Source organism: Mytilus trossulus, chromosome 12, assembly GCF_036588685.1.
Source record: "Mytilus trossulus isolate FHL-02 chromosome 12, PNRI_Mtr1.1.1.hap1, whole genome shotgun sequence".
NCBI lineage: Eukaryota > Metazoa > Mollusca > Bivalvia > Mytilida > Mytilidae > Mytilus > Mytilus trossulus.
In genome coordinates, this window is record NC_086384.1 from 53,708,920 (window position 1) to 53,853,098 (window position 144,179).

The following is a 144,179-nucleotide window of genomic DNA, read 5'->3' on the forward strand; positions in this document are numbered from 1 at the left end:
ACATAAATCTCTATGAAACCAGTTTTTGACAACTATTATTAGAAAAGTTTAAATCGCCATTCAAAAAGTGTTTTCTTTTTAATTATTTTAAGTCATTTACGTTTCACTAAATAAATATCTGTTAACGTTGCAATGATCACAAATAAACCAAATATTTGGATTCTTTTCGTGAATTATTTGTCGTAACTTATTGTAAAAATTGTATGTGATACTGTTTTCTCCTATTTTTCGCACATATACTGTCAGTCGAAATAGAAAGTACAATGATGTATTTTTAGTTTATTCTATTTTTAGATCATGTTATTACTACGCATATGGGCACTATTGCCACGATTACCTGAGGGCACCGATTACCTCAGGGCATACAGCAGCGGACCTAACTGCCATCTGCCTTATATACCGGAAGTGCCTAAGTACGGATCAAAACGAAACAGTAGATCAGGGTACGGCAGCGGTGCACTTCCTCAGAACCATTACTTGTGCAGAACCGGAGTACGCTCTCAGAACCTATATAAGACTTGCGCAGATATGTGTTTGCTTGACATCTCACTCCCGTAAAATTAAGACAGATAACCACGACCCTGATATACAACATTAGACCCGGTGTAATAAAAAAAAGTGTTAAAGTGGTGATTACTTTACCATGTTATGTTTTATAAGCCATCTATATTTATTTATGAATTACATATTATTGTTTAAGAGAAATAAGCAGCCAACAAACTTTTTTAAATTTTACAAATATAGATTTAATTTTAAGTTGATTAGAAAAAGCAAGGACTTAAATATACGTCCCTGGAAAAAGTTAAACAGAAGACATATAATTTTTTTTTAGACTAAGTGATAAATAACTCCAACATTAATAAGGTCAAATTCAATATGATATAGCTCTCTTATTTTACATTCGGTAGATGTAAACGAAGATACATTTTGACTGATGTTAAGATTTTACTAAGATAAACAATCCTTTAATTGTCCTGTATTAGTGTCTGTATCTTTGTAACTTCCCCCTAGGGAAGCTTAATTGGAACGAACACACATTGTATTGTATAGCATGAATTGTTTAGTTTTTTAGTAATTTTTTTTATTTTCTCAGTAAAAATTTTAGAGTTTTTTTTCAACCGTTTGCGAATTTAAGAACGATACTCCAGAAAATGAAATATTAAGTGATATTTATTTTTACTTTTCAAATTGCTATTGGGTCCCTTCCAAATATTAATCTCATGAAAATGTTTCTGTTGAATTTCTTTCAGTATCTTTCACCTGCACAATTTCTTACATAATTAGTTTAGGTGACATTGAGTTAATCAAATCACATTCATTTAAACTGATACATTTTGTATTTCAATATTGAATAATTTACATGTTATGTTTGTCACAGATCATGTTTTTGATTTATATGGCAATACAATTATTTGATTTATATTGATTAAAAGTGGCATTAATCAAATGAAAATTATTTGAACAAGATTTTGTGTAGTCTAGCTAACATATAAATCATTAAATCATCAAACGCGGCAGTGGCGGATCCATAAATTTTCATAAGTGGGGGCGCACTAACTGACATAAGAGGGGACCCGCTCCAGTCACGTTTCAGTGATACCCTATATAAGCAACAATTTTTTTCACAAAAAGGGGGGCCCGGGCATCCTGTCCCCTAAATCCGCCAGGCTCCGCGCGGGAACGAATGAAACGGTACAACGTTTTTTTTTTTAGTTATACTGATTATACGTGTTTGTGTAAAACAGTGGGATTGCTTGGTTATTCGAATACTTTTATATATTTGTGTAAACAAATGTTGGTTCTGACAAAGCATACTCGTTTCTACTGTAAATAACGATTGAGTTCGTATAAGTCTGAATAAACAGAAAAAAGGTATTAATTATATTTACTAAAAATAACCTTTACGGTTTGTACCCGGGGAGCAAACGAACAAATATCTACATATAAATTTGGTTTATACAAGGTATTCTTTAAGCGGTTTGATTATGAAAAAAATCAAAGAAAGTCTACTTAGAATCAAAATTATTCCCAAAAGGTTTTGTTATATTTACTGGAAAAAAAACAGTCTGTTCTGAGATGGCAACAATCTAAAGTATAAATGAAAAAGGGTTTTGATAAAGTAACGTTTTTAGATCGAAAAAGTTGGTTATTATGAGGTTTCAATTTAAAGATTAGTTAATAATATTTACAGGGGCGGATCCAGGATTTGGAAAGGGGATGGGGGCGAAGTGAGGAATGGGGATCATTTGGACCTCTTTTTGGCTACAAGACATTAAATTAGAGTAAAATGCACCTCTTTAACTGATCTTTACGTGGGACATGTACATTTAATTGCTAGGGTTGGACTTTTTTTATGCCGTATTCAAAGCTATGTACTAATGTATTTGATGTGGGACTGTCGTTAAAAGATGGACATGGAAAATTCTCGTTTGTTGTATGTTTAGTAAGCATAACCTCATAAATGTCTTGTTGTAAACAAGATATACACCGAGCTATTCAATGATATTTGAAATACGACCGACAAAAGGAAACATAAAGGCCACACCCAGCAAACAGGTTGCAGTCGAACCTTGAAAACAGTATTCAATACCTCAGTTCGGCAAAACAGACATTCCGGTCAGATATGGTATTTACATGCAACCCCCCTCCCCCCCCCCCCCCAAAAAAAAAATATACACCCGATTTTTCATTCATCATGATCATTTAATGATAAATGACTGTAAAATGTTTGTTTCTAATAGCAGGAAAGTGGACAAGATTTTTGTTTTCAATCCTGATACGACCAATATTTTTTTTTAAGTCAGACATTAGGGCCAGATTTTTTTCTCTGAAATATCTCAGACTGCCCCCTCAAATCAAACACTCTGTACCGTAGATTTTAAATCTATCTAGAGCTTACTTACTGGGAATCATTATTCAGCTATGTTATAAATAGTCATTTTTTTATGGAAATATTCTTTATAAAGCACAAAGGTGTCAGTATTCACCTCATAAACTTACAAAACCTTTGAATAGACTCATTAAGAAGGGATATAATTACGATACTGTTGTCAAGTCATTAAAGATTGCATATTTTGGCGTTAATATTGAGTCACTGATAAGGTCTTTGCGTCGGAACTAAACACATTTATTCTAAAAACAGTTGTTGGCATGACACGGGTCATGTTCTTCTCATATATGTTATGATGGTATGATACTAAACCCCTAACGGGAAGGCTTGTGCCTGATATTCATATGATGAAATCATAAATTGTCAATCAGTTTAATTGAAGTCTGGAGCTGGCATGTCAGTTAACTGCTAGTAGTCTGTTGTTATTTACGTATTATTATCGTTTTGTTTATTTTCTTTGGTTACATCTTCTGACATCAGACTCGGACTTCTCTTGAACTGAATTTTAATGTGCGTATTGTTATGCTTTTACTTTTCTACATTGGTTAGAGGTATAGGGGAGGGTTGAAATCTCACAAACATGTTTAACCCCGCCGCATTTTTGCGCCTGTCCCAAGTCAGGAGCCTCTGGCCTTTGTTAGTCTTGTATTATTTTAATTTTAGTTTCTTGTGTACAATTTGGAAATTAGTATGGCGTTCATTATCACTGAACTAGTATATATTTGTTTAGGGGCCAGTTGAAGGACGCCTCCGGGTGCGGGAATTTCTCGCTACATTGAAGACCTGTTGGTGACCTTCTGCTGTTGTTTTTTTAATTGGTCGGGTTGTTGTCTCTTTGACATATTCACCATTTCCATTCTCAATTTTAATGAATACGTTCTTGCTCAATCCTTTGTCGCTTTGAAGGTGTCATGATTGTCATCTTCAGCCTTTTAAGCAATCAGTATGTGTTACTGTTATTTGGATTTCAAAATGACTGAGTGACGTGTAAATTTTTTCGAGTAGGTACCTACAGTCAATTTAGTTAGAAAATTTGGTTTAAACAAGGTATAGTTGATTTTAATATAAATAACGGCCGGTTCTGAGTAGGTATCGACAGTCAATTTACTTAGAAAATTTTGTTAAGACAATGTACTATAAATAACGACGGGTTCTGAGAAGGTACCAACAGTCAATTTACTGAGAACATTTTTTTCGGACAAGGTATGGTTGATTTTCCTATAAATAACAGCGGGGTCTGAGGAGGAACCGACAGTCAATTTACTTTAAAAAAATTATTCGGACAAGGTATGGTTGATTTTACTATAAATAACAGCCGGTTCTGAGGAGGTACCGACAGTCAATTTACTTATAAAATGTTGTTCGGACAAGGCATTGTTGATTTTACTATAAAAAAACGACCGGTCCTGAGGGGTAACTGACAGTCAATTTACTAAGAAATTTTGTTCGGACAAGGTTTGGTTAATTTTTTCTATAAAACTGGGCGGTTCTAAGGAGGTACCATCAGTCAATTTACTTAGAAAATTTTGTTCGGGAAAAAGTATGGTTGATTTTACTATAATAAATAACAGCCGGTTCTAAGGAGGTACCGAGAGTCAATTTAACGAGATTTTTTTGTTCGGACAAGGTATGGTTGATTTTACTATAAAAAAAAAAACACGGCTGGTTCTGGAGAGGTACCGACAGTCAATTTACTGAGAAAATTTTGTTCTGACAAGGTATGGTTAATTTTAATATATAATACGGCCGTTTCTGAGGAGGTACCGACAATCAATTTACTGACAAAATTTTGTTCCGACAAGGTATTTTGTTGGTTTTACTATAAATAACGGTCGGTTCTGAGGAGGAACCGACAGTCAATTTACTTAGAAACTTTTGTTCGGACATGATATAGGTATTTTCACCATAATAAAGGCTGTTCTGAATAGGTACCGACAGTCATTTCGTATAGAAAATTTTGTTCAGACAAGGTACTACATGGTTGATTTTACTAGAATGACAGCAGGTTCTGTTGAGGTACCGACAGTCAATTAACTTACAAATTTACTTCGGACAAGGTATTTTGTTGATTTGACTATAAATAACGGCCGGTTCTGAGGAGGTTCCGACAGTAAATTTATTTTGAAAATTTTGTTCGGACAAGGTATGGTTGATTTTACTATAAATATAAACGGCCGGTTCTGAGGAGGTACCGACAGTATATTTACTTAGAAAATTTTGTTCTGACAAAGTATTTTTTTCATTTTACTATTAATAACGGCTGGTTCTGAGGAGGTACCGACAGTCAATTTATTTAGAATTTTTTTTTCGGACAAGGTTTAGTGAATTTTACTATAAATAACGACCAGTTCTGAGGAGGTACCGACAGTCAATTTACTTAGAAAACTTTGTTTGGACAAAGTTTTGTTCATTTTACTATTATGGCCGGTTCTAAGGAGGTATCGAAAGTCAATTTACTGAGAAAATTTTGTTGTGACCAGGTAAGGTTGATTTTTTTCTAAACATAACGACCGGTTCTGAGGAGGTACCGACAGTCAATATACTTAGAAACTTTAGTTCAGTAAAGGTATGATTAATTTGACTTTAAAAACTGGCACTTCTGAGGAGGTTCCGACAGTCAATATACTTAGAAAATTTTGTTCTGATAAGGTATAGTTGATTTTCCTATACATAACTGCCGGTTCTGAGGATGTACCGACAGTCAATTAACTGAGAAAGTTTGTTCCGACAAGGTATTTTGTTGATTTAACAATAAAAATACGGCTGGCTCAATTTACTTAGAAAATTTTGTTCGGGAAAAAGTATGGTTGATTTTACTATAATAAATAACAGCCGGTTCTAAGGAGGTACCGAGAGTCAATTTAACGAGATTTTTTTGTTCGGACAAGGTATGGTTGATTTTACTATAAAAAAAAAACACGGCTGGTTCTGGAGAGGTACCGACAGTCAATTTACTGAGAAAATTTTGTTCTGACAAGGTATGGTTAATTTTACTATATATAACGGCCGTTTCTGAGGAGGTACCGACAATCAATTTACTGAGAAAATTTTGTTCCGACAAGGTATTTTGTTGGTTTTACTATAAATAACGGTCCGTTCTGAGGAGGTACCGACAGTCAATTTACTTAGAAACTTTTGTTCGGACATGATATAGTTATTTTCACCATAATAAAGGCTGTTCTGAATAGGTACCGACAGTCATTTCGTATAGAAAATTTTGTTCAGACAAGGTACTACATGGTTGATTTTACTAGAATGACAGCAGGTTCTGTTGAGGTACCGACAGTCAATTTACTTACAAATTTACTTCGGACAAGGTATTTTGTTGATTTGACTATAAATAACGACCGGTTCTGAGGAGGTTCCGACAGTAAATTTATTTTGAAAATTTTGTTCAGACATGGTATGGTTAACGACCGGTTCTGAGGAGGTACCGACAGTCAATTTACTTAGAAAACTTTGTTTGGACAAAGTTTTGTTCATTTTACTATTATGGCCGGTTCTAAGGAGGTATCGAAAGTCAATTTACTGAGAAAATTTTGTTGTGACCAGGTAAGGTTGATTTTTTTCTAAACATAACGACCGGTTCTGAGGAGGTACCGACAGTCAATATACTTAGAAACTTTAGTTCAGTAAAGGTATGATTAATTTGACTTTAAAAACTGGCACTTCTGAGGAGGTTCCGACAGTCAATATACTTAGAAAATTTTGTTCTGATAAGGTATAGTTGATTTTCCTATACATAACTGCCGGTTCTGAGGATGTACCGACAGTCAATTAACTGAGAAAGTTTGTTCCGACAAGGTATTTTGTTGATTTTACAATAAAAATACGGCTGGTTCTGAGGAGGTACCGACATTCAATTTACTTAGAACTTTTGTTCGGACATGGTATGGTTAATTTTGCTATAAAAAATGCAGTTCTGAGGAGGTGCTGATAGTCAATTCATTTAGAAAATTTTATTCAGACAAGCTTAAGGTATCATATTGGTTGATTTGACTATAAACAACGGCCGGTTCTGTGGAGGTACCGACAGTCAATTTACTTAGAAAATTTTGTTCAGACAAGGTATGGTTGATTTTCCTACATGTTTACATAGCGGCCGGTTCTGAGGATGAACTGATAGTCAATTTACTGCGTAAATTTTCTTCGGAGAAGGTATGGTTGATTTTACTATAGATAACGGCCGGTTCTGAGGAAGTACCGACAGTCAAATTATTTCGAAAATTTTGTTCGATCAAGGTATGGTTGTTGTTACAAAACATTTTTGCCGGTCCTGAGGAGGTACCGACAGTCAATTTATTTAGAAAAGTTTGTTCAGACAAGGTATGGTTGATTTTTTCTGTAAATAACGGCCGGTTCTGTGGAGGTACCGACAGTCAATATACTTAGAACATTTTGTTCTGACAAGGTATAGTTGACTTTTCTATACATAACGGCCGGTTCTGAGGAGGTTCCGACAGTCAATGTATTAAGAAAATTTTGTTCAGACAAGGTATTTTGTTGATTTTACTTAAAAAAAAAAACAGCCGGTTCTGAGGAGGTTCCGACAGTCAATTTATTTAGTAATAGAAAGGTTTGTTCAGACAAGGTATGGTTGATTTTTTTCTGTAAATAACGGCCGGTTCTGTGGAGGTACCGACAGTCAATTTAATTAGATTTTTTTGCTAAGACAAGGAATGTTGGTTTTAACTATAAATAAGGGAGGGAACTGAGGAGGAACCGACAGTCAATATACTTAGAAAATTTTGTTCGGACAAGGTATGGTTGATTTTACTATATAAAAAAAGATGGTTCTGAGGAGGGACCGACAGTCAATTTATTTAGAAAATTTTGTTCAGAGTTCAGAAAAGGTATGGTTGATTTTACTATCATATAGATAAAAGCCGGTTTTGTGGAGGTACCGACAGTCAATTAAATTAGATTTTTTTGTTAAGACAAGGAATGTTGAGGTTAACCATAAATAACAGAGGGTTCTGATGAGGAACCGACAGTTAATTTATTTAGAAAATTTTGTTCGGACAAGGTATTGTTGATTTTACTATAAATGACGGCCGGTTAAGAGGAGGTACCGACAGTCAATTTACTTAGAAACTTTTGTTCTGACATGGTATGGTTGATTTTTCTATATAAAAAAGGCGGTTCTGAGGAGGAACCGACAGTCAATTTATTTAGAAAGTTTTGTTCGGACAAGGTATGGTTGATTTTACTATATAAAAAAGACGGTTCTGGGGAGGTACCGACAGTCAATTTACTTAGAAAATTTTGTTCGCACAAGGTATGCTTGATTTGACTATAAATAACGGCCGGTTCTGAGGAGGTACCGACAGTCAATTAAATGAGAAAATTTTGTTCGGACAAGGTATGGTTGATTTTACTATAATTAACGGCACGTTCTGAGGAGGTACTGACAGTCAATTTACTGAGAAAATTTTGTTCGGACAAGGTATTGTTGATTTTACTATAAATGACGGCCGGTTAAGAGGAGGTACCGACAGTCAATTTACTTAGAAACTTTTGTTCTGACATGGTATGGTTGATTTTTCTATATAAAAAAGGCAGTTCTGAGGAGGAACCGAGAGTCAATTTATTTAGAAAGTTTTGTTCGGACAAGGTATGGTTGATTTTACTATATAAAAAAGACGGTTCTGGGGAGGTACCGACAGTCAATTTAATTAGAAAATTTTGTTCTGACACGGTATGGTTGATGTTTTTATATAAAAATAAAGGCGGTTCTGAAAAGGAACCGACAGTCAAATTATTAAGAAAATTTTGTTAAGACAAGGTTTTCTTGATATTTCTATTATATAGATAACCGCCGGTTCTGGGGATGTACCGACAGTCAATTTACTTAGAAAATTTTGTTCGAACAAGGTATGGTTGATTTTACTAAACATAACGGCCGGTTCTGAGGAGGTACCGACAGTTAATTTACTGAGAAAATTCTGTACCGACAAGGTATTTTGTTGATTTTACTTTAAAAAAAAACAGCCGGTTCTGAGGAAGTTCCGACAGTCAATTTATTTAGAAAGGTTTGTTCAGACAAGGTATGGTTGATTTTTTTCTGTTGATAACGGCCGGTTCTGTGGAGGTACCGACAGTCAATTTAATTAGATTTTTTTGCTAAGACAAGGAATGTTGGTTTTAACTATAAATAAGGGAGGGAACTGAGGAGGAACCGACAGTCAATATACTTAGAAAATTTTGTTCGGACAAGGTATGGTTGATTTTACTATATAAAAAAAGATGGTTCTGAGGAGGGACCGACAGTCAATTTATTTAGAAAATTTTGTTCAGAGTTCAGAAAAGGTATGGTTGATTTTACTATCATATAGATAAAAGCCGGTTTTGTGGAGGTACCGACAGTCAATTAAATTAGATTTTTTTGTTAAGACAAGGAATGTTGAGTTTAACCATAAATAACAGAGGGTTCTGATGAGGAACCGACAGTTAATTTATTTAGAAAATTTTGTTCGGACAAGGTATTGTTGATTTTACTATAAATGACGTCCGGTTAAGAGGAGGTACCGACAGTCAATTTACCTAGAAACTTTTGTTCTGACATGGTATGGTTGATTTTTCTATATAAAAAAGGCGGTTCTGAGGGAGAACCGACAGTCAATTTATTTAGAAAGTTTTGTTCGGACAAGGTTTGGTTGATTTTACTATATAAAAAAGACGGTTCTGGGGAGGTACCGACAGTCAATTTACTTAGAAAATTTTGTTCGCACAAGCTTTAAGGTATGCTTGATTTGACTATAAATAACGGCCGGTTCTGAGGAGGTACCGACAGTCAATTAAATGAGAAAATTTTGTTCGGACAAGGTATGGTTGATTTTACTTTAATTAACGGCACGTTCTGAGGAGGTACTGACAGTCAATTTACTGAGAAAATTTTGTTCGGAAAAGGTATGGTTGATTTTACTTTTAATAACGGCCGGTTCTAAGGAAGTACCGACAGTCAAATTATTTCGAAATTTTTGTTCGGGCAAGGTAAGGTTGATTTTTTCTGTAAATAACGACCGGTTTTGTGGAGGTACCGACAGTCAATTTGATTAGATATTTTTTTGTAAAGACAAGGAATGTTGATTTTAAATATAAATAACGGAGGGTTCTGAGGAGGAACCGACAATCAATATATTTAGAAAAATTTTGTTCGGAATAAGGTATGGTTGATTTTATTATATAGATAACGGCGGGTTCTGAAGAGGAACCAACAGTCAATTTACTTAGAAACTTTTGTTCTGACAAGGTATAGTTGATTTCTATACATAACGGCCGGTTCTGGGGAGGTACCAACAGTCAATTTACTGAGAAAATTTTGTTCCGACAGAGTATTTTGTTGATTTAACTATAAAAACGGCCGGTTCTGAGGAGGTTCCGACAGTCAATTTACTGAGAAAATTTTGTTCCGACAAGGTATTTTGTTTATTTTTTCTGTAAATAACGGCCGGTTCTGTGGAGGAACCGACAGTCAATATAATTAGATTTTTTGTTAAGACAAGGAATGTTGATTTTAACTATAAATAACGGAGGGGTCTGAGGAGGAACCGACAGTCAATATACTTAGAAAATTTTGTTCGGACAAGGTATGGTTGATTTTATTATAAATAACGGCCGGTTCTGGTGAGGTACCGACAATCAATTTATTTAGAAACTTTTGTTCTTACATGGTATGGTTGTTTTTTTTTCTATATAAAAAAAGACGGTTCTGAGGAGGTACCGACAGTCAAATTACTGAAAAAATTTTGTTCTGACAAAGTATTTTGTTGATTTTATTATAAATAACGGCCGGTTTTGAGGAGGTACGGACAGTCAATTAACTTAAAAAATTTTGTTTGGACAAGGTATTGTTGATTTTTCTATACATAACGGCCGATTCTGAGGAGGTACTGACAGTCAATTTACTGAGAAAATTTTGTTCGGAGAAGGTATTTTGTTGATTTTACTATAAAAAAACGGCCGGTTCTGAGGAGGTACGTACCGACAGTCAATTTATTCAGAAAAGTTTGTTCAGACAAGTTATGGCTGATTTTTTTTCTGTTGAGGTACCGACAGTCAATTTAATTAGATTTTTTGTTAAGACAAGGAATGTTGATTTTAATTATAAATAAAGGCCGGTTCTGAGGAAGAACCGACAGTCAATTTATTAAGAAAATTTTGTTTAGACAAGGTATGCTTGATTTTTCTATTGTATAGATAACGGCCGGTTCTGGAGAGGTACCGACAGTCAATTTACTTAGAAAATTTTGTTCGGACAAGGTATGGTTGATTTTATTATAAATAACGGCCGGTTCTGGTGAGGTACCGACAATCAATTTATTTAGAAACTTTTGTTCTTACATGGTATGGTTGTTTTTTTTTCTATATAAAAAAAGACGGTTCTGAGGAGGTACCGACAGTCAAATTACTGAAAAAATTTTGTTCTGACAAAGTATTTTGTTGATTTTATTATAAATAACGGCCGGTTTTGAGGAGGTACGGACAGTCAATTAACTTAGAAAATTTTGTTTGGACAAGGTATTGTTGATTTTTCTATACATAACGGCCGATTCTGAGGAGGTACTGACAGTCAATTTACTGAGAAAATTTTGTTCGGAGAAGGTATTTTGTTGATTTTACTATAAAAAAACGGCCGGTTCTGAGGAGGTACGTACCGACAGTCAATTTATTCAGAAAAGTTTGTTCAGACAAGTTATGGCTGATTTTTTTTCTGTTGAGGTACCGACAGTCAATTTAATTAGATTTTTTGTTAAGACAAGGAATGTTGATTTTAATTATAAATAAAGGCCGGTTCTGAGGAAGAACCGACAGTCAATTTATTAAGAAAATTTTGTTTAGACAAGGTATGCTTGATTTTTCTATTGTATAGATAACGGCCGGTTCTGGAGAGGTACCGACAGTCAATTTACTTAGAAAATTTTGTTCGGACAAGGTATGGTTGATTTTATTATAAATAACGGCCGGTTCTGGTGAGGTACCGACAATCAATTTATTTAGAAACTTTTGTTCTTACATGGTATGGTTGTTTTTTTTTCTATATAAAAAAAGACGGTTCTGAGGAGGTACCGACAGTCAAATTACTGAAAAAATTTTGTTCTGACAAAGTATTTTGTTGATTTTATTATAAATAACGGCCGGTTTTGAGGAGGTACGGACAGTCAATTAACTTAGAAAATTTTGTTTGGACAAGGTATTGTTGATTTTTCTATACATAACGGCCGATTCTGAGGAGGTACTGACAGTCAATTTACTGAGAAAATTTTGTTCGGAGAAGGTATTTTGTTGATTTTACTATAAAAAAACGGCCGGTTCTGAGGAGGTACGTACCGACAGTCAATTTATTCAGAAAAGTTTGTTCAGACAAGTTATGGCTGATTTTTTTTCTGTTGAGGTACCGACAGTCAATTTAATTAGATTTTTTGTTAAGACAAGGAATGTTGATTTTAATTATAAATAAAGGCCGGTTCTGAGGAAGAACCGACAGTCAATTTATTAAGAAAATTTTGTTTAGACAAGGTATGCTTGATTTTTCTATTGTATAGATAACGGCCGGTTCTGGAGAGGTACCGACAGTCAATTTACTTAGAAAATTTTGTTCGGACAAGGTATGGTTGATTTTATTATAAATAACGGCCGGTTCTGGTGAGGTACCGACAATCAATTTATTTAGAAACTTTTGTTCTTACATGGTATGGTTGTTTTTTTTTCTATATAAAAAAAGACGGTTCTGAGGAGGTACCGACAGTCAAATTACTGAAAAAATTTTGTTCTGACAAAGTATTTTGTTGATTTTATTATAAATAACGGCCGGTTTTGAGGAGGTACGGACAGTCAATTAACTTAGAAAATTTTGTTTGGACAAGGTATTGTTGATTTTTCTATACATAACGGCCGATTCTGAGGAGGTACTGACAGTCAATTTACTGAGAAAATTTTGTTCGGAGAAGGTATTTTGTTGATTTTACTATAAAAAAAACGGCCGGTTCTGAGGAGGTACGTACCGACAGTCAATTTATTCAGAAAAGTTTGTTCAGACAAGTTATGGCTGATTTTTTTTCTGTTGAGGTACCGACAGTCAATTTAATTAGATTTTTTGTTAAGACAAGGAATGTTGATTTTAATTATAAATAAAGGCCGGTTCTGAGGAAGAACCGACAGTCAATTTATTAAGAAAATTTTGTTTAGACAAGGTATGCTTGATTTTTCTATTGTATAGATAACGGCCGGTTCTGGAGAGGTACCGACAGTCAATTTACTTAGAAAATTTTGTTCAGACAAGGTATGGTTGATTTTACTATAAATAACGGCCGGTTCTGAGGAGGTTCCGACGGTCAATTTACTTAGAAACTTTTGTTCTGACATAGTATGGTTGATGTTTTAATATATAAATAAAGACGGTTCTGAGGAGGTATCGACAGTCAAATTTATTTCGAAAATTTTGTTCGGGGAAGGTATGGTTGATTTTACTATAAAACAAATCTGGCACTTCTGAGGAGGTACCGACAGTCAATTCACTTAGAAAGTTTTGTTCTGACATAGTATGGTTGATGTTTCTATATATAAATAAAGACGGTTCTGAGGAGGTACCGACAGTCAAATTATTTCGAAAATTTTGTTCGGGCAAGGTATAGTTGATTTTACTATATCAAAAAAACTTAGTTCAATTTGTTCTGACAAGGTATAGTTGATTTTTCTATACATAACGGCCAGTTCTGAGGAGGTACCGACAGTCAATTTACTGAGAAAATTCTGTACCGACAAGAAATTTGTTGATTTTACTTTAAAAAACGTCCGGTTCTGAGGAGGTACCGACAGTCAATTTATTTAGACAAGTTTGTTCAGACAAGCCGAGGTATGGTTGATTTCTTTCTGTAAATAACGGCCGGTTCTGTGGAGGTACCGACAGTGAATTTAATTAGATTTTTGTGTTAAGACAAGGAAAGCATAGTCAAAGCAGGTACTTAATAACTATCCTGTAATCAGAGCAGGTACTTTATGAATATCCTGTAGTCAGAGCAGGAACTTGATGAATAACCTATAGTTAAAGCAGGTACTTGATGAATATCCTATAGTCAAAGCAGGTACTTGATGAGTATCCTATAGTTAAAGCAGGTACTTGATGAATATCCTGTAGTCAAAGCAGGTACTTGATGGATATCCTATAGTCAAAGCAGGTACTTGATGAATAACCTATAGTCAAAGCAGGTACTTGATGAATATCCTGTAGTCAGAGCAGGTACTTGATGAATATCCTATAGTAAAAGCTGGTACTTGATGAATAACCTAAAGTTAAAGCAGATACTTGATGAATATCCTGTAATCAAAGCAGGTACTTGATGAATATCCTGTAGTCAGAGCAGGCACTTGATGAATATCCTATAGTCAAAGCAGTTACTTGATGAATATCCTGTAGTCAAAGCAAGTACTTGATGAATATGCTATAGTTAAAGCAGGTACTTGATGAATATCCTGTAGTCAAAGCAGGTACTTGATGAACATCCTATAGTCAAAGCAGGTACTTGATGAATATCCTGTAGTCAAAGCAGGTACTTGATGAATATCATATAGTCAAAGCAGGTACTTCATGAATATCATATAGTCAAAGCAGGTACTTGATGAATATCATGTAGTCAAAGCAAGTACTTGATGAATATCCTATAGTTAAAGCAGGTACTTGATGAATATCCTGTAGTCATAGCAGGTATTTGATGAATATCCTATAGTCAAAGCAGGTACTTGATGAATATCCTATAGTCAAAGCAGGTACTTGATGAATATCCTGTAGTCAGATCAGAAACTTGATGAATATCCTGTAGTCAGAGCAGGAACTTGATGAATATCCTATAGTCAAAGCAGGTACTTGATGAATATCCTGTAGTCAGAGCTGGAACTTGATGAATATCCTGTAGTCTGAGCAAGTACTTGATGAATATCCTATAGTTAAAGCAGGTACTTGATGAATATCCTGTAGTCAGATCAGGAACTTGATGAATATCCTGTAGTCAGAGCAGGAACTTGATGAATATCCTATAGTCAAAGCAGGTACTTGATGAATATCCTGTAGTCAGAGCTGGAACTTGATGAATATCCTGTAGTCAGAGCAAGTACTTGATGAATATCCTATAGTTAAAGCAGGTACTTGATGAATATCCTGTAGTCAAATCTGGTACTTGATGAACATCCTATAGTCAGAGCAGGCACTTGATGAATATCCTGTAGTCAGAGCAGGAACTTGATGAATATCCTGTAGTCAAAGCAGGTACTTGATGAATATCCTTTAGTCAAAGCAGGTACTTGATGAATATCCTATAGTCAAAGCAGGTACTTGATGAATATCCTGTAGTCAGAGCTGGAACTTGATGAATATCCAGTAGTCAGAGCAAGTACTTGATGAATATCCTATAGTTTAAGCAGGTACTTGATGAATATCCTGTAGTCAGAGCAGGAACTTGATGAATATCCTATAGTCACTGCAGGTACTTGATGAATATCCTATTGTCAAAGCAGGTACTTGATGAATATCCTATTGTCAAAGCAGGTACTTGATGAATATCCTATAGTCAAATCAGGTACTTGATGAATATCCTATTGTCAAAGCAGGTACTTGATGAATATCCTATAGTCAAAGCAGGTACTTGATGAATATCCTAAAGTCAAAGCAGGTACTTGGTGAATATCCTATTGTCAAAGCAGGAACTTGATGAATATCATATAGTCAGAGCAGGCACTTGATGAATATCCTGTAGTCAGAGCAGGAACTTGATGAATATCCTGTAGTCAGAGCAGGAACTTGATGAATATCCTGTAGTCAAAGCAGGTACTTGATGAATATCCTAAAGTCAAAGCAGGTACTTGATGAATATCCTGTAGTCAAAGCAGGTACTTGGTGAATATCCTATAGTCAAAGCAGGTACTTGATGAATATCTTATAGTCAAAGCAGGTACTTGATGAATATCCTGTAGTCAAAGCAGGTACTTGATGAATAACCTATAGTCAAAGCAGGTACTTAATACATATTTTATAGTCAAAGCAGGTACTTGATGAATATCCTATAGTCAAAGCAGTAACTTGATGAATATCCTGTAGTCAAAGCAGGTACTTGATGAATATCCTGTAGTCAAAGCAGGTACTTGATGAATATCATATAGTCAAAGCAGGTACTTGATGAATATCCTATAGTCAAAGCAGGTACTTGATGAATATCCTTTAGTCAAAGCAGGTACTTGATGAATATCCTTTAGTCAAAGCAGGTACTTGATGAATATCCTAAAGTCAAAGCAGGTACTTGATGAATATCCTATTGTCAAAGCAGGTACTTGATGAATATCCTATTGTCAAAGCAGGTACTTGATGAATATCCTATAGTCAAATCAGGTACTTGATGAATATCCTATTGTCAAAGCAGGTACTTGATGAATATCCTATAGTCAAAGCAGGTACTTGATGAATATCCTATTGTCAAAACAGGAACTTGATGAATATCATATAGTCAGAGCAGGCACTTGATGAATATCCTGTAGTCAGAGCAGGAACTTGATGAATATCCTGTAGTCAAAGCAGGTACTTGATGAATATCCTTTAGTCAAAGCAGGTACTTGATAAATATCCTTTAGTCAAAGCAGGTACTTGATGAATATCCTAAAGTCAAAGCAGGTACTTGATGAATATCCTATTGTCAAAGCAGGTACTTGATGAATATCCTATTGTCAAAGCAGGTACTTGATGAATATCCTATAGTCAAATCAGGTACTTGATGAATATCCTATTGTCAAAGCAGGTACTTGATGAATATCCTATAGTCAAAGCAGGTACTTGATGAATATCCTATTGTCAAAGCAGGAACTTGATGAATATCATATAGTCAGAGCAGGCACTTGATGAATATCCTGTAGTCAGAGCAGGAACTTGATGAATATCCTGTAGTCAGAGCAGGAACTTGATGAATATCCTGTAGTCAAAGCAGGTACTTGATGAATATCCTAAAGTCAAAGCAGGTACTTGATGAATATCCTGTAGTCAAAGCAGGTACTTGGTGAATATCCTATAGTCAAAGCAGGTACTTGATGAATATCTTATAGTCACAGCAGGTACTTGATGAATATCCTGTAGTCAAAGCAGGTACTTGATGAATAACCTATAGTCAAAGCAGGTACTTAATACATATTTTATAGTCAAAGCAGGTACTTGATGAATATCATATAGTCAAAGCAGTAACTTGATGAATATCCTGTAGTCAAAGCAAGTACTTGATGAATATCCTGTAGTCAAAGCAGGTACTTGATGAATATCATATAGTCAAAGCAGGTACTTGATGAATATCCTATAGTCAAAGCAGGTACTTGATGAATATCCTGTAATAAAAGCAGGTACTTGATGAATATCCTATAGTAAAAGCAGTTAATTTATGAATATCCTATAGTCAAAGCAGGTACTTGATTAATATCCTATAGTCAAAGCAAGTACTTGATGAATATCCTGTAATCAAAGCAGGTACTTTATGAACATCCTATAGTCAAAGCAGGTACCTGATGAATATCCTTTACTCTAAGCAGGGTCTGGATGAATATCCTATAGTCAAAGCAGGTACTTGATGAATATCCTGTAATCAAACCATTAACTTGATGAATATCATATAGTCAAAGCAAGTACTTGATGAATATCCTGTAGTCAAAACAGGTAATGGATAAATATCATATAGTCAAAGGAGGTACTTGATGAATATCCTGTAGTCAAAGCAGGTACTTGATGAATATCCTATAGTCGAAACAGGTAATTGATAAATGTCATATAGTCAAAGCAGATACTTGGTGAATATCATATAGTCAAAGCAGGTACTTAATAACTATCCTGTAATCAGAGCAGGTACTTGATGAATATCCTGTAGTCAGAGCAGGAACTTGATGAATATCCTGTAGTCAAAGCAGGTACTTGATGAATATCATATAGTCAAAGCAGTTACTTGATGAATATCCTATTGTCAAAGCAGGTACTTGATGAATATCCTATAGTCAAAGCAGGTACTTGATGAATATCCTATAGTCAAAGCAGATACTTGATGAATATCCTATAGTCAAAGCCGGTACTTGATAAATATCATATAGTCACAGTAGGTACTTGATGAATATCCTATAGTCAAAGCAGGTACTTGATGAATATCCTGTAGTCAAAGCAGTTAATTGATGAATATCCTATAGTCAAAGCAGGTACTTGATTAATATCCTATAGTCAAAGCAAGTACTTGATGAATATCCTGTAATCAAAGCAGGTACTTTATGAACATCCTATAGTCAAAGCAGGTACCTGATGAATATCCTTTACTCTAAGCAGGGTCTGGATGAATATCCTATAGTCAAAGCAGGTACTTGATGAATATCCTGTAATCAAACCATTAACTTGATGAATATCATATAGTCAAAGCAAGTACTTGATGAATATCCTGTAGTCAAAACAGGTAATGGATAAATATCATATAGTCAAAGGAGGTACTTGATGAATATCCTGTAGTCAGAGCAGGAACTTGATGAATATCCTGTAGTCAAAGCAGGTACTTGATGAATATCATATAGTCAAAGCAGTTACTTGATGAATATCCTATTGTCAAAGCAGGTACTTGATGAATATCCTATAGTCAAAGCAGGTACTTGATGAATATCCTATAGTCAAAGCAGATACTTGATGAATATCCTATAGTCAAAGCCGGTACTTGATAAATATCATATAGTCACAGTAGGTACTTGATGAATATCCTATAGTCAAAGCAGGTACTTGATGAATATCCTGTAGTCAAAGCAGGTACTTGATGAATATCCTATAGTCAAAGCAGGTACTTGATGAATATCATATAGTCAAAGCAGTAACTTGATGAATATCCTGTAGTCAAAGCAGGTACTTAATGAATATCCTATAGTCAAAGCAGGTACTTGATGAATATTTTATAGTCAAAGCAGGTACTTGATGAATATCCTGTAGTCAAAGCAGGTACTTGATGAATAACCTACAGTCAAAGCAGGTACTTAATACATAATCTATAGTCAAAGCAGGTACTTGATGAATATCCTATAGTCAAAGCAGGTACTTGATGAATATCATATAGTCAAAGCAGTAACTTGATGAATATCCTGTAGTCAAAGCAGGTTCTTGATTAATATCCTATAGTCAAAGCAGGTACTTGATGAATATCCTGTAGTCAAAGCAGGTACTTGATGAATATCCTATAGTCAAAGCAGGTACTTGATGAATATCCTGTTATCAAAGCAGGTACTTGATGAACATCCTATAGTCAATGCAGTAACTTGATGAATATCCTATAGTCAAAGCAGGTACTTGATAAATATCCTGTAGTCAAAGCAAGTACTTGATGAATATCCTATAGTTAAAGCAGGTACTACATGAATATCATATAGTCAAAGCAGTAACTTGATGAATATCCTATTGTCAAAGCAGGTACTTGATGAATATCATGTAGTCAAAGCAGGTACTTGATGAATATCCTGTTATCAAAGCAGGTACTTGATGAATATCCTATAGTCAAAGCAGGTACTTGATGAATATCCTAAAGTCAAAGCAGGCACTTGATGAATATCATGTAGTCAAAGCAGGTACTTGATGAATATCCTGTAGTCAAAGCAGGTACTTGATGAATATCCTAAAGTCAAAGCAGGCACTTGATGAATATCGTGTAGTCAAAGCAGGTACTTGATGAATATCCTGTAGCCAAAGCAAGTACTTGATGAATATCCTATAGTTAAAACAGGTAATTAAAGAAAACTTTGTGTCTGTACCTCCTGAGAACCAACTTTTATTTACAGTAAAGACAACTATTATACCTTATCAGAACTACATTTTCTAACTAATCTGAGTGTCAGCCGGTACCTCCTCAGAACCCACGTTTATTTAAAGTAAAATCTTAACATCATGTAATATCTAAATTTTAAAAGAAAACTTTGTGTCTGTACCTCCTCAGAACTAACTTTTATTTACAGTAAAAACAATTATCCCCTTTCAGAACTAAATTTTCTAACTAATCTGAGTGTCGGTACCTCCTGAGAACCCACGTTTATTTAAAGTAAAAACAACTATACCTTGTAAGAACTAAATTTTCTAAGAACCAATCTTTTTTTACAGTAAAATCAATCATATCTTGTCAGAACTAAATTTTCTAAGTAATCTGAGTGTCGGTACCTCCTCAGAACCAACATTTATTTCGGTAAAAACAATTATACCCTATCAGAACTTAATTTTCTAACTAATCTGAGTGTCGGTACCTCCTCAGAACCCACGTTTATTTAAAGTAAAAACAGCTATACCGTGTAAGACCTTATTTTCTAAGAAATAGGAGTGTCGATACCTCCTCAGAACCAACCTTTAGTTACAGTAAAATCAACCCGACCTTTTCAGAACTAAATATTTTAAGAAAACTTTATGTCGGTACATCCTTAGAACCAACCTTTATTGACAGTAAAAACAACTATACCTTGTAAGAACTAAACTTTGTGTCTGTACCTCTTCAGAACCAATCTTTATTTACAGTAAAAACAACCATACCTTATCAGAACTAATTTTTTTATAAATAATCTTTGTGTATGTACCTCCTCAGAACCAACCTTTTTTTTACAGTAAAATCAATCATATCTTGTCAGAAGTAATTTTGTTAATTAATCTGAGTGTCTGTACCTCCTCAGAACCCAGGTTTATTTAAGGTGAAAAAACTCTACCTTGTAAAAACAAAATTTTCTAAGTAATCTGAGTGTCGGTACCTCCTCAGAACCAATCTTTTTTTTTACAGTAAAATCAACCATATCTTGTCAGAACTAGATGTTTAACCCCGCCGCATTTTTGCGCCTGTCCCAAGTCAGGAGCCTCTGGCCTTTGTTAGTCTTGTATTATTTTTATATTAGTTTCTTGTGTACAATTTGGAATTTAGTATGGCGTTCATTATCACTGAACTAGTATATATTTGTTTAGGGGCCAGCTGAATGACGCCTCCAGGTGCGGGAATTTCTCGTTACATTGAAGACCTGTTGGTGACCTTCTGCTGTTGTTTTTTATTTGGTCGGGTTGTTGTCTCTTTGACACATTCCCCATTTCCATTCTCAATTTTATTTCTAAGAAAAAAATGTGTTTGTACCTCCTCAGAACTAACCTTTATTGACAGTAAAAAAACAACCAAACCTTGTCAGAACTAACTTTTCTAAGTAAACTGATTGTCGGTACCTCCTCAGAACCAACCTTTTTTTTTAACAGTAAAATCAACCATATCTTGGCAGAACTAGATATTCTAAGTAATCTGAGTGTCGGTTCTTCCTCAGAACCCACATTTATTGAAAGAAAATCTTAACACCATGTAAGATCTAATAAATAAAAGAAAACTTTGTGTCTGTACCTCCTGAGAACCAACTTTTATTTACAGTAAAAACAATTATCCACTTTCAGAACTAAATTTTCTAACTTATCTGAGTGTCGGTACCTCCTCAGAACCCACGTTTATTTAAAGTAAAAACAACTATACTTTGTAAGAACTAAATTTTTTAAGAAAACTTTATGTCGGTACCTCCTCAGAACCAACCTTTATTTACAGTTAAAACAACCATACCTTATCATAACTTATTTTTTTCTAAATAATCTTTGTGTATGCACCTCCTCAGAACCAACTTTTTTTACAGTAAAATCAATCATATCTTGTCAGAACTAATTTTGTTAAGTAATCTGAGTGTCGGTACCTCCTCAGAACCCCGGTTTATTTAAGGTAAAAAAAACTAAACCTTGTAAAAACTAAATTTTCTAAGTAATCTGAGTGTCGGTACCTCCTCAGAACCATCCCTTTTCTACAGTAAAATCAACCATATCTTGTCAGAACTAATTTTGTTAAGTAATCTGAGTGTCGGTACCTCCTCAGAACCCCTGTTTATTTAAGGTAAAAAATCCAAACTAAACCTTGTAAAAACTAAATTTTCTAAGTAATCTGAGTGTCGGTACCTCCTCAGAACCATCCCTTTTCTACAGTAAAATCAACCATATTTTGGCAGAACTAGATATTCTAAGTAATCTGAGTGTCGGTACCTCCTTAGAACCAACGTTTATTTAAAGTGAAAACAACTATACCTTGTGAGAACTAAATTTTATAAGAAAACTTTATGTCAGTACCTCCTCAGATCCAACCTTCATTTACAGTTAAAACAACCATACATTATCATAACTTATTTTTTCTAAATAATCTTTGTGTATGCACCTCCTCAGAACCAACCTTTTTTTTTTACAGTAAAATCAATCATATCTTGTCAGAACTAATTTTGTTAAGTAATCTGAGTGTCGGTACCTCCTCAGAACCCAGGTTTATTTAAGGTAAAATAAACTAAACCTTGTAAAAACTAAATTTTCTAAGTAATCTGAGTGTCGGTACCTCCTCAGAACCATCCCTTTTCTACAGTAAAATCAACCATATCTTGGCAGAGCTAGATAATCTAAGTAATCTGAGTGTCGGTACCTCCTCAGAACCCACGTTTATTTACAGTAAAAACAACTATATCCTATCAGAACTAAATTTTCTAACTAATCTGAATGTCGGTACCTCCTCAGAACCCACGTGTATTTAAAGTTAAAACAACTATACCTTGTAAGAACTAAATTTTCTAAGAAAACTTTATGTCGGTACCTCCTCGGAACCAACCTTTATTTACAATTAAAACAACCTTACCTTATCATAACTCATTTTTTTCTAAATAATCTTTCCGTATGTTCCTCCTCAGAACCAACCTTTTTTTAACAGTAAAATCAATCATATCTTGTCAGAACTATATATTCTAAGTAATCTGAGTGTCGGTTCTTCCTCAGAACCCACATTTATTGAAAGAAAATCTTAACACCATGTAAGATCTAATTAATTAAAGAAAACTTTGTGTCTGTACCTCCTGAGAACCAACTTTTATTTACAGTAAAAACAATTATCCCCTTTCAGAACTAAATTTTCTAACAAATCTGAGTGTCGGGACCTCATCAGAACCCACGTTTATTTAAAGTAAAAACAACTATAATACCTTGTAAGAACTAAATTTTCTAATAAAACTTTATGTCCGTACCTCCTCAGAACCAACCTTTATTTACCGTTAAAACAACCATAAATTATCATAACTTATTTTTTCTAAATAATCTTTGTGTATGCACCTCCTCAGAACCAACCTTTTTTTTTTTTACAGTAAAATCAATCATATCTAGTCAGAACTAATTTTGTTAAGTAATATGAGTGTCGGTACCTCCTCAGAACCCAGGTTTATTTAAGGTAAAATAAACTAAACCTTGTAAAAACTAAATTTTCTAAGTAATCTGAGTGTCGGTACCTCCTCAGCACCATCCATTTTTTACAGTAAAATCAACCATATCTTGGCAGAACTAGATATTCTAACTTAAAGTAATCTGAGTGTCGGTACCTCCTCAGAACCAACATTTATTTAAAGTCAAATCTTAACACCATGTAAGATCTAAAATTTTAAAAGAAAACTTTGTGTCTGTACCTCCTCAGAAACAACTTTTATTTACAGTAAAAACAACTATACCCTATCAGAACTAAATTTTCTAACTAATCTGAGTGTCGGTACTTCCTCAGAAGACACGTTTATTTAAAGTAAAAACAACTATACCTTGTAAGAACTAAATTTTCTAAGAAAACTTTATGTCTGAACCTCCTCAGAACCAACCTTTATTTACAGTTAAAACAACCATACCTTTTCATAACTTATTTTTTCCAAATAAACTTTGCGTATGTACCTCCTCAGAACCAACCTTTTTTAACAGTAAAATTAATCATATCTTGTCAGAACTAAATTTTCTAAGTTATCTGAGTATCGGTACCTCCTCAGAACCAATATTTATTTAAAGTAAAATCTTAACACCATGTAAGATCTAAATTTAAAAAGAAAACTTTGTGTCTGTACCTCCTCAGAACCAACCTTTATTTACAGTAAAAGCAACCATACCTTATCAGAACTAAATTTTTCTAAATAAACTTTGTGTATGTACCTCCTCAGAACCAACCTTTTTTAACAGTAAAATCAATCATATCTTGTCAGAACGAATTTTGTTAAGTAATCTGAGTGTAGGTACCTCCTCAGAACCCAGGTTTATTTAAGGTAAAAAAAACTATACCTTGTAAAAACTAAATTTACTTAGTAATCTGGGTGTCGGTACCTCCTCAGAACCAATCTTTTTTTACGATAAAATCAACCATATTTTGGCAGAACTAAATTTTCTAAGAAAAAAATGTGTTTGTACCTCTTCAAAACCAACCTTTATTAACAGTAAAAACAATCATATCTTAACAAAACTAAAATTAACTTTGTGTATGTACCTCCGCAGAACCAACCTTTTTTTTTAAACAGTAAAATCAATCATATCTTGTCCGAACTAAATTTTTTAAGTAACCTGAGTGTCGGTACCTCCCCAAAACCCACGTTTATTTAAAGTAAAAACAACTATAACTTGAAAGAACTAAATTTTCTAACTAATCGTAAGTTTCGGTACCTCCTCAGAACCAACCTTTTTTTACAGTGAAATCAACTATGATATCTTGTCAGAACTAGATTTTCTAAGAAAAAAAATGTGTTTTTCCTCCTCAGAACCAACCTTTATTTACAGTAAAAACAACCATACCTTGTCAGAACTAAATTTTCTAAGTAATCTGATTGTCGGTACTTCCTCAGAACCAACCTTTTTTACAGTAAAATCAAAAATATCTTGTCAAAACTAGATTTTCTAAGAAAAAAATGTGTTTATACCTCCTCAGAACCCACGTTTATTTACAGTAGAAACCTTAATACCTTGTCAGAAACATTTTATAAGTAAACTATATGTCGGTACCTCCTCTAAACCAACCTTATTTACAGTAAAAACAACATAACCTTATCATCTGTAATGTTTTAAGTAAAGTTAACATTATGTCAGAAAGTCCTCAGAACCATTCGTTAATTACAGTAAAAACAACAATACGTTGTTAGAATCAAATTCTATGTTAGTACCTCCTCAGAAGTAACTTTCTTTACAATAAAAACATTACTAACTTTTCGGAACCAAATTTTTAAAGTAAACTTAATGTCGGATCCTCCTTAAAACCAACCTTTATTTACAGTTAAAACAACACTATCTTTATCAGCACTAAAGTTCTAAGTGTACTGAGTGTCGGTTCCTCCTCAGAAACAACCATTATTTATAGTAAATACAACCATACCTTGTCAGAACACAGATGATGCCCCTGTTTGCTTATAATAACTCAAAAAATTATAAGTGACGCTACCCAAATTCAACTATGATTTGTGCTTATAAGCATTGTGTATAAGTTTTATAACATTTGGTTGGGGCAAACTAAAGTTGGAGAACGGAAACCAATTTAGGGACGTACCGTGACGTACGGGCGGACATAAAGACTGACAAGGGTAAAACTAAATTGCGACCGGGGGCTTAAAAATATATAAAAGTAACCTTGTCAGTACCAATAATATGTATATCGGTATAGGAAGATGTGGTATGAGTGTCAATGAGACCACTCTCCATCCAAATAACAATTTTTAAAAGTAAACCATTATAGGTCAAGGTACGGCCTCAACACGGAGCCTTGGCTCACACCGAACAAAATATAAAGTGCCCCAAATTTACAAGTGAAAAAACAACATTCAAACGGAAAAACCAACAGTCTAATCTATAAAAAAAAACAGAAATGAGAGACATGTATAAACTACATAAAGAAACGACAACTACTGTACATTAGATTCCTGATATAGGACATGTGCAAACATTTGCAGCGGTATTAAACGTTTTAATGATACCAAACCTTCTCCCTTTTACTGAGACAATAGTATAACTTCATATACATTCTTTATGAGCCTGTTTTAATTCTGGCGTACGTCATAAGAAACAACTTATATATAAAGTACTTTATACCTTGTAAGATCTTGTAAGAATCGTGCTTTTTTAAGTTACTTTATGATATAAAGGACGGTACCTCTCCAGAACTAACCATACAGTATTTGAAATTAATTTTAAACAACACCTTGTCAGAATTAAGATGTGAAGTAATACATTGTAATATAAGTAAGTCAAATGCAATCATTTTTTACAGGAAAGTATACACCCTATAAGAACCTACTTCTGTTTTTAAAATTAAAATATAGGACGAAACGTCCTTTGAACTAATCCAGCAAAACCTTCTCAGAACCAAATTGTCTCCATTATTATAAATTGTAACCTCCTTACATATCATATTTTTTTTAACTTATTTTTGAAGTAAAAATTCAGCATTTACCATGCTCTATATTATTAGTTTTCAAATACTAATTTTTCAAGTTATGTAATGAGTTGATGAACAAAATATTTTAATTGTATACTGATCTTTGATTGCCGAATAAATATTCTACTTCCTAAAATTAAGTAAAACTGGATAGACGCACAAATTTATCGAGAAGAGTCTATTCCCCCTTATAACAGCTGTATAATGTGAAATAAATGTTTTTTTTTTTAACTGTATTTAAGAAAACAAGTGCATAAGAAGAAATATGAATTACAAGTGCGTGTAGATTTGGACAAACAAATTTAGAAAGAAAATAAACCAAATATCACCAAAGATTAATAAACCAATTATATAATATTCATATTTTGTTCAGTGTAGGATACACTATCTAAACACATAAAATCAAATCAAAATATGTATCTTGGGACCAATAGATCATGAAGTGTATAATCAGATGTTTCTAATATATAACTAACAAAGATTATAAACTATAAAGTCCTATGAAGTTTACCATAAATTTATCTAATTAAGGACGCATGTCAGTACATATATTTACATGTGTATATCAGTTATTTATAAGCCGCTGACTGAACCAAAACATCGGCTATATATATTAGTTCTATATTTTATCATTTAATCAGATATACAAACGAAACTTGTATAATTATAATCTAAGACTACTGTCATAACAATATTATAATATGTCCTGTTTATTGGTGTACATTCAGGTCATAGTTGATTGTCGGTAATTAGCTAACAAGTGTTGCGCATGACTTTTAAATGGTTCTGGAGACGTATTCCGGTGCTGCATTCGTACGGTTCTGTGACGGTACCGGCTGTCGTATATTGATGAAACAGTACGTATAAATGTATACCTGTGGTGGTCACCTTCTAATAGTCACGTGGAATGATAGCATGATTTAATCATGGGGATAATCTATTAGTTAACTACGGTGCATGTGTTTGAAAGAAGAACATATAGAAGATAATGAATACATATTTGTTCAAAAATAAACATTTTAACTAGTAGGGACCGACCAGTTTACTTGAAAAAAATATGCGGCGCGACAATTTTTTTATTTTTTTTAAATTTAACACTATTATTTGTGGTAATTATCCAAGATAAGATTTAATTCAAAATCAAATATATTATCCCCCCGTCTTTTTCCTATATATTATTTTATATCGCAGTTAAAGCGGGTATCGATCATCTATCTTTGAGGAGGGTGTAAGAAGGCAATCATTTGATTCTGATGGGACCAACCGGGCAGATTTGGTCAGTCATGTTAATTTGCTACACGCAAGATTATTTATTACACATGTATCATTTTACCGTATAATAGAATTTGGAAGCCAGTTTATTTTAGGTGGGAGCCAGCATATTTATTACTATTATTTTTCTGACCATCAAATTTTATTTACGTGACCTGCCAGCTCCGACCCTAGAATCAAAGGATCGTCTACTAACCCTCATTTAGTATGCGGTGTTGCTGGTATTATTTAGTATATTTAGTCCGGGAAAAAAAGAATAGAACGCCGACAAAAAATTTGAAACTTGATACGCTGGAATTATAAAATTACATTATTATATCTTATTGGGTTATTCATTGGTTATTCTGCGAAAGAACACATATATAGTATATAGATATATAACTCGTCTAAACATCAACCCAACAATGTTAGATCTGTAAATTTGCTTTCGCAAATTTTTGGTTCTTCCCTCGCCGGGATTCGAACCCATGCTACTGTGATATCGTGACACCAAATCGCCTGCACTGCAGCCGTCCCGCTAGACCACACGACCACCTGGGCTCTCAAAAAAGAGCTTTCGCTGCCCATGTGTTACCTTTCCACGTCAGTTTTAATCTAGCGGCGTACTACAGTACATGATATATAAGGCATGAAGATGTTATTGTTACAGATCAGCTAAATTATCTATAGTAAAGGATCCTACAAATTAATGTAAGATATATATATATATATATACAACTCGTCTAAACATCAACCCAACAATGTTAGATCTGTAAATTTGCTTTCGCAAATTTTTGGTTCTTCCCTCGCCGGGATTCGAACCCATGCTACTGTGATATCGTGACACCAAATCGCCTGCACTGCAGCCGTCCCGCTAGACAACACGACCACCTGGGCTCTCGAAAAAAGAGCTTTCGGTGGGCATGTGTTACCTTTCCACGTCAGTTTTAATCTAGCGGCGTACTACAGTACATGATATATAAGGCATGAAGATGTTATATATATATATATATATATATATGAAGTTTTCGGTTAAGTATTTGGTATATTCGATTGTTTTTCTTTTTTCCCTTAGTACAAAGAGTAGAAGGAATCTCCCCAATTTTGCTATTTAGCTCATTCTAAACAATGGTTCGAATTAATACAAATTTTCAGTTAATTCTGTCTAAAGCTTTGCATGTATGCGCCCAAGGAGAGGTCAATTCATATAAAAAAGTACCGTATAAATATACAGACGTTCCGCTAGAATTGGTCATTTTTCAACTCGTCAAATACATGACTTGGTATGAAATTTGAACCTTATTATGTGACTTGGCCGGTAATTTCAGGCCTAAGAATTAACCAGGCGAAAATTATCAGGCGAATCTATGATTGGGGCAGAAATTTTGAACTAAGAGACCAGCCATTTAAATTAAAAATGGGTCTAGGGACGCAGGGCTGTTCAAGGAAGGACATGTCCAATTTTCTCGTCTGAAATTATTTTTGTCTCTGCCTTTTCTAGCCATTCTTTAGTCGTTCTGTCTCTAAGATTTTGGAATCACATTATTTATTTTTAAAAAAATACCCCCCTTTTTCCATGCCAGTTAAATGATCGGTCCCTAAACTCATGCTCTGGTAATAATTTCAACGCGAGATGTTTTGGACCTGCATCCAATGAAAGTTGTTACTTATTTTTAAAAGTCTCAAATTTGCAATAATGAAAAATAAGAGAGCCTAACTTTTTATCTTTTGATTGTCCTGCCTTTTTATTTCAGTCCCCTGCCCCCCCCCCCCCCCTTTTACAAATTAAACGGTCGTTTTCTACTCTTAATGCTGGCCAGAATTATCTTTTACCAAAATCAGAATCAAAATATTTTGTTCTAAAAATTATAACCCCCCTCCACTCCCACCAGAAAATGCCCCGTGACTGACGACGACATACAAAGTAAAAAGAATAAAATAGGCAGTACGCGTATCAAACAATAAGAAAATGCACTTATAATCCTTACTTGAAATTAATGATCCCGCTTCGTGTCATACGGCAAATTAGGGGATACGTTCGTGATTCGTACGTGATTCGTGATATCACCGGTTATACCTCTATTAAAACATTACTTGATATGTATGCTAATGTTATGAATACGATTATGCTTTCGCTTTAACTAACCTGTAATTAGTATAAATTATTTAATAATGTTATACATCTGCAGTCCTCGACGAATAGGAACATTTAAATGATATGACGTCACAAGATTATCAATGAAACAAACGAAAAATGAATATGCAAGACGAGATCACATGACAATAAATACGATACTCAGTTCGATGTGTGTATTCACTCTTATATAAACAGAAAACGTAAAATGTGGGTTTGCTTAAATTGTCATGAGTTTAACAGTCCGGAGTATGAAAATTGTTTAGCATGTCATACAGCACGACCGCAATCTAGAACAGGAAGTTCAAAAGGTATGAGTTAAAGATGTGTGTATACTAATAAAATACTTTTCATATATATTATTATTTAGGGTTGAGACAACATCGACAAGGAGGAAGTAAAATAACGGAACATTTCTTAAGTTAGAGTATGCAAAATAGATAGGCGGAGAGCTTAGATAGAGAAAAAGATACACTGCATATTTAAGGCAAGAAAAAAGTAATAAAGGAAATGAAAGAGAGTTTGGCGTCCATTTTCAATAAGTACACAAATTTATATAGAGGCCAGCTGAGGATAATCTCAGGGTTTGGAATTTTTCGCTGCGGTAAAGACTCATTGGTGGACTTCGGTTGTTGTCTGCTCTTTGGTTGGTGGTTGTCTGTTTGAAATATTTCCTATTTTCATTCTCAATTTCATAGGAAACTTAGATGAGATAGCACATCCAAAAATAAAGTAAATAAAACATCTAGGTCAATAAATGGTCTTTAACAAAAGAAAAGTATACCAAACGGTATGTAAAGTTTTAACAAGGTCTCCAACATAGACAATTGAAGAAAAAACTTAATAATGACTATATAACATCTTCTATCAAAAAAACAAAAACAAATACGGGGTTAAACATATCAGAGGGATCCCAACCCTCCTCTAACCTGGGACAATGGTATAACAGTACAACATTAGAACGAACTATAAAAATCAGTTAAACAAGCCATAACTCATTAGATGGAAAACACTACAAGTGGACGTGGCCGGACAATTGTACATTCCAACAACAAAAAGACACTAGATACAGATCTGAGAGTACTTGCAGTTAAGTGATATCTAGTTCAAAGCCACTAATCAACTAGCATAAAGGCATCTAATACTAGATTATCAATCCGTACACATTCAACATGCAATGGATTTAGTATAAAGACGTCATAGACATGCAGTCAGAGAAAAGCATGACCTTGTGCAATGCCAAGATACAGATATCGACAGATTGTAAAATCTTTCAATGTGTATATGTTTATAACATACTAGTAACATTTAGTTTGCTTTAAATTTACTGATAACAATATCAATAGCAATAAAACAATATTCAATGATCTTTTTAAAGTGTTACATTGGTAACCTTCAGAATAAGTGTATTTAAAGGATCGATAAGTTTACCAGGATCGTTTTATAAATTTTCGGGCACGGTTAACATATCTGTATAAATGGGCATGTGATATTCTGTTTTAAATAAATTTTCTTCAACCAAACTTCAAAACCAAATCTTTAAAATGATAAAATTTATTGTAACGAAATCCCTGGATTAAAAAAATTACCAGTAATACAACGATTACGTTCGTTAAAATCATAAACGTCACAACAAACACGGACATAGCGAACGAGCTGTGCATTAACACCGTACGATGATGTCCTTTTTTTTTACTATACTGCTAGACATGTAATCTAGAATGTAATTGATTTCGGCCAACTGTTTTGATTTGAGTACCAATGTTGTACATGTATTCTTCTTATGTACTTGGCCCACTATATTTGAAGACTTATAGCAACCACTAGATCGTACTAAGGCTTGTGATCGTCTTGATCCCGAGGGTATCACCAGCCTAGTAGACCACACTCTGGTTATGGCGTAAAATGTAAAAGAGGTCATTTTCTGTTTATTTACCAAAATACCAAGTTACAAAGAAACATTGGTTGATATGCAAATTCATTTATTGTGCAAATGGATGTGCAAGTTTTCGAGACCATTGAAATTTTGGCGGGAAAAGGTTCTCTCTTGATTTTTCGTAGCTTTATCATTGACAAGTTTAAGTCCTCAAAAACTATTAAAAAGTAATTAAAATTGTTTAAGACTTTAACAAAAAGCTTATTATTATACATGTAAAAGAATTATAAAAAGCAAAATGGGGGTCACCGGGCAAATTTTGTTTAGGCATTCAGATGGATATAAAAACCAGCGGATTCCGAAAAACTGACCAAAATTCCAAAACATGAAAAGTGAGCTTCCGTAAGGTGGTATGAGTGTCTTTCGCCATCTTGGATTGTAAAAAACAGAGAACTTAAGGTCCAGATTGTTTATCGAGTTAGCAAAATTTGATGCAGGAATGCAGATATCTAATATGAATTTTCATTTAAAAGAACCAATTTATAAGAATATAAATTATAATTATAAATATTTTTACAAGTGTAGATTATTTTGGAATGTTTTTAAATGTTTTTAAAAATTAGCATTTTAAGGGGAGGTAACTCTAAAACAAGTGCATTTTTTGAAGGAATCTACATGGAATTTTCCTATTTTGTATTTTAGCCGGAAAAACGTACGGTGACCCTATCTTTACTTTTGATATTCTTAAAGCATTGTCTGAAAGCTACCTTTTCCTTATTTTTTTTTACAATTCTATCATTTCGTTTAGTTTCTAATCACAAAATGGTGTTTTTTCCTGTATAATCCATACAAAATGTGTCATTTTGTCACAACCTGTAGCTTGAGAAAATGCACGGTGACCTATCATTTTTATAATTTTGTTTACCATATATCAATAGACGTTTTGGCAAAGTATTTGTAGGTCGAAATGAAAACAAAGCCGCTAGTCTCTTTCTCGAGGGTATCAAAAAGTCTGTTGACAATACTTTAGATGGTCGAAGGAGAAGACCAGCTAGCGAAGGAACTTTGGAACAAAGACAACACATTGATGACGACGAAAAAGTAACAGAACATCTTGTTAACAAATTTGTACATCTGCTTTCAAATGCACCAAATCAGCAAAAATTTATAAGTATGTATCTGTTTGAGGTTATCTGTGAAAATATCTTAAGATTAGTTGTAAGATTTTAATGCAACATAGGATGACCCTATCCTTAACAATATTCCTGTCGGTACGTTGTTAGTAAATTAATGGAAAATAAATTGAACTTTTTTTGTCGGTCTTGCTAGTATGTTTGCAATACTAGTAAATACCACTCTAAAACATCGATCGGATTTAATGTTAGGCTTCAAACTGTTAAAATTCGAGTGTCACTGATGATTTGTATTTATATTTATCGATATTTTGTGTATTTTTCGTTTGATTTTTTTTTGTGATAATTTTCATATCATGCTACTCGCTTGAGATGGAAAAAATATCGCTAGTAACTAAGAAGGCACGTGGCGTTGCTAACCATATTGACGTGCAATTGACAAGGTCGTCATAGGTAAAATAGCGATAAACAGATTATGATTGGTCATCTCATTTCGAATGTCTTTCTTTATTAGTTGTAAGGGGCTTTGAACTAGCTGTCAGTAAAGGCGAGTACTCTCAGAAGTAGTGAGTGTGGGGCAGTATCAGCCTTAAACCTCGGACGCCATATTTGGGCCTAGGCGCAGACGACGCCACTATATTTTGGCATAAACGTGGACGCAATAGTTGATCCTAAAATCGGGATGCGAGCACTACAAGCCCCATACAGGTGGACGTCGGACGCTGACGCTATATTTGGATATGCGCGCAATCGTCAACGCTATATTCGGAACTTAACGCGCTCGCCATAGTTTACCTTGAAATCGGGATGCGAACACTACAAGCCTTAAACCTCGGACGCCGCACACCAACACCATATTTGGACCTGCGTGCATACGCCGACGCTTTATTTGGGCCTTATCGAGGACATCATAGTTTATTCGTAAGTTGGGATGCTTACGTGAGGATATGACTCACACGCCGACGCTATATTTGGGCCTAAACTCGGACGACATAGTTGACTCTTAATCGAAATGCGAACCTTGGGGTATGACTCACTCGCTGATGCTATATTTGGGCCAAGGCGCGGACGCTGACGCAATATTTGGGCACATTTATCAAAGACTTATTTTCTACAAGTTGGATTTAAATGGTTAACAATTTTTTAATACAATTTCGCGTCCGTTTTCGAGGGTTTACCGTCCTCTTTTAAGGGTATGACATCACTAATAGTGTCCACCTTAGAGGGTAGCCTGGTCCATTTAGTTGGAGTCTAGGATTTAAGTCCATATATGGCGTCGTCAGCGCCTAGATCCAAAAAAGCGTCGGTGTGCGAGTCATACCCTTAGTTTTGCATCCTTATTTAAGAGTCAAATATAGCGTCGGTGTATGCGCGCAGGTCCAAATATGGTGTTGGAGTACGGCGTCCTGGGTTTAAGGCTCGTATTGTTTGCATCCCGATTTCAGGGTCAACTATGGCGTCCGCGTTTAGGCCAAAAAATAGTGTCGGCGTACGAGCGCAGGTCCAAATATGGCGTTGTCATGTGAGTCATACCCTTAGGTTCGAGTGCACTCGACTCCAATATTAATTGACTAGAGTTGTCAGTTTTCCTATCGAAGGTCGGTGGTTTTCGGGCACCTTGGCTTCTTCCGTAAATAAAAAATCATTCACATATAATTTTTCTTTAAGGACATGACTCGGATACGTCTCAGATGACAAATCATATACTGGTGGCTGCTGTGGACTTTGGTACAACTTATAGCGGTTATGCTTTTTCCTTTCGCCATGAATTCAAAGACAACCCTCTCCAGATACATGCCAACCAAGCCTGGAATGCTGGAGGTCGATCACTATTATCCCTGAAAACACCAACATGTCTGCTACTGAACAACAACAAAGAGTTTGTGGCATTTGGTTATGATGCAGAGAATATGTTTTCAGATATTGTAATGGAAGGTGAACAGAACAACTACTATTATTTCCACAGATTCAAAATGAACCTACACAATAATAAGGCAAGTTGGTAAAACATTCTTATGATGAGGTAGGTGTATAAAATGATCTCATATTACTATAAAGTAAGGCAGGGCAAATGTGCCTATCTATCTCAGAACAAGGCAAGTTAGTCAAATAATGTCTTGAGATTTTTTGATAATAGACAAGTGATAGAAAACGGTTTTTTGGTTTACATCAAGTACAGCTTGAGTTTAATATAAAAGAGTAAGACACTCTGTGTTTACAATATAATAATGAGAATAAATAGTATGATTGACAATGAGAACATAATATATGTGCTTGACAATGAGAAAATATATCCAAAAGAGTTCAAATGGGAACAATAAGAAAAACCCATATCGTGTAGTCGACAAGTAAAGACCCCGACATGTGAAAAGTGAACTTAAATTGGAAAACTAGAAAACCAGCGCCTTAATTTATAAGAGAACAATTTATGAAAAACAGATGTCGCAATCATGAAGCAACGATGAAATCGGTAGTTAGGTTTCTTACTTAGGACAGATATATAACGAATGGGGAAGGTTTAAGTTATAGTTACCAAATTAAAAGTGTTGGGTATGTGTATAGATATACCATAAAAGGGGCTAAATTTCACGAGAAAGCTTTGCTTTCGAGTGAAATTTAGTTCCTCCTATAGTGTATCTACACATACTCAGTCAAATTTTTAATTTGGTAAATGACTTGTGCCAATGTTCATAAGACGTCACAATTAATAACTGATATAACGTGATGAAAAGTGCCTTTCCCGCTGCATTATCAGTTTGCACGTTTCAGTCGTCTGAAATGGCGGCAAAAATGGAGATAAGTGACATTGACTTTTTGAATGTAATTCACGAATGGGACAACAGTATAGACGATCTAGCATTATCACAAACATGCGAAGATGCAAAAATGCTGTAAATGAAAATACTGCTTTCGGAAAGCTGGAGGATTTAACTCTGTCCCAGGCTTTGGACCAATATGAAGTGGATTTTGAAATGGATAACTTGCCAGATTTTGAACTTACGCAGGTTCCCCTTACGGCGGATAATATTATTGAAGAATTGGAAAAGGCTGAGAACTGTGGCGATAATTCACGCTATTCTTTTGTGGAAGATATTGATATTGACAAGTTAGTTAAGTCCACTGAAAGCAGAAACACACGTAAAAATACTACTTGGAGTGTTGCCACATTTAACGACTGGAGAGTTGCGCGAATGAAAAGTAATTATTGTGCCATTCTAGAACTTTTACAGTTTACCGCCAATGATATAAATCAGTGGCTTAGCAAGTTTGTAATAGAGACCAGAAGAAAAGATGGGAAGCCGTATCCACCAAAGACATTATATCTTTTATGCGTTGGCATACTGAGATTTTACCGCGAGAATGGTGTGCATATGAACTTTTTGGACGAAAAAGACTGTGTATTTTATGATTTCAGACGTTCTTTGAGCGCACGCATGACCGAACTCACGAAACAGGGTATAGGCACCACTACTAAACAGGCAGAGGCGATAAGCGAGGAAACAGAAAGCACTCTCTGGGAAAAGGGCTTGCTTGGGAGTACCAGTTCTAAAGCTATAATGAATACCATGTTTTTCTATAATAGTAAACTTTTTGGACTCAGAGGTGTAGATGAGCATAGGAATCTGTCCGTGGATCAGTTCGAACTGGGAAAGGATCAGACGGGAAGCTTTATATTATTCGAGGCAGAGCCAACAAAACGTACAAAGGTAAGTTTCATTTTTCTTAAAATATTTTGTAGTTTATTGTGTGTTTTAATTCGTTTATGTGTGTAATTTGGTCACATGAGTGTCGATTGTCAGAAAATACGGGTTTCTTCGTTGAGGTCCGCGTTTCAACAGGTGCTTCATTTATGCAAATTCACTGTAAAGACGGCAGGTATATTCATATCTTGCGAAGCGTGTATGCGTATTACATTTTACCCAAATCACGCAATATAATACTTTCATATTTCACTGTTATTTTGGATTTTAAACAAATAAAGTATCTTATCTAATTCATTAATTATAACTCAGTTTTGTTCAGTGTGTCACTCAATGTCATCATTTCAATTTTTCAGGTGGACTCAATCAGCGGAACTTGAGTGGCAAAAACTTAAAACACTATCCACAAAATCCAGTACTATTTAAGATATATGAACAATATTTGAATATTGTACGTGATTTAAATGGAACAGCCTTTTATAGGATATCGCTAGATAAAGGAAGTATTAAGTTTGGTGAAGAGTCAGTAGGGGTCAACAAATTGTCTAATATCATGAAAACCATGTGTGCAGAAGCCGGAATAGATGGGTATTTCACTAACCACTCTGGTAAAAGGACATGTGCCACAACATTATACCAGGCAGGAGTCCCAGAACAAGAAATAATGAACAGGACAGGCCATAGGTCAGTTGAGAGTGTTAGAAAATATAAAAGGGCTTCCAGTGAAATGTTAAAGGATATCTCAAATATCCTTGAACCGAGTGAAAGCATGTGCAAGAAAATTAAACATGAAGACAACACAGAAATTCAAAATCGCACAGAAAATCAAGAAATATCAAAAAGTGCCGCAGGAGGCGTTAGAAGTTTGTTCACTGGATGTGTGTTCAATTTTAAAAGTGGAAGTTAAATATATAAAATGTATTTGTGATTATTTCAGTTTTTGAGGATTATGTGGTGTATTTTATTCAAAGGAATTATATATTCATTTTGGAATTCCATCTTTTTTAGTAGTGAAATTATGCATAATGGAATTGATGCATTTTTTTTGTAGTGAAATTACCAGTGTGCGCGCTATTCTCGAGGATTAGAGGATTTAATATTTGGCCTCTAGTATAAAATTTTATTAATATAATACAGTTATTAAAATTAATTTTTGTATTTATTCTAAGAAAAAGAAAGGATATGGGGTATTTGCCAATGAGACAACTACCCAACACTATAGTTTTAGTAAAAATTTAGAGTTGAAAAATATTACAGGAAAGAAAATGTTACATTGTAGGTTCTAGCTAAAAGTGTGAGGTATCTCACATACCCCATATGACCATTTTCAATCTTCTGATAAACCAATCAGAGGGTTGATATGGAACTGTGGTGTATGTGTAGATTTTTTCAATCGAAAATTAAACAAACTATGGTACAAGGAGCGTATCAGTTGTTCGGCAAAGCGTATATGGACTATACCATGATGTATTATGTTTTTCACTAGGGATACATATGTTTAAACACAACATAAAACCGTAAGACTATAACATCATGAGGTTTTCATAGAACAAAAAATTATTAAAACAAAACGTTTAGAATATTCAGCATAACAATTACATTTGTAACAAGACGCAATTATTACCAGACTTACTTAACGGAAGAATACACACAACATACGAAGTAATGTAAAGGTAGTTGATCATAATATTTGGAGGTATTCACATGATATATAGTAGTTGCAGCATAATGTAATCTCTATTGCACTCAACAAAGTTTAGCAATGACATATCATACAATTATTTGACCATAACATAAAACAGAAATGACAGGACGTAAAGGCAAAAAGACAAAATACATTAAATATTTATTTAGTTCCGGCGTTCCATATTTAAACTTGTCTACGAGCGCTCATAAACAAGCAGAATTGGGATTTGAAACGGAGAATGCGTTAATGAGACAACAACCCGTCCGAAGAGCAGAAAACAGTCCAAGGTCGCCAATGGATCTTGAACGCATCGAGACATATTTACAATCACCTAAAACAAAAAAATTACTCAGCCATAATCGTTTGACTTAATTGTGATTTAGCCCTAAACATAATAAATTAATATAAATGAATATTTCAAATAATTTTGGTAATTAAAGCTCACCATAGTAGTAACGAAATAAGGGACGTATTTTGTGATATTAGAAAATCCTTCTAAATAGTTTGGTATGACGGTGTTTTTTGTTTTTTTTATGAAAACGAATTTTGTATGTGTATTTAATTTAGTTCATAATGACACGCAAGCAAAATATTTTAAAATTTCCATTTCAGCATATCACCAATGAAATGGTTTTGAAAGACATTTCTGGCAAACATGTTTTAGCGCTTGATGTTTTTTCATTGGCAATCAAAGCATTAGTTATGCATTTGCTAGATCTTCTCGAAAACAGGGGGACTAATGTAGAGATGAAAGATATACTATGGGTATTGACAGTTCCTGCTATCTGGTCTGATGCTGCTAAACAATTTATGAGGAATAGTGCTAAAAAGGTATAACGTCCAAAGATAATCCGAGGTTTAATTTGAATGAAAATGATATAGTTATTTAGATATAGACAAACTGACATTATCAAATGTCTTTATGCTGTAACATGGTATATATTGATTGCTATGTTCATTTCATTCTGGTCGGATGCTAAGGAACATTTAGTGCTATCTTTGTTGTGAATTTTAGATATAATAAACAAAAATGTGCCAATTGTACACGGATACCCCAACCGCACTATCACTTTCTATATTAAATGGACCTACATTAAAGCATATCATAGGAAATATGTGCACTGAGTTTCAAGTTAATTGGACTTCAACTTTATCAAAAACTACATGTTGTACTTTAACCTGGAGCGGGAAGGACGAACGGACGGATGACCGGACGAACGTACGCACAGACCATTAAAATAATGCCCATTAATGGGGCATTAAGTATTATGCTTTGAAAGGAATAGTCTTTGATAGGCATCTTGGTCCTTGACCGAATGATCACTGTAATTGAGCAATACTGTAACTTTCATCACGATAATCTTAAACATATGTTCTTTCTCATTCCCCTCTTCAGCACGTCTCATTTTTAAAAGTATTTATGACCATCTACGTCTGACCATGATTCATGAACCGAACGTATACAAAAATGTCATCTAATGATTATCTTTTTTTTCAGGCAGGCATTACAGAAAATAATTTGAAAATTGCGCTTGAACCTGAGGCAGCATCCATTCATTCTCAATATCTTCCTACAAAGAAACTAATTGGAACTGAAAAACAAGGATTCACAATGACTGAGCCTGGAACAAAATATATGGTTGTTGATCTCGGTGGTAATGTTTCTTAAATGTATAGTGTTGTAGTCCAGAAGCTTTTCTGACTAATTTGACAAGATCTACAATAATTTAATATCGTCGAAATTTTCAGACAACTTTTTAGCTCACCTGGCCCAAAGGTTCAAGTGAGCTTTTCCCATCACTTTGCGTCCGTCGTCCGTCGTCGTCCTGCGTCGTTAACTTTTACAAAAATCCTCTTCTCTGAAACTACTGGGCCAAATTAAACCAAACTTGGCCACAATCATCATTTGGGTATCTAGTTTAAAAAATGTGTCAGGTGACCCGGCCAACTAACCAAGATGGCCGCCACCGCTAAATAAAGAACATAGGGGTAAAATGCAGTTTTTGGCTTATAACTCAAAACCAAAGCACTTAGAGCAAATCTGACATGAGGTCAATTGTTGATCATGTCAGGATCTATCTGCCCTGAAATTTTCAGATGAATCGGACAACCTGTTGTTGGGTTGCTGCCTCTGAATTGGTAATTTTAAGGAAATTTGGTGTTTTTGGTTATAATCTTGAACATTATTATAGATAGAGATAAACTGTAAACGGCAATAAAGTTCAGCAAATTAAGATCTATAAATAAGTCAAAATGACCGAAATGGTCAGTTGACTCCTTTAGGAGTAATTGCCCTTTATTGTCAATTTTTAACCATTTTTCGTAAATCTTAGTAATCTTTTACAAAAATCTTCTCCTCTGAAACTCTTTGGCCAAATTAAACCAAACTTGGCCACAATCATCATTGAGGTATCTTTTTTAACTAATGTGTGGCATGACCCTGCCAACTAACCAAGATTGCCGCCACAGCTAAAAATAGAACATAGAGGTAAAATTCAGTTTTTGGCTTATAACTCTGAAACCAAAGCATTTAAAGCAAATTTGACATGGGGTAAAATTGTTTATCAGGTCAACATCTATGTGCCCTGGAATTTTCAGATGAATCCGACAACCGGTTGCTGGGTTGCTGCACCTGAATTGGTAATTTTAATGAAATTTTGCTGTTTTTGGTTATTATCTTGAAAATTATTATAGATAGAGAACACTGGACACTTTTAATTTGCAAAACACTCATTTGCAAATCCGCCGCCGCCTCAAACAAAAGCTACAATATCATGTATATAACCAAAATGTGCGGAATTACATGGGATTCAATAATTTCATTGGTTTTCTACTGTTTCTTTCATATTTATTTTGCAATTTGAATTATAAAAACATGGGATTTTCAATATCCCATGGGACAGGGCAAAATCCCATGGGATTGACCATTATCCCATGGGATTTTGGTTAAATCCCATGGGATTTTTTTTGGTCCCATGGGATAATTGTAGTCCCATGGGATATTTGTTGTCCCATGGGACAAAAAAAATCCCATGGGATTTTTATTATCCCATGGGATTTTCAATATCCCATGGGACAAAATAAAATCCTATGGGATTAAAATTATAATTATATATATATAAATATAAAGTTATGTGTATGCTACATTGAATGCTGTTTGGTAGTAAAATGTTTTAAATGTATACAAGTTTTTTTTAATATATTTTTTATATATACATATATATATATTTTTTTTCATTTTGTCACATACATGTTTTTTATTTGTTTATATGACAATAAAGATTAATCTTATTTTGGAATGTATAATAATATTTACAGTCAAAGAATAAAGTCCTTTCACTGAAACAAAATGATGAAATGTCTAAATAAGTGAAAAAATATTGTTTTGAAATCTTTGTCTTGTTTATTCTATTATGAAAAATAGAACTGAAAAAATATTTTACATATATATAATATTTTTATTCTGACTGAATAGTTTACTCTTTTCATGAAGTAAGATTTTCTTTGTTATAGTTTCATTGCAATACTTGTATAATTTGAATTATATATACTTTTGTGGTGTACATAATAGTATGCCTATATTTTCAAATTTATAATATAAACACTTTTTGTTAAAGTTTTTGTTTTCTTTATTCACAACTTGCTATGTACAATTATTCAGTCCACTACATAAGAGTGAAGTCAATAAATAATTTCATTCACTAGAATATTCCTGCAATTCTTAGACAAAACATTTTTTCAATCTGTTCTTCAAAGATCTTCCTCTGTACATCTTTATTGAATGGAGAGATTCAAATGAGAAAACAGCAAATTTTTTTGGACACCAACATTCTAATATTTTGTTCATTCGTTCCATCTTTCAATTGATATTTACATTGTTGTATCTTTATGATCAAGTTCTTGTGCATCAATGCTCGTGATGATATGACTCCTTTTTGTTTATAGTCATCATGTTGAAATTTCCTCTTTCAAATAAATGTAGGAAAAAACACGTTCCATTTCAAGTTAATAAAAAAAGTCGCACTATGGAGAAAAATATCAGCTTTAAGTTTTCTGTTCAGTATTGATCTGTGAATGATGACCATGAAAATCAAGATGTCTGACCTACAAATACACAAACTCAAAAATTATCAGTGAAGAGATCAATAAAATGGCTATTTTATCATGTTTATGGTTATTATGATAAACTTTCATTTGAATATTCAAGTACTAAATTACAGTACACGTTTAACTTTTATAAAAGTTTAGTTAAAGTACAGCTTAATTAAAAATTATAATAAACAAGAATTCGTCCAAGGTACACGAATGCCCCACTCGCACTATCATTTTCCATGTTCAATGGACCATGAAATTGGATAAAAAATATAATAAGGCATTAAAATTAGAAAGATAATATCATAAGGAACATGTGTACTAAGTTTCAAGTTGATTGGACTTCAACTTCATCAAAAACTACCTTGACCAAAAACTTTAACCTGAAACATGCACTTTCATTTTCTATATTCAGTGGACCATGAAATTGCGGTCAAAAGTTTAATTTGGTTTAAAAATTAGAAAGCTCATATCATAAGGAACATGTGTACTAAGTTTCAAGTTGATTGGACTTCAACTTCATCAAAAACTACCTTGACCAAAAACTTTAACCTGAAGTGGGACAGATGGATGAACAGACAGACGGACAAACGGACGCACAGACCAGAAAACATAATGCCCCTCTATTATCGTAGGTGGGGCATAAAAATAAAGGCCACTGATGAGTTAAAAAAGACATTACATTTCAAATGCCAAAAAATGGCGTTTTTGCACCAAAGGTAGATAATTTAGAGCTTTTTCAATGATATATACATTTTAAAAGTCATCTGGGGCCAAACCGAATTGATCGTTTTGAATGATTTGATGTACCATATGATAAAGTAATAAATAAAATGAGTTATGAAAAAAAAGTATTAAATATTTTTTCTGAAATTGTTATACCCTAGAGCCTCTTTAAATGTAATTTGATCTCTATTGGAGAAATGTCTCATTGGAAATCAGACTGCTAAGTGTTTCTTATTTTTATATCAACTCAGCTATATTATACCTGTCCAATATCAGGAGCTTGTACATAGTTCAGTGGTTGATGTTGGTTCATATCCGTCATTTTTATTTTTCATAATTTTTTGTTTTTATAAATTAGTCTGGTATATTTGACGTTTGAATTGATGCTCTGTTTCAAATTTGGTTAGTGTTGTCTTTTATAGATTACTATAACATGTATAGGGTATGGGTTTTCTCATTATTTACACATGTTACAGGTCATCAATGGCCTCTAATAAGTAATTACAATGGTTACATCCACTAAATTGAACTCTGATGGATAGTTTTCTCATTCATCATACCACATCTTATTTTAATAAATATTTAATCATTATTCACGAACAAAAACTTTTATAACAGTGGACTTACCATTTAGGCTTTGTTGACCTCTGTAAATCTTATTTTGTTGATAATTTCTTCTGTTTATAGTTTCCCCTTTATATTTAATGTTCTTGCCCTACACATAAAAGGGTAAAACATCATTTAATGACAAAAATAACTACTATATCATAATTAGTAGGCAACTGAAAATTTTGCCTTATTTGTATATATAACATCAACTTACTCATCATTCTTGCTGTTCAATATCATGAATATTATCATTATTCTATGAATCAGAGGTCACAGTAAAATTAACCTTGGCAGGCAGACATCTTTTTTTATATGATACCTTGTATTCATTCCATTCAACAACAAGTAGACCTATGCTTAGAAAAACTGATAAAATGACAAAACCAAGAAAACTTATCATTGACCAAAGAACAATTAAATGCGGTCATGGTTTATATATGAATCTGCCATTCGGATATGCACAAGGGGCCTTATTGCTTACAGTATCCGGAAAAAATACCACAGCACAAAAACTAAACATTTTCAAAGTTCCTTATACCCTGCCATTTTGTTATGGATGTGCCTGTTCCAAGTCAGGATCCTATAATTCAGCACTTGATTGTCGTTTGTTTATGTGAAACATATCTGTTTTTTATTTTTTTTTGTACATAAATTAGGTTGTTAGTTTTCAACTTTCAACTTGGCTATCATCATGAGCATGTGTAAATTCATACAAGTGTTTGGAAAACAGGAAGTTGTGGAGTGATGAATCTAAAAATGCATCACACGGTATAGCGGACTTATTTATTAAACCCTGAAACCAAATTTCAGAAATCCTTCTATATGTCTATTGTAGTTCCTGAGGAAAATGGGACAAAAAATATTCATTTACTGACGCAAGGATGGATGGACAGACAGGGGTAAAACAGTATCCCCCCCTTTTTAAAGTAGGGGTATAATTTTAATACGGGGGTATAAAAACCCTTGCAAGATGTCAAAACAAAAAGAAGTAACCTAATTCTTACTTGTTAGGGGCTATTTATTTATTGTAGGTTATACAAATAACAATACAACATAAGCTCTGAAGAGCTTTTATCCGACATACATACATGACAAGCACAATACTGACAGTGATTTAGCTAGCGCTCGTCACTTTCGTATTTTACGAAAAGGTTTTCGAAATGACGAAAATATTTCATATCAATTTCGTCACTTAAATTTGGAAAGTGTAAAAGTATTTACACATCAAATTACTTGAATTCTACCTGTCTTTATGATTCTGACAAGTTTATGGCCCTCAGGTAATTAACGTTTACCAAAGGTGTTAAAAGTTGTGATGACAAGTAATCCGCTTATCGCCAATCAGATGGGTCACTAATCCCTTAATTATCATTATAAAACCTCATAAATGACCATCATAATAATCTATTTAAGTTAAATCAGTCAGTCAGCATTTCATTTTAATCATTTCTCACAGTTCAGTCGTATTTTCGTCATTTGAACAAGATTGATAAACTTCCCGGACATTTCAACTTTATTTAAATTTCAATATTTCCCTTAGGATTATAATTTGCAGTTTGCTTGTTGTAGTTTCGTCATTTCAACGTATTTTCGTCATACTCTATATAAATATATTCATCAATAACTTTCGACAACTTCGATTAAAAAGAATGAACTTTATTCAAAACGTAAATATTTTCACTTGCAAACAGGTGCTTCCTGTTCAATGCATTGCGCATGCGTAAAAGTTCGTAGATGAATCCGGTTTTATTCTAAAATTATTATTCAATTGTCACTTCCCGTTTTCATTTCATTTCGTTTAAAAATCGAAAGTAAACGTGATCTACAGTCTACAGTCATAAGAATTGTCCCATTAAGTATAGATGCAGATCCTTCTATCCAATATTAAAGAAATTGATTCCAAATAGATATTAAAACGTATTTTCAAGGATATAAATGATTGTGAACTGAAGTGAAAAAGTCGTTACAAGTTCATTTGTGCAGTGGTTAAAAATAAAGGCACCCAACTTTTGTTGATAAGGGATGTGCCCTGAAAATAACTGAAGTGAAGTTTTGACCATATTACCAGATCCCTGTTCTTATCTTCATATCTTAGCATCACATCAGTCAATTCATTCAATATTGCAAATAACTGCCTACATTAGCAATCCTAAAGTCTTCAAAGATCCTAGACTAGTCCTTGAAGGACTTGGACATATATGTATAGCTAGTTTGATAAACATCCTAGATCCCTTGCTTTATAAAAAAATAAGGCTGATTTTTATCACGCGCAAAAGTGACTAAAGCCCTCAAAATCCTAGCTAAAACCCTGACAATACATTTGTACATGAAACATAAAGCTCATCAATGAGATAGTAGTCTCAGATAGAGAGAGACAGGGTCAACCAAACTCCCCTATTCAATCTGAATGTACATGATGTAGGACAGAAAGTCACATTTAAAAGTCACACACTGTCACAGGACAAAAAGTCTAAAGTTTAAAGATTATTTTTCTTTGAACAAAAAAGAACTCTTTTTGTATTTTTCTTGAAGTTTTATACATGAACATGATGTAGCAACTTTGTAATTAAAATTTATTAAAAACAACTAAATCAGTGCTTTAGGTTTGCGCACATTACCATTACATTTGCACACAAAAATCATTACGTACAATGTGTGCAGCTTTTGATTACATTTGCACTCATTTTTTTACATGTAAATATAAAAAAAAGATATGGTATGATTGCGTTTTACAGCTGACTATGCGGTATGGGCTTCACCTCGGCTTTGCTCATTGTTGAAGGCGGTATGGGCTTTACCTCGGCTTTGCTCATTGTTGAAGGCTGTATGGTGACCTATGGTTGTTATTGTCTGTGTCATTTTGGTCTCTTGTGGACAGTTGTCTCATTGGCAATCATACCACATCTTTTTTATATTGGCTCATTGTTGAAGGCCGTAAAGACCTGTAGTTGTTAATGTCTGTGTATTTTGGTCTCTTGTGGACAGTTTTCTCATTGGCAATCATACCACATCTTCTTTTTTATAATATGAACATGATGAACAATCATGACAATTTCCTTAAATTCAAAATGAATATATGTAATAAAAAGAAGATATTTCAAAATCTTTTTTCATTTACATTCAAACAATTGTCAACAAATTGTTTGTGACTTTTTGTCCTATCAACTTTGTTACTTTATGCCTGAGTTTGACATGTGTCTGACTTTTTGTCCTGGGACTTTTTGTCGGAATGTCCTGTGACTTTCTGTTCGTTTACCTTCCATCTTAATCAGTGAACTGAATAATTGTTTTTTGCAGAAGTCCGGGTAATGTTAAAAGATCTTAAAAAATCACATGTGCAAATTAAGAGTCAACACTTACACAGGGACTACACAATACTTTTTCAGAATGTCAGCAAAAAAGGATCACTGGTGACAGGGGAGTGTAACCGATGAATTGATTTAGAATCAGATAAGATTTTCCCGGTACGTCAAACACCGCTCAGGAGGACCTCCTGAGTGATTACATGCAGGGCATACAAAGTGCACTCATGACAGACCCTATAAGTCGCCGTATCTGCACACATGATGGATGTACATATTCGTTATAGATCGTTATACACTTCTCATTTTAGAGTTAAATTTGCAAGTAACGGCCGGGGAACCTCTTCAGATTTTAAAATAATAATGCTACTAAAAAATTATTATTTCCCTCAATTTTCGCAATTTCTTCGCTATAATTATTAAATCTTTATGCGACTGTGCTTTTAGTGAATATAAATGATGACGTGGGCCTCACGAATAAATATAAATATGAAATATACTGGAACATCGATTAGCATAGATCGGGCAGAAGAGTAGACTTCCACATAAATCTCGAAGTTATTTATTACGGATAATATAGACTGTGCTCCTGAATAAAGTTGTCAAATACATTAATTTGTGTTTTTTACTTCTACAAGAAATTTGATTCAAATGCTAATTTCGCACCATTTGCTGAGCAGAGAATCATTCTAAGCCAGGAACAGTCTATACTAACTGATAACAGTAAGAATAGAACGTCTCTGTAAAAAGGCAGTCAAATCCTAACAGAACTGTAACTTAATGATACATGTACATCAAGTTCCAGCACCTCACCAAGCACCCTTGCCTTGCATACTGAGATGGCAAACTGGTGTGTGTCAGTATTTTGATATATAATTTTACAACGATCCTTAAAAAATAACCAAACAAACGTTGAATCAAACGATATGAACCTACGCAGTTTTATCTAAATCTTTGTTAAAATACGATTTTAAATTGTTCAATTCTTTCTATTTCATAATTTTGTCAAAGTCTACTTTTTAAAGTTTTAAATTTTAAAGAAAAAAATAATATTCCATTTTGATTTGAAGAAAATCTTTTTGAACTGTTATGACATGGTGTTGCAATGCTGATTACAGGTAACTAACATACAGTATTTTTCCATTACGACAGTGCGTGTATTCTCGGGTGTGTATAACGTATAGTTTTCTAGAGAACATCCTGTCTACGTGTAATACAGATTGATGACATTATACAACATTTCTTTTGTTAAATGTGATAAGGTATCTGTGTCTATTCGCTATTTCAACACCACTAATTTTTCGACGAGAAAAAATAAAAAAAATAATTTATATGAAATTAAGAAGAAAAGTAGCAAGTATATATAAACTTCAGTAATTACGCATTGAGTAAACATAATTTCAATATTGCATGAACAAATCCGTGAGAAAACGTATACATGTATGAATTAAGATGTGTTTAAAAAGACCCATTGGCTTTATTTCACACTAGGACCTAAGATAACTAGAACTAAGCAATGTTTGATGGTTGAGTGGGGACTCATTGACTGCCTTAGAGGGGTCACGTCCAGTCATGCTTCCGTGATTCCCTATATAATCTACCATTTGTTTCCCAAGATTTAGGGGGGGGGGGCGGCTAAAAAAAACGAAATCCGCCTCTGCTAATTGGGAAGTCATTTGGTCTGATACACACATATATATAAATATACCTCTGTGGCGGATCCAGCAATGTGAAAAAGGGGGTCCCAACCCAGGACAAAAGGGGGAGGGGTGGTTCCAACCATATGTCCCCATTCAAATGCATTGATCTTTCAAAAAAAGGAGTGGTTCCAACCCCCCGAAACCCTCCCCCTGGATCCGCCACTGATACCTAGTATGCATATGATTAAGAACAGCTTTAAATATATGCATATAAAATAATGGTACGTCTAAAAACCGTTAAGGATCTCTTGGTTGCACACTGGACATTAAGTAACTTAGGACATGTATATATAATAGTGAGAGTTCAGGGTATACATTCGATTGATTTAAACTTATTTTATAATTTTGTAATTTTTGTTTTGGTAAAATCAGAGACATATAATACATGTATTGAGACATATATTATACACGTACATATAATACATGTGTCTCTGAAAAAATCAAACCATCTTTAAAGAAGTTATTTCAGTTTGAATCGACTGTCTTTTGCATTAGGATTCCAAAACGTTAATGTTATTTACAAATGCCAAAACCTGCAAATATATTTTAGGCAGAAAGAAACATTTATATTCGGTGATTTTTACACTAAACGTTTTTGTAATTTGTTTTAAAAATATTAAAAAGTACATGTACATCGTTTTTTCCAGATTTGTATAGTAACTGGTTTAATTAAGTCCCCTTGATGAAATTTAAATTGCGAGACGCTAATTAATAAACTATCTATCGGCATGCGCCATTATTTGGGATACGTCACGGATGACCCACGGGGGATGACCTATGGTCATATTCAAAACGATAGACCAATCATCATTTGAATTTGGTCAATTGATCTTTAATAATTAGGACTAATTGGTGATGGCAGAGAATGTGTCGCTGGTGATGGTTAAAAACATATAGAAGTATAAACTTTGCCAAAAAAAAGGTTTCCTTGGAAAAAATTATGAAAATATATGAATATATGCTAAATATGTTTTTCTTTCCGAAATAATAATTTAAGACGTTTAGAAATAAAAAAAAATCACAGTTGGGAAATTTTCAATTCAAGTTATTTCATTTTGAAAACGTTGAAAATATAGATCTTTTTCGATGTACAAAAATGTGGGCCGCTTGGATATCAACTTGTGAAACCCTGCTTAATTAGGGTTTGTCTACTTTCGTCTTTTTAAGATTTCAAGATTTTCAAGATTTATTGATAACGCTCAGACACATAAATGTGCAACATGAGGTCAAAGTATAATACATAAACAATTGAATGACGAAATGACGAAATGATATATATATATATATTGCCAAACATTCTATAATCAAGGATTTGTACAAGGCCTTGTTATAATATAATGAATCTCATCGCCAATATCACCATAATTACATAAAGAACAGATACAATATTGTCACAAAGAGTTGCCATCTAACAATTCAAAAAGAAATGTTGAGTCGAAACTGAGGTACCAAATCTATAAAAAGAATCACTATTTTAGTCGAAATTAAACTGTATATATTCTTTTTTCAAAACTCCTGAAATAATTTAACATTATCTATAGAGAGCTTACATATGCAAATCTTTTTAGAAGTATGTGAGCGTAAATATAATTTGTTTATTATCCCCCCCCCCCTTTTTCCTTTTATAAAATTTAATTGTAAACGATTTTCTTTCTTAATTTGTGTTTGCTCATTAACTGGGGTTCATGCTGTCAAAAAACAAAAATTTCTCCATGTGTATAAGTTATTGATAAGATTTTTTTTTTGAAGCCGCCAGAAGAATAACGGTACGCCTAAACACCGCTTGAAGAACCTCCTGATTGCACTAATGACATATATACGAAGTGCACTCAGGACCCTTTATAGTCATCGCACACAGGATGGATGCATATATTCGTTATACCAGAGACATATAATACATATGTCTCTGGTTATACGCTTCTTATTTTACAGTTAAATTTGGTAGAATTTGAATTCGAACTTAGATAGATATGTTAATTCTTTTAAAATAATGAGGGCACGTGTCACTGATTACACAACTACTGAGCCATGAACTATCCAATCAACAAAACTGATTTGATTATCTTTATTGTTGTTTATAGATTGTGTTGTTAGTACAGTGTGACCATGCGGGAAGTAATATTGTGACGTTTAAAATGAATATCACGATGTTTTAAGATTTTCGTATTTTATTAAAATTTTGTTCCATTAATTTTTAAGTTTTATTCTTAATTTAATTATCGTGTCCTGGACCAGTAATTAGTTCTTTGTACGATTTTGAAAAGGGAAATAAATGTTCATACTTTTAAAGAATTTATATTAATTAAAGTTTGTATATGGAATCCGTTCTTAACTGTAAAAGCCGTACTTTTCAAACAATCAAACTAATATACATGTAATTAGATATTATTTCTCATGTTTATCGAACTTGTCCAGGAATTTTATTTTTGAGTTATACGAATGTTTTAAGAAATCCGCATTTATTAAGGTTTTTTTCTTTAATTAAAGTCGTTTTGTCCAGTTTCACAAGCCTGAAACGAATTTCAATGTGAACATAAATTCTGAAAATGAACTTGTCTCCGTTTTCGTCTCCTTTTTGAAAATAATGATATTTTGGGTATAATTATTTCTAAACAATATGTAAGTTAGATTGTAGTAAGATTCTAAACTTAATTTAAAAAAAAAGATTTTTGTTACAGCGAGAAAGACTTTTTCGAAGACAGTCTATTGACACGAAATCCGTTCAAACCACATCTAAGTCTTCGTGCACAGATTTCCGTTAAGGTTAAACTGAATATTGTACATAATTGTCTTCTCTTGTATAATGGTTTGTTGAGAATAAAGATATACAAATTCAATAAAATTTGATATTCAGTCAACATTGTGTTTGTTTAAAAACTTGATTTAGAGAGAGAGAAAAGAATCACACTGAAAACCAAAAATCGAACTTGTTACAGAAAAAAAACTATAAAATAATTTTCTTTATTCGTGAACTGCAAAACACAACAAATTAATTTACCCTTCATCATGAAAAATAAACTGAAAAAGTACATCGAATGAGATATTTTATTTTTTCTATCTATATGCAAATTCATGTTAAAGGTAAAACTGAACTAACAATACAATTCCTAAAAAAAATCATGGCTCAGTAGTTGTGTAATCAGTGACACGTGCCCTCATTATTTTATTAGAATTAACATATCTATCTCAGTTCGATTCAGGCGGGGATCCAGAGGTGGGGGGGGGGGGGGGTCCGGGGGTTGGAACCCCCCTATTTTTTTAACCGATCAATGCATTTGAATGGGGACATGTAATTGCCCCCCCCCCCCCATTTTGTCCTGGGTTAGGACCCCCCTTTTTAAAATGGCTGGATCCGCCCCTGCGATTTCAAATTCTACAAGCGTATAACGAATATAAACATCCATCATGTGTGCAGATACGATGACGGTAATGGGTCCTGAGTGTACTTTGTATGTCCTAAGTGCACTCGGTAGGTCCTGAGCGGTTGTTAAGACGTACCCGAAGAATAAATCATTTCCTTAACCTAAAATACATTTAACTGTAATTAAAGAAAATTCGCCTAAAACATTCTCTCATATATTTAAACAATTGTAAAATAATTAATTCAACGACTTTCTGTCTGTTTACTTATACTTGTTCAGTTTTTGTTTATACCCCTAATAAATGAAGTATTTTTTTTAGGAAAATTTACAACTAGATGAACGGAATTAAGTACTTTTTTAGGAAAATTTACAACTCAAATTTTCAAAAACAAAATTCTACACTTTTTACCTAGATTTTTTTCTCTGTCTCGAAGCCGCAACCGGTGACCCCGTATCAAACATAGCGACCAACACCTCACATGACGTATTCTCGATGTTGAGGTATTGACAATATACAATCAAATTTATCAATATACAGCAAGTAAGTAATTTGGTGTTGAATGCCAGTAGATCAGAATTTATTAATTGAACTTTACCTGTTTAAGGGGCACTAGCTGCCAAATTCATGTTCTTCATCGATTTTAATAAAATTCACATAACGTGTATATAGTGTTGAATTGTTTATTAAAATGTGACGCACAATCTTGGCTGATATGCATAAACCCATTATATTTCATGACACTGCATGAAAAAGAAATTGACTTATCGCATAATACCAGAACCAGATACATATATATATTGTATCTAATTACTCTGCCAAAACTAAAAAATAAACTACCGTAAGTCCACATAAGAGGGTATGGAGGTGAATTAACAGAATAGAGAACAAAGGACAAAGAAAAAAAGGAATAAAGAATATTGAAAGAAAGAGAATAATGAAAAAAAGTGTAAGTTATTAAAAATATAACTAAAAAAAGACAGAAAAAAAGACACCCCGCCGAGACGAGCCTTACATGCAACTGTTCTTTGACGTTGCCGAGTTATTTTAAGATAGACATGTATTAGTAGTCAGCCCGCAAAGCCTCTTGCACCAATTTGAGGATTACCCAAGGTTAATTTTACGGCGGCTCATTTTATTTTGGCTTAGAAATAATCATAATTGACAAGTTTCCTTCCCCTGCACTTTCGATCCCACATGTAAATAGCACGGTGATTTCAAATAAGACATTGATACATTACAACACTTGCCGTCAGTATTTGAATATATTGAATAAGAAGGTATAGAAGATTAATGCACGCACACTATTATCCACCACTGGCCTAAATAGTTAGTCCGCAAACAACGAGGGTCATAAAAACCCAGCACTTTGAACACAGCCACCGGCATGGTGTGAATCTGAAAGCTTCCCACTATCCATTTCTACCAAAACTTTTGCCTTTCATTTATCAAAAATGAAATATGTTGATATTAATGGTATACATGTATAAGAATTATTGGGGAATTCAAACCATTCCTATTGTAAGTAATAAAACTAAATTTATATCAGGGTGATTGAAATGAGGGGAAAAAAGGGGTGATCAGGAGTTAGGGCCCCCTGTTTGGGAAAAAATTTGGTTGATTAAATATGGAATCACTGTGGCATGGCAGGAGCAGGCCCCTCTTAGGCAGTCGGTGGGCCCCCACTTATGAAAAATTCTGGATCCACTAAGTTCTGTGGTCTTCAGTTGTATTATCTTTTTAAAAAAAAATTACACCTGTGTAGTGTATATATCTAAAGTGTAAATCAAGGGAAAATAATGTTAACTATCTGTGCAATGGGACTTATTAAAAGGTATTTGGGGGGGGGGGGGGGGGGAGGGTGAGTCCATGGGAGGTAATCCCAACCCCCTTCAATTTGAGAATATGCTATTATCTTGTAAACGGTACAGATCCCCACCCCTAAATCATATTAATTCTTGAATGGGACGATAAAACAAATGAAATGAAATTAAAAGAAGGTCTTTGGGGGTTACCCCACCCTGTTCAATTTGAGAATGTGCTCTTATCTTGTGAACGATCCAGATCCCCACCCCTAAACCATATATATTCTTGTCGGGGACAATAAAATTAATGAAATAAAATAAAAGGGAAGTCCCACCCCCTCTAGTTTGAAAACTTGTAAACGGTCAAGATCCCCACCCCTAAACCATATATATATATTCTGGTATAGAACAATAAAACAAATCAAATGAAATATAGGGAGAGTCCATTGGGGTCACCCCCACGGTCCACCCCTACATGTTTGAGAAACTTTTAAATGGTTCAGATCCCCAGTGGTTAGGTGAAAACAAATTCCGGATCCCTGTTCCCCACCCTCAAACCATCTATATTTTTGTATGAGACAATAAAACAAATCAAATGAATATAGGACCATCCCCTTTGTCTTGGGTTGGGAACCCCCGCTTTTTAAAATGGTTGGATCCACCCTGGCATACCATCTAGCTAGCTATAAAGGCTTTAGGTGTAACACCACTAATTCAGGCCCGGCCAGAAAGCACATACCAGAAAGTGGTACATATTTAACACAAAATAGTTCCTACGCATGGACATAACTTTCAAAATATTTAGAATATTTTATTCATTTTGGTATCAAATGAAAGCTGCATGACTGGTGATCATTGTAGAACAATTTTTGACTGATAAATTTGAATAATAAAAAAATGGCATGAAATTTAAAAAGGAGGGTACATTTTGCCTTTTTGTCAGATCGGAAGTACCTGTTTTGGTACATCCGAAGTTCTGGGAACCAGTTCTTTCTTATATGCAATGTAAGGTATGTTGATTTTTTCAGTACAGGACACCAGAAGGTGTTGCTTTGACATGCAATGATTGCCACTTTATTTGAACTTAAAATAAAAGAGGTGTGCCTGCTTGAAACGGAGGAATTTAACATAGAAAGCAATGGGACCATGAATTAGTGGTGTACTTCCTATTACAGAGAATCACCAGAAATCCAATTTTTAGAAGTTGTACCTATTCCAATGAAAATAAGTCAAATATGATGTTAGTAATCAAGTCTAATCATTTTTTTGGGGTCAACAGTCCTGCTTATGGGAAATTTAAGCTCTTAAATTGGCATACTCAAGTATGTTAGCCTTTTATGGTCATACAACATGCATGCAGTTAAGACTTGACTCCAAGTTCTTATTTTTGCATTTTTTCTGATTGAAATCAATAAAACATATATTTTATGACTTGTATTTAGAAAAGAATAGCTCTTGGTCAAAGTAAACTTATGATTTTTCAAGTTTTTTTGTTTTTCTTATGGTAGCCTTTTACAATCTAGGCAAATGGTATATATGTTAGCGGCAATAAGTGAAATTAGGCATTAAGCTTAAATCCTAGGCAATAAGCTAACGCCTAGGCATTAAGTTATTGCCTGAAATTTTCAGTCATTAAGCTTATTGCCTGAAATTTGATGATGATTATTCAGCCTATTGCCGAACATAACTTTAGGCAATAAGTGAACTTTAGAATTTATCTTTATCTAGTGATGTATTCTACATATAAAGTAGTTTCTTAATTATACTTCTTATATTATATGTATTCCATACATTCATTTGACAGATCTTCATATTTTATTTAGTAATTTTAGTAATTAAAAATCAGATTTAAGGATGTATTTTTCTGACGTTTCAGTCTGGTTCTGGAATTATTTCAAAAACATGTGATACTAGTGGAAAATATCAAAATTAATTTTTTTTTGTTATAATCAAACTTCATTCTGTGAAAAATTGTGTCTTTATACATGTTATAATAAAATGTTTTTGAGTAACAAATTTTCAGTATTTTTAGCAAAATTTTTAGAAAACGGGTGAAGGTACAAAAAATGAATATACCAGAAACATGAACAAATGTACATCCTATCACTTTTTTCTTTTCAAAATTCTTAGATATGTTATTTTTCAATTATTTTAAACAAAAATGCTGAAACAATATGCATTTTGTACTAAAACAGAGAAAATCACTAATTTACAGAAAATACGATACAGAAAATGTTGGATTTTTTTTACGATAAAAGCCCAAAAATATGTAAAAATTGATGAAAAATTTGAAAATGATCTAAATTGGGTACTTTCCAAGGGCTGTAGCAAAAAAAAGTGCACCACCATTTTGTTCACCAACTATTGTTTACAGTCATATAAACCCCAAGATCAGGTTAAGAAAAAGTTTAATTCTAAAAATGTTTGGCTCCTCAGAGGTGTGCATCCTTAACTCATATTTTTATGTGACATTACAAAAAATAAAAAAAAGATTTTAATAAAGTGATATTATCAAGGGAGTGCTGGAGATTCTTATAAAATAGCTATGATAATTATTTGAAATTTTTTACCCATCACTTGTCGAGCTGCTTTGAATTGATAAAAAGTAGACAAGATTTAGATATAATCTGTTGTTTACACCATTTTCAAATTTATTTTTAATTGGATAAGTAAATTTTCTTTTTTAACAGTTCCACAACTTGTAATAACAAATGATTTTAACACTTTCTATCTAGTTTTCATATTTTCTCAAGTATTATTTGATGAGTTTTGATCTAAATAACATATTTTACAAGTAATTTTATTTCCGGTAGATGACATTTCAAAATTCAGTTTTTATAATGTGATTATGTAACAAAATGTATTTTTATTTAAAAGAATAAATGTCTTTTATTTACTCGCATTTATATTTTAGGCATTAAGCTTAATGCCTGCACACATTTTGCAGGATTTAAGCTTAAATCCTAGGATTTAAGACTAATGCCTAACATTATTTAGGCAATAGACTTACTGCCTAGGCGTTAGCTTATTGCCTAGGATTTAAGCTTAATGCCTAATTTCACTTATTGCCGCTAACATATACTCATATAAGAATTCTAAAATATCACTGTACATGCAATTTTGAACCAGTTTAGCAAGTTATCTAGCTGAGGGATATATAAATTGCTCTTATTAATCTATGTTTTACCACAGAATTATGGTTCATACCAAAAAAAAAGCCTTTTTCCAATTTCAAGAAAAAAGGGGGGATAATTTCTCATTTATGTCTTAAGTTTGGACTAATATATTTTTATGTAATGAAGAACCTCTGATAAAAATATGACTATTAGTAAGCGCATAGCTTTCCTAATAGAAATTAATAAATAAAACAGTGATATTGAGAATAAAAAAAAGTATATTGGCCACTGGTAATATACATATGCAGTTTTCTTTGAATAACCCATATGTTACTATCAGTCCAATTTGAGCTTTGAATAAATAAAATAGTCTTTGGACTAAAGCTTTATATGTTTTATATTGCTTGAAATAGATCATAGAATGAAAAAAAGCAATGAACAAGTCAATATAGCAAGTTTGGTTCTGTTATAGGTGTAACACCACTAATTCAGGCCCGGCCAGAAAGCACATACCAGAAAGTAGTACATATTTAACACAAAATAGTTCCTACGCATGGACATAACTTTCAAAATATTTAGAATATTTTATTCATTTTGGTATCAAATGAAAGCTGCATGACTGGTGATCATTGTAGAACAATTTTTGACTGATAAATTTGAATAATAAAAAAATGGCATGAAATTTAAAAAGGAGGGTACATTTTGCCTTTTTGTCAGATCGGAAGTACCTGTTTTGGTACATCCGAAGTTCTGGGAACCAGTTCTTTCTTATATGCAATGTAAGGTATGTTGATTTTTTCAGTACAGGACACCAGAAGGTGTTGCTTTGACATGCAATGATTGCCACTTTATTTGAACTTAAAATAAAAGAGGTGTGCCTGCTTGAAACGGAGGAATTTAACATAGAAAGCAATGGGACCATGAATTAGTGGTGTACTTCCTTTAAAAATATGAAATCAAACAAGGAAATTAACAGTGTAGGCCACTGTTTTGAATTTAAAAAAAAGCCTTTTACATATATATAACAATGTTAAATTTTTTGTGCATTTATTTTTGCTTACCGTATTTTCAATAATGGACAAAATTGCATGATTGAATATTGTAATTTAAGAAAAATTAGCATACATGTTATAAAATGGGAAGTGGAAACTAGGAATTTGACAAAGAGACAGCAACCCAATCAAAGAGTAGACAATGACTGAAGGTCACCTATAGGTCTTCAATGCAGTGAGAAGATTTCAGCACTGGTCTTCAGCTCATAAATATATATCAGAAATGAAAATGAGATACAGCTTTCAGTTGTATTAATAAAAACCTCACAATAAGTTCTGAATATCAGAATATACAGTATTGCAAGATTCTCTCAAAATGTACACACAGAGCTGAAAAACTGTTAAATTAATCATGCTTATTTAACATTAAAGTCCATGGAGTCTATCTAAATATGCATACTCTCGTACAAAGGAATATAAGTATGCAATAGACATCAAGTTTTCAAAAATAAGAGTATCTATGCCATAAATTTACGACAAGATTTTCAATCAAGTAATAATTTCGGTTTGTTTAAATATTTTGGAGGTTAGTATGACCTCCTTTTTGGTGATGATATTTTCGTTTTAAAGTTGAGAAAATTGTTTGTACCAACAAAAATAAAAACGCAAAGTCAATCTAGAATTATGTTTTTATCATTTTTTTATGTTTAGGTTGTCAGCAAGATGAAAAGGACAAGTATGCAGTTCAAAATTCAAAATGTGGATAAGCTGAGGTTCAAGGTCTTACCTTTACAGATTTTCATATTTTTCATGAATGAATTCAAAGGTTATATGATGGATGGCAGAGAAAGAAAAAAAAAACTTTTCAATTATCCTGCTCCTGGATAAATGTAAAACATCTTGTTTTTTGGTAAGTTTTATGCTCTGTTTTGATAGTGTTAGCGCATTCATCTGTCCAGTCTTTCCTCTAAATTGTATCCTCTTTAAGCTTTTGGTGAGTGTTCGCCATGAATTTCAGTAAGTAACTTGTGGATTTACATGTATACTCAAAATTTAGTACTAATATTAATGGGATTTTAGCATGACATCCTGCCAAATGCTTGTTAATCATGTTTACGTTCCAGAAAATACAAGTATTTGGACTGTACGCATACAGTCTGCCAAATTTTAAGAAGTTGGTCAAGTTTATTAGAAGCAAATGTACAGTACAGATCAACATAACTGAAATCTTTGACTTTAATAGATTAATACAAAAAGTTTAATTGCAATTAAAATAAAAACACATGTTTGGTCGAGCTGGTACCAGACAGTACAAGTATACTTAAATGGTCTGACTGTACAAATATGGTAGGACTGTAAGTTCTGGACCGTAAACGTAAGATCCAAATACTGATATGGTCTGGAACATTGATACAATTTGTCTTAAAATTAATATCAAACAGTCATTGGTGTTTTTGAACTTGGTAATAAGTTATTTGATAGAACTATAATGTTTTGGGATATCAAAATCAAAAATATCCCATTTTTATACGACCGCAAATTGAAAAAAAATTTCGTCGTATATTGCTATCACGTTGGCGTCGTCGTCCGTGTCGTCGTCCAAATACTTTTAGTTTTCGCACTCTAACTTTAGTAAAAGGGAATAGAAATCTATGAAATTTTACCACAAGGTTTATGACCACAAAAAGAAGGTTGGTATTGATTTTGGGAGTTTTGGTCCCAATGTTTTAGGAATTAGGGGCCAAAAAGGGCCCAAATCAGCATTTTCTTGGTTTTCGCACTATAACTTTAGTTTAAGTTAATAGAAATCTATGAAATTTTGACAGAAGGTTTATGACCACAAAAGAAAGGTTGGGATTGATTTTGGGAGTTTTGGTTTGAACAGTTTAGGAACTAGGGGCCAAAAAAGGGCCCAACTAAGCATTATTCTTGGTTTTCGCACAATAACTTTAGTTTTAGTAAATAGAAATCAATGAAATTTAAACACAATGTTTATGACCACAAAAGGAAGGTTGGTATTGATTTTGGGAGTTTAGGTCCCAACAGTTAAGGAATTAGGGGCCAAAAAGGGACCAAAATAAGCATTTTTCTTGGTTTTCGCACCATAACGTTAGTATAAGTAAATAGAAATACTGTGGATTCATTAATATTCGTTGGATACCAATTTTCGTGGATTTCGTGGGTACAGGGAAACAACGAATTTAAACGTTCAACGAAATGCATATTTCCTAAAGGAATGCATGTGAATTTTGTCAAAACCACGAATATAAATATCCACGAATATGCAAGTTTCCCTCTGTCCACGAAAATTGGTACCGACGAAAATAAATGAATCCACAGTATAGAAATTTAAACACAAGGTTTATGACCATAAAAGGAAGGTTGGTATAGATTTTGGGAGCTTTGGTCCCAACAAAATAAGGGGCCCAAAGGGTCCAAAATTAAACTTTGTTTGATTTCATCAAAATTGAATAATTGGGGTTCTTTGATATGCCGAATCTAACTGTGTATGTAGATTCTTAACTTTTGGTCCCGTTTTCAAATTGGTCTACATTAAGGTCCAAAGGGTCCAAAATTAAACTTAGTTTGATTTTGACAAAAAATGAATAAATGGGGTTCTTTGATATGCCAAATCTAACTGTGTATGTAGATTCTTCATTTTTGGTCCTGTTTTCAAATTGGTCTACATTAAAGTCCAAAGGTTCCAAAATTAAACTTAGTTTGATATTAACAAAAATTGAAATCTTGGGGTTCTTTGATATGCTGAATCCAAACATGTACTTAGATTTTTGATTATGGGCCCAGTTTTCAAGTTGGTCCAAATCAGGATCTAAAATTATTATATTAAGTATTGTGCAATAGCAAGTCTTTTCAATTGCACAGTATTGCGCAATGGCAAGAAATATCTAATTGCACAATATTGTGAAATAGCCAAAAATTTTTTAATTAGAGTTATCTTTCTTTGTCCAGAATAGTAAGCAAGAAATATCTTATTGCACAATATTGTGCAATAGCAAGAGTTTTTTTAAATTGGAGTTATCTTTCTTTGTCCAGAATCAACTTAAATCTTTGTTATATACAATATACAATGTATATTCACTTTTTACCACCAACTGATAAATTAAAATAATCTTTACCATTCAGTGATAACAAGCAGTTTTTTTACATCTTAATATTTTATGATGTATTTAAATGAGTAGTTATTGTTGCAAACTCCATTAGAAATTTTAATTGAGATTAGTTTTGGAATAAGGGAAAGGGGGATGTGATTAAAAAAATTGGGTTCAATTTTTCTCATTTTAAATTTCATAAATAAAAAGAAAATTTCTTCAAACATTTTTTTGAGAGGATTAATATTCAACAGCATAGTGAATTGCTCTAAGAGAAAACAAAAATATTAAGTTCATTAATACTTAATATTAATTAAGAAACCTATGCTGTGTCAACTATTGAATCACAATCCAAATTTAGAGCTGAATCCAGCTTGAATGTTGTGTCTATACTTGCCCCAACCGTTCAGGGTTCAACCTCTGCGGTTGTATAAAGCTACGCCCTGCGGAGCATCTGGTTACTTTTAATAAAGAAGAAGATTATTGATGTATGTATAAATGTATATTAAAATGAGACAGCAAGCCAACAACACAAAAAATAAGGACGAAACATACGTAATTTTTGTGTATCAATGTTATAATTTCCAATATGTTCAAAGAGTTCAAGGTATTTTTTCATTGAAATAAAACACAAATTGTAAAATATTTTTTCATTGAAATAAAACACAAATTGTAATCTGTCAGAACTTCAAAAGCTTAAAGAAATATTGTTTCTGTTGTCTACATTTTGTATAATATATTGCAAATTCTTGTGAAGATTATGAATAATGGAATGTTATTATAGTTGTCAGTTTTAACATTGATCTTTATACTGTATATTCATAAATATTGCGTGCATTTATTATTGCGATTCTGTAATTTTAGACTTAAATGCGATTTTAAATTTTACGATTTTGAGAAAAATCTTGTTTAATCCATATATAAAAATATTTCATAATGCGAGTTTAAATTATTGCGTTTACAACTCCGTTGCATTTTTTCACAATAAAAAAAAACTCACATTAATTCTGAATTTACAGTATATACATTATGTATATAACTTGGGAAAATACCCAAATGTTATAAAGAAGAACAAATTAATTGATTGTTATATGGTATTAGAATAGGAAGATGTGGTATATTGCTAATTTGACAACCCTCCATCAGAGACCAAAGGATCCGATGTAGGCCGTTAGCAACTGATGACACTGGACAACCTTTAACAATCAGTAAAATCCATACCGCATAGCTATTTTTATTGAAAATCATATTATTGCTACATGTATGCAAACAATTTTGTATTATATTGTTTGTATACATGTAGCAATAATATGATTTTAACAGTATAATACATTACTTTAGATTTTATTGGTTCTTTTTCAGAAGGATTGAAATTCACCACCTAGAATAAATGGAGAAAACATAAAAACAAGACCAGAATAAATATAAAGACAAAAGTTGGATCAGTTATTATTTTCATCACTCAGTCAATGATTTGAAGTTCTTTTAAATACAAAAAAATATTGAAACCAAAGTTCTGTGCTGAATGACCAAAAAGTGGACTATACCATCAAACAATGCTGGATGATAAGAAACTATTAATGTTTTGTGTTGAGGGAAATTGTGAAAAAAAATTAGATTTACTTAAATAGCTACTAGTACATGTAGTATTTTAAGCCTAACAATAGAGTTTTTATTGATTTCAAATGGGAAATAATTGTGTTTTAAGAAAGTATTCTATAATTCATGAATAAACATATATTGATACTTACATTATCTGCTTTGTTGTTTAAAAGTTTAGTTTTGAACAGTTATAGAACAATATGCTAAATTAACATTTCCCAAGAAAAAAAGATATTCAATTAAAAAGATTCATATTATAATAATTTACTACCAAATAGAATACATTGTAACATATACACATTACTGTATGTTTATATCTATATATTTACAATTAGAATCCCATAGGACTTTGATTTGTCCCATGGGATATTAAAAATCCCATGGGATTTTTTTTGTCCCATGGGACAACAAATATCCCATGGGACTACAATTATCCCATGGGACCAAAAAAATTCCCATGGGATTTAACCAAAATCCCATGGGATAATGGTCAATCCCATGGGATTTTGCCCTATCCCATGGGATATTGAAAATCCCATGTTTTTATAATTCAAATTGCAAAATAAATATGAAAGAAACAGTAGAAAACCAATGAAATTATTGAATCCCATGTAATTCCGCACATTTTGGTCATATACATGATATTGTAGCTTTTGTTTGAGGCTGCGGCGGATTTGCAAATGAGTGTTTTGCAAATTAAAAGTGTCCAGTGTTAGAGATAAACTTTAACAGCAATAATGTTCAGCAAAATAAGATCTACAAATAAGTCAACATGACCGAAATGGTCAATTGACTCCTTTAGGAGTTATTGTCCTATATTGTCAATTTTTAACCATTTTTCGTAAATTTTAGTAATCTTTTACAAAAATCTTCTCCTCTGAAACTACTTGGCCAAATTAAACAAACTTGGCCACAATCATCATTGGGGTATCTAGTTTAAAATATGTGTGGCGTGACCCAGCCAACCACCCAAGATGGCCACCACAGCTAAAAATAGAACATAGGGGTCAAATGCAGTTTTTGGCTTATAACTCAAAAACCAAAGCATTTAGAGCAAATCTGACTGAAGTAAAATTGTTTATCAGGTCAACATCTATGTGCCCTGGAATTTTCAGATGAATCGAACAACCCGTTGTTGGGTTGCTGCCCCTGAATTGGTAATTTTAAGGAAATTGTGATGTTTCTGGTTATTTTCTTGAATATTATTATAGAAAGAGATAAACTGTAAACAGCAATAATGTTCAGCAAAGTAAGATTTACAAATAAGTTAACATGACCGAAATGGTCAGTTGACTCCTTTAGGAGTTGTTGCGCTTTATAGTCAATTTTTATCTATTTTTCGTAAATCTTAGTTATCTTTTACAAAAATCTTCTCCTCTGAAACTACTGGGCCAAATTAAACCAAACTTGGCCACAATCATCATTGGGGTATCTAGTTTAAAATATATGTGGCGTGACCCAGCCAACCACCCAAGATGGCCGCCACGGCTAAAAATAGAACATGGGGATCAAATGCAGTTTTTGGCTTATAACTCAAAAACCAAAGCATTTAGAGCAAATCTGACATGAGGTGAAATTGATAATCAGGTCAAGATCTATCTGCCCTGAAATTTGCAGATGCATCAGACATTCTGTTGTTGGTTTGCTGCTCCTGAATTGGTAATTTTAAGGAAATTTTGCTGTTTTTGGTCATTATCTTGAACATTATTATAGATAGAGATAAACTGTGAACAGCAATAATGTTCAGCAAAATAAGATCTACAAATAAGTCAACATGACTGAAATGGTCAGTTGACCCCTTTAGGAGTTATTGCCCTTTATTGTCAATTTTTAACCATTTTTCGTAAATCTTAGTGATCTTTTACAAAAATCTTCTCCTCTGAAACAACCTGGCCAAATTAAACCAAACTTAGCCACAATTATCATTGGGGTATCTAGTTTAACAAATATGTGGCATGACCCTGCCTACTTACCAAGATTGCCGCCACAGCTAAAAATAGAACATAGAGAGATAAAATTCAGTTTTTGGCTTTTAACTCTGAAACCAAAGCATTTAAAGCAAATCTGACAGAGGAAAAAATCTTTATCAGGTCAACATCTATCTGCCCTGAAATTTGCAGATGCATCGGACATTCTGTTGTTGGTTTGCTGCTCCTGAATTGGTAATTTTAAGGAAATGTTGCTGTTTTTGGTTATTTTGAATATTATTATAGATAAAGATAAACTGTAAACAGCAATAATTTTCGGCAAAGTAAGATTTACAAATAAGTCAACATGACCGAAATGGTCAATTGACCCCCTAAGGAGTTATTGTCCTTTATAGTCAATTTTTAACAATTTTCATAAAATTTGTAAATTTTTATTAACATATTCCACTGAAACTACTGGGCCAAGTTCATTATAGATAGAGATAATTGTGAGCAGCAAGACTGTTAAGTAAAGTAAGATGTACAAACACATCACCATCACCAAAACCATGAATCCATCTGCTTCCTTTGTTTAATATTCATAGACCAAGGTGAGCGACACAGGCTCTTTAGAGCCTCTAGTTTTTTTTTATAGTTGCTGCTCAATAATGACGTTTGTTTTTAACCGAGTTTTTTGTTTAGCCTATTAACCTGAAAACTACTACAAAGATAAACTTTTAACAGCAAATTTTATCAACTAGAGTTGATATACTGTAGGTTAGAAGTTTTTAGAAGAACAAATATCAGTTGACACTTTAAATGAGTTCTTGCATTTGCAGAATTAATTTAAACCCATGTATTAGTTTTGAGGTATACATAAAGTAAGCATAATCGCAGCAGAAGATTGGTAGTGAAGTTACAATTTGCACATATATGTAGTTATCTGGTAAACAGACGTTCCACAACGGCCACGCAAGATATAATGGTGCTTGAATGACTACTATATATAGAAGTCATTTTAGCAAAAGACAGTTTAAAAATCTAACATTGTTTGGCTGATGTTTAGACGAATAATATATATATATAGAACGTATTGGTAGCCTTGTATCACGATCACTGATGGTGATCCGATAGATAAGATTTGGTTCAGACGTGCTTATAAATTAACATAAATAAAATATATCTTACATTGTTATGTAGGTTCTTTTACAATAGATAATTCCGCTGATCTGTAACAATTCCATGTTCATATATATCATTTACTGTATTTCTAAGCTAGTTTGAATATGATGAGGATAGGTAACACCCGGCCACCGAGAGCATTATTATTGTATAGACCATAGGTGGTCAATTGATCTAGCACGTCAGGTTTATTGCTAGCGATTGTGGCGTCCCGATAGCTCAGTAGCATGAGTTCGAATCCCAGTGAGGGTTTAACAAACAATTTGCTATATAATGTAGGACTCGGAGGTGGGATGGGGATGCTAACGTGCAATGGTCACGCTGAAGTTCGATGGTCCACACCGAAGTACGATGTTTCATTCGCTGACGTGCGATGGTTTGGCATTTGAATATTATGACGTTTTTAAATAAACAATTTCATCAATTACATCAGGGATTTGCATGGAATAAAAGAGAGAATTTGCAAATGAAATTTGTATGCGGTCAAAGGAAAGGAAAAGGAAATTAACGAACAAGTCATGTCTTAAACAGTTTTACGCAGTGCAGGTGGATATTACAAAATTGTCAATGTCAGGCGCCAAAAGATGAAAGTGCCTTGCAAATGAGCTAACCAGTGTTAGGAAGTATGCCGACAACCTCTCGTACGACAAATGCAATGTCTTTTTTTGATTTCACACAATTTTGTGTGAACAATTAAACGTTTAAATTACTTAAAAGTATAAGCAATGTTTTTGCTATATCAAGTTCATAAAATGTTGTTTTAGTCCAGAGATAAATCCCGATTTGTAAAAACACCGTCACTTAGACTTATTTTATTGTGATATACAAGTATCTTCTTTTCAACAACATGTTAGGCCGAACTTAACTTGACTTGTTCCTATATTTCCAAATTTATATTATTCTCCCCTGCAGCGATTCAGTTTCTTTCCAATTTATGTGTGGAACACGTGGCAGTTACTATTATATATACCTACACTCTGATAAAAAAAAAATAACCTTCAACAACATATTTTCTGACTCCATACTACTGTGTACTAATCGGAGAATTATGAATAATAAATATAACATCAAATTAAGATTTTATAGTCTTTTTTAAGAACTTAACCGAAATTTAAAGATATTCCAAATGCGAGGCTAGCAGCTAGTTTTGTCAAATCTTAAGGTAACACGATACCGAATGACGTTACGCCACGAGTTACCGTTCCTGACGTTATCGAGTAACGTTCACACATACAAGCCAATGCAGCAGGTTTTATAATCACAAAGCAATTAAATAATATAAAAAAAAGTATGTGACATTTTTAACGGTAACTTTTTCTAGATACAGAGTGCTGAGAGTTTTGATGCTATATATAACGGTTAACTTATTTGCTTTTATCGTTTTCCGGCAATTCTTCTGCTCATTGAAAAAATGAATTACTTTACTATTAAATATTCTGTTTCTTTAACATTCAAACGTCTGCACGATTTATCTATATATGTTCTTATGCATAATAGAGTCTAACTTAGTTTTATCACTTTATCTTATTCTTGGTTTATTTTTGCAATTAATACTTATTCATGATGAAAGCCGTATTCCCATTAAATTTTGTTTTGAAAATAGAAATCTAATCTATAGAAACTTAGGATGGTGTGTAAAACAATCACGGGGAATCGTACATCTATTAATTCGTGTTAAAATGGTCGTTTAAAACACTGCTCGGACAAAATATAAAAAGGAAATTTATCTGGATGAGAACACGGATAGAATTAGGCGAAAAAGCACAATACAAGCAAACTTTGAAACTCATACAGAAAACAGTTTGTTAGTATGGAATGTAAAGAAAATGGTTTAACTTGGTTATTTTATCGAATAACTTTCTCTGTGTTCAAAGTATAAGCAGTTTTTGAAATTCATTAGATTTTACAGAGTAAATCCGATATAGTTTCGGAAACATTTTAGAAATAAAGTGCTATATTTTTAATCCTATAGACCAGTGTTACACGGAATAGACAGCAACGTTACATCGGATTGAAGTCTGAAAAAGTTAATGTAGGTTAAGTAATACATGGGAACTTGATTCGGCAAAAATGAAATAAAAATAATCCGGTCCCGTTACAGTCTGATTTAAGACAGCTCCAAGTAAACCCCAATACGCAAGTTTATGGTCGGGACCTGGTTCCGTTACAAATTTTCTATCGAAATTTACAAGCAAACAAGTAGTGTGTTTTTTTTTGTGTGATTAGAGGTAAAAATTAAATAATGTACACGTACAAGTTCGGAGACAAAACGACTGAAAAAGAATTAACAAACATATAGTTGCCTTTTTAGGCCCTGAGGGGCATAGTGCTTACTTGTACTAGGCGTCGCGAAAAGCCCGAAGAGTTTCACAGTCTTTAAAGGAGTTTTTAGAACAGTATACAACGTTCATGTAGATCTATATACATGTAAAAAAGAACTGGATGAATTTCTTTGTGTGGATGAATATACTATGTATAAATGTATGTTGTGTACAATTTGGAAATTAGTATGGCGTTCATTATCACTGAACTAGTATATATTTCTTTAGGGGCCAGCTGAAGGACGCCTCCGGGTGCGGGAATTTCTCGCTACATTGAAGACCTGTAGGTGATCTTCCTATTTGGTCGGGTTGTTGTTTCTTTGACACATTCCCCATTTCCATTCTCAATTTTATGTGTACATTGTAATATAAAATGTATTTGTACGAGCTAGAGAAGAACGATCAAAATAGAGACTCGCCGAGCTTTCCACTTGTTTCGTAGTGACAAATACAAATACATATTATATTTCTGACAACGTACATAACTTTTATATTTTGTTTATATCCTACAATTAACACCCAAGGGTGACAAGGGATAGAAATATGATGACTTGGTCTTCTTCCGACCGGCCGTAAAATGCTTCCAAAGTGGGACGTCCATTTGGCTGTGCGGGATGAATTATTTATAGTAAATTTGTCCAGAACATGCATAAACTATTTGCTACTGGACGTTAAACAACCAGCAACAAAGTTTAAGAACATTTACGCACAAAGAATTATCTACGTTACCGCTTGCTCATTATAGGAGTGGGATAACATGAGACTTTATTTGTAAACGTACAAATGCAAAATAAAAACTATATGGAATATATTATATGTACAACAGTTGGCTGTTAGAATGATAAATGGAGATATGGGATATGCATGCAATTTTAATTAAAATAAGAAAGCAACGTCTGGACATTTAACGACATCAAAACCAAAGACATCAAGCAAATTGTGACTAATGCTTACATTGGACGAGTATCTTTTTGTTTCTAACTTGTAGTTAAGTAAACGTTGGGTATGTGAAGTATAATAATCACAGTAACATTTCAGTCTCTTAGTACATATTTGTAATTCTTAAAACTTTTTTTTTCTGAAGAAAATCCAAACCATAATGAAATAAGGAGGTGCGGTAAAATTGCCAATTGATCAACTTTCCACCAAAGACAAAATGACGGAAATGTTAGCTTGCTTACATGCATTGCTACTTCATTTTATATCTCCAAATCACCTTTCCAGTATATGAACTACCTATTGAAAAATATGTTGCATCACCAAAATACTAGTAGAGCACGTATCATCATATAGATTCACCCATGTCCGTTCAATCGTCAATCCTGCACTTCTTGGTCTTTTTGCTTCAGGTTTAAATTATGTACCTGGGCTGGTGTTACTACTCATAATAAAGGTGTGCATATCGTCTGGACTTACATTATTTTTTGTTTATGACAGGTTGCTGGATAATGCATTTTAATAAAATATAAAAGGCACGCAGAGTACAGACTCCCGCTTACATCTCCAGTATGTGGAATTTCAAGCTGGAACTTTTATATTTCCCAGGTTTTTTTGTTTTGTTTTTTTAAAGAATACTTATATGATCTCAAGATTTGTTTTGTAAATAATTTTCCACAAATGACAGACTGTTGAACTTTGTGAAATGTTGCATAACGTTTGCAATGTTGGTCCGAATTGCTGAGCAACTGACTCCCACATTTACACCGCACAGAGTACACCATACTATGTACGTAGCAAGTCAAGAATAAAAAAAATGAATTTTCTTTGAGTTTGTTATTTTACTTTTTAGAATGTAAATTTTATCAGGATCATTATTTTCCCTCATAAGTTTCACACCTAACAGAATGTTGAATCTTTTTTTGACTGGTGCATCAAATGTGTCTTTTATAAACAACAGTTTTCAAAATTGTAATGTATAGTCCGGAACATGCATGAACTGTTTGCCACTGAACGTTAAACGACCATCAAAGCCCAGCAACTGTTAACTGAATCAAATTTTTAAAGTACTCTTTTTCTACATGGATGAAGCAATGATACCACCATTGTCTTAACGGGTGGAGTTAAACTCAGTTATACAAATAAATCGCACGTGAAAAAATTAAGTTATTTTCACGTGAGTTTTACTAAAATATGAAGGTAATTTTCATACTTTACAAAAATTTGAAGGTATGTTTCATGATTTTTATCAAATTTCAAAATCGTGAAGATATTATTTTTAAAATTTTACATGAATTTTACGTGTACCAAATTCCGGTGGAACCAACCAGTTCAAGCAAGTTTCAAGTTTATGCTCGTTTGGTGTGAAAATCAGACGAGATTAATGTTAATTCATGTAAGTGAAATTTCCAGTGAAATAAATTATATCAGTAGAATTTTGTAATGCATTACTAGGAAATTTACGAAACCCGACATTGGAAATGAAAATAAAATAAACACCATTCAGATCCCGAAACATATTTTGTTTTCTATATCTCTGAGTATGAATAACAAAATTGACGTTTTCCTAAGAAAATACCAAGAAAACAAAAATGGGGACCCCCATTTTTTATTACAGATTCCGATGTAACTTGATTAAAAGAACACGTGTGCCAAAAAGTTTGGAAATCGGGAGATATGCCATTTGGTATCGTGTTACCTTAACCAGTACGGTTTGCTTTTTACTCAAAGTCGCACTGCAGCGTTACTACCAACGCACTTTAGCGTGCCCAACGCGATTCGAAATACCATCGTGGTTCTGACTCCTACATATATATTTATAGTAGCTTTGTCACTAGAACCCCTGATTCGGCACCTTTTGCATTAATTACAACCATCTTTAAATCAGTTCTAACTGTTCAATATTAGAACTTCCATATTCGGTGTAAATATAGAACTGTTATGATATGTCATATGTAAAAACTGTCAGGACATGTTCTAGGTATGAACCGTCAGAATATGTTCTAGTAAATATCGTCAGGATTTGTTCTTAGTAGAACTGCCCAAATAGTTCTAAGACATAACAGTATAAATATGTTATGAAGTAGAACAGTTCTACATAGCTAAATCTAATCTTTTCTCTGATTATGATTTAATACAAAGTGACTTCAAATTTTAAGTAGTATGTAGATAAGAATAAACTTCAAGATAAAGATATTGGCTGCAATATAATGTTTCCATTGAATAATAGAATTTCAGAAACATATTTATGAAGAAGAAATTGTTTTTTAATAATATGGTGACGATTTTTTGTTGTTGGTCATGATGTTTTGACGATATATATGGCTTTAAGAACTATAAATATAATTTATGTCTATTAACAGGTGGGACCGCAGATATAACTGTGCACAAGAAACTGTCAAACGGAGGACTAGAAGAACTGAACCATGCCACCGGTAATGACTGTGGAGGAACTTCCGTGGATGGTCATTTCTTTCAAATTCTTACCCAAATTGTCGGTGGTCCCCTAATTAAGATATTTCAAGAAGAAGATCCAGAGGGTTATTTAGATCTCTTTCGAGAATTTGAGGTGGTAAAAAGAACAATACACCCGAGCAAAACAGGAAAGGTAAACTTCTCGATTCCATTCGTGTCACTTAATGAAAAGTGTAAAACTCACCTAGGTGAAACCCTACCCGATGTTTTCCTTGCGTCTCCGTTTAAAGATGATATTTCATTTCGAGGCGATAAAATGAAGATTGCTGTTGAACTGATGAAGAACATTTTTAAGCCATCAATTGACCGTATAATATCCCTCATACAATCAGTATTTGACAGCGATGCATTGGTAGATGTAGCGCAGATTCTTCTTGTTGGCGGGTTTTCAGAATGTTTACTTATACAAGACGCAATAAAAACGACATTTCCAAATAAAAAGGTTATAATACCGGAAGAGGCAGGGTTGTCTGTTCTTAAAGGGGCAGTGCTTTTCGGACATAGACCATTCTATATTGAATCACGAAAAATGAAATACACCTATGGCATAGAATTAAAGGGTCGTTTTGATTCATCTGAACATGACAGAAAACGATTAGTTGTGGTAGATGGAGTCGAATATTGTGATAAAATATTTCAAAAACTTGTAACAATAAATGAAACTGTTCCTGTAGGTTCGACAATTAACCGGTCATACGGCGCTATAGGGACAACAACGGAAACTGACGAATTTTCATTCTTTATATCAACAGATGAAGATCCGCAATATACAGATGAAGATAGTTGTTCTCATCTCGGGACATTAATTATTCCCCTTTCCGATCCATGTGAAAGCGGAAGACCAATAACTGCTATGTACTATTTTGGGGGAACGGAAATAGCTCTAACTGCCACAGAAGTGAATTCTGGGATCCATTACGAAGCCAATTTCAATTTGATTTAAAACAAAGAAAATAACCGTGTTTACAAAAATATATACTTTAATAGAAACACTATTGAATAATGACCACATAATTTCTGAAATGTTTTACTATTTAAATCTATATAATATTCTGATTGCGTTTTAAATCTTATTGCAGTATAAAATTTGAGTTGCGTTTACGTCGGTACTGGCATGAACTACGCATATTGTGTCATAAAAATTTGTTGTTATAAAATTTTTGAATTTAATTTAAATTAAGAAGTATATCTCCCTCATGGAAAGCTCGGGCATCTTGTAAAAAAAATCTTAACTCTTGTCCTTTTACATTTTTATTAGCCCTTCAACTTTTAAATAAGCTTTCAAATTGGATTTTCAAAAATTTTGGCCTCGAGCATCACCGAATAGACATGTTTTGTCATAGTGTACGTCTGGTGCAATTAATTTGGTAATTTTAATGTTAAAGACCAATTTGGTCAACCTTTGGGATTTACCTAGGTGTCGGTATAAATAACGCTAAAAATTTACTAACAATTTAGAAATTTTGTTTTTCGAAAAATTCTTTCTCGAAGGTTTATTAAGGGAAAATTGCAAGTACATGCATAGTAAGATATTTGAACATTTATTTATCTTTAAAGGAAACTAACCTTGCTATTATATTAAAGTCTAAATACATAACTAAAAATATATCGCTTTACAGATATTAACACTTGGTTTTGGGCAATATCATGTCAATGTGTATATTTTGGCATTAAAACGGACCCACTTTCATCAAAACATTTTATATTATAGTTCGTCCGGCTAGTGAGGAAGACACCTCTCAATGTAGTGTAGGAAATTTTCTATTGCTGAAAATTCGTATCTTTTGAATTTTTTAGAGTCTTGGTTTGATCGTGTTTTTGTCGAGCTGTCTAATTGCCGTATACCTAAATTTTTTGGTATTACATGTATGTAACAATTACATGATTCTCCTGGAATTGTCTACAGTTTATATTAGGTCAGGCTTAAACAAATGGTCCCCCTTAAACCAAATCAAATAGCGATTTGACATAGCTAGTCAGTCTGCGAGGTTTTTTTTTTCGCCGGCAAGATTATGCCTAGTATTACAAATGATTATGAAGTCGCGAAAGTCATCAACAAAACAATAAAATTATGTCACAATTATTTGAACTATACCATTCTATGATGAATTTTAAAAAAACAACAATCATAATCAGACTTTTAATATCATTCAATAAAACGAAGTTTTCATTACCACAAGTACGTTTTTTTCTTTCACCATCTAATACAATTAAAGTGGAAATGCGGGTTAAGTAGACATGGACATAAATTTAGTCTTGAAGAAAACCATCAACCTCTCAAAGAATTTTTACAAATTTAGTAATTTGTAAGGAGCGCGGCACTTTTTCTCTACATATGGCAGCGAATTAACGTCCCAAATCTGACCTTATGCCATACTTCTGTATTTATCATCGATTTGGTATCTTACTTAAAAGTCAAGTATTCACCTCAGCAATATTTTGGAGGATGTTTTTGAAAATAATGGCCGATCAAATACTTTGGTGTTGTGCTCTTTTGGAAAAATAATTTTTAAGAATTTAGAAGATTTATTCCTCAGTTTAACATAGAAATATATAAAACTCTTTGAAATATTAGCACGGTAAGAATGTTATAGCCCCTTAGAAATGTAAAACAATAATTTACACAAATACAATTTGATACCATGAATTTATCAACCAGGCAGAATCTAGCGAACAATAGCTAGCGAACAATAAGCCAGCAAACAATAAGGCGATATATCGAGAAACCAAAAACAGGATGAGACAACAACGGGCGTTAAATAAAAAAATATTCAAAAAGGCAGGAAATCAGTTAAAATAAAGCAATTTTAACTCAATTTTGAAATGGTTATTATCCAATCCATTGTTTTAACAAGTCAAATAACTCTTTAAGCTAATATTCGATACCACAAAAACCCTGCATCTATCAACGGATTATTTATAAGTGTAGGGTCACCAATGCACCCACTTCAATTTAGAACGTATGTTAAAGATGTCCTACCCTGTAAAATATAACACCTTTTATGTCATTGTTTATTCTAGAGCTCAAAATTTGAAAAAAATGTAAAAAAATAGGGAAGTCGGCCTATTCAAGGGCTTCTAGACAAAAATAATGAGGGGTGTCACGGAGTAGGACTATATAGGTCTTGTAGAGGACAAACAGGCGCTTCTTTTGCGCAAGGTATCGAAGGGCGCTATGTTCAAAAATCTAAAACTAGAGCTCAAAATTTGAAAAAAAAAGAAAAAGAAGCGCCTGTTTTTCCCCTAGAAGACCTTTATAGTCCTACCCCGTGACACCCCTCATTATTTTTGTCTAGAAGCCCTGGAATAGGCCGACCCCCCTATTTTTTGACATTTTTTTCAAATTTTGAGCTCTAGTTTCAGATTTTTGAACATAGGGCCCTTCGATACCTAGGGCAAAAGAAGCGCATGTTTCTCCTCTACAAGACCTATATAGAACTACCACGTGACACTCCTCATTATTTTTGTCTAGAAGCCCTGGACTAGGCCGACCCCCCCCCCCCCCGCCCCCCAATTTTTTTTTGACATTTATTTTCAAATTTTGACCTGTAGTTTCAGATTTTTGAACCTAGCGCCCTTCGATACCTAGCGCAAAATAAGCGCCTGTTTCTCCTTTACGAGACCTATATAGTCCTACCCCGGACACCCCTCATTATTTTTGTCTAGAAGCCCTGGACTAGGCCGACCCCCCTAATTTTTTGGACATTTATTTCAAATTTAGAGCTCTAGCGCAAAAGAAGCGCTTGTTTCTCCTCTACAAGACCTATATAGTACTACCCCTTGACACCCCTCATTATTTTTGTCTAGAAGCCCTGAAATAGGCCCTCAAATCAATTATTTGATTATCTTTGATATATTTTTGAGAATTTTTGTTTACAAATAGATAAAGGAAGATGTGGTGTGAGTGCCAATGAGTTGGTATATATACAATAGTTCAAGAAAAATTCCAAAATATTTTTGTAGAAATAAGCTGTTTTTCTTTAAAGAAAATAATCAGAAAAAATGAACTGTGACTTTTTGTCCTGTCACTCTCTGTCCTACATTCTTTTATTGTTTACCATTTATGTCTATGAAATGGACAGCTTTTATTGATATGTTCATGTTTAGTAATATTTTTAACAGTAATTTCATTAAATATAATAAACAAACTGTTTTATAGATTTCCGTATAAAAAAATGAGTGTCTAAAAAGATATGTACCTTCTTTAATCTAATCAAACGAAACAGTTTTCTTATCACTGGATTGTGTCTTGCAAGTTTTCAAGTAAAAAGTTTATTATCAGAATAAAAGATTAGAGAAAAAGATAAAACAACAACCGTATAAGAATATAAATCTTTCAAAATTTCTTTTTCGTGCACGAATTAAATTATAATTGTTTTGAACAGTCATGAAAATAACTTTTATTGCCTTTTTCCTGTTATTGTGGTTATGTCAACATTTATTGGGGGCAGTTGTTATAGAAATTAAACGTCAGTCATATATCACAAGTAAACCTTTGATAATTTGGTCACCTGAAATTACATAATCATTTACCTGTTAAAATCACACATTTTTGTTCCGGGAAGATTTAGAAACAGAACAAATAGCTACTCTAGCCGTGGTTTTCTCTTCTTTCTCAGCGAGTACACATACATTTAGTATTTCCGACAATGTACATCAATTGTTTATATTCTACAATTTACAACTGAGGCTTTAAAGTTTATTTTTTAAATCCAAGTCTCTGATTCTTAACATTTTTCAAAGAAATCTACATAGTTATAACGCAGACCGCGAAGTGGTCACGGCAGAAACAAAAATATTCTCATTACCGTTTGCTGATCTTTGCTCAATATGGAGTTGGAGTAACAAGAGACTTTATTTGTACATTTAAGAAAAAACAAAACTTTATTTTTCAACTTGTTATTTTTACAATAATTGGCTGATTGTCGGATAAAAGCAGGTGTTTCGTAGATGTTTTTGTTATTCATATTTTCCACCGATCTAGTTCAGCTACATGCTTGCAGTAAGGTATGATCATCGTAAATAAAAGCGCTCAAACAACTCTTATATATAGGTGGCGTATTTATTAATATTAGAAAATGATTTTTTAATATTAAAAAATCAACCTGAATATTTAATATTAAATATTCATTTTTTAATATTAAAAAATAAGACCATTTATTAATATTAGAAAATGATTTTTTAATATTAAAAAATGATTTATAAATATTAAAAATTGAATATTTAATATTAATAAATAGGATCTATTTTTTAATATTAAATATTATTTTTTAATATTAATAAATCGAATATTTAATATTAAAAAATGATTTTTTAATATTAGAAAATAAAACCTATTTATTAATATTAAAAAATGACTATTTTTTAATATTAAAAAATATTTATTAATATTAAATATTCGATTTATTAATATTAAAAAATAATATTTAATATTAATAAATGATTTTTTAATATTAATAAATAGGGAATAAATTCCACAACGGCTTGCCATACTGGTTTCATTTATTGTTTTATCATCAATATATTTTAAGTAATAAAAAACAAACCATTCGTCCCGAGATTTTAGTTACCAACTTTACAAAAGGTTGAATCATATATTGATAATAAAACAATAAAACTTGCATGATCGGTGCCTTAAAAGGTTGAGCTTGTTGCTATTTTGCGGCACCCATTTACCAGAAAGGTTTACTGTACGGCTTACATGTATGACATTTTATGATAGTGTACAGAATCTCCACAAACATTGGCACTACCTACTTTTTCTTTATCTATTTTTTGTGTTAACTCGCCACTTTAAAGCCCCACTTTTTGACTATTTCGTGGCAGTCTTGTTTTATTGGTGGAGGAAGCCGCTGATATCCAACGACCTTCTGTATGGAAAGTGACACTTTTTGTCAATTAAGATTGAAGTCGAGTGCACCTGCACGAGCGGGGTTCGAGCTCACAACCTCAGTGTTGACTGGCCAGTGATTACAGTAGTAACTACTTGGACTACTCAGCCACCGATCCTATATAGTCAGAAATAAAAGGTTCCGAATCGATAAATGTAAACGCGAAAACTCAAAACTCAAACTCAAATTCAAATACGATAAATATCTTTGAAATGGAGTTTAATATAGTGAGAACGCCTTTTTATATAAATATTTGACATGTTTTGCTGAATAAATATCGCTGTTATTTGCCCCTTCCCCTTCTTTACGCGGAAACAAATCATAATAACTAATTCAAAAATGTTAGGCTCAAAGTTAGTTTATAACACCTGCCAAAATTCTAGATTGATCGGCCTAAATGGTTTTAATCGAATTTAACACCTTATATAGTGTTCAAACTTCATATCATGTGACCAAGATGCATGTCTGAAACATGTTGGATATCAAAGTATTATTTTTAGAGAAGACTATACTACTAAAAAGTAAGTTGGAAAACGAACCTTTTCGAAAATGAAGGTTATCTCAGGCTATCGGATGGTATGTAGATCCTACTCGATGTGTTGAACACGTCATTTTTACTTCTATTATACTATTACATTTATTTTATTTTTATTTTATTTCCACCTTCCGGTAGAGCCATAAAAACCTTTTAAATAAAGGCAACAGTAGTATACCGCTATTCGTGTCAAGAAATGTTTGTTTCTTATTATCAAATTATTGAGAAGTACGTTAGAAAATGTTGGAGAAATTATCTATTTGGCATTTTTCGATTTTATCTCTTACAATTATAATGAGTTTCGTTACATGTTTTTACCACGAGTGCCTTTCCTAGAGAAATGGTTAATTAAAGCAACACAAATTTTAAGCCGTTTTCGGCAAGTTTGAATAGGACAGAAATTAACTTCAATTTCAGGGGAAGTAACTCTTGAGAAAGTGTTTTGATATCATAAATCTATACTTATCTATAAATCTATACTTATACTTAATTGATAGCTGAAACTCGAAGTTAAAGTACATTTTTTAAGAGCATCAGCCTGTGACACTTACGTGCAGAAGTATGATTCATTAATCCATATGTATTAAGATATTCCCAATAATTTAACTTCGTCTAAATAACAGCTCAACAATCGTGTAGCTTTTAGTTTTTTATGTTGTGTAATGTGTACTATTATTTGTCTGTTTGTATTTTTAATTTTAAGCTATGGCGTTGTCAGTTTATTTTCGATTGATGATTTTGACTGTCACTCTGGTATCTTTCGTCTCTCTTTTTCAACAATGTTAGGTCTGTAAATTTGTTCTTCCCTGCATGGACGGGATCCGAACTCATGCTTCTCAATTTTATTTAATTCCTCATTGAAAAACATATTTTAAAAAAGTTGGAGAAATAACATTTTTGCATTTTCTAATTTTCCTAATTTGATGAAAGATCAAAAGAACCATTTATCGGCAAATGCAGATTCATTAATGTAACTCAAAGGTGAGGTCATTTCCTCTAGGTTAACATCTGTCAAATTAAAATTCACTCAGGGGAAGTTACTCTATTTACGACATTAAACTCAATGTATTTTTTTTTTTATCTATTTCGGCATCTCTCGCGGCTTATAATTGAACAGTGAAGTTAATAAAATATGACAGCAGAACTAATCAATCTAGCTTTTGTTAGAATCTTTCTAAAGAAACGACAGAGAAACATAGAGAAACATAAAGAACAAGAATGTGTCCCAAGTACACGGAGGCCGTACTATCATTTTCTATGTTCAGTGGACCGTAAAAATGGGATAAAATCTCTAATTTGGCATTAAAATTAAAAAGATAATATCATAGTGAACATGTTTACTAAGTTTCAGTTTGATTGGACTTCAACTTCATCATAACTACCTCGACTAAAAACTTTAACCTGAACCGGGACGAACGGAATTGCGGACGAACGGACGAACGGACGAACGGACGGACGTACAGACCAGAAAGCATAATGCCCGTAAATGGGGCATAACAATAAACACACGATAAAACAGATTATCGGGTTTCCTGCTTACATATACATATCGTTAAATATCAGTCTAATATTTAATTTTCTTTTTCGCGGCGCTCAAAATTTTGAATTTAATGCGACTGTTATACAAGTGAGAGGTTAAGCTAGGCTAAGCTATAAAACCAGGTTCAATCGACCATTTTCTACATAAAAAAATCCCTATTCCAAGTAAGGAAAATGGCAGTTACTCTCCATTCGTTTGATATGTTTGAGCTTTTGGTTTTCATATTGAATAATGGTCTTAAGTTTTACTACGAGTTCGGGAATTTTGTTATTCTAAATTTTCGCTCATATGGCTTCACTTTACAATTATAAGATAAGATTTATTTTATTAAAGTGTCACCATCCATTACAATATCAATATATATATATACACATAAAGTCATAAGAACCCAACATTTATGTAAAAGGATGCCAGCCGAAAACGACTTATGAGACACTATCATTAAAACAAACATCTAATACATACATAAAAGGACAGCCCAAAATTATACTATTTTCACAAAAATTAAAAAATCACATTGAAAGACGTTGGAACTGCAGAATCACGTACGAGAACTGCAGATTCACTTTAGAGTGTCTTTCAATTATATTCATAATTCTATAACAAAAATCTTGCTCTAGTATCAAAAGTTTATTTTTTTTCTTACTTAAAATTCGAATACAATATGAATCTTTTTTACATTGAGTCTAATAAAGGGAGAACACTACTTTAAGTTAATGTACAAAATGTACTATTGTATAGACTTATTACAGGGTTTGTACTAACATGCTCAGCACGACAGGTGCCAAATATTGAGCAGGATCTGCCTACCCTTCCGGAGCACTTGAGATCACCCCAAGTTTTTGGTTGGGTTCATGTTGCTCAGTCTTCATTTTTCTATGCGTTGTTCTGGTTACGATTTTTTGTTTGTTTGTCGTTTTTATTTTAGTGATGGCGATGTCGGTTTATTTTCGACTTGTTAGTAATTTGCAATGCCTATTCGATATATCACCACCTTTCGGTGGAGCTAAATAATAATACAAAATACTGAACTCCAAGGCAAATAGGAAATCCAAAACCCCTAACATCCACTTGACAAATACACACGTAATATCTAATTATCAAGGTGGCTATCAGCAAATGTGGGAGAAATCTAAATATTGGCATATTTTATTTGCCTGTAACATCTAAAACAGTTTTTGGTTAAATTATTAACAATCAGAACAGTTTTGCAATAAATTCCATAATAAGTGCAACTAAAATTAAAAAAAAGTTATACGTTTGTTTACATTGGTAAAAATATTTACAAGTATCACAAGGGATGTAACTTTAGTATGAAGTATTGACGTACTGAAGGGATATTTCTGTATTCTTTAAATCTTCAGAGCATTTTTCTTTAGCTTTAAAAATTACACTTATTCTGTAAATTCTTATGAAAATAATTTAACTAACATATTTTTAGATTTACAATGTATAATGAGATGCTTCATCTTGTAGAACGTTTATTTGTAATCAGTATTTTATAAATTATATAACATGGCCAATTCCGTTTTATTTCCAACATTTTTTCTTTTTTTGCGCCCCATTATTCTCTATTCCTTGTGGACTTTTGAAGAAATTAAGTGATATTCGAGTTTGTGTTTTCTATCTGAATAACTTTTGCTGATAGTTATTTTTCGCTGGCTAGTAAAGGAACCAGACTTGGAAATTTATTTTTCAGATTTGTTCAAACTACCGGTTTTTTTACACTAATATTTCAGTATATCTTTATATGTTACCGTGGATCACCATAATTATTCCGTAAAATATTTGTTTTTTAAATTATTTGGTAGTTTCTGAAAAAAAAGAGGACTGGGTCAGGGTACGAAGGTCGATTCCTTCCCCATGTTAAATAAATCAACATCAGCTGGTTGTAAGAAGGGCAGATCTCCCATTAGTTCATCAAATAGCACATCGACATGATCGGATATGACAAACAACCAACGAAAAACAGAGCCGACACAACATGAAGAACTTTGGAAAAATAAATTTATACATGTTATTCAAAGTGAGCTTGCTCGTACTGGATTGTAGCTATTGAAGTTGTATGTTAAAAGTAATACAACCATAAAACAAAATGAATAGAAACACAATTTCATAACTTATCCAATTTATCAGCAGCAGAACACTATACATAGCCAATGCCATACCATAAAACTAAAAGAAAACAAAATGAATAGAAATACAATTTCTGATATCAATATTTTCATAACTTATCCAATTTATCAGCAGCAGTTTTTTTAAGATACTTGCAATAATAAGCATATTGAGATTATTCTAATGATTATTAAAGCTTAGTTTTTGGTATTAAATGACACTTGTGTATTGGAAGGTTGCGGGGTCGTTCCTTTCATCAGAAAGATTTACATTACGATTCATCACGGCTGACATTTTATGATATTTTACACAGAACACTATACATAGCCAATGCCGACCAATACACTTTGAGAGATATACAACTCGTCTAAACATCAACCCAACAATGTTAGATCTGTAAGTTTGCTTTTTCAAATTTTTTGTTCTTCCCTCGCCGAGATTCGAACCCGTGCTACTGAGATATCGTGACACCAAATCGCCAGCACTGTAGCCCTTCCGCTAGACCACACGACCATCTGGGCTTCATAAAAAAGTGAACCTTTCCACGTCAGTTTTAATTTAGCGCCGTACTGAAAATACGAAGATGAAGATGATTGCCAATGAGACAATTCTTCACAAGAGACCAAATAACACAGAAATCAACAACTATAGGTCACCGCACAACCGTCAACAATGAGCAAAACCAATACCGCATATGATAGTCAGCTATCTAGACCCCGAAATGAATAATGTAAATTCAAACTAACGGTCTATTTTGCAATTCAAATACGATGAATACATCTTTAACATGGAGTTAAATATAGTGAGAATGCTTCTTTATATAAACGTCCGGTGTTTGTTTGCGTTCGACATGTTTTGCTGAAACTAACTTCTCTTTTGTATGCCAAACTTCCCACCTTCCGCAGGAGCATTTCACATTAACTTATACTAAATTAAAAGGCTTGTGGTCAGTCCACAATCCCTGCCAAATAAACTGGTATAAACCCTATATAACGTTCACCTGACAAAAAGTCCACAATGCATAGCATGTGACCAAGATGCATGTCTGAAAACATGTGGGAGATTTTCTCAAATTTTGCATCTTTTATTTTCCCTGTAACACATATTAAATTTTTGGTTAAGTGATTAACAACCAAGGTATTTTTGAGATAAAAACGATAATTTGTGCTCCTTAAATTCAAAGTAATTATGCCTACGTTTACATTGGTCAAATATTATTCAGCACAAAAAGGGATGTAAGTTGAAACTCTCGCATGAAATAGTTGAAATAGGATCTAAATGTCTCCACTGTTTTGTCAGTTTCTCTTCGCCTTATAATTTTTGATTTTGATTTTAGTATTTTGATTTTAGTATTTTGATTTTGTTCCTTTTTGTTATTCATTGATCATAAAGGAATGAGCTCATGCACAATGTGGTGGGCCAATTATAAACGTGAAGATCACAACATAGAAAATGCTACCTTTTGTATGTAATCCGATAGAGGCTCTATATTGATGTAATAATATTTATCAAAGTTGAACATATATCGATGCTAAATGAAATTGAGAATGAAAACGGGGAATGTGTCGAAGAGACAACAACCCGACCCTAGAGCAGACAACAGCAGAAGGTCATCAACAGGTCTTCAATCCAGCGAGAAATTCCCGACGTCCTTCAGCTGGCCCCTAGTTTGTTTAGTCTCGATCATCCAGCCGCTTTATTTTTCAAAGTAGAGTATTCACGATATGCGTCTGGGTAATCGAGACTACTAGTGTGTTATGTTTGGTAAAGGCACACGTGTTTACGCTGTTTACAAAAAGGTCTGTTTGATTAGATGTATAAAGTATGCGGGTATAATTTCATGCACGGGTGGTATGATTGTAGTCAATGAAGTCATTCGAGTCATTGCAGTCAAGTGCTTTAGATGCTTTTTTTCTAAATAAATAATTACAAAAATAAGTTATTTACAGATTGATAGTCCAAGATCAGTCGCAAATATTCATGTGGCAGTGCTAGTTAGAGACAGACAATTCTCATTGATATAAAATGTATTACGTGTACCTATTACCTGAATGCACTTGACTTTTCGAGTGACTAATCCCATGTGAGAGTTTTGTATTATATTGATAAATGTTTTATGTTCGGTGTACAAATTAGAACATAAGAAGATATGGTATGAGTGCCAAAGAGTACACGTATTAAAGGTACATCACGTTCTCTTTTCACCGTACAAGCTAGTTTTAGTTTTTTTCAGCCCATGCATATCTACAAGGATATTAACCGCATGCATGTCCCTTGTCCGTCACAGAACCCTTGCAACACGTATTAGAGATATGTCAGTAGGTGACCTGCTTTTGCAAGGCTTAAATTTTCATTCCTTCCTAGTATGTTATCCATTGACAGCCCGAATTCTCCTCCATTCATCTCTGAGTCCTACATGGCAGAACCTTCCTTAGCATTAATTGGTAATAGTTTCCTGTCCTAAATATGGATAGAATATTTAAGCAAGCGACAATAAATAAATTCAATCAGAAAGTATTTTGCTCAAATAATTGATTGAGAACGACAACATGTTATCATTTAGACTTTTATAGACTGACAGAATGTCTCTAATTTTTAAAATAACTAGTCAGTAGAGATTAAAATTGAGCATGGAAATGGGGAATGTGTCAAAGAGACGACAACCCGACCATGCATGGAACAGAAAACAGCAGAAGATCACCAACAGGTCTTCAATGCAGCGAGAAACTCCCGCACCCGGAGGCGTCCTTCGACTGGCCCCTAATCAAATATATATATATATTACGGATTACAAATGTGTCGAGGTTTGTGATTGGATAACAACACAGAGATGTCAGTGTATATTCAGGAAACTGCCGGGGTATATACGACGTTTTTATCCCCAATTGGAACCTCAAAAACGTCATCATAAAACCGGTTACTATGTGACGTAGTCAAAAGCTATCAGACTGTCAGAGGCTCACAGAGGGAAAATACTGACGTGCTTCAGTCAATAATACATTTTTGATACAAAAACACGCAATTTACACTTTTGATACATAAATTTGATGTAAAAAGTGTTATTATAAATTATTACATACACGATAAAATTATGTTCACAGCAAATTAGAAAATTCTTCACGTATGCTGAACATAACAGGATGGGTTTTTCAATATATATGTGTTGTCAACAAATACCTGCACTGGAAAATAACATTTAGTCAGGGGCAATCCGTAATATATGTGTTATTCAGGTCTCAGAAAGGGTATATACTGTGACATTCCCGGCTTAGGGCTTATATCCCCTTCGCCTTCGGCTCAGGGGATATAAACTCTAAGCCGGGAATGTCACAGTATATACCCTGTCTGAGACCTGAATAACATATAATATACTAGTTCAGTGTTAATGAACGCCATACTGAACTCCAAATTGTACACAAGAAACTGAAATTAAAAATAATACAAAACTAAAAAAGGCCAGAGGCTCCTGACTTGGTGTAGGACATTTGAGCAAAAAAATAAAAAATACTAGGGGACATTTGAGCGCCAACATTAGAGCCCATTTAAGCGCCGGATTTATCCGCTCACCTGTATTTTCGATAGCCCATTTTAGCGAAAATTTACCTAGTTGTATAAAGCTTACCTTACTATATATACCATGAACAGTAATTTATATTGTTAATGTTCAAGTTGTTTATATTTTCATCATGGAAAAACTAGTTGTTGAAACGAACAAAAGGATAAAAAGTTTAATTTGTGAAAGATCAGTTCCTAATGCAATTCTATGAACAGTATTGTACAGGGTGTATATCTAGAGCCCATTACGTACGTTCTCTAGGTTATAAATTCCAGGCTAGAACAGACTTTTGACATTTGATTTAAGCTTTTAGTGCTGTATTTTGATTGAAAAGTTTTATAATGTTTTATGCTGTGCTGTCTTGAGTCTACTAGAGCTGTATTTTAATGGATATGTTTTATATTGTGCTGTCTTCAGTCTATTATACATTTTTAATTTATTATCTATTATTTATTTACTAAAAAGGGTTAAAACAATTTCGCTAAAATGGGTTTTGACAATTTCAATTTTCGCTAAAATGGGTTAAAATTCTGGCGCTCAAATGGGTTCTACTTTGGCGCTCAAACTATCAATGCGCTCAAATGTCATCCGCCGCCTGACTTGGCACAGGCGCAAACATACGACGGGGATAAACATGATTTCAACCCTCCCCCTATACCTCTAGCCAATGTAGAAAAGTAAACGCATATCATAAGAATATATGTTATAGCCACATTCACATACCTCGTGCTGATCATAACAACGATTTACTCATTAATGTCTTTATTCATGGTACTATATAGCATAGGCTAAAATAGGCAAAAGCAGCAAGTATACCGACTGTTAAAAATTGTGTATGACTGACCTATAGGAGAAATCAGACTCTCGCCCTCCCGCGCTTTGAAAGAATACAATCCAATGCGGAGACCATTCCTATAACAAGATGGACGTTACATGCTATATAGATCACAAAACATAAATATGATCGACTGAGATGAAAAACACTTTTTCCTTTTTGCGTGACCGTTATACCGCTTAAAAATGAACTCGATCACGCATGAACTACCTACTAGTAACTTTGACTACTCAGAGGCACTAAATAACTGTTAACGAGCAAATCGAAAACGGAGGCAAACTTTGTTATACAAAAGATGTTATACAATTTTATTATTTTTAAACTAAAGATTTACACGACGTAAAACTTCATTTTTCATATCAAATTATATGTAGCTCTACATGTATATAAATGGCTGAAAATATAAATGAGCAAAACTTTAATATATCATAGTATGTCAATTCAGGTTGCACTTTGATAAATCATTTGTTCATTCATTAATTCATATATATATAAATGACTGAATAAATAGTCAACGATAAATCTTACGGGGCGATGGATCATAAAACTATGATTCAGTACACTACAAAATATAATATATAACAAGTCTAAAAGGGTACAACATCACCAAAAACACAATAAAACGAACAATATGTTAGATATTTCGGATAACAGATATCCTTCCTGGGTAATAGCACGATGTCAAATGAATCATGTCAATTAAAATTAAGACTCTATCAAAATCTCGAAATTTATACAATTTAAGCAAACGCTGGTACAATTTTAAAATTTCCAAACACGGCACAAAGCCTACAAATCTATGCAAAAAGAAACATATATAGTATGGCTGTTAATGTCCTCGGCATTGCAGTTGTTAGATATTTGTCGGTGTGAAGCTCATAGATCTATAACTTCATCTCTTTTTGAATTATATTTCATTAAACCTTAAATATTTTAACGAATTCAGATCTGCAAAAATCACTGTTGTATCACTTATACAATCATGTACTTATGTGTTTAAAAAACACACACAATAAAAAGTTGGGTATACCTACGTTACGATTATCTATATAAAGCAGTTATAAAAAGAAATACAATACATAATTGTTTAACTTTTCATAGATTACATGCATCCATATAGTATACTTATTATAAAGATAGAGTTGTGTCTCTTATACTGTATATGCTCCATTAATATGAGTTAAGGGAGTGCAGACCTAAAAAAAATACTTGTATTTGCCAAACTTAATTCTGATTTCAAGCGCACCTGACGAAAGTTATATTAGAATCCCGTGACGTACCATCGAAACTGTTTTTGTTTGTGTGTGTGTGTGTTTTTTAAAAGATGTGTTATGTTATAAGTCTGAAATTAATAAATCTTTACGGAAACGTTCAGCTTCAGTAGGACGTAAACAAAATGCCATGATTCACATTTTTATTATAATATTATATTTTTGCCGTTTTTTTCATGCTCGTTTTATTCTTTATAGATTTAATTTTGATAGCCTTTTTAATTATGTGAATTTTTATAGCTGGTTCTAATCATTTTATCATAAAAAAACTTCCTATTTAAAATATATGTTTAACATGGTTGTATAAAGCTACTTTTAAAAGCGCATTTTACAGTGGGTAACTTTGTGCACACCGTCTCATGTCTAAATGTATAGAAAAGCTAATGCTTGACAATTAGAACAAAATTTTAGAGGAAGTTAGCATTTGATGTAAACGAGGGACGAAAGATACCAGATGGACAGCCAAGCTCATAAATTGAAAATAAACTGACAAACCCGGCTAAAAATGAAAAAAAAATCCAATAGAATACATAAGACAACATAGAAAACTAAAGACTAAGCCACACGAACCACACCAAAAACTAGGGGTGATCTCGCACACAGGTGCTCGCTCCGGAAGGGTACGCAGATCCTGCTCAACATGTGGCACCCGTCGTGTTGCTCATGTTATAACAAACCCGGTAAATAGTCTAATTCGGTAGATCACATTCATTAAAGGGAAGGGGATTGTAGTTACGACGTAAGGAACATATCTGATATCATTTGTGAAACAGTTATTCCATACTGAACAACCCGCAACTCGTGATGGCGTCCGTAAAATTTACGAAGGTATGATTTCAACTTCACCATTAGGAACTCTTGGTAATAGCTTCCTGGTGAGCAGCAATCCTCTATCAAGAAAATCATGATAGGAATCAAGCACAGGAATATCGTATCAATTACTGCTGGAATGTTGCTACCTAGAAATGGAAAGTTGACAATTGGAAAGCTGAAATAATCTCTTTTGTCGTAAAGCTTTGTTAGCATTTGGTGTAATATTCTAGCAATTCCACAGGGTAAAAAAAGGGAAAAAAATCCCAAAAAACATAACCGTAATTGTTCACCAACAGTTTGAAAAAGGATATCGCCTGGCCAAAATATCATGGTATCATGCTCGAACCAGTTCGAAGTTGCTAATTACCTTTTTAGGGGGTACAAATAACAGTACTTATAACGTTATTTCTCTTAGACGGGTCATAAAAATTGATTCGATATGTGAAGGAAACTGTTTTTCTAAAATGTGGATACATTGGGAAAAACAGTTGTGAAGCATATTATTTTGATATATTGAGCCTAACATTGAGAAAATATAGGGTTATACATAATCCCTGAAAATTTAAGTAATTGTATATAATCCCTCAACTGGCCAGTGATTCTACATAATCTCTAAAAATATCAGGGATTCTACATAATCACTGAATATACAAATTCACTGTAACATATATATTCATAATCAGTTTTCAATGAGTGCTGGCTGTATGTTTTTCATATCTTGAATTTCAATTATACACTTGTAAAAACGGATCGACTATTTGGTTCCATTTGTTCTATCGGGCTTACTCTTTTCGTTAATTTATCGGAAGAATTTACATCGAAATTTCTATGTAAATCATTTATTGGTTACCTTTCTCTCTATTCAAGCAGATGAAAACTGGGACATGATAGTCCAAAAGTGAAAATATCTCTTTTTGAAAGTATACGTACTTGCCGGTGCGTTATTTTTTCCTGAAACGTATTGAAATAAATAGGTATATATATTTATGTTCCAATTCATAACTTCAAGCGAACATAAATTATTTACAAAATAAACTCAACACCTTTGTATGGGATCAGCTCGCCTGACAGTGTGCAGCAAAGCTTTAATTTTATTAAAGACAAATGCAACTTTGAGTAAGAAATGTTCATCAGTGTTACTGTCTGCCTAGGCCGCTGCAGGTAACGAACACAAAAACCAATCTACAAAAATAAAAACAATTTTCATTAATATGTACGTAAATACATTTTATGAATCAAATAAAGATTCTGTTCTTACACACATTATTATTCACATTAATAAAAAATAACACAATAAAAAACATTAAGTCGGATGGGAGGGTGGGAAACTTTACTGTATCAAAAGCGAACCTCGAATGACAATATCTTTAAGGTTTATGTACCCTTCTGTAGCCATTTTTGTACAAACTTTTCAAACCTCAATTGTATCAAAACTACAGATATAATGAATAATAGAGATAGACCATTAAGTACATATTCCAAGGGAAAACTTGATGCAAAGCATTATTTTTTACTGTGTCATTGCATTTGATAGAAAAAGAGCACTTTGTGGCAAATAAATCAAGATTTTGTCATTCGAGGTTCGCTTTTGGTACTGTAAAGTTTCCCACCCTCCCATCCGACTTAAACATAAACCTGGCGTATATACAAAATTTAGTCGGCCTGGTATATATGATGAGTTTATTTAGAACACTGACTTTTGACGAATCATGCTAATTTTCCCCAAATTTAACGGAATCGATATTTAATTATTTGAATTCTCAGACTGACTACTCACAAAATGGATTTTCTGACGAATCACGGTATAATTCTAACCAATTTGACGCATAATATGGTAGCCGAATTTAACGTTTGACGCCTGAATGACGGTAAACGCATTCCTTCCCTCAAATAATAGTCTCATGTCAACTTCAAGTATATTTAGTGAAACACTGTTATCTATGCTTCATGATATATCTAGAAAAAAAAGCAAATAATGCAACAACAAAAAAAAACCTTTTTGAAATTCGGTGAACATGACAGCCGTCATTGAGCAGTGCATTGTAACTGATAGGGGTAAATACGGAAATTTGTCATGACCGGTCCCAGGTAGTATTTGCTGTTTATGTACTTCCGCTAAATTTATTTCCTAGTTCAAAGATAGAAAGAAAAAATGTGACATTTTCTCTCATTTTATAGTTAAAAGCACCAAAGGAGTACATTAAGAATTATAGTAGGTAAGAAAAATACATTATCTCGATCCTTGTAGCAAATATTTCTCTCAGCCGAGGGAGAAAACACACAGTCAGACTACAAACTGTCAAACACTGACAAAGAAGTCTAAAATCATAAATTACAGAAAAAGTCGTTATTTGAACATGTTAAGTCCTGATTGTAATTTTAATTTGTTTGTCCTCTACTCTTGTGATTTGGTTTTTGATGTATAGTTTAGTATACTACATGTATGTACGTGTGTTGTATCATACACTTCGTATATTCAGACTTTTATTAATATTCTGCATATTTGTAATTTGAACAGTTTGGGGACAATCCTCAAAACTGTTTACACCTTTAATGATGATGTTGTTCTGTTATAGTTCTAGCACAAGTTTTCAGAATTGTCATTCTATCATGTCTATAGGAAAATGATTATCTGTTACCTGTTACCTATTCTGTATTTTCCACCTTTACCAGATGAACCACTTCATTTTGAAAATCCTCTTGAAGTGTAGAATCCCTTATTATTTAGTATTCACTATTGGATTAAAAACATCTTCTTTATACACTAATATCATGAATATGCACACCGCCACCACACTTATTTAAAAAGTATTCAAACTATATACCTGTATACAGTCATATTTCATGTATTAAATATAATCATGTTTATGTTCCGTAATTACAATGTACATAATCTTAATGACAAACTGATTTGATTTTAATCATTTTTAATTTTCCAAATATTTTGTAAAATAGACAAATTCAGCAGTTGTCATGGTTGTTGGAAGTGATGATAGAAGTTGCATGACAGATTTAACTGAATCCCAGAAATTTATGGCCTATTCAACATGACTGTTTAAAAACTAGAAGCTCCATGGAGCATATGTCGCTGAGGCTCATCTGATATTTTTTATTTATCAGGAAAACCCCTTTGTAAAAGATTACAAAAAAATAGAGTGTCTCTGAGAAGGCTGAGTGATTATAGCTGAAAAGTAATATTTAGTGTTCAAATCTTGATCATATTTTAATGGGAAGTTCTAACATGAGTCGTTGATGACTGATGAATAAAATGAATAACATAAACTAAATGTTCATTCTTTAATTGGGTTACTTTAACTACATGTAGCATGTTTAGTGGATAAATGATCACTACAATGACTCCGTGTTCTCCTCAGGATTTTTGTATAGCTCTGTGGTATTAAAGTGAGTAATTTTCGACAATTCTCAGTAACTTTGTCGCGGTGTACAATTTGTTTGTAATTGATATGTTGTGGTTATTTATTCCCCACCTTCGATAGTAGAGGGGCATAATGTTTTCTGGTCTGTGCATCCCTTCGTTTGTCCGTCTGTTGGTCTGTTTGTTTGCTCCTCCGTCCATCTGTACACGGTACATTGATTGAACACAGAAAACGATAGTGTGAGTGGGGCATTCCTGTACTAGGGACGCATTCTTATTTATAATGCTATTGATGTTTTCTCTTAAGTAAACCATTATTGATTATATGTCAATATATGCCTTTCAACACAGAGCCTGGCAGTTGGCTCACATCTAGCAACAAGCTATAGCTATAAACATGATAAAGGACCCCAAAGTTACTAGTGTAAAACCAATCTAACAGGAAAACCATTGGTCTAATCTACATTGTACATGTATATAAAAAATGAGAAACATGTATAAATTACATAAACAAACTATTCTCTTGATGATGCTAATGTAGAATGTATTTGTTTTGTTTTTTAGGGACAAACACATTAAAAGGAATATATATAATACATTGCACAACACACATCATGCACATAAAATGTCTATAAACATGATATATCGATCAACATGAGAAAATTAATCTTGGAAAAAGATCTTTCTAGTGAATAAGTACATGTTGTAATCATAAAAAACAATTGAAATGAATTGTCTAGATATGTGTGTCAGAAACATATATATTCTTTTTAGAATTTGATAATAACTTTCTGTATCCCTTAAAAGCTTGCTAAATTGGAATGAAAATTATACAAATTTATGGAAGTTACAGAGAACATGAATAAGGGAAATAAGTCTTGATACAAATGTATTTGGGTCCAAAAACATATTTAGGGATGGGACCCAAATTGGAGCTACAATTTATATGGTTAATTCAGACTTTTGACCTGTTCCACTCCAAAGGCTGTCTAGAACATTAAAAAAATATTCAAAATCATTATAAAAAGAACAAAACACTTTTATAGATGGCTACTGTTAATTCAAATGTTGTGTGCATTTATAACTAGGATTGTTGGACAATGAAAACGAATGCGAGTTTTATTTACTAAAAGAGAGATAACTCTGTTAAAATCATCTGAATGTTCTATTGTTAATGAAATATTTAAAAGCTTTTCATCAATGATCAAAATTAGTGTTTGTCAAACAACTATACATGTACATGATGTATATATAACCACTTTTCCCCCCAATAAAGTGAGTGGTTCATGATTTTTTAATTTTTTAGTCAGTCAATCTAGTGCAAATTTTACCATTACCTTAAAGTACATAGGTAAAATTTTTGCAACAGAAGAGTTAATTGTTAATCTATAATACTAAAATTACGAGGTCCAATTTGTCAGCCGTCATCACGTAAAAACGACGAATCAAAGAATTCAACTTTATATATTACTAATATAGTACAAAGGTGTACATTAAAAATTACACGACTCCAGGCCCTTTTGTTTTCCACGTAATTAATATTGCCAATAATTAAGAAGTTCCGGGTCGCGTTCGATACCGATTCCAATAGTATATTCACCTGTTACCTATTACATTATCTGTACGTTCCGCATCTGACAGGAGCACCACCAAACGGTGTATTCGGGTCATAATCACAGGGTTGACACTACTTAATTGTCAAATTGTTACTTATTCTAATCAGTAAGACTTTCTAAGATAACAATAGGAATACTAAAAGTCTGGACTAAAAATAAGGGTAATAGCGGGCATGACGTTAAACAGCGAATCAAAGAATTCAGCTTTATTTATAACTAATATAGGACATTGCTGTTGTATCTTATAATCGGCATGACTTTATCAGATGACAATACTAATACTAAAATAAGGCTTGCGCATAGTCATATACTTTAATTCAGTCACGGACCCGCGATATCACGGGTGTGTTCTAGTATATATTTAAAGTTATACCTCAAATTAATATACACAGAAAAAAATCCAACAAAACATATCTTGAGGAGGACTGAAATATTACATTTTAAAATTCCTATGTAGAGAATTGCATTGAAATGGGAGATCACTCTGTAAAAAAGGCAAAATATACTGTACAAAAAAATGATACAAAATTATAATAGCTTTACTGCTTCTATTCAGCAGAATGTATTGATTCTTGATATTTAAGACGTTTTTCAATGTTTTTAGAGTATAACAAACAACTCTTAAGGTGTTTTTATATCTTTATCAAGCTTCAACCTAGATTTTGTAATTCATTAGCAAAAATGATTAGTTGACCAATTATTAAATTTTCAAAATGTCAAGGTAAAGAAACTCAAATTGTTTAAAAATAATTAAGCATTATATACTCTTCTTTTTGTGGTTTAGTCTCTTTAATCGAGCTCAATGAAGGTAGATGTTGAACAAACATGACAAATATAATTTACAGATATAAACCATACCAAATGTTCACATTAATTTTTCAAAATGCATGGTCACTGAGCCACAAATGTTTAATTCCCTTAATCATGTTAATGAAAAATTTCGCATAAAATAAGAAAATCAATGTGGACCACAGCTACATGTATACATGTACAATTTCATCTAGTTTAACAAATAATTGACAGTATATATACATGATATAAAGTACATTTCATCGGAAAATGTAAAATTTTAAAGATGTTTTTAACATGACCCATTGATAAATTTAATGTTATGATATGTATCATTGGAGTACAGGAAGTCCCCAGGGACATTAAGATATGTTTTTACAATAATTGTCATCCATAAATATGTCATATTTATACATCTCAAGGAGAAATGTTCAGGTTTGTTTATCTTTTAAATATTTATTAAATAATTTTAGATAAACAAATAGATAGATACATGTACATGATGTAAATTTCTATAGACCATTGTCATGATTGTACTGTACACATTAATGTTAACTGTCACTTTTTCTTCATTTTTTACAATTGAATGACATGTTTGAACACAGTACATACATGCATACATGTATGATTATCAATATATACATGTATAGGGGGAGGATTAAATGCTCACAGTCATCTTTAACCCTGCCATATATTTCTGTATCTTCCAAAGACATGTCAGCCTGTAATTTAGTGGTTTTTGTTGGTTCTTGTCTTTCATATTTGTTTTGTATAGTTTTTTTTTCATAAATTAGCAAATGTTTTCATGGTTTAGGCCATTAGTTTATGTAGTTTTCTCTCATGCATCATTTCTGCCCTGATGTTAAGTGCCTGTTTTAAGGGAACTGGTTGGGTCTTTGACTATGTTCATATATATATCATACAATACAATTGACTAAAAGAAACAAGTCTGTTCTAAGCTCAAGTTCTGTGTTTGAAATAAAATACATACAAGACATCCATCATCTTGATCATGTTCATGATAAAGCAACAACAAAAAAAAATGCTTGAAAGAAATTGATTTAATTTTTTTTAATAAAATGAGAAATTCCATCAGATTCACATAATTGAGGTAAAAAATATATTTTCCCATAATTATGTAGTTGATGAATGTAATCTGATTTTGTTTACATCATTGGAAGCATCAGAAGTCTGTCTGCTATTTGTAATTATGTAATGTGCAGCATGCATAGATGCACTTTTCAGATCATCAGCCTCTGCTTAGAGTGATGTAATTTAGATCTTACAATTTGTGTGTTATGTGACATGCATATGCTTCAGTAGTGTCATTGGGATATTTTAAGGGTTTTCACTTTCAAAATTTCAAATGATGATTTTTTTTAGCACTGGCCTGGTCTTAGTCATTTTAGTGGGTAAATCATGAGTCAAACTGTTACCCTTCAAGCCAGCAATCATGGTTATGTTCTTTTATACATTACCTTTGTGTGGCAACATTTTTTTCTGCTTGGGGCTTTTAGGCATCAAACCATAACCTCCTAATCAATATTGTGACCCTTCTACAATTTATTGTGGGATAATTATTTTTGGCATGGGGCCTTGATCATGTTGATAGGTCAAACTATAACCTCCACACCAGTATTGTTCCTTTCTGATTTACATGATTATCACGATTATGGAAAAAGTATATTTTCAAACTTGCACAACCACATATGGGTCAGGTAGGGTTCACTTGACCTTGACCTCTACCATGGACATGATGAATCAGTGATCAAGGTCAAGTCTGTATCTCAGATACTATAAGTAGTAGGTCTACTGTATTTGGTATCTGGATTGAATGAAAAAGGTACATTATTGTACTTGCTGAATGGCAGGTTTCATTTGACCTTGACCTCATTTTCATGGTTCATTGCATACACAAATGTACATGTACAAAATGTAGGTCAGTGCTGAGGATTTTTTGATTTTATTACTTTACATGTATTTGGTGCTTGGAATTATTGTTAGGAGTACATGTACCTGTCAGTCTGGCATAGTTCATCTGAAAGTGATTACATTTGAATGGGTCATGACAATGCTAAATTTATGTGATACTTGCATTAAATACCTTCATATTATAGACTTTCAATCATAAGGAAGGCAGGCAGGACATTTCAGTCATGTGCATTTTTGTTTTTATTGCAAATAAAACAATGATTCATACATGTTCTTACTTTTGTTTATAGTGATGTCCATATGAAACCGAACACCATTCTTTTTACGTATGCAGAAACGTAACACTATCAGCCCTTTAATCAGTTCATAATATAAGATGAAAATAAATATTTAGATTTCCCTGATAGTGGAAGACTTTCATGTGAGAAATTTATCATTCAAAATACCAATCAACAAGGTTTATAATTTTTCATTTTCTGATAACTTTATTCCCTATCAAATCTTACCTGGCTATGAGGCAAATTGGAATTGAAATGTTTTGCTGAAATTGACGAGGTGCAAAATTTATTTGGATCAAGAACCTGAAATCTCGGTCATATTATTTGTAGTTTGATTGTACGTAAGATCTGTAGTAAGATTAAAAGTGCAATAGTTGAAATTACCTAAATGTCTGAGGAATAGAAGAGTTCTTTTAGTAAATAATAGGTACTTGTTGAATAGATTGCCCTCTGCCTTTTGGAAAAAAATCAAATACTATACTCAACATTCTCTCATAGAAGCATGCAGCTCTAGTATTTTCATTGACCACAAATAGCTTTCATTGAAACATTCATATTGAATGTATATGTTTAAAACAAAACTTATCATGAAAGTTAGAGAGAAAAGAAATGAAAAAGGGGGAGGGCAATGTAAGTCATGTACATCAATGAATAAGTATCTGAGCCAGATGTGCGGTAATTGAAATATGTAATTGTAATTCACTGTGTAATTAATTACATTTCACAAGTAATTGAATGTAATATGTAATTTAGCTTTTTTTCAATATATATATATATATATATAATTACAATTAAGTAATTGAAAGTAATGAATTACATAACTGAAATGTGTGAAAAATCATCACCTTCACCTGTTTACCTTGTAAACATATTGTATTGTTTGCCATCGAAATTACAAAAATGTATAGCTATAATTTGTTTAAACAAATATAATGTCTTTTAAGGGAGATACAATCAATAACAGGAAATACGGTCATCCTTAAGTTAAAGATTAGTCTACTGGTATCTGTCACCTGTCCTGCGTCTTTTAACGATAAATGCATGTAAAGGCATCATTTAAACTTATGCACTTACAAAAAAATCCAATATTATTTTAACCAGTATGGCAAATAATTAAAACAAATATATTTAAACAATAATTTTGAAAAGCAGATGGGGTATGATTGCCAATGAGACAACTCTCCACTGTGAAGAGATTAAATGACAGACTTAGAAATTAACAGCTAATAATTAGCAGGTCAACAATATGGCCTTTATATATATAACAATGAGCAAAGCCCTTACAACAAAATCAGCTATAAAAGGCATGTCCGAAATGAGAAATGTAAAACAATTCAAACAGCCTTATGAATGTAAAGAAAAGTCTTTTTACAAAAGGGTCCAAACTCATATATATAGCTTATTTAAAACTATCTTAACCTTACCCTATATCCCATAGTAACCCTTACACTTCACCCTAACCAGTCAGGTCGGTTACTTGTACAAATTATTTTTAAGATCACTTTCTCTAGTGATTTTTTCAACAAAACTAGAGTTAATTCCCTTTCATTCCATTATGCAAGACGACGGTTTGAAAGGTGAAAATAAATAAAAACTAACTTGTAAAGAGTAAAATTTATTTTCTAAACAAACAATAGCATAAAAAGTAGTACATGAATTACATGTTTTTCATAAAGCACAATCTGTTTAAATGTTCTATATAATGAATTAAAGGGACATAACTCAAGAACTGTAAAACTGATGCTACCATATTGTACTTGTGCTAACCTTGTTACCTAATTTTAATGAATATTAAACCTTTAAGTACTATAAGGAACCCCTATTTTTAAGAGAAGGCCACATTATTTGGTGGGAGTACGCTGGCTACATAATTTGGTGGTAGTAGGCTATTTTTAGACATGTTTGACAATCTTTTGCATGTTTTGGACTTTCATGTTACAAATAAATAGCTATTTCCTTATATTTCTAGGGGGATTTCCGTCCTCGTATGAAATAGTTTACATCTATATTTACATATGTATGCATTTGACAGGAAATGACCATATAAACAATTATCAGTTACAATGTCCTTATCACAGATTAATTTATGTAACTTCGTCTAATAAGTCATCTTTTGTTTTCTTTGGTGATAAAATGGCGACTTAATTTGTTTAACATGGATAAAATACGATAATCATAGATAAAAAAAAGACCTTTATTGATCTTTGTGTAATAAATATGTTTTGAAAAAAAAGGATAATAAGTCTACAATGAAAGGAACGAAGGTTAAATCAAAAGAAAAGAAGTCTGTTTCTGAAAGGTGAGTTTTTTCATTTTTTTTTATAAAATGGTGATTTCAGCTCTGGCAATAAAGATCAATGGCAGATTTGAAGTTTTTAAAAAGGTGGCGTAACTCCTAAAAATGCATATTTACAGTCAAGCATTTGAGACATATATTATGCTGAAAAATTGATACATTTTCAAATCAAGGGAGGGGGATTACAATCTGCAACCTTTATTTGTAATTTGGTCAGACTAAGTATTTTGTTTCTAATTTAGGAGTACTGCTTTGAAGATCTCTGAGTGGTTTTTGTAAATGGCTTGTTGCAAGGCTAAATTCACATGATTTATGCACCTTTTAACACTTATCTTCTGTGGTAAAATTAATTTTTCATCATATCAATATCTACAAAAATGTACCCCTTGTTGTAGGACCTACTTTTAATATTATAACTTGTTATTGTCCTAAACATGCATCTTGCTACATTGAAGACCTGTTGGTGACCTTCTGCTGTTGTTTTTTCTATGGTCGGGTTGTTGTCTCTTTGACACATTCCCTATTTCCATTTTCAATTTTATGATATATTTGCCACTGCACATTTTAAGAAAACAACAATCAACAAACCTTTATAGCATTTTTCAAAATGTTATGTTTGATTTTTCAATATCCATCACCCACATACATTACATACATTTACTTTAATTGGACATGCATCTTAAAGTCAAATGAAAGTGGTAAGAATTTCCAAGTTTTTTTTGTAAGGATCCATTTACATTGGGAAAATCCTGTTTAATAATTAACCATGTTAACCCATAATTTTTAAATGCCATTCATTGATAAACAAAAAAAGGTTTATGTTAATGTCAACCGTAGACGGTCTTAAATGAATTGTCTGTGTGGAATTTAAATAAATTAATATATATAATATTGATTTAAAAAAAAACAAATTAGATTGATTGATAATGATAATTTTAGAAGATATAAATCTAGATAAAAATGGTTTTCTTAATGTTCCATATATATATACATATAAAAAAGAAGATGTGATATGATTGCCAATGAGACAACTATCCACAAGTGACCAAAATGACACAGACATGAACAGCTATAGGTCACCGTACGGCCTTCTACAATGAGCAAAGCCCATATCACATAGTCAGCTATAAAAGGCCCCGATAAGACAATGTAAAACAATTCAAACGAGAAAACTAACGGCCTTATTCATATATAAAAAAATGCAGGTTTTTTAAACACGTGATGCATAATTTCCTGGTAATTTCAAAATGTAGATGTGACATTGCCCTCCTAAGAATAGAAACTATGCATTGTTGCTGAGAAAATAAATATAGTGGTGTCACAAAATATGTAAATTGTAACTGTCTTTTGAATTTAAAAGAAAAGGAATAGTATTTTGTATTCCTGTTGTGCATTTTATTTCTATGATTTTTAAAGTCTCTCTCAGCAATTTTTGTGTGGATGTAAAAAAAATGAGATATGGCTTTATAAATTATTTGTCTTGTCTTGTCTAAATGTCAATTCTATATCTTTAATTAGCAGGACTGAGACCACGAAAAATCAATGGAAAATGCCTTGAAATAAAGTGATTTGTATACTACATGTACTAGTTACTTGCAAACTTGTTAAAATTACAGTAGAAAAAAATACCCTTTAACTTATTCGTCCGATTAAAATCTAATTTTTATTTTAATCAAAATTATGTACACATTTATACCTATGAACATGATGAATGTGAAATTTTTCTTTTATTTTTACCATCTTTTCAAAAGCATAATTTTTTGCTAATAAAATACAAGTTTCTCTAAATGTAATCAAATAGATTAACGTGTCACATTGCAGATAATTATATTTGATTCATAAATTAGATTTAAAACAAATAACTTTTCCTTTATTTATGTATCAGATTTATAACTCAGAAGTTTTTAGATATATTGCCAAAAATATAAATCTTATGCTTAAATATTAGCAGGTGTTAAAAGAGATTACAGGTGGGAAAAGTAATTAACAGATATTCTTTCTAATTAACCGCCCACAGAGAGATCAATTTAACAGTAAATACTACATATGTTATGTAATTTTCATATTTGTCGTGTCAAGGTCATTAGTTATAAGTATGTCGATAACATATTTTGTGAAAGGTGCTTTAGAAATCTTAAGAAAGCTTGCCAAGGATTCTTAATGATATATTTGGCAGAGTTGAAGAATTAGCTTGGCAGATTGAAATCTACATTTGATTGACAGTATGAATGAAATAGTAAATCTGAAATGAACAAGTCATTTTTTGTTTGTTGATGTATACTGAGTTATACTGTGAGAATTTAGCTGTACGAATTTCAGACAAATTATAATGTCATTATTTATAACTTACAATCTAAATTTATAATGATGACAAATTCAGAAAGAAATTCTCAGAATATAAATGAGGTTCCTGACTTTAATTGGGACATGCAGGCATGGCAGGCAATATGAAGTGCAGTTAAACTATTTTTCTGAGAACTCAACCCCCCTCCCACTTTACTATCTTGATTAGTGGAAAAGAAGAGGTTTTAAATCTTTTTTTCTCAGAAAACAAAATAAAATTAGAAGGTATTTTTGACTGAAAAACTGAAAATTAGTAAAACTTTATTGTTCAGTCTTTTAATTTTTAGAGCTGTTCAGTTCAAAATGATTGTTTCAGAAAACAATTCTAACTGGAACAAATCATACTTCCACAATGAATAAGCATGATAAATACTTGCTTTACAATTGTATTATCATGATTATCATGCAGGCCTGTAGCCCGGAATTTCCAAGGGGGGGGTTTATTGGACTCACAAACTCGACTTTAACAGTCACAATTCGAACAGAACATTGACTTTAACAGTGCTTATTTGTTTTCAAGGGGGGGGGGTTGTCCTACCCCCGTCTGGGATTTGTCCGAACTCCCTGGATACGGGTATGATTATAGTTTCAACTTTTTGTGATACTGACCTGCTAAATTTTTGTATGAACATTTTACGCTTAAATTGCAATTAGGTAATTAAAAAAGTACACCAACAAGCATTATTTTAATGAATCATACTAGAACTGTCATGAATCATGTGAATGTATGTATGATATGAAAGTTGACAGTTATAGCATGTGGGCTGAAATGGAAGTAAAAAAAATACCAGTTATGAAGTTTTTTATGTGGGTCAGCTGTTTTTCTATAGATTGTGTACTTGAAATTTTGACAACAAGGATATAGGGGTCGAGAAGACATATATGCTTTTATGACAAAAACTATCTCATTAGCACTTGAAATTGTTAAAACATTAAGTATCTCCTGTTTTCACAAATTGTACATGTTTATAAGTGGAAAGTGTAAAAGTCAATGAGAAAATAAGCTTGATAAACTAATGAATGTAACAACAGCAATATTCTTCATCATTGTATTGGGAAATTATTAAAGAGAAGAGGTTTTTCTTCAAGTTTTAGCATCTCAGGTGAACAGAGCTGCTAGAAGAAAAGCATGAAGAGCAAAAAATGAAGAGATAAAAAAAAATGAAAATATCATGCGTTCAAAGCAATTTTCTTGATTCACCTTCATCACTCACAGAACACTCATACCAGAATAATTCCCCTTCATCACTCACAGAACACTTATACCAGAATAATTGAAATCCTAGGATGTGTTAAACTGAAACAGTTGGAGAGCTTCTTCTGTGCCATCTGAAAATAATGTCTTGAAGGAAGACAACAAAAAAACTGCAAATAATAAATTGTATTTTTTCTTTCAGTTTGAAGCCATCTGAAGATGACACCATGAACGAAGATGAAGGACAGGAATGGCTGTATGATTTATTGACAGAGGTCCAGTTGAACCAGTTCTATACCAAACTAAGAGATGACTTACAAGTCACCAGGTACAGTCACATGGTCTACAGGTCACATGGTCTACAGGTCACATGACCATTGAGTTTACAACTTTCTGATATAGGTCCAGTTAAACCACCTCTGTACCAATCTTGGAGATGATCTATGGGTCACCTGGCCGCTCCAGTCACACATCAGTGATTCCCTATATAATCAACCAATTTTTTCACACAAAAGGGGGGCCCCCCTAGATCCGCCTATGGGTATGGGTTTTTCTTATTGTTGAAAGTTGTACGGTAACCTACATTTGTTTATATCCACTTCATATGAACTTATATGGATAGTTGTCTCATATACATGAGTAAGGCAAATAGCTGCAATGATACCACATCTCATTAATTTGAAATAAAGAAGTTTTGAGTGAAAATTAAGGTTTCAAAGATTAACATAAATAGAAAAGCATCCACAATCAATTTCACAGAAATGTGGACAATATATATAATGTTGACATCTTTATCATCTGATCACATGTCAAAAATGACAAATGGCTATAGGCTAGGGCATGTAGGGTCAACTAGATATATTTTCTCACCTAAAGTTTTCAAGGTCATATCTATACATCTAAAATGTTTACAATATTTTCAAGGTCATATAATGCTGCTATACATAGTCTCTGAAACAAAAGAACATATAACTTTTTTTTGTTTGAACTTTGTCATGAACATGCATGAAATATTTGTTACCATGGTTACTGGATGTGAAATAAACATTGATGAATCCATTTGTTTGATCATTTGTTATTTAGACTATTGTTGCACTGTCCCTTATTATTATTAGGTCTCTAAACTTATCTTAGAACGCTAATATAGTTAACGTTATTGACTATGTTGCACTGTCCCTTATTATTATTAGGTCTCTAAACCTATATCTTATATATTATATAGTGGGCCTCCTTATTAAAAGTTCTAGATCCACCACTGATACCATATAGTAGTCAATGGTTCTCGCCAAGCATATTTTTGAAAATGGGCTAAAATTTATTTACCTTCTACCCCCATCCTTTTTTAATTTGTATATGTCACATGCACTGATTGCTGAAAAGCTCAACTAGTAAATATCTGAAATATTACATACACCCTGTACGTATCACATAATCCAAATTGAGATATTTTAAACTTTTTTTTTAATTCAGAATATTTTACATAATTATATGTTATTCATACCTAGAAAAAAAAACAGATAATGAGAAGTAAACAGCATGTTAACACTTATTTTTACTTCCGAATATTTTAATTCAAACCAGAAATTAATATTATCATCAATCATTAAAAGCATTTATTATAAAATTAAAACATGCTCTGAACTTCTTTTTGTATATTTTTTTTCTAGTTAGTGATATATGATTATAGCATTGAAGAAACCAATACATGATTTATTCAAGTGTAAAATGTCAATTTCATGATAAATGTATAATTATCAGGAGAAATCTTTCATAAAATCTTGTCATAGAAGTCAGGTTTACAATTACAGGTTTAAAGAGAGAATTATAACCACTAAAGGATCACATCTGTTTTGTCTATATATAAAGAATATAGTATCATATACATGCCCCCTGCATTTTGTGGTTTTTAGATATCTCATTACGATTATTTGTAGTTTTAAATTGCAGTTTACATATTCAATGACAGTTAACCAATTTGAACCACAGGTAATTGATTCTGTATTGAAGTCAGGCACATTTAATGTAATCTTTGGTTTTCCCCCTCCATCCTCTAACTTAATGAACTTTTAATTAAGTTGAAAAGCATGCCGACCCCATTTTTAGACAGCAAGTTGTGGTTAGAATATCTATATGATGCCATAATGCACTTGAAATGTTAGTTCATCTAGATCTGTGTTACAGATTCTCTGCCTCAGGCCCTTTCAAAGTTCAACTTTTCTTCCTTAAATAAAAGTAAAAGGAATATATAAAAAAGAAGATGTGGTATGATTGCCAATGAGACAACTATCCACAATAGACCAAAATGACACAAACATTAACAACTATAGGTCTCCGTACGGTCTTCAACAATGAGCAAAGCCCATACCGCATATATAGTCAGCTATAAAAGGCCCTGATAAGACAATGTAAAACAATTCAAACGAGAAAACTAACGGCCTTATTGTATTATTGCCAATGAGACAAACTCCATTGCAATAATTTATCAGAGACCAAATAACAAGGATGTCACTTTCATGATCTTTGTAAATGTAATTTTAATGCCAAATTAGAGTTTTGACCAATTGTCCACTAGACATAGAAAATGATAGTGTTAGTAAGTAGATTACTATGGACTTGTTTTAAAGATTGGACATGTTGGATTGGTTAGTAAGTAGAGTACTATCATGACTATGGACACATACTTGTTTATAAAGTTTGGACATGTCAGATTGAGCATTGGTTGTTTGTTATTTAATCATGTCAGTTTATATTACTTGTAATGTCCATTCAAACATGTACATCTTGATACAGGGATAGCCAGTAGCTAGTCCAGAACTTTTTATGAGGGGTGGGACAACCACTGACTGACCTAATGAGGGGTGGGGGGTGGTGCACCAGTCAGGCTTCAGTGATGCCTTATATAATTAACCAAATTTTTCCCATAAAAAAAAGGGGCCCCTTGAATCGCCACTTTGGTTTTCAGTTAATGCATGGTTTCATTGTGCTTTATGAAAAAACATGCAGAAAATTGGGAATCTGAATCTTTTGAAACTTAAGGTGAATTAAAATAAAGTTGCAATGATTTTTTTACTGGAACTGAATTTATATATGCACCTGGTATTTTAATTATTGATCTGAGTGTTTTTTTGGGGGGGGATTTCCTATCCTTATTCATTGACTTAGTCACTTATCATGCTTATGTTATTTGAAGACAGTACACATAGCATTTGGTCTCAAGTCTTCATTTTTCAAGGATATTTACTTTAATTTGATTAATTTAAAAAAAAATATTGTTTGTCAATTGCAATGGACTAATAAAATATATATCTTCAACAAGGGGGACATTGGAAAAAAAAGAAGTAAAATCACAAAAATACTGAACTCTGAGGAAAATTCAAAACGGATTAAGTCTGTTAATCAAATGGCAAAATCAAAGGATAAAACTCATCAAACAAATGGACAACAACTGTCATATTCCTGACTTGTTCATTTATTTTTCCAAACCTCATGGTGACCAAAGTTGTGTATGTTTTATGTTCCTTGACATAATATCTGCACTGTTGATCCATCTGCATCTGCGTCATATTATCATGATTATATGTTCATCTGTTCATGTCGTAATAAACATAGATTGGTAAAAAGTTTGATCTGTTTAATGTTTTTATCTTGTGCCTTTTCCTGTTACTTAAAATTATGATATTATTATCTATTAAATTATTAAGTGGTAAATAATTGAGTAGTTTATATGTATACAAAAAGTTGTTGAACTTTAAATGGTGTATTCAGAATAATGTACAATTAAGTAATTTTAAAATTGAATGTCATTGCATGAGGTTACAATTTTTCTGTGAGGGTATCGAGAAGGGTTGCTATTGTTATTTACCAAGTCCCCCCCCTTTTTGACATCAAATGATGCTGAATATTTGTATAATTATTTTTCGAATAGAATTTTTAAGCTATGGTTACGGCATCAAATGAAGAAAAAATAATTTTAAAGTTAATTTTGACTTGACATTTAAGTAACTTTATTTAAACTAAAAATTTAACATCAACTGTGTTGAGTGTGGTTCCCCTTCAACAACCTCTTTTATTTTAACTTGATTTTGATTGAAGATGAAAGATTGCAAATTTGCTTTTTTTGAAAACCTCAAAACATATAAATAAAATAGTTATGGTGAAACAAAATTAAATGTGATAGACAAAAATTCAAATTTTTATAAAAAATAAAAATAAAAAAAAAAAAAAAAAAAAAAAGGAAAAAAATCGAAATATTGAATTTTTTGCATTTGACTTCCTGCACATATTCAAATTACAAATTATATAACAGATTACAATGAACAAAGCGACGTTGTAACGGTGAAGGATAGGTTAGTGTTTTGTATACATCTGGTATAGTATAATGTGGGTGTTTTGTCGTCCCAGATAAAATCTGTAAATGGCTATAAGTAGGATTAAATATATAGTAAAGATCTGTAGTTTAGATATATATATATAATTTGTACAACCGGGTGATTGCATGTCAGGAAATTTATAAGTGACTTTGGTAAAATTAAGGAATAGGATATGTGTTAGCATGATAACTGAAGAGAAACCACAGTGAGTAATTATCTTGTTTATTTATTTGGAATACACAGGAGGATTTGTAACTTTTGTAATGTAGGGTACTTATATTAATAGACATATGATAGTTATTGATGTACTATAAATTTCTATAAATGGTTTGCATGTATTCATAATTTGTCCCTTCAGTATCTTTTGTCTTTTTGTCAAAGCATAGACATGCATGACATGATCATAGACATCAGATTTTCAATAAAATACTGATTTTTTTTTATTGTACTTATAATTTTCATGGATATTTTGGTCAAAGATTCACAAGGCATAATTAAAAGTGTACATACAAATATAAATTTCTTTCATTGGCTTACTTTGATAATTTGTCAAAATTGAGAAATCACATTTTTCACCTTTTTCAAGGAAAAGTTGATTTTGTTATCTATCGATGACAGTTGGACCCAAGAAAATTAAAAGTATCTGTAGTAGATTTGAGGTCAATTCCTGATGTTATATCTAATAAAAGTTCTATATTTAAATGATTTTTTTTTGGTTATTGCACTTTGGATTTGTCTAATGAACTGTACAATTCAATGTGTGCATTAAACATTGCAAATTTTCAAGGTTACCAACAAGATTGAAAAATGCTGTGCCATTTAACTGTAGTGGGAGATAATAGCAGAGAATAATATGATGTAAATTCTGCAGTATTTATCTTGTCACATTGTTCCTACTTATAATTAAAACATGACACTAGATTTCTTAATTTTAAGGTAATTGATTTTTCTGTTGAGTTTTAACCTATTTACATTCTCTCTATCAAAATAAGAAAATGTGGTAAGATTGACAATGAGACAACTATCCACCAAAGTCCAAATGAATATGACGTGAACCCCCTCATGTCTAATTCAAGACAGATTTTACAATTTGACTATATGTTAATACAGCTTAAACTTATTTACAATGTCAAGACAGATAAACCATTTTGACCATGTAAAGACAGCTTAACCATTTTGACAATGTCAACACAGATTAACCATTAATACTTTGTCAAGACAGCTTGATCATTTTGTCAATGCCATGACATATTAACCATTTTGACCATGTCAAGACAGATTAACCATTTGACGATGTCAAGACAGATTAACCATTTTGACCATGTCAAGACAGATTAACCATTTGACTATGTCAAGACAGATTAACCATTTTGACTATGTCAAAACAGATTAACCATTTTGACTATGTCAAAACAGATTAACCATTTTGACCATGTCAAGACAGATTAACCATTTTGTCTATGTCAAGACAGATTAACCATCTTGACTATGTCAAAACAGATTAACCATTTTGACCATGCCATGACAGATTAACCATTTTGACTATGTCAAGACAGATTAACCATCTTGACTATGTCAAAACAGATTAACCATTTTGACCATGTCAAGACAGATTAACCATTTTGTCTATGTCACGACAGCTTAACCATTTTGACTATGTCAAAACAGATTAACCATTTAGACTATGTCAAGACAGATTAACCATTTTGACTATGTCAAGCAGATTAACCATCTTGACTATGTCAAAACAGATTAACCATTTTGACCATGTTAAAACAGATTAACCATTTTGACCATGTCAAGATAGATTAACCATTTTGACTATGTCAAAACAGATTAACCATTTTGACCATGTCAAGACAGATTAACCATTTTGACAATGTCAAGACAGATTAACCATTTTGACCATGTCAAGACAGATGAACCATTTTGACTATGTCAAAACAGATTAACCATTTTGACTATATCAAGACAGAAAAACGATTTTGATTGTGCAAGACAGAATAACCATTTTGATAATGTCAAGGCAGAATAATTATTTTAACTTAAATATGATAATTTGTTATATTAAAATAATTTTGACCATGTTTTGACATTATCTTAGATTTAGGGTTATTTTGACTATGTTTTTATATTTTCATTTCAGACATTACCATATTGACTATGATTTGATATTATCTTTCGAGACTTGGCCCTTTTTGACTATGATTTGATATTTTCTTTAAAGACTTTAATGGTCATTTTGACTATATTTTTGATATTATCTTTTCAGACGTGGTCATTTTGACTATGATTTGATATTTTCTTTACAGACTTGGTCATGACTATATTTTTTATATTACTTTTTCAGACTTGGTCATTTTGACTATGATTTGATATTTTCTTTACAGACTTGGTCATGACTATATTTTAGATATTATTTTTTCAGACTTGGTCATTTTGACTATGTCAAGACAGAAGACTTGGAGAAGATTGGTTTGGGTAAACCTGCCATCAGGAGGCTGATAGATGCTGTCAAGAAAAAAAAAGCTACAAGAAGATCAAGATTGTTTGACAAAGTAAGATTGTTATATCAGGGGGGGGGGGGGGGGGTCGGAGGGGGCCTGATTTGAAAATCTGTGCTTAAAAACGTGAAATTCTGAGGTTCAAGAAATTTAAATCCTGACAAACTTGAAATGCGTAAAAGAAAATCCCAGATCCCGAAAGGACAAATCCTGGAATCGCAAGCTTAAAAACACCTGATCATGACGTCCAAAAAAAGGTCCTGCCCTCCCTCTTATGTCGTTGCCACAGCCCTAGGAGTTTTAGGAGTTTGTCCACGAAACTCTTCATACCTACTTTACATACTGACACTTTTTTTATGATTATAAATCTGCGTCTCCTTTCACAAAAATCTTAAGAGTAAACTATATTGAATATTCATTTAAACATAATACTGAAAAAGTACAGAAATCTATGACCACAGGATGTTTTAAAAAAAAATAACTGCTTTTTTTTTTAGGAGATTGAATTACATGTCTTCCTTGAATTATCAGTTTTAATTGAGGGGAAATGAATAACTAAAAGGCTGAAATTACTAAAAATATAGCCTTCCAGAAAAAAAACCTTCTGTACTATACAATTAAATTAAGCATGACAAGTTATCAAATATAAATCAAATTAAAGAATGCTTGTAGTTACTGAAATCAAGCTATATCTACATTACCAGATAAATTTGTATGTATAACTCATATGAATCATAGATGACAACTATAGATCACCAAACCATCTTCAAAAATAAATAAAACCCACACAACTCAGTAAGCTATAATCGACTCAAAACTGCCAAATGTTTAAAACAGTTCAGACAAGAAAACATACTGACAGTTTTTTGTAAAAAAATGAAAAAAACAAAAATGATATACAGCAACAAAAGGACAACTATTGAAGTACAGGCTCCTTACTTTGGGACAGGTATTTACATACATGTCTTCAGACACGAAACCCTCCTGCTTATCTGGGACAGTGGTTTGTTTAAGATTTAAACTAATAAATGGAAAAATTTATGTATATTTCAGATTCTTCCTGGAGGAAAAACAGCTACAGATAAATCTGATGGAAAGAAAGTTAATTCTCCTGTTGCTAAGGGTAACCAAGACCAAGTGTTGACATGTCTGATCAGTGAGAAATCATTGTTTCTCCAAGAAAAACTCGGCAATGGTTCTTTTGGAGTTGTCCGTAAGGCAGAATGGACCACACTTACAGGAAAAAAGGTATACAATATAAGATAGGATATTCTTTTCAAATTTTAAATACTGAGGTTGTGCGAACCCCTATCTGTGAAAGTTGTGTCCAACTTCAATTTTAGTTGATTAATATTGCCAATTTTCTGCCAAAAGACAGAGGCTCTCTATGTGCATGATGTGTGCTTTGGTGGTCCTTCACTAATACAACTAGTCGTGAATTGTAAGGAAAAAAATCTAATGTTTCATCAAAAGTGAAAACATGTACCCCTGGCCAATGAACAAAATATTTATGTAAAAGCTATTATTATAATTAGACATAAAGGGGGCAATCAAAGACAATAAGTTAAAGAAAGAACAAAATAAAAAAATACATGCCCCCCTCCCCCCCAAAAAAAACCCAAAACCAAACAACAAAATGACCAACAACACTTAAAGTTTCAGAGTTAGAAAACTTATGACTAATTTCAATAAGAATATGGGGTGGTGGCTGAATTCAGATGATCAGAAAGGACAAACTATTCCTTCCCCTATTAATGGCACCAATAACTGCTTCTAAAAAGCTAAAACTAATGATAAATCACTTCATTTAGTGGCATAAACAAGGGGAGGAAACTGGCAGTGCTGCTATATAAATATGAAATAATAATTTTCCCTTAACATGCTTAAGCTGTATCATTTCTGTATAGCTTTTCGTGAAAATGCATATTACGGCTTAGTGACAAAACAAAGTTGAACTTGACCAATCCTTCATAACTTTGACCTCTACTTATTGCTGATGTCATAATGTTTTAACCGAAACTTATCAAGTACTCGTCTGGATTACTGGTGAACAAAATAAAAACATAAGTTTCTTTTATGAATGACATACAAGTGTTTACCAGATTCTTTACAAAATATGCCATATGAAGCCTTATTGAAAGCATTAGCTGGACACACTAGACAAATAACTTTGTATTGTGACAAACACTTGATAGTTAACAGTACATGTAGCAATATACAAATGATATATCAGCAGTTTTACAATTGATTTGATGCCAAAGTTTAAAGTTCTGACCTGTTTATAGACCAATTAGATTAATAACTAATAATGTTTTTTTTCATTCATGAAAATCTTCTTACAAACTAAAATTTTAATCTTTGTAAAATATAATTTACAAATGTGTTGAATACAAATTTTAAGAAGCAAATTAATTTTGTGAATGAAATGTTAATGTGTTATATGTAGGAGACATCTAATTCCTTTTTAAAGTACAAGTAAACCTATTGTTTCTTCTTATATTTTTAGAAATGAACATTTATCTATATGTTGATTGTGGCATGAAAACTTTTTTTCTTTTCTTTTGTATTCATAACTTTTGCTTTGCAGAGAAATTTCAGAATTTAGAAAAATTTTACTCATTATAAAAATAAGGGTATATATAAAATGAAGATGTGTTATGATTGCCATTAAGACAACTTTTCACAAGAGACCAAAATGACACAGAAATTAACAGCTATAGGTCACATGGATATAAGCAATTATATTGGTCACTGTGCATTGTTACTAAGGATGTGGATACCGTTAATTATAGATTATCGCTGATCATCTAAACGAGATTGATTTTATCGCATGAGCTGTGACGGCAAAGCGAGAAAGGCAATCGAGTTGAGATGACCAATGATAATCTGTTTATCGCTATTTAACCCATGACGATGTTGTCAATTTTATGTCAATTTCGTTAGCAAGACTTAGTTTTTAGCAAAAATTTTCCATCTCAAGCAAGTAGTATGGTATGAAAAATTATCACAAAAAAAAGATCAAAGGAAAAATGTACAAAATAGCAATAATGTTTTTATTACATTGTATATATTTTTATTTTCTAGATAGTAGCTGTGAAAATTTTAAGAAAAGATGTGCTGGCCCTTCCAGGTGCTTTTGAAGACTTTGTAAAGGAAGTAAATGCCATGCATACATTATCTCATCCAAACTTGATAAGACTGTATGGGATTGTGTTATCAACTCCTCTCATGATGGTATATATATTCTTTTATTTAGTGGCTTAAAAATTTACCTTTTGATTTATAAAAAACCCACATAGAAATCAAACCTAATGATATATGCCAAGCTAATAAAATTAATCTCTTTAAGCTGGTACCCAACACTTTCACTAAAATTAATTTGGCTCATTTAATTTTCGTAAAATTTTGGCAATGTATTTACTTTGACCCTTTAACAAAAATATATAAAAAAAAAAAAAATTGAACCAACCGTTTTGTCAGAAAAATGACATATAGCATCACAGCTAGTAGTAGAGCACTTGGTGCCTTATCATCAAAATATTTTCTGGTGGATGGTTTTGATTACGAAACATACACAAAATTATTTACAAGTACAGTTGTTCCAATCATGGACTATGCATCAGGGGTCTGGGGTTACAAGCCTTACGATAATATTGAAAGACTCCAATTCAGAGCAATCAGGACATTTATGGGAGTTGGAAAATGTAGTCCGATTCCGGCTATTTGTGGTGATATGGGTTGGACCCCTGCATATATCCGTCGCCAGTGTAACATGATAAGACTTTGGCATAGAATAACAAGTATGCACGTAGGTCGAATTCCAAATCGTATTTTCCAATGGGATTCAACTTTATCAGAAAAATATAAGAAAACATGGTACAACGATCTAAAATCAGTAATGGAAAAATGTGAACTTTTGGAACTATTTAACAATAACTACACAAATGGACTAAATGTAAAATTTATTGCCAACTACTCAGATCTTTTGCTCCGTCAAAAACATCACGATAAATGGAAACTGGATATTGTGAACATGCCAAAATTACGAACTTTAGATGTCTTGAAACAAACTTTGAAAAACAGCAATACATTACCACTAATATGACACCACAACAGAGATCGACTTTAGCCAGAATGCGTTGTGGGACTTTTCCGTTGGAATTAGAACTTGGGCGTTATCGTGGTATCCCGTCAAATAGACGTTTTTGTAAAGTTTGCAATGACAATGTATCCGTTGAGGATGAAAATTAGTTAAATGTCCTTTATATTTGTGTGAAAGAAACAATGCCTTCGCTGACTTTCAGCAACGTAACAACATAGACTTTTCCGTTCTTTCTGATGACGAAATACTCATTAAATTGCTAACTACAGACTGTAAACTAGTGTCAAACTATATATTCAATATTTCAAAAATCAGAACTCAGTTACTTTCTCATTGTGATATTTAAATAATCTTGTTTTAAAATGTTCTTGAAGTATTAATTTCATATCTTCTATATTAGCACAAATTATAGATATTAATTGACAGTGCTTCGTAAGCCTTTGAAGGCTGGCTGATTGACGTTGTATTAATGTATGTAAAATAATTGTTATATCAGGTTGCACTATAAATAAAATTATATATATATAGCAGTTGGACAAACACTTATTTTGATCATTGAGATGCTTAGTATTCTCTTGAGAACACAATGTCATTAAAAAGTTCTGCTGATTTTACAGAGTTATCTCCCTATAGTGTTAGGTACCACCTTAAAAAGATAACCATATTCATCTTAATTTGTAGATGGCAAAATGAAAAGTTTTAATACTCTCAAACACATATATTAGAAAAACAAAAGATATATATGGGGTATATCCATGACACAAAATCGGTACATGCACAGCAACAAAAAAAAACGAAAAAAACCACACCTCATTATGCCTTCTTTTTTTTTTACAGTAACAATATTTACTGTGAAGCAAATTGGACCAATGACACAAAAAACTGATACATACCAAATTAAATGCAAAATATGATATTAAATTGCAAAACTTTATTTATCATTTAATTGCAAAACTTTATTTATCATTTAGGTAACAGAGTTATTTACCTTTGTCTCTATGCTAGAAAATCTACACAAGGATTTTCACAATATAATGCAAACTTCAGCATAGATTATTTGGATAGTTGCTAATCTTTTTTTTATACTTTTAGGTAACAGAGTTAGCTCCCTTGGTTCTATGTTAGTTATTTTTTATACTTTTAGGTAACAGAGTTAGCTCCCCTTGGTTCTATGTTAGTTATTTTAACACTTTTAGGTAACAGAGTTAGCTCCCCTTGGTTCTATGTTAGTTTCGTTATACTTTTAGGTAACAGAGTTAGCTCCCCTTGGTTCTATGTTAGTTATTTTTATACTTTTAGGTAACAGAGTTAGCTCCCTTTGGTTCTATGTTAGTTATTTTTATACTTTTAGGTAACAGAGTTAGCTCCCCTTGGTTCTATGTTAGTTATTTTTTTATACTTTTAGGTAACAGAGTTAGTTCCCCTTGGTTTTTTTATACTTTTAGGTAACAGAGTTAGCCCCCCTTGGTTCTATGTTAGTTATTTTTACACTTGTAGGTAACAGAGTTAGCCCCCCTTGGTTCTTACTTAATTTGTAGATGGCAAAATGAAAAGTTTTAATACTCTCAAACACATATATTAGAAAAACAAAAGATATATATGGGGTATATCCATGACACAAAATCGGTACATGCACAGCAAAAAAAAAAAAAGAAAAAAACCACACCTCATTATGCCTTCTTTTTTTTTTTTTACAGTAACAATATTTACTGTGAAGCAAATTGGACCAATGACACAAAAAACTCATACATACCAAATTAAATGCAAAATATGATATTAAATTGCAAAACTTTATTTATCATTTAATTGCAAAACTTTATTTATCATTTAGGTAACAGAGTTATTTACCTTTGTCTCTATGCCTGAAAATCTACACAAGGATTTTCACAATATCATGCAAACTTCAGCATAGATTATTTGGATAATTGCTAATCTTTTTTTTATACTTTTAGGTAACAGAGTTAGCTCCCTTGGTTCTATGTTAGTTATTTTTTATACTTTTAGGTAACAGAGTTAGCTCCCCTTGGTTCTATGTTAGTTTTGTTTATACTTTTAGGTAACAGAGTTAGCTCCCCTTGGTTCTATGTTAGTTATTTTTATACTTTTAGGTAACAGAGTTAGCTCCCCTTGGTTCTATGATAGTTATTTTTATACTTTTAGGTAACAGAGTTAGCTCCCCTTGGTTCTATGTTAGTTATTTTTTTTATACTTTTAGGTAACAGAGTTAGCTCCCCTTGGTTCTATGTTAGTTATTTTTACACTTGTAGGTAACAGAGTTAGCTCCCCTTGGTTCTATGTTAGTTATTTTTATACTTTTAGGTAACAGAGTTAGCCCCCCTTGGTTCTATGTTAGTTATTTTTACACTTGTAGGTAACAGAGTTAGCCCCCTTGGTTCTATGTTAGTTTTGTTTATACTTTTAGGTAACAGAGTTAGCTCCACTTGGTTCTATGTTAGTTATTTTTATACTTTTAGGTAACAGAGTTAGCTCCCCTTGGTTCTATGTTAGTTATTTTTTTTTATACTTTTAGGTAACAGAGTTAGCTCCCCTTGGTTCTATGTTAGTTATTTTTATACATTTAGGTAACAGAGTTAGCTCCCCTTGGTTCTATGTTAGTTATTTTAACACTTGTAGGTAACAGAGTTAGCCCCCCCCCCCCCCCCCCCCCCCTTGGTTCTAACTTAATTTGTAGATGGCAAAATGAAAAGTTTTAATAGTCTCAAACACATATATTAGAAAAACAAAAGATATATATGGGGTATATCCATGACACAAAATCGGTACATGCACAGCAAAAAAAAAAAACGAAAAAAACCACACCTCATTATGCCTTCTTTTTTTTTTACAGTAACAATATTTACTGTGAGGCAAATTGGACCAATGACACAAAAAACTGATACATACCAAATTAAATGCAAAATATGATATTAAATTGCAAAACTTTATTTATCATTTAATTGCAAAACTTTATTTATCATTTAATTGCAAAACTTTATTTATCATTTAGGTAACAGAGTTATTTACCTTTGTTTTTATGCCTGAAAATCTACACAAGGATTTTCACAATATCATGCAAACTTCAGCATAGATTATTTGGATAATTGCTAATCTTTTTTTATACTTTTAGGTAACAGAGTTAGCTCCCTTGGTTCTATGTTAGTTATTTTTTATACTTTTAGGTAACAGAGTTAGCTCCCCTTGGTTCTATGTTAGTTTTGTTTATACTTTTAGGTAACAGAGTTAGCTCCCCTTGGTTCTATGTTAGTTATTTTTATACTTTTAGGTAACAGAGTTAGCTCCCCTTGGTTCTATGTTAGTTATTTTTATACTTTTAGGTAACAGAGTTAGCTCCCCTTGGTTCTATGTTAGTTATTTTTTTTATACTTTTATGTAACAGAGTTAGCTCCCCTTGGTTCTATGTTAGTTATTTTTACACTTGTAGGTAACAGAGTTAGCTCCCCAGGGTTCTATGTTAGTTTTTTTTATACTTTTAGGTAACAGAGTAAGCCCCCCTTGGTTCTATGTTAGTTATTTTTACACTTGTAGGTAACAGAGTTAGCCCCCCTTGGTTCTATGTTAGTTATTTTTATACTTTTAGGTAACAGAGTTAGCTCCCCTTGGTTCTATGTTAGTTATTTTTATACTTTTAGGTGACAGAGTTAGCCCCCCTTGGCTCTATGTTAGTTTTGTTTATACTTTTAGGTAACAGAGTTAGCTCCCCTTGGTTCTATGTTAGTTATTTTTATACTTTTAGGTAACAGAGTTAGCCCCCCTTGGTTCTATGTTAGTTTTGTTTATACTTTTAGGTAACAGAGTTAGCTCCCCTTGGTTCTATGTTAGTTATTTTTACACTTGTAGGTAACAGAGTTAGCTCCCCAGGGTTCTATGTTAGTTTTTTTATACTTTTAGGTAACAGAGTTAGCCCCCCTTGGTTCTATGTTAGTTAATTTTACACTTGTAGGTAACAGAGTTAGCCCCCCTTGGTTCTATGTTAGTTATTTTTATACTTTTAGGTAACAGAGTTAGTTCCCCTTGGTTCTATGTTAGTTATTTTTATACTTTTAGGTAACAGAGTTAGCTCCCCTTGGTTCTATGTTAGTTATTTTTTATACTTTTAGGTGACAGAGTTAGCCCCCCTTGGCTCTATGTTAGTTTTGTTTATACTTTTAGGTAACAGAGTTAGCTCCCCTTGGTTCTATGTTAGTTATTTTTATACTTTTAGGTAACAGAGTTAGCCCCCCTTGGTTCTATGTTAGTTTTGTTTATACTTTTAGGTAACAGAGTTAGCTCCCCTTGGTTCTATGTTAGTTATTTTTATACTTTTAGGTAACAGAGTTAGCTCCCCTTGGTTCTATGTTAGTTTTTTTTATACTTTTAGGTAACAGAGTTAGCCCCCCTTGGCTCTATGTTATTTTTTTTTATACTTTTAGGTAACAGAGTTAGCTCCCCTTGGCTCTATGTTAGTTTTTTTTTTTATACTTTTAGGTAACAGAGTTAGCCCCCCTTGGCTCTATGTTAGTTTTTTTATACTTTTAGGTAACAGAGTTAGCTCCCCTTGGTTCTATGTTAGTTATTTTTATACTTTTAGGTAACAGAGTTAGCTCCCCTTGGTTCTATGTTAGTTATTATTATACTTTTAGGTAACAGAGTTAGCTCCCCTTGGTTCTATGTTAGTTATTTTTACACTTGTAGGTAACAGAGTTAGCTGCCCTTGGTTCTATGTTAGTTATTTTTATACTTTTAGGTAACAGAGTTAGCTCCCCTAGGCTCTATGTTAGAGAGACTACACAAGGAACAGGAGAAGATATTGTTATCCAGTCTTTGTGATTACGCTATACAGATAGCGACGGGAATGAGTTATCTAGAATCCAAACGTTTTATTCACAGAGATCTGGCTTGCAGGAATGTTTTATTATCCCCTCCAGATAAGGTTTGTATCTGTTGGAGTACTGTAAATTCAGACATTATTGCGAGGTTTTTATTTTTGCGAAAAATGCGACAGGGTTATAATTGCAATAATTTAAACTCGCAGTTATAAATTTCGGTATATGAATTAAACAGGATTTTTCTCAATATCGCAAAAGTTTAAATCGCATTTTTGTTTAAAATGACAAAATCACAATAATAAGTGCATGCAATAATTTCTGAATTTACAGTATATTTTTCAATGACTATAAAATGATGTACAGACATGTTTTGTGAATTATATAATGTAGTACTAGTATTAAAGTATTAAAGCTTGAAAACTACATACAGGTCAAATAACATGTATAATTCAGTCATTATATTATATCAGAAGAAAATAATATTGAATCCACAGTTTACCAAAACAATACTTTTGATTTAATTTCTATGTCATACAAGCCTATAGAAATATTATACTTAGTTGAACATCACCATTACCACAAAAACTCCTAAAATTGGTATACCATGAAAAATAATAATCTACAGTATATTTTTACTTCCAGGTGAAAATAGGAGATTTTGGATTAATGAGAGCTTTACCAAACCAAGAGGACCATTATGTTATGTCTGATCAGAAGAAGATTCCATTTGCATGGTAAATCTATAAGTTTGAATATTAAACAATACAATATTGCTTGGCCATATAAAAAGAAATCTTTAACTTTTAAGGCATGTTTTCTAAATTTTAGATGAGGTCAAGATTGATGTACTGTTTTTATTTTCACTTAGAATAATTACTGGAAATTCAGACTTTTGTAATGTTGTACGAGGGGGGTTAAAGGGGGGTATCTGCATGGAAGAACGTGAAATAAATTTGCCATTTCATGATAAACAAACAATTAAAAATATATCTTGCACGTTTATCTTTTTACCAATTTCACGAAACATGGTGAAAAACTAACCTTTTTCATGGCTGCACGTGAAAAAAAAATTGGCAAATCGCGTTGCACCAAAATAACCCTTTAATACCCTCTTGTATTATTGCATCGATCTGATCATGCTAATAGGTTTTTCAAAATAAACAAGAATGTGTCCATAGTACAAGGATGCCCCACTTTCACTATCATTTCTATGTTCAGTGGACCTTGAAATTGGGGTCAAAATTATAATTTGGAATGATAATTAGAAAGATCATATCATAGGGAACATGTGTACTATGTTTCTAGTTGTTGTAACTTTAACATCATCAAAAACTACCTTGACCAAAAACTTCGCACTATCATTTTCTATGTTCAGTGGACCATGAAATTGGGGTCAAAACTATAATTTGGCAATAAAATTAGAAAGATCATATCATGAGGAACATGCTTACTAAGTTTCAAGTTGATTGGAGTTCAACTTCTTCAAAAACTACCTTGACCAAAAACTTTAACCTGAAGCGAAAGGACACACAGACGGACACACAGACGGACAAACAAACGGAGGCACAGACCAGAAAACATAATGCCCCTCTACTATCGTAGGTGGGGCATAAAAACTACAGTTTTCAGCTAAAATTATAATTTTTTTTTACATAATTTGAATGCACACAAAGTTTTTTTGTTTTTTTTTTAAAGTTGATAGCATTTAAAATAACATCTTTAAAGAATAAGCTAGCTGCTATTGATCGTAATTATTTAATCTGTTTTATATTTTAAGTCATCTAATTTGGTAAGTTAAGACACCCAAAGTCCCAAACATATTTTTACATTATTTTGACATTTTCCTTAAAGGATTTGGTAAACATTTTTTCCAGTTAATCTGCTTGTTTTTTTTTATGCATCCATTATTAAATTTCTTGGAATAATAAAAGCTAGTACAGCCTTATAAATATTTAGATTTTTTTTAAATATGGTCATGGAACACTAATGGTTTTGCTTAATTTTAATTTAACAATTCATCTTTATTAATTTTTAAAAGATATAAAGTATTGATTCTTAAAATACCACTTACTCCTATACGTTTACATTATATCGCATAATTGTATATTGATATTATACTTTTCAATGCATTTGGATGCTGAATTTTGAGTTATTTCCCTTTTTGTTGTAGTATACAGTGCTATCTCTCTCTCTATATATATATATATATGTGTGTGAATTCTGTAAATTTAAAAAATAATGTGTAAATTTATTATTGTGATTGTTGCATACTCAACACATGTAATATCTGTAGAATATATACCTACACTGGCAAGTTTTCAAATTTCATTGATTTTAGATTGAAAAAGTAAATTTATAAAAACACTAAACTTCAAAGAAAAAGGAAAGATCTTTATCAAATGATAAAATCAAAAGCTTAAACACATTAAGGATGTACTTAGGTGAGATTATGGAATAAGCATCAAATGTTTTGACTCCTTGGTGTTTTTCCATACAATACAAGGTTTAATATTTTGCCCCATAACGTTTATTATATCTTCTGACAAAATTTGACAAAATTTAAGCAGATTCTTGATTTTTTTCTTTTGATTTAAGACCCAAATAATACCATTACAAATTTAAGGTAAAATTCAGAGTCGGTCTATTCCTACCATATTTTATAAATCAAATATCTTGAAAGGAGCCTACCAATAATATTAGCTTATTTTGATCCTTAACTAATACTGTTCCAGCTTAAAATGTCAATTTTGAATTTTTGATTTATTTAATTTTACCTCAGATGACCTAAGCACATTCTAAAACAAAAGGAAAACAACTGTCATGTCGTGACTTAGCACAGGCAGAAAATAGTGGATTAAACCTGGTTTTATAGCTTGCTAAAACTCTCATTTGTCATCACCTTAGGCCATAAAAAAGAATAGGTGTGTTTGCCCTAACCCTACCTACCCAGAAAATAGCTACCTAATCAAAATCTTTTGTTGTCCTGATGTGAAAATATTTTTGTTCATCTAGTGCTTAAATTTCTCACAGCCCAAAAAAAGAAAAGAAAATGCCTAACTACCTACCCACTATCTCAATATTTGGGTCAGGTTTGGGCAAACCAAAATGTTGTTTTAAAAGTGTTATTACAGGTGTAAACAAAAATAAATGAATTATCTCCCTTCATACACAATGTTTTTATTACTTTCTGAAATTTTATTATTTATGTCAGTATCAGTTAGATATGCTGATATAAAAATATAATTTTTCACTTAAAATTTGCTGTTACAAAATTTTGGACATTGTTTAAAATTTAGAATGTCTGCCTCATTCCAAATTCTGATTCCTAGACCAGCTTTGGCTATATACTTTTGGTCTGTTTGGTTTATCAGCTGTTCATTTTTGGTTTTTAATAAGTTTTGGATTTTGAAGTATTTTAGATGAGTCTATCTAGTTAAGTAGAAATGGGCATCTGGAATATGTTTTACAAAAATCTTACAATAAAATTAGTCGTAAGTCTTACACCATTCAATATATAGTCGCCGTCAGCTGAAATTCGTAGCGGTTATCAATTAAAATAATCTAAACTATCAACCACGTTCACTCGAGATATAGTTTTTCACATTCCATTCATAAATCGCAAAAAGAAAAACCACTACTGACCTACCATTTAAGTGATTGCACTGTGATAATCCTGACCTTCACATTTTCCAAGACAATTTTCAATGGTGGAATCCGCCATTGTTTTTTCCGGAAGTGTTCCCCTGGAGTTCAATTTCATAACATTTGCATAAAGCGCGGGAAACTGTATCACATCAATGAAAAGAACATTTCAGGAAACTGCGTAAATGACGAATTTCACATGTAAACAAATGATCCTCATAGAAACGAAGATGGCGGAATTACAATGGAAAACATTCTGGAAAATGTGAAGGTCAGGATTATTACAGTGCGATCACTTAAAAGGTAGGTCAGTAGTGGTTTTTCTTTTTGCGATTTATGAATGGAATGAGAAAAACTATATCTCGAGAGAACGCGGTTGATAGTTTAGATTATTTTTACCGATAACCGCTACGAATTTTAGCTGACGGCAACTTTATTCGAAAGATTTGTTTTTAAAACCAATTTATGGTGCAAAATACTAAATAATATAATTAGAATGAACATTATATGAAAGTTTTCTTTGTGAAACTTGTTCCTTATTGGCGCAATAAAATTGGTTTTGTAATGTTATTAAATACTATTTATGAAAATTATAAAAAACGTTTTTCTATTGTTTATTAGGTGTGCTCCTGAAAGTTTAAAGATCCGTGTGTTTTCTCACGCCAGTGATACCTGGATGTTTGGTGTTACTTTGTGGGAGATGTTTACATATGGTGCAGAGCCGTGGATGGGATACAATGGTTCTCAGGTATAGTTAATATCACAGACGAAGAAAGGGATTAATATCAGATCAATTGGAATGACATGGAAACAGGCTTTAAAATCGGAAATAAATCAACTTTCATGTTGCAATTAAAAGCTTTGCCTTTAAATACTTTAAACTTAATGTTACAAGCAAATAAATGGATTGAAAATGGAAATAAATCTAAATAACATGGAAAACTGCTTTTAAATAGGAAATAAATAAGCTTTCATCATGAAATTGCAAACAATAACCTTTCAATGATTAAAATTTGCATTAAATTTTTTTGAAAGTTAGGCTTTTAAATTTGATTTTTATTTCTTAAAACTTTGATAGTTGTATTTTTTAAAATCTTTTTTAAAGATTTTCAAAAAGTTTGCACTCATTAGATTTTGAATTCATAAAATTTGATTTAATTATTTTTGGAAAATGGTTTCAGTTTTATTGTAAAACCCTTTATAGGTGTAGATTTAAGGGATCTCAAAAACTTTACACAATTACATTTTTATTTTAAATAAGAAGATTTTCTTTTATTGGCAAATAGTTTCTATTTATTTGATTTGAATTTACTTTCAAATCTTTCATTGTTTTAGATTTTAGAGATCTCAAAAAGTTTACAATAAAAAATTCTGAGTTAAATAAATATGATTTGATTTTTTTCACAAAAGTTTCTATTTGATTTGAATTTTAATATTAAAATGTTTTTAGAGATCTGAAAGTGTTTGCATTTTGAAGATACTGAGTTCAATAGATATGATTTGATTTTTTGGGGAAAAAAAAACTATTTTGATTCGAATTTCATTTTTAAAAACTATTATATCAATCTCAAAATATTTGCACTAAGTAGATTCTAAGTTTAATAAATATGATTTGATTTTTTGAAAAATAGTTTCTATTATAATTTGAATTTTATTTTTAACATCTTTTTAGAGATCTGAAAAAGTTTTTACTAAGTTCAATAAATATGATTTGATTATTTGGAAAATAGTTTCTTTTACAATTTGAATATGCTTTTTGAAATCTTCCAGATATATATAGTTATAATTTTTTTTAGAAATTTTCAAAATGTTTGCACTCATTAGATTTTGAAGTCAGTGGTAAACATTAAACCATTACATCCTGGAATAAAAGAATTCAAAAGTACAAAGCTGCAGAGGCAATTGATTTAATCTGATACAAAGAAACTTTAATTACATAACCATTAGTTAAATGAGAGATTTAAAGATTGATTTTTAAATTTGCTGGATCAAATTCAAAAGATCACCTTTTTGTCCCAGTCAATAATAAAATATTTAAAAAAAAAAACTTTTAAAAAGCATGCAACATTCATTGGTATTGCACTAGTGCCAAAATAGCTTCTAATTATCAGTGTTTTTATACAGGTTTTAAACTCTGCTATACAAGAGTATTGATCAATATTATTCTTCAAAGAAGTTGCATTATCATTCAATTTAAAAATGTCCTCAAGACAAAATAATCCAATACCGTATAGTGGGTTATTTTCGCGGGGTGCAAATTTTCGCTTATTTTCGCGGACAGAACTTAATCGCCAAAATAAATTCCGCCAAATTAAAAGTGTACGTACAAAGGTATTAATAAAAGTTTTTAATCCGCCAAAATAATAACCGCCAAAATATTTCGTATACCTTGTTCAATGAATATCGCGAAATTTTACACCTGGGAAAATAACCCGCTATACGGTATTATCAGAATAATTATAGATTATAGTTGATTATCTCAACGAGATTGATTTTCTTGCTTGAGCTGGTACAGCGAAAGTGAGAAAAGCAATCGAGTTGAGATGACCAATGATAATCTGTTAATCGCTATTTTACCTATGACGACGTTGTCAATTTCATGTCAATTTTGTTAGCCTGCCACATGGCCTCCTTAGTTTCTAGTGATAGTTTTTCCATCTCAAGCGAGAAGCATGATATGAAAATTATCACAAAAAAGATCAAAGGAAAAATGCACAAAATAGCAATAATCCAATATTATGATAATTATGTAAACCTTCCATTCAATAGATCCTTCATATGATTGATGTAGAAGGGAAGCGACTCCAGCGACCTAACCATTGTCCAAATGATATTTACCAGTTGATGTTACAATGTTGGTCATACAAGCCACAAGACAGACCCACTTTTCCTGCTCTTAAAGATTTTCTCTGTGAGGTATGTTATAAAAATGATATCTCTTGTCAGACAACACATTATCGATTTTTTTGAAAAAACTATATTATTTATCTCACATCTTTAACTCAATTTTCTTCCATATGTATACACAGTACTGTCTGTTTATTACAGTCCTTCTCAATTTTTTTGGTTTAGATAGCTTACCGTCTGTCACCTCAGCTTGAAACTTAGTACACATTTTCATCTTGCAATTATTTTAAAATTTAGGTAAAATTTGGGATTTGATGTAGATTTCAGGGTTCTCTGAAAACAGAAATGTAATTGTTCCACCATTAACCATTAAACCAAAATATTTTAAACTTATTAGTTATGATGACATACTGTAATTTTTCAATAAATTTGTATTACAACAGGTCAGACCACAAGATGTGAAAGTTGTGCAGTCTTTTAGTGAAGAAGGAAAACTGAAAGTAGATGAGGGAGATTATATCACTATTCTAGATGGCAGGTGAGACAAGAGTTACTTCCCTTGGTTTCAAATTCGTAAACTTATTTTGTGCACACCAATTGGCAGATCCAGGGGGTTTCGGGGGTTGGAACCCCCCTTTTTTTTTGGCCGATCAATGCATTTGAATGGGGACATATAGTTGAACCCCCCCCCCCCCCCCCCCTTTTGTCCTGGGTTGGAAATACCCCTTTTTAAAATGGCTGGATCCGCCCCTGACACCACAAGCAAAATAAACATACCACACATCCACAAAGGGTATGTTGTAAATCAAAAAATCAAAAATGCAGTTATTTTATACATTACAATTTTGCTCATTTTAAAACTTGATAGAATATCCTGAAATCATAATTATGTTAATAGTATTAGATAATGATTTCATACAAAAGTATTGATTTATGAAACTGAGCCTTATTACACTCAGGGTCTGTAATGTATTGAACAATTTGTCAAATTGTGTTTAAAGTTACTCTATCTGAGGTAGTTAGGCAAAAGTGGAAATAATTCAGCTTAGTTTTAATGCATCATTGTTTTAAGAAACTAAAAATGATTTGTGATATTTTTCAGGCCAGACTGTTATTGGTGGAAAGGACAAAACAAGCGATCACTTGAAGTTGGCATGTTTCCAAGACAGTGTGTTGATCCACAGAGAAAATTAGCTCGTATGTAATGTTTGGCTATTTTTAGCTCGTATGTAATGGTTGGCTTTTTTTAGCTCGTATGGAATGTTTGGCAATTCTCACATTTTTTACCAATTTTTGAACACATACTTTTTTGCAGTGGCTAGAGGTATAGGGGGAGGGTTGATATCTCATAAACATGTTTAACACCACTGCAATTTTGCGCCTGTCCCAATTCAGGAGCCTCTGGCCTTTGTTAGTCTTGTATTATTTTTAATTTTAGTTTGTTGTGTACAATTTCGAGTTTAGTATGGCATTCATTAGCACTGAACTAGTATATATATTTGTTTAGGGGCCAGCTGATGGTGCTGGGAATTTTCCACTGCATTGAAGACCTGTTGGTGACCTTTTGCTGTTGTCTGCTCTATGGTCAGGTTGTTGTCTATTTGACACATTCCCCATTTCCATTCTCAATTTTACATACATATTCCTAGGATACCAATGATTGTTCGATTGGTAGTAATAAGTAACCAATGAATTTAATTGTACAAGAAAGTACACATTTCCTAAAATTCATTAAATCAATATCTATGAAAATACCATATGATTAATTTTTAATGGTCCATGTGGTAATGTTTAAGTGAATTGATGCTGAAAATAAGGAACAAACTGGTCAATTACATTTTCTTTGGCAGATAATCAGTTTGAAGTGGGGTTTAAGATTGTGTTAAGTGAAAATGAGCACTTTTTTATCTACAAATTAGGACAAAGGGAGATAATTTGTTTACAAAATTATGCTTTAATTTTTTTCATGTCTGAATTTCACAATGCACAATAAAGCAATGTTAACGAACTTATGACACGCATACACTATATAAAAAAGAAGATGGGGTATGAATGCCAATGAGATAACTGTCCACAAGAGACCAAAATGACACAGACATTAACAACTACAGGTAGCTATAAAGCCTTCAATAATGAGCAAAGCCAATACTGCATAGTCAGCTATAAAAGAGCCTGATATGGTAATGTTAAACAATTCAAACGAGAAAACTAACTGCCTTAGTTTTTATGCCCCACCTACGATAGTAGAGGGGCATTATGTTTTCTGATCTGTGCGTCCATTCGTCTGTCTGTTCGTTCCTTCTTCTGTCCAGTTTTAGGTGAAAGTTTTTGGTCGAGGTAGTTTTTGATAAAGTTGAAATCTAATTAAGCTGAAACTTAGTACATATGTTCCTTATGATATGATCTTTATAATTTTAATGTCAAATTAGAGTTTTGACCCCAATTTCATGTTCCACTGAATGTAGAAAATGATACTGCGAGTGGGGCATCCGTGTACTGGGGACACATTCTTGTTATGACCTAAAATAATATTTTTTCTTCAGTGGTTAAGGGCATAATTGGAAATAAATATAAAAGAACTATCTGGGAAGTATTCTTTCTGAATTGATGATACATTTTGTTTACTGATACTATATAGTAGGAAAATTATGTAAAATAATAAAATTTGAATAAACTCATTTTTAAAATAAAAAAAATTCAATGAAGAACTTGTTTTCTAATTTCAGAGACAGATATTAGTAAACCACTAAAGAACAGTTTTATACATACTGGTCATGGTGATCCTGGAGGAAAGTCATGGGGAAGTCCTACAGAGATTGATGAGTAAGAAACACATTTATATAGTTTAAAAGATACTAACAATTATATAGAAATAAGGAGCTTTGGTAACCGATGAGACAACCAGCATAGGCCAAAGGAAAAAGATATGAGTTTTGGTATGATTACCAATGAGACAACCATAATAGGCCAAAGGAAAGAGAAACTAACTATTATATAGAAACAAGGAGCTTTGGCATTATTACCCATGAGACAACCAGCATAGGCTAAAGGAAAAATATACCAACTATTATATAGAACTAAGGAGCTTTGGTATTACCCATGAGACAACCAGCATAGGCCAAAGGAAAAAGATATGAGCTTTGGTATTACTGATGAGACAATCAGTATAGGCCAAAGGAAAAAGATATGAGCTTTGGTATTACTGATGAGACAATCAGTATAGGCCAAAGGAAAAAGATATGAGCTTTGGTATTACTGATGAGACAACCAGCATAGGCCAAAGGAAAAAAATACGAGCTTTGGTATTACTGATGAGACAACCAGCATAGGCCAAAGGAAAAAGATATGAGCTTTGGTATTACTGATGAGACAACCAGCATAGGCCAAAGGAAAAAGATATGAGCTTTGGTATTACTGATGAGACAACCAGCATAGGCCAAAGGAAAAAAATACGAGCTTTGGTATTACTGATGAGACAACCAGCATAGGCCAAAGGAAAAAGATATGAGCTTTGGTATTACTGATGAGACAACCAGCATAGGCCAAAGGAAAAAGATATGAGCTTTGGTATTACTGATGAGACAACCAGCATAGGCCAAAGGAAAAAGATACGAGCTTTGGTATTACTGATGAGACAACCAGCATAGGCCAAAGGAAAAAGATACGAGCTTTGGTATTACTGATGAGACAACCAGCATAGGCCAAAGGAAAAAGATATGAGCTTTGGTATTACTGATGAGACAACCAGCATAGGCCAAAGGAAAAAGATACGAGCTTTGGTATAACTGATGAGACAACCGGCATAAGGAAAAAGATATGAGCTTTGGTATTACTGATGAGACAACCAGCATAGGCCAAAGGAAAAAGATACGAGCTTTGGTATTACTGATGAGACAACCAGCATAGGCCAAAGGAAAAAGATACGAGCTTTGGTATTACTGATGAGACAACCAGCATAGGCCAAAGGAAAAAGATATGAGCTTTGGTATTACTGATGAGACAACCAGCATAGGCCAAAGGAAAAAGATACGAGCTTTGGTATAACTGATGAGACAACCAGCATAGGCCAAAGGAAAAAGATACGAGCTTTGGTATTACTGATGAGACAACCAGCATAGGCCAAAGGAAAAAGATATGAGCTTTGGTATTACTGATGAGACAACCAGCATAGGCCAAAGGAAAAAGATACGAGCTTTGGTATTACCAATGAGACAACCAGCATAGGCCAAAGGAAAAAGATACGAGCTTTGGTATTACCAATGAGACAACCAGCATAGGCCAAAGGAAAAAGATACTAACTATAATATAGAAATCAGGAGCTTTGGTATTATTACCCATGAGACAACCAGCATAGGCCAAATGAAAAATATAATAACTATCGTATAGAAATAAGGAGCTTTGGTATTATTACAGATGAGACAACCAGCATAGGCCAAAGGAAAAAGATACAGGCTTTGGTATTACCGATGAGACAACCAGCCATAGGACAAAGATACTAACAATTGACTATTTGTACTTGTTTGCAAATTTTGTCATTCATTAAAGCTGGCCATCGGATCTTTACATGCTATATGCTGTAAACAAGATAATCTGTTTATTATACCTTGAATTTGATCATTTTTCCGCTCTTTTTAATTGTTTTACTGTAATGGTGCTGATATCTTTTCATTCACACATTATGAGGTTGCTGTTAAGTTCTGATCACTTCTCAAACTGTAATAAGATAATACTGAATGACAAATTTGAGTGATATAGGTGCAGGGAAGTATGAAGTATGGTAATCTTAGGTGAGATTGTAGCTGAAAAACTCTCTCTTTTTTGATAGTTTATAAATGCTGTCCTTTTGGACAAAAAGAAGATTCAGCCCAATAAATACATTCTTTATTTCAATTATTATAGAGTTTACTTGAGGAACCCTATGGAGCCTCCAGATCTTCATGGTCCAGCTGAAAACCTAAAACCAACCCATCTTCCTGACAGAAATAAAAGTAAGAATACTCTATGGATGATATAATGATATATAATTATTTCTAAAGTTAAATGTTTTTATACGACTGCAAAATTTTATTTAACAATTGTTGAAGGTAGAAACTATTTACTTATTGATAAAATAAAACTATGAAAGGCACCAAAATGACAAATTTGAAACCATTCAAACAAATAAACTAACAGCCTGATTTATGCCCAAATTATATTTGTCATGTTTTTTTTTCTATAATCATAAAACTTGCACATACTTTACACCAAGAAAGCTTTTCACATTTTATTTTTTTAAATTCAATTCAATTTGAGGGGATAGAATCAGACTGCTTAAAAAGGACCTGTAGTTGAGATAAAATCCATTGATGTTATGTAAAAGTTTTCCTGTTTATATGTACTCTTGCTTGTTACACCATACTTAATAATAGCATTGAAAGTTTACTATTAGATAAGATCATTAACGTTCAACACAACTAGATTATACAGATGTCATTCATTTGTTTTCTAATAATATGTAAGATTAATAAAGATTTTAAAAAAATGATTTATTTTGTATCAATTTCAGAATCTTTTACCATCAACTCATCCAAGTTATTTAATTATTCAAAGCTGGTGAATGACGGTGATGATAGTCCAGTCAAAAGAAAATCTTCTCATCATAGAGCGACGGCTATTGTGGCGGCAACAAGCATTCCTAACCCTTCCAATGCTCAATCAACAAAGCATCCAATTGATGACCAACCATTGATAGACTTGAGTGAGGATAGTGAAAAAATTGATACGACATTATCAAAACAGGAGGCGCCAAGCTCTTTGTGTCTGCTAGATTCATTAATAAATTCAAATCCTTCTCATTATGGAAATCTAGAACTTCAAAAACCATTGTTAGACAATAAAAATGATCCATTTGATATTACTTCCCCTTATCGTAGCTCTTATTCAGTGGGATATCCTGTTCCTAGGCAACAGTCTGACAGCCCATCAAAACAAAGACAACCAATTGTTTACAGCCGTAATCATTCTCAAGATGATAAAACAAAAAAGACTGTTAATGTTGATTCTTCAACAGCGTCACCTGGTGATGTGCTGCCACCTATACCGCCAAGGGGAGTAAAACTATTACCTCCAACGTCAACTCATTTAACAGACAAAGGTCAATCATATTATTCATTACCACCTAATGAGGATTCAGATCACTTGTATAAAAACACGTCCAATCAGTCACTTCATTCCTCAACAGTCCATGTGGTTAAGCCACACCCCTCATACGAGACTTCATCATTAGAACGTGATCAAGTGCAACAGACTTCTCTCTACCAGAAAAAATCAGACAAGGCTTTTGATTGGATAAGTGATGCTATTAGCAATTTTTCAGTTTCAAAGGACGAAAACAAAAGTCCTTGTCCGCTTTATGACCAAGTGCCTGATGAGAGTCAGAATAATTGGGGATTTAATGATAAAAATTATATAAAACCGCCATTATATGATGAAGTTCCAATTGAGGAACAGATTCAACCAAAAATGAACAAAAATGTTTCTGCTGTTCAAAATGTTGATGATGACAATATTAGTTGGGATTCATTTGACTCTGATTTTGACGATGATGAGGTTGATACTGGCATGGCGGCATCAGCACCGTTGCCAATACCAACAGACCCTGATGCCCCACCTCTTCCTCCCAGAGATTATTTATCAAGTAGTTTAGACTCTGGGAGGGGAACTTTTCATAAAAAAACAGAAAAATGTCGGATAAATCCTATCTTACAGGAAGGGAAACAATTGAGTCATACTCATTATTTTCTTCTGGCACCACGGGAGGAAAATCAACAACGGAAGCAGAAACCTAACACTGCTGAAATAAAACCATTTTCTGTTGACGGAACACAAATAAATGATAACCACCGAAGTTCAACAGGTAGTGAATATCAAAATGTTCCAAATTTAAGTCTTCCTGGAAGTAGGTTGTCGTCTGCTAGTGATGATTTATCTTGGATGAAACCGGTAGATAGTAATAGAAAATCAAGAAAATCTTCAGCACCTTTGAACATGCAAAAATCTAGAAAAGTTCAAAATGTTGAATTCCTTTCTACGTCTCCAAGAGAGAAAGTTTTTTCCGTTATGAACTCTGTCATTGGGGTCACTGATGAGGAGTGTCATGCGGCATTGTGCCATGCATCATGGGATACTGAAAGTGCAATAAGATTTTTAAAAACGGAACAGTTATTTCGTCTAGGAATAACACGTAGAGAAAAATGTGAAAAACTTCTAGATGCATTAAACTGGAATCTTGAACTTGCTAGTTCAGTATTATTAGATGACGTTAAATCCCCATATTCAATGGAGTCACAAGTATAGTTCAATGGATTTGAATATTGATATTACATGTATAAGCTTCACAAAAAGCTTGTCTGGCACCTTTATTTATTATTATATATGTTTTTACATTCCCCCTCTTGAAACATGAGAAAACCTTAAATCTTTTTTTAGCTTGAAATTTTATAAATTTGACAAATAAATCATTAAGTTATTGCATAAACAAATATTTGTTTAGGTCTGGCAACCTTTTTTTAAAGCTAATACTTTTTTAAAGACAGAAAATATTCTGTAATATTTGTGACTCAGACATCAATTGACCCCCTTAGTCAAGTCAATAAAGTGTTTGAGAATAAATAATTTTATTAGAAAATAATTTAGTTCAGATTCCTTCCCTTAATGTGCGATTAGATTTAAACAGAAAAACTTGGAAGATGCCTGCAGAACAACAGAAAATGGATTTCTTTCTGGTTGACTGACTAGTGAAGAAATAATGTCGTTTTAAGATAAGGGATATTTTTGTCATATGAACACATTACACATGTATATTTCAGTTGAAATGCTTCTTTTCTCACTAAACTGACCTCATTTTCCATTGCATGTTTGCATCTTTTCAATATTTTCCAATATATATAAAGCATTTGTCAATGTCATTGTTTCATTGGTTCTCATTTTTACGTACAGAAAAATTAAGAACAGGCAGCAGATGGCCATGTGATCATGTGATATTGTAGTCCTTCTAGGTTAATATTTGTAGGGAACAAGGGCATTAATTTATTTTTTGAAAGTAGCTTTAGTTGCAATCACATCATAAAAAAACGTTGGGAATAAAAAAAAATCCGAAAATCTTTGTAAAAAAAACCCCATCTTCGTTCAGTTTATTACCAGCACAAAGATCTTAGGACAACCCATTCAAGGTTACATATCAATTACCACTATCATGATTATTCAATACCAAAAAAATGTTCAGTCAGATACTACAAGTTTCTTAAATGATTGTATTAAATTAAAAAAATATTACAATGGTATGAGTTTTTATAATCTTTGAAAAATCCCAAAAGATAAAAGGAGGAAGATGATTGGCCAGAAAAGATTGTGACTTGAAAATGGAAGGGTAGTGAATGGAAACCTAATATGTTCTTTTGTTAAGCATGTTATGATTGTTTTTTTTAAAGTTATGATTTATATCATGTATATTGCCTTTATAAATTATACTGATGAATTCTTTTTTGAAGTATAAATTAAAAAAAAAAACTGACTTTTGACCTGGAAAATCACCAATTTCCATTAGAGCCAAACTTTTTATGCTTAAAAATAGGTCTATGGACAAATCAAGTTTTATGATATCTGAACATGCTGAAGGTGTTGAACATGTTTTTTTAGCAAATTTTGTTTAGAATTTTTTTCTCTAATTTTTGTACTATTTTCACATTTCCTAACCGGTGTGAAAAAAATAATTCTCCTCACTAGTGAAAAATCTGTTCCCAGAAAATGATTATTCAAAATTTGATTATGACATCTAAATGTTTTGTTTTCTTCTGAATTTTCCTATTGTGATGCCATGAAAAAAGGCATCAATGCCTGATATTGTCGCATATAAAGAACACAAGTTTTTGAAAATCTTTGAAAAAGAACGATCCAAAGCATTAGAGAAACAGATTTCAACACTATACCTCATTTATTACGATATTTCTTCACATTCAAAAGTTAAATTTTATTATTTAAAGAGCTTGACAAGCATCACGCTTTAAATGATAAAATTTTACTGTATTGAGTGGAGAAATATCGTAATACCCCTGATGCAGTGTAAGAATCTATATTTCTCTCTTGTTTCTCTAAGGTTTTGAATTTTAAAGGCATGAATATTGAGCTATAACATGTATAACTAACTATATATTGAAATTTTAATTCTTATCTCATTTTTAATATATACAAGATATTTGTAAAAACTCATCACAAATACTAACTAGAAAACATGTCATTTTTATGGTGTATATATACATAGTACATGTACTTGCATTTAGAAGTAAAATACACAGCTTAATTATTGAATTCTGTCAAGCGACTATTATTTATTATGATAGTTTACTCTTTATTGAGGCAAGTTTTGATATTGATTACAGAAATTTCTAAATTTTATTACAAATGAAGCCTAATGACTTTGTTTACAATGAAGGGAAAGAAGGGGGCATTATATTTTTCTGGTCTGTTCTTTTCAGGTAAAAGTTTTTGGTCTAGATAGTTGACCATGAAAGTGTCATGATTGTGGTCAGATCAACTTGAAACTTATGGATAACAAGCCAAGTAACTTTAATCCAAGTAAGGCATGGTTTCCTTTGGGCCCATATTTGTTTTGTAAGGTTGCCTGAATCTTCTAAAATGTTAGAAATTGTACTTTTAATAAAAATCAAAATTTTATAATTATAATAATGTTAAATTTTGTATAAATTGTTATGCTTTGTCAAATCGTATTAAGTTTTTATGTTGTACAGACAGAATTTTAATTTTCATTTATTGCACAACAAATTTTAATTCAAATATTTTATATTATTATTTTTGTTAAAATGATTTCATATTAAAGTATATATGTTATTCTCATATTTAAATATGCAGTCATATTTAATTACCTAGGAATAAAAATGAAAAATTAGTTTATTATTATTTATTATCATGATATTACTTGTGAAGGAAAATGGTGGACAAAGGTCAACACACTGACAGCTGCATTAACTTACATACTAGTCATTAATGTGTGCATTTATTATTGCAAATCCTTGATCTCTGCCAACAAAAATTAAATCTATTCAATGTGATGGTTATTTTTTAAAGAAACAACACTGAATTTATGAATGCATGTTATTATTGTTTTGAACCTGTTGCTTTTCTTGCAACATGTAACCATGTCAGTGGCGTTGGGGTATATGCTCTCCTTGAGGTTTGGAGAAAAATTTACCTTTTAACCCAAGACTTTAAATTAAAAGAATGTGTCTTGGTATGATGAAATGTCTTCCTCTGAATCTTAACCTTTAAAAATACAAAAATGCAACTCGACATATGGGTTAAGTTCAAAACATGGTATATTCTTGTTTAATTTAGGTGTAAATATCCTGAAAATACATCTTATAATTAACACTGAACTTAAATGATTCAACAAGCACTATTGCAACTAACATATATTTTTTTAAATAACATATAAAAACAACACATTTGGGTGAATATTGCCCTTCTTTGGTTTAAAGCAAACACAATGTGTAGCTCATCAATATATATCATGATATATGCTCTTCCCCTAATTAAATTTAACATGTAACAGATCAAACCTTTTATTTAGTATACATCAACTGTTTTGGGGGATTTCTGTGATGTATTAGAACTTTTTTCCCCCTTTTTTGTCATATTATTTTCATTGTTGTCTGTGGAATATTGATTGTTACCTTTTTCGCATTTTTTTGCTGTTTTTCCTAAAGCACTTTTAGGTCTAACAATATCTGAAATTTTCATACAAGTACAAAGAATAACTATAAAAAAAAGATGTGGTATGATTGCCAATGAGACAATTGTCCACAAGAGACCAAAATGACACAGACATTAACAACTATAGGTCACCATACAGCCGTCAACAATGAGCAAATAAAATTGAGAATTGAAATGGGGAATGTGTCAAAGAGACAGCCCATACTGCATAGTCAGCTATAAAAGGCCCTGATAAGACAATGTAAAACAATTCAAACGAGAAAACTAACGGCCTTAATTATAGAATGTTTAATTGGAGAGCCTAAATAAAAAAACAATTTTTCCAAGTTCGTGAATACCTGTTCTTGATCTATTATATCAGGAATTCCAAATAATGATGACCTTTTAAAAGACGACTTTTTGACCCAATGAGGGATCTTTAAAATAACGAAAAACAAAAAAAACAAAAAATTAAATTATTATTCAACTTTCGGATTGCAAGAAAATGTTTTAGTGGTTTCTGATATTTATTTCTCAGAATACCTCATATTGTTGTTTCAAAACTATCAATACAGAATAAAAGAAACAACAAAAACAAGAAAAGAGAAAATAGTCTAAATATACAAAGAATAGAAAATAATAGGTTGTTACAACATAAAGAATAGAGAAAATAGGTGAAAGAATACCGCATAGGGAAAAATTTGTTTACTGAATACAGACATTCTAGTTATCAAAGGTACCAGGATTATAATTTAGTACGCCAGACGCGCGTTTTGTCTACATAAGACTCATCATTGACGCTCATATCAAAATATTTATAAAGCCAAACAAGTAAGAAGTTGAAGAGCATTGAGGATCCAAAATTCCAAAAACTTACCCTCGTCCCTGTGTGTGGTTTCTGTCGAACACATAATGGAATAAACACACGTAAATTCGAAATAGGGTATGACATATTCAGACAGGGCTGCCAGCTTCACCCTGACCTGTCAAATTGGCAGCCCACTGTACTGAAATTTGAAACCCATTCAGCAATATTGTGTTTATATATTGAACCAGCAACATGTCAATCAGATGTTGATTCTTGAATAGAATTCAGGTAAAGTAGTCCATCAGCAGTAATATACCTTTACCGTCAAGCTACCAAAATAAGGCAAAAAAGGAGACCATTTTGGTGCTTAGAAATACAAGTTTAAGAATTTAGAAAAAGGCTTGAAAATCGAAGAATACATCGACGAAGAAGCACCAATACAGACCCTTGCTTACGGACATCACGTGCAATGTCGTATTTTAAAATTTGACTTGATAGCAAATATTTTTTTCATGACAGGTCTTCCAAGTGCTCCACGAAACCCCTTTCTAAATTATTAACATTCATTTTATCAGCAATCAAAGACGGGCTTCAAAGTTATTGTGTAACTGCCTATTCTAGAGGTGGCGTGAATCAGATGTGGATACTTAAAATTCCAAAGATCTTTTAGAGTACATACAATCTAACTCTCTTTCATCTTGTAACAGTATTAAAACATTTGACTTTTCTACTCTTTACACAAGTATTCCACATTCCAAACTAAAAGACAAATTAAAAGAGTTGGTATTACTTTGCTTCATTAAAAAGAATGGCCAACGTAGATACAAGTATCTCGTCTTAGGGAGGGATAAATCCTATTTTGTAAAGAATCATTCTGATTCAAATAAAAAATTCTCTGAAACCGATATTATCAAGATGCTTTATTTCTTGATTGACAACATATTTGTTACGTTCGGAGGACGTGTTTTTCAACAGACTGTCGGCATCCCAATGGGAACAAACTGTGCCCCTCTACTCGCTGACTTGCTTCTTTATTATTATGAGGCTGACTTCATGCAGGAAGAAAGATAAGAAGTTAGCAATATCCTTTAACTCTACTTTCCGCTATATAGATGACGTTCTTTCACTAAGCAATTCAAAATTTGGTGACTATGTGGATCGCATCTATCCCATCGAACTGGAGATAAAGGATACTACTGATACAGTTAAGTCGGCTTCATATCTTGACTTACATCTAGAAATTGACAATGAGGGTCGGTTGAAGACAAAACTTTACGACAAAAGAGATGATTTCAGCTTTCCAATTGTGAACTTTCCATTTCTAAGTAGCAACATTCCAGCAGCACCTGCATACGGGGTATATATCTCCCAATTGATACGATATTCCCGTGCTTGCATTTCCTATCATGATTTCTTGATAGAGGGTTACTGCTCACAAGGAAGCTATTAAACAAAGAGTTCCAAATGGTGAAGTTGAAATCATATCTTCGTAAATTTTACGGACGCCATCACGAGTTGGTTGACCGTTATGGAATAACCGTTTCACAAATGATATCGGATATGTTCCTTACGTCGTAACTACAATCCACTTCCCTTTCATGAATTTGACCTACCGAATTAGACTTTTTACCGGATTTGTAATCACATAAGCAACACGACGTGTGCTGCATGTGGAGCAGGATCTGCTTACCCTTCCGGAGCACCTGAGATCACTCCTAGTTTTTGGTGGGGTTCGTGTTGTTTATTCTTTAGTTTTCTATGTTGTGTCATGTGTGCTATTGTTTTTCTGTTTGTCTTTTTCATTTTTAGCCATGGCGTTGTCAGTTTGTTTTAGATTTACGAGTTTGACTGTCCCTTTGGTATGTTTGGTCCCTCCTTTGTATTTGTAGAAACTTTTTATGTTTCTTCGATTTATTCTTATAATGGGAATATGAAAGAAATGCATGATACAGACACGCCTACTTTAGCCCCTTAATAATAATTTATTAAGGGTTTACATATGTAGGTTAAATTCTTGAATAAGATACGAATAGTATATACATCAATCGAAAAAGAAGATCACTCTTGTAAAGTAAGATACCAATAACATTAACGGTACCAATGTTCCAGTACCAGATGCGCATATCGACAACATATGTCTCTTCAGTGATGCTCGTGGCCAAAATATTTGAAATCCAAATCTTAATTAAAAGGTGAAGAGCTATAGACCAAAAGGTCCAAAAAGTATTGCCAAATCCGTGAAAGGAATGGGAGCTTTCAAATTGCATGATTTATAACATTATTAAAATATAATAACTTCTAAGATTTTGTAAGGGCAAATTTTAATACCACAAAAAAAATCCTTATTTTCATACCTGTACCAAAGTACTGGCTACTGGGCTGGTGATACCCTCGGGGACTAACAGTCCATCAGCAGAAGCATCGATCCAGTGGAAGTAATAACATTGACGGTACCAATTTTCCTGCACGAGATGCGCATTTCGACAAAACATGTCTCTTCAGTGATGTTGAAAGGAATATTCAAACTTTTAAACAGCAGCCGACTTAAATCTTGCGTATTAAATTATTACCCTGATACATTTATGACTATTATCATGTCGTAATGTTCTATTGTATTGTTAGTTTCTGAATTTCATTATCCTGAATGCTTTTTCATTTATGTGTATTGTAGTCCTGTCATATGATGTTGGCATTTTTGTGTTATATTTAACATTGCAATGAAAGCGGGAGGTATGACTAGCCACAAAATCAGGTCCAAACCATCATGTTTTTCTTAAAATGTCACAAACAAAATCAAGAAAATGGCATTTGTTATCTTATAGTTCGTTTCTGTGTGTATTACATTGATGTTGTTTTGTGTTGCACTTTAGTATTTCTGTTGTTTCGTTGTTTTCCTCTTCTATTTGATGAATTTTCCTAAGTTTCAGTTTGTAAGCCGAATTTTTTTATCTCTCAATCGATATATGACTTCAGAACAGCGGTATTCTGCTGTTGCTTTATTTACCGGCGGTGATTTCATGCAATCTAACTTGGTCCACATGTAACAAATGAGATGCGTCGGATATTATAAGTTACATAGTTTGCTAGTGACCCAAAATTTACCGTATTACGTCACTGGCACACTGTGTAACGAATTTATCTTACCGACTATCTTAACGTGTGAAATTTAGGATAGTGAGCTATCAAAATAAGGAAGTCTTCAAAACTGTTAGTATCAAGAAACTACTTCCATTGATCATACAAAAAAAGAAGCCAACAATAACAACTTGTTAGGTTTAAATGTGTTTTATGAATTATCTTCAATTTCTTCGTCTGTTAAACAATGTTAAAGCCTTTAAGATTTTTTTCAGAACCGATTGTTTTTATAAAGGGACGTAACATTACTAATAACAGTGTATGAATTAAGCCCCGCCTCCCTACTAACCTAATATGAAATATACACGGTCTTCACGAGGACGCTTTTAACCAATCATATTCCTTGAAATGTATAGTAGGTAAGATAAAAATGTATATTGATACATCAGCTATATTATTTCGGGTCGAAACAATCTGTATGAATAGACTGTTACTGTTTGAACATGTACATGAAGTTAAAGCCGTATACAAAAGACCTAAATTCACCTTTTATTCCGTATTTGAATGTTCTGATATCAACCATAGTCTTGTGTATGTACAGGAATACGTGCACTTGCATGAGCCATTATCTATCCGACGTTACTCAAATGATAAGATACAGATACAATGACGCTGCCCACGAGACACCACTCAAAAATGTGTAGTGCTTAACCAACCTAAATTGACGGTTTGATTTAAAAAGTACTCATTAAATACATCTATCTTTAATTGTTGTCTGCAGATGTCGTTTGGTTATTTTATCTTGACGTATCGAACCCAGCATCTCCTTGTATGAACAGTGTATACTGTAAACATTTTTAATTATTGCAGCAACAAGCAAAAAAAAAATAAAATCGGAAAAAATCAGTAAAGAAAAAAACACAAAAAAACTATTGAAGAAGAAGAAATTCACAGGATATAAATAAGGAAGTCGAGATAAAAGGGAAAAAATCCACCCCAAAAAATTGAATTAAACGCCTTTATAGTGTATCTTAATAATACTCAATGACTGTTCAACAATGGGTTTCTTCCTTAGAAGATGAAATAACAAGACCAGTCAATTGTATACAATTTCCTCAAATGTTCTTCCCAGCTTCATAAATATTCATTGTTAATGCGTGTCTTTTGTAGGCCAATCGCATGACAAAACTAGTCGAAAGTTTAATTTAATGAATAACGCTTATCTAATTGAAAATTGGCAGTATTAAAGATTATATTATTGATTGGTTAATTTTTTAGATAGTTAAAACCGCAAGTTCATATAAACCAATATTATATCAAGGTTCTCACGTACAGAATGGATGCATGTACCCTAGTACTAATATCAGGTAAGTTTAGAAAAATAAAGTTTGGCTCTCTTTTTTTCAGAACTTTATATAAAAAACAACCATGCATGAAAGCTTTAGTAACTTTTTAAACTTTTCTTTTAGATGTTTATTGTTAAACGTTTGAGATTTGAATTATTTGTTTTACATAGATATAAAAAAAAAAAAGAAGATGTGGTATGATTGCCAATGAGACAACTATCCACAAAAGACCATAATGACACAAACATTAAGAACTATAGGTCACAATACGGTCTTCAACAATGAGCAAAGCACATACCGCATATTCAGCAATAAAAGGCCCCGATAAGACAATGTAAAAGAATTCAAACGAGAAAACAACCGGCCTCATTGATGTAAAAAATGAACGAAAAACAAATATGTAACACATAAACAAATGACAACCACTGAATTACAGGCTCCTGACTTGGGACAGGCACATACTTAAATAATGTGGCGGGGTTAAACATGTGAGCGGGATCCCAACCCTTCCCTAATATGGGACAGTGGTATAGCAGTACAACATAAGAACGAACTATAAAAAGCAGTTGAAAAAGGCTTCACTCATCAGATAGACAAAAAATACAAGTGGATAGATGTCTACCTAATCAGTGTTTGTTTGGTTTCCTTATTTTTGTTATCTTTTGATTTTCGAACACCACACATAAAGGACTTTAACTTTCGCACACATTTACACTTCAAACCTTTTATATTTTTACAAATTATATCAAACTTAAAGGTATCGAATACCTGAGTCGCATTGTGCACAACATATCAGAATTTTCGGTGTTTAAATCGCAACAACATTGTTTTTGATAAGGCTTACCAACTGGTACAATTCGAGCGTCACTGATGGATCTATGGATCTGATGTAGACGATAGTTATCAAAAGTACCAGGATTATAATTTTATACGCCGACGCGCGTTTCGAAACTGGCGCCTTGCGTACACAACTACAAATGTTTATGCCTGGAGTCATTGTTGATTTGAAAATAAAGTATTTTTTTATCAAACGGTACGAAGTTAACATGGTTAATGTGTTATTAATCATTCGTCATTAATATATGCTAATATTTCTAAAGTTAAACCCGCTAGATGAAATTTGGTTTTTCAATTTTGTATCTTAATCGACCTTTAAACTATTATGCTTCAAGTATCTCTGACGAGTCATTTGAAGACGACAATAACAATCAAAACCAAGAAGTAAACAAAGACTCACAAAACCAAAGGACATTCACATCAACAATTATAAACAATAATTAAGAAATAACACAAACTCCACTAAAAACCGGGAGTGAAATCAGATGCTCCGAAAGGGTAAGCATTTCCTACACCGTATACGGCATCCGTCGTATCTATATATCTATAGATTATTTTTGTTTACATTGTTGCATGTCATTTGTATATAATTTATTCAACTGTCAACTATCGATTCGTTGATATTCATTGATACACACACACCGTACCTTCATAAACTTAACTAATTAAAAATCACATAGGCAATACTTATGTACCAAAGAATTCTCGAAATAACATAACTTGCTTTATTTTGTACCTGCATTGGTGGTTTGCTATAAACCTGGATTAGCGTTTAATGTCCCATTGTGACCAGTAAACAACTAAAAAAAACAACTCAATAATTCATAAATTTAAACGACACTGTAATTACCTTTGTAATAAGACACATTGGGGATCAGATAAAAATGTCGGATTAAGCAAGTTTGATGAAATACTAAGTTTTTTTGTTTTTTTATAAAAACAAGATATATTCTGAAATCCTGAAAATGTGTCGGTTAAAACAGGATGATGGAATAGTTGTCAAAAGTACCAGGATTATAATTGAAGACGCCAGACGCGTGTTTCGTCTACATAAGACTCATCAGTGACGCTCAGATCAAAATAGTTATAGAGCCAAAAAAGTAAAAAGTTGAAGAGCATCGAGGACCAAAAAGTTCCTATAAGTTGTGCCAAATACGGTTAAGGTAATCTTTGTCTGGGATAGGAAAATCCTTAAGTTTTTTTTCGAAGAATTCAAAGTTTAGTAAAAATTGATCATATAATTGATATTCATGCCAACACCGAAGTGCTGACTACTGAGCTGGTGATACTCTCGTGGACGAAACGTACACCTGCAGAGGCATTGACCCAGTATTGTAAATAGTTATCAAAGGTACCAGGATTATAATTGAATACGTCAGACGCTTGTCGTCTACATAAGAGTCATCATTGACGCTCAGATCAAAATAGTTGTGAAGTCAAATAAGTAAAAAGTTGAAAAGCATTGGGGACCAAAAACTCAAAAAAAGTGTGCCAAATACGACTAAGGTAATCTATTCCTGGGATTAGAAAATCCCAAGTTATCCTTAGAATCCTAAGAATAATCAGGTGTCAGATTAGGCAGGTTAAACTATACTAGTGATTTCTTTTTTTTCGTAAAGCGATATTCAGGCCTCCATATTGGTGAAGGCATTTTATGATAATGTTAAAGGAAAAACATCCTTGAATCCAGATTATCATCATAATATGAAATGTTCTTTTTAGCTAAGTGTTGGAAACAGAGATATATTATTGTAGAGTAACTACGGACGGCTGAAATATATTCAAAATAAAACAAAATACAAACTTAAGTTGAAATGCATATTTTTATCATCGCCAAAGTCTTTGAAATTCTCACTGTATACCAACCAATTTATTTTAGTATTACACAAATTTTCGTTGTAGGTTTATCTAACATTGCATGGTGCATCCCCGATCTGTTATGGCCATTGAACAGTGAAACATACGCGGCAGAAATCATACATAATAATCAAAATAATTCTGCTGGATGTAATATAAAATTTGCACAAGACATGCCACCGACTTTCCTGAACCTTGCTGTTTCAACGGACGACGATCATGTCATTGATGTGAGACTTGCACACAGTATTAGTTTGCCTGGAAATGATGATTATACGTTCTCAGGCTGGTTTCAGTTATCAAATCCAGACGGCACTTTGTTTCACTACAAAAGTGATGATCAAAACGGTACATTTTTAGGAATTAAGGCAACACTGACGTCATCCTCTATTATCACATTGACAAGACTCTTACAGAGTGTCAACGAGAGTGGTGTAGTTGTGAACGACCCCCCTCTTAGTGCGAATAACTGGTATTATTGGACGTTCAGTGTTGATGCATCGAACGGCAAAATGAAAATATATCAGGATGAAAACAAAATTTTCAGCGAAGATGTTAATTTCGTCAATGACATAGCTATCGGTCTACCAGGCACACTGCGTATAGGTGGAAGTTTTGACGAATTTGATACAAACTTTAATGGGGATGTGACATGTTTTGCATATCACTCCGACAGACCTGACCCTCCCAAAATAGAATCAGAAAACAAATGTAAATTTGGACCAGCTGGAGAATCATGTAAGTGTTTTGAAGTTATCAAACCTTGCTTCCAAATATAAATTGTTTTTGCATAAATATACTTTTCTAAAAAAATTCTAGTAGTCTATTTGCCAATTAACGAATTTATTCTGAAATTTCATCCATTTGTCTATCGTAAACTAGTTCCATACAATAAAATTGACTTTTGGTCAAGCAAAGTATGATAGTTGAAAGGGATATATTGTCGTATTAACAATTTATTAGTGAAAACAACATCTGGAATCAAACGTATTTATTTTAACAACAACTTAGATATAATTAAAAGATTTGAAATACTTAAAGGTTACAAATATTTTACTCAGATACAATTGCTCTTTCCTCTAGCTCACATAGTCAATAAAGATGTATTGTCCTTATAGGAAACAACCAAATAAGGGATCTCTCACAGCAGTGTCAGTAAGAACAATTGGCAATCAGAATATAGGCATTTACATGGATGAAACAATAAAATTGATCAAACAGATCTAATCGCTTATAGAACATTAATCGCCCTTCTGGTGGAGGAGATTATATGTTTGAATACGACATGACTTCTCTCATGATGTTGGATGTTCCAAGCTATTGGAGAGCTGTTAATTGGTGCTTCTCTATTTAGCAATTTACATTAGTAAATACTAATCGCAGTGGTGAATGGTCGTAGTCAAGTAGACTGTGAACCTAGTAGTTTTTGACGATACTCTATTACGCGTTTGGGTCTTTTTAACTGATTTTGTCACCATATATGTCACGATCTATTTTCATGATCTTTTATATCAGGAAAGATCTAATAATTACAACATCGCGATGATATAAATTTGCGTTATATTCCTTCTCACGAAAGTCGCAAAATTAAAACTTTCACAAAAATAAGTTGGTTTACAGTGTTTTCATGTAGAATTACGTGTTCTTCTTTGCTA

At 32.6% G+C, this 144,179-nt stretch overlaps 2 protein-coding genes and 1 long non-coding RNA gene across 9 annotated transcripts; 2 read left to right on the forward strand and 1 right to left on the reverse strand.

Annotated features, from left to right (window-relative positions):
• The first annotated feature begins 29,705 nt into the window (after window positions 1-29,705).
• Window positions 29,706-74,147, forward strand: LOC134692848 (heat shock 70 kDa protein 12A-like). 2 transcript variants are annotated; one of them, XM_063553452.1, is made up of 6 exons: window positions 29,706-29,862; window positions 32,380-32,598; window positions 34,229-34,554; window positions 38,561-38,779; window positions 39,447-39,603; window positions 71,072-74,147. In XM_063553452.1, the coding sequence occupies exons 1-6, from the start codon at window positions 29,760-29,762 to the stop codon at window positions 72,124-72,126; spliced, it is 2,079 nt and encodes a 692-aa protein (XP_063409522.1). In that variant the 5' UTR covers window positions 29,706-29,759; the 3' UTR covers window positions 72,127-74,147. The 2 variants fall into 2 exon arrangements, with proteins under 2 accessions (XP_063409522.1, XP_063409523.1); XM_063553453.1 differs by lacking the exon at window positions 32,380-32,598 and having other exon boundaries at window positions 71,072-74,146.
• Window positions 41,804-46,887, reverse strand: LOC134692849 (uncharacterized). The gene is made up of 3 exons (XR_010102281.1): window positions 46,736-46,887; window positions 43,394-43,481; window positions 41,804-42,052 (listed from the first exon to the last, which is right to left on the reverse strand). It is a non-coding gene; the product is annotated as an uncharacterized LOC134692849 (long non-coding RNA).
• A 15,689-nt stretch (window positions 74,148-89,836) lies between the features above and the next one.
• LOC134692850 (activated CDC42 kinase 1-like) lies at window positions 89,837-131,579 on the forward strand. Of its 6 annotated transcripts, none has more exons than XM_063553458.1 (15): window positions 89,837-89,951; window positions 101,767-101,892; window positions 108,363-108,492; window positions 109,492-109,686; window positions 111,523-111,672; window positions 115,071-115,092; window positions 117,307-117,470; window positions 118,009-118,100; window positions 121,630-121,756; window positions 123,778-123,924; window positions 124,299-124,393; window positions 124,958-125,052; window positions 126,582-126,678; window positions 128,755-128,843; window positions 129,401-131,578. In XM_063553458.1, the coding sequence occupies exons 2-15, from the start codon at window positions 101,792-101,794 to the stop codon at window positions 131,188-131,190; spliced, it is 3,294 nt and encodes a 1,097-aa protein (XP_063409528.1). In that variant the 5' UTR covers window positions 89,837-89,951; window positions 101,767-101,791; the 3' UTR covers window positions 131,191-131,578. The 6 variants fall into 6 exon arrangements, with proteins under 6 accessions (XP_063409528.1, XP_063409527.1, XP_063409526.1 ...); XM_063553457.1 differs by having other exon boundaries at window positions 89,837-89,955; window positions 129,401-131,577; XM_063553456.1 differs by lacking the exon at window positions 89,837-89,951 and adding an exon at window positions 93,933-93,955.
• The last annotated feature ends 12,600 nt before the right edge of the window (window positions 131,580-144,179 follow it).

Bases quoted from the DNA above. Each gene is read 5' to 3' on its own strand.
- LOC134692850 (XM_063553455.1), top strand. From the start codon at position 97,980: ATGAAAGGAACGAAGGTTAAATCAAAAGAAAAGAAGTCTGTTTCTGAA. The intron at 123,925-124,298 runs GTATGTTATAAA...GTATTACAACAG, and splicing joins TTAAAGATTTTCTCTGTGAG to GTCAGACCACAAGATGTGAA. The intron at 125,053-126,581 runs GTATGTAATGTT...TTCTAATTTCAG, and splicing joins TCCACAGAGAAAATTAGCTC to AGACAGATATTAGTAAACCA.
- LOC134692848 (XM_063553452.1), top strand. From the start codon at position 29,760: ATGTGGGTTTGCTTAAATTGTCATGAGTTTAACAGTCCGGAGTATGAA. The intron at 34,555-38,560 runs GCAAGTTGGTAA...TTTCCATTTCAG, and splicing joins TGAACCTACACAATAATAAG to CATATCACCAATGAAATGGT. The intron at 38,780-39,446 runs GTATAACGTCCA...CTTTTTTTTCAG, and splicing joins TGAGGAATAGTGCTAAAAAG to GCAGGCATTACAGAAAATAA.